A 143052-nucleotide genomic window follows, 5' to 3' on the forward strand; every position below is an offset into this window, starting at 1 on the left:
AACAGCAATTTCCCCCACACAGCCAACGCTCGTTTTAATCCCACAGAGGGAACCGACCCAGCCGGGTCCCGGCAGCCGGATCCCCCCACGACGGAGCCGGAGGGAGAAGGGGGGCGGGAGAAATGGAACAATTCACCCCCCGGGGAACAGAGCTCTTGGCTCACATGCCCACGGGGCCATTCGGGCCGTTTGGAGGGGAACAGTCCCTGCAGGCAGAACTGATGGGTTCAGGTCTTCTACACAAAGGATGGTGGATTGATCCATGGGAACCTACAGCCACCGGTCTGTGGGAAGGTAGGGTGGTGGACAGATGGGAGCGTGTCTGATGAGGGATAGAAAGATGGACTAAGACCTTGTCTACATGAAAACTGGACCCAAAATGATTAATCCAGTGTGGTTCCCAGCCCCCGCTGGTGATCTCAGAGCAAGTCTGAGCTCTTGGAATTCGCGCCCCCTGGTTTGATACAATTCGGTTTGTCAGACAAGCTCCCCTTTAGCTCTATAGGGCTGGTTCTATTCCCGCAGGGGGAACTGACCCGACTCAGCCAGGAACGGCGCCGGCTCCGACCCACTCAGGCAGCGCGAGTCCAGGTACCGGGGCTCAAGGCAGGAAATCACCATCAGCCCCCCCAGAAACAGGTTTGTGCTGCCCAAGGAGCCACCGCTGTGGGAAACCACGAAGGGCTGGCTGGGTGGGACGGGGCAGATCCCCATAGCAAATGTCCCATCTGGGCTGAGACCCCCCTGGACTAATTTCGTATGCTTTGGGGGGAGGGTTCACTGGACAGCTGCCAGATCGGCTTGGTGGGAGCAGGGCCTGGAAGAGCTTCCCCTCAATGCACAGTCCCACCCCGGTGCTGTGCTGCCCCCTGGCACCAAAAAGCCACCCAGGTGGGGCACAGCTCAATGTGTATCCCCCTGGGAAAACAGGGCTGAAGAGCCGGGGATCATGCTGCCATGTATCCGGTTTGTCTCTCCGCAACTGCAGACAGGCTGGGGGAACGGCTCAGAAGCAGGGCTCTGCCTTTGCAGTTCAGACTTGAACCTGCCAATTCAGAGTGACACCTTGTTGACTCTGGAACCTAACAGTGGCTGTTGCGATGACAGCACTGTTACATCTACCACTGCTGATTGCTTCAGAGCAGTGTGGTTCTCCCAATGATCTCAAAGCACAAGGGTGTTTGCATTTTGGTGATTAGACAGTTGGCAACCATATCTGGGGGCAGCTGGGGCCATCAGTGGTCACAGGGGGTACCCTGGAGCTCCCTGCGAAGCAGCCAGGGGCAGCCAGTATGGGGGACAGGATACCAGGTTAGATGGGCCCATTGGCCAGAGCTGGTATCGCCAAGCCTGGCTAGTGCCATGGTACTGGGGATGGGTGGGGGAGGAAGGCTGGAAATGTCAAACAGACAGAGGCTGGAGGAGCCTGGGACCGATCAGCCTGGATCAGAGCCAGCGTCTACCTTGAGCAGTCTCCAGTCACTGTGGATGGATGGATATAGAGGGGTGTCTGTGTGGAGGGTGTGGGTGTGGAGGGTGTAGATGGACACAGGCAAGAGTGGCAGAAGCAGCCTAAAAGTGTAGAAGGGGCACAAGTACCCGAACCGTGGCCCCACCCACCAGAGTCGAACTGCCCCTGAAGCCCCGCCCATGTGCCGCCCCTTTCCGTAAGATCCTGCCCCAACATCACCTCTTCCCCAACGACCCCTTTCTGTGCCACCTCTTCCCACCAAGACCCTGCCCCCCACTCACTCCTCTCTGCCCCCTCCCACCCATCCTTACCACTGGTAAAAGATGGGAGCACCATGGCCCCCCGTTCCAGTGCCCCAGGAGAGAGGGGTGTGGGTGCCGATAGATTAGATTAGATAGACGGGGAGGATGGACATATAGGGCTGTGGTGGTTTTCTTTTGTGGGGGGCAGAAAGGGGGTGGGGGCCCCTGTTCATCCGACTGGATGGTGACTCCCGACCCCACCCCCTTGAGCAGCTGCTGACACCCCCCTCCCCTTTTGTCACCCCAGATTACACCTGGGACAACATTGTCCGTCTGGCCCTGGGCGCCGGGATCCTGCTGGCCCTGGCGTTGATCTTGGCCGAGGCTGCCCATGGATGGAGGCGGGGCAGACGCTAGGTGAGGTGACCCCCCCCACATGATTTCCCCCACTCCAGCCTGATTGCCCCAGCGTGGGGGAAGGGCAGCGGGGTCACTGTCACCCAGAGAGACATGACACCGCATCATCAAGACGGAGCCAGAAGGACCAGTGCAGCCGAACCCATCTGAGCCGGCCCTGCTGAGCGGCCCTCAGGGCGTCCAGATGGGCCCGGATCAGCGTGGGGCTGGGGGAGGGGCTGCACTAGGGCCTCCGTCTGGGGGTGGCAGAAATGGCTAACAGCAGCGGGATGGGGAGCCCACGCCACAGGGCACCCTAGGGGAGAGCTCCAGGCCCTACAAGGCGGCTGGGGCCGTCAGGACACAGGACGCTCTAGGGGCCATGGCTTGTGGACAGCACCCACTGTGCCCAGGGCCTCCAGGACACACTCCGACACAGCCACACTGGTGAAGATGTGGGATCGTCCCGCCAGCCTGAGCCGCCCGGGGGTCGTTCGCACGGTTGTGGCTGTGGAGCATGCGAAGCGGCCTGGCTGTGAGCTCACATGTAAAACCCACAGGCAAGTTCCCCAGCTGTGCCAAGGCCCCGGGGAACCAGGGGAAATTGGGGACGACGCTGAACATTGTAACCCAGGCGAGAGAACTAGCCACAGATGCTGGGTTGGTCTGACCCGAAAAGCCCCCTGGCTACAGCCCCACAATTGTCAACATCGTACTAGGGGAAAGAAGAAGCTGGAACCAGGAGTCAATAGCCCCACATTGGCGGGAGGGACTTAGGGCCTATTTGGGGGGCAAAATAATGAGGGGGCAGGACTAGGCTCCCCACTTTCCCCCTCGATGGATTCATTAAAAAGTGACGTTGGTAAAAACCCGATGATGGGCCCAACTCTCTCTCTCCTCCCCCGTCCCACCTTGCAGCCCGGCTCAGCTTCTCTCATCTTCATCTTCCCCCAGCTCATCCCTGGACCCCCCAGCGCTGCAGCCCGTCTCGACTTGTCTAAAGGACTTTCTCCCGGAGAGGCCGGAGCCGGCCGGCCTGGCTCTTGTTTAAGGACTTTTGTTTTCCCCTCTGCGAGCTGGAAGTCATCCCATTGCCGTGACCTGCAGCCCCCAGCCCGCACATGGGGACAGCTGATTAGCAGCGCCCCGAAGGCCCTGGAGATCCTGTTGCCTTCCCTGGTTGTGCTGTTTTCCTCCCCGCTGTGTCTTTCCTCCTCTCCTAGCTCACTCTCCTGGCTTTCCATCAGGTGCTGCAGTCGGGTGTATGGCACCAATCCCACCTGCCCTGCCTAAGGAGAACGGACCCAATGCGGGGCTGGTCCTGCCCGGATTGTCACCATCCAGGGTCTGAGCAGCAGGGGTCAGGGTTGCCTTGTAGCCAACACACCCACTTGTCACTAACCCACATCCAGCACCCAACACCATCCCCAGAAGCCATATTTCACCCCCGTTTCCATCCTGTCTCTCGCCCACTGCCTGTCTCTCCGTTTGCTAATGTAAGGGGACTGTTGGCCCCTCACTGACGCTTAGTGGGTTTTTAGGCCCTCTCGCAGTACTAAAGAAAGGTACTGTGCTAAGATTTCCCTAGCGCTTCAACCAAAACACAGTGGTTTAGGTCAAATATAAAACAGATTTGTTAACTCCAGAAGGAGAGATTTTAAGTGGCTATAAGGAGCAGGCGCAGAGATGTTACTTAAGAAATAAAGATATATTCACAGTCTAAGTTCTACAAATGAAACAGAATTCAAATCAGGCAGCGTCTCCCCCTGGCAGATGGTACAAGCCGGTTACAGATCCTCAGTACACAGACTGGACTCCATTCCAGCCTGGGGCCACCCTTCCCCAGTTCCAACTCTTTGTCCTCCAGATGTTCCTCCAGGTGGGAGGAAGAGAAGCCAAGGAATGATGTCACTTCCCCTCTTTAATATTTTCTGCCAGCTTGCTGGAAAGATCTTTGCTGTGCCCCGGGGATCAGGCAGTCCCCATGGGTCAAGCAATCTCCATTGGACACAGTCGCTGGGATAGTGGATTCTTTCCTCGATGGGTGTGGATGAGCCCTTGACACTGGCTGGCTGGTCCTCTGTTGCAGTTGAAAGGTTGGCTGTGGGCGTCTCCCAGTCTCACAACGCATTTCAGTAGCACACCCAGCAATGCTTCATAACTTCCCATACCAGGGTAGCACAAACAATCCAACAAGATATTCATCTTTAACAGATCAAGACTTTTAAAATGATGCCTCACAAGGCAGACCTTGTACCCAACCTGTCATAACTCCAGCCTATTGGTGAATACGGGGGCTCCAGGGTGCTATCTTGAGGTACAGATTGTCACCCTGTGGTATCAACGCAGCACGTCCAGGGCCTGGGCAGGAGGCCTGGCTGGTGTGAGGAACAGACTGTGAACTTCCATTCCCATGCAGAGGCGGCTATTTGTGGTGTCCCCGTGCCCGCAGGGCAGGGTAACTAGTTTCCTTTCCCTTCCCCCTTTTTACTTATTTTTTATTAGTTGCTCTGTAATACATTGTAGGTGTTCTTAACTCTATGTAATGATCAGTGGGTCAGGGAAGTGACCTACCTTAAGTGACCACGACAAGACTGGGGGTCGAACCATCATACCCAGACTCACGCTATACAGGGCGTAGCAATTTACTCTACAAGTCCCCTGCTTTTCCATATCTGTCCTGCAAGAGCCTGATGCTCCACTCAGCTTACACCTGTGAAAATCAGGGTGATAAACATAGCACAGTCAGAGATTGGTTTCAGCCCGGAAACATGACACTTTTAGGTCATTTTCAACATTCTTTGGGGGTTTTTTAGCATTAATTATTATAACTCTGGATATTCTTGTTCTCCCTATGGCAGGGTTGCCAACTTCCATATTCTACCACAAGTCTCATGCTCATGGGCATATTTCTTAAAGCCCCACCTTCTGGAGTCCTGTGAAAATGTGAGGTTTTATTTACAGTAAAGTTGTAGTCATCATAGTTGCAGAGAACAGCTTAGCGATGTGATGGAGTGTGAACCTAAAGGCTCAGAAATCAGGAGGCAAATTAAGAGAACCCCAAATTTAATCATGATTTTAAGTCACTCTCATGATTTTTTTTTTTAATGTTTGAAGTTGGCAACAGAGATTCAACTTCCAGGCCCTCTTTGCTTCTTGCTAAGTTCTAGCTCTCAGCACCAGCCGGTGGCAATGAGTTGTCCACAGGCTCACTATATAACACCATTCAAGCCACTGGTGTAAGTAAGAGGAATGTCTCTGCATCCGCAGTAGTAGATGAGTGGGTTGACCCTGGGGCAGGCAAATTCAGACTGGAAATAAGGCATAAATTTGTAACCATGAGAGAAATTAGCCATTGGAACAAGAGTCATGGTGAATTCTCCATCTGTGACCATTTTTAAATCAAGATTGGATGTTGTCCTAACAGATCTGCTCTAGGAATTATTTTGGGGACATTTTCTGGCCTGTGCTACACAGGACCTCAGACTAAATCATAATGGTCCCGTCTGGCCTCGAAATCTATGAATCTTATTTCCTTAGACTTCCCATCTGTGTGTTGTCCTATACTTAGATTGTCGGCTCTTTGGGATAGGGACTGGCTATTCTATATATTGGCACGTTTAGAGTAGGTTTCTTGCAATCGTAACAGGAACTCTAGTTCCTACCATCTTATTAATTATTGTTACCCTTTCCTGGCCTGAGCAGGTAGCTGACATTTGGAGCCTTGTCCCCTTTCGAAGGAGATATTGATGACATGGGGAGAGCTGGCACGGGAATTGTTTTCTCAGTCCCGCAACATTTTCCAAGATTTTGAAAAATTTCCCACACTGCATCAGGACGAAACTGAGAGCTCCCATGCTGTTCACAGAAAAATAATAGAGTGGCACCCCCTCCAGAATGGCCAACAGCCCTGTGGCCAAGGCACTTGGCTGGCACTTGGGTTCGAATCCCACCTCTTACCCTAGGCAGACCAGTGGGGAGGATGCTCAGCTGAAACTTGAGAGACCCAGGTTCAAGTCCGTCCTCGGCTTGGTTTGAATCAATCTCTCCCCCCACACCGTGCCAGTTGGGTGCCTTAGCCAGGTGACTCATTCTCGGTGTCTCTTGTTGGAGCTGTCCCACCCAGTGTAAACACTTCACATTGTCCTTGGGCCAGAGAGAAGAAGGTTCCCAGCCTGGGGGTCAGGGCACTCGCCTCGGAGGTGGGAAACCTGGCTTCATGTTCTTGCTGGGCCCAGTTTGGAGCAGGAAGTGGTGTCTCCCACTTCCTAGGTGAAGGCCTTTGCCACAGCACCACTGGATACCTCGGGGTGGCATAGGGCCTATTTGGTTCCCTCACTGTGGGTGGATGAGGGGGTGTTGGCAGGGGGGCAATATGGAGAGACATAGGGGCTGGGGGACTCAGATGCCACAGCCATGAATGGATGGGGGAGGATTAGGCCTCCATAATCTGAAGTCCTCTAGCCTGAGCGACAGATGCACTGCGGCTGCACCCCGTTTTGCCAACCCAAATTGTTCAAATGTGAATCAGTCCTCAAAAACCAAGAGATTGGCTTCAAAATCATGAGATTTCTTGCCTGTACTTTTTTTCTTTTTTCTGCTGGTTTCTGAGCTTTTAGGGTCTCACTCTGGCTGCATTTTGAAGCTTTTCTCTGGAACCACAAGAGCGAGGAACTTACTTTCTATGTCAACGGGGGGGCTGAGATTCTAGGGTAATCCGATGACTCCAGGCACTGGGGCTTTGAGACAAACCAGCTCACGATAAAATCAGCAGAGTTGGCATCACTGATTATGGCGAGAGCTTAGATGCTCCATCCAAGATTCAGGGTCCATATTTCTGGGCCTGGTACAGACACTTAGGGTGTGTCAACATGGCATCCTAAACCTGGCTCCGTGGGACCCAGGCATGAGGTCTCAGTAGTTCCAAGTCTGCGCTTGAGCGTTCACACTGCATTGTAAACATGGGATGACAATTGCTAAGATCTGGGTCTCACAGCCGTGTTAATGTGACCGTACTGAGCTACAGAGATCTTCTGACTCGGGTCTGTGGCTAAAGCTGCGTCCACACTGCAAAATGACAGGGCTTGGACCCAAGCCACAACGGGACCCAGGCTCTGATCTGTCCTGTTAGCAGAGTCCTAGGCCCCAGGTCCTGGCTCTGCGCCACTTGGGGAGGTGATGTTATTGTGTTGACGTAACAGGATGCTTGCAGTTGTGGGAGACACCACTAGACACACCACTAGGTTGGTGCAAGCTGCCTTGTGTTGACCCAATCACGTAGCCTCGCCCAGGCCTCAGTGTGCCGTGTAGACACACCGATAGTACACATGTCCCTTCACAATCACTGAATACACCCAAAAGCACCTGACCTCCCAACCCTGCTTCCTTTCCATGAAAACCCAAGGAAAGTTTGTTTGCTTGTGTAATAATTTGCATTCTAGGTATGTTGAGGGGCATATGGGGACCTGAGGTAAAGAAGCATTTGGGAATGTATCTATCTAAGGTTTTGTACCAAGTTCAGAGACAAAGCAATTGGCCAAGAAGATGGCATTCAAGGCCTTGTCTACACACAAAGCGGGACGGCTTTCACTGTCCCAGTGTACTCAGTGCAGTGCCGGGCCCCCATGTGGATTTCTGAGGCTATGTCTACACTACAGCCGCTGCACTGGCTCTGCAGCTGGGCCACTGTAGTCCCATAGTGCAGGGTTTTCCCCTCAAATGTCGTGAATCAGGGGCACCGGTGCAGGGGGGGCCAGAGGGGCCCTCCCATTTTTTACTGGTCATAAGGACAAGCAAGGGGAGGGGAGGGGGCGGAGAGGAACGAGGGGGGTCGGGGTTTGGGGGAGAAGAGGCAGTGCTGGAGCAGGTCCTCAGGGGAACGTCTAGGTTGAGGTAACTAGAGTGCTCAGGGAACAACTCTTCACGGCCCTGAGTGGCGTAGGTAGGTCAGTCTAATGTTCAGATATAGACCAGGCCTTAGTTCTATTGCTAAAAAGGGACTTCACAGCAGGGTAGCTATTCTTGTATGGGAAGGGAAATAAATTATACCAGGAGAAGGCACCTTTATACTGGTTCTAACTGTGTCCACTCTAGCTGTTGCACTGGTTTGAAAAGCACACCCCTAACCAAGAGGTTTCTACCAGCACCAAATCCATGTGTAGACCAGGCCTGACTTGGCAACAGCTCGGCTGCTGGTGTGCTGAGCCCACTGGCTATCAAATTGACCAGCGGTCCATCCGCCGTGAATATCACTCTGTAGTCATCACATCCGCAACTTGGAGAGAGTTTCAGAAGCAATCCCGTCTGGTCATAATCATTGCCGAAGGAGAGCTGCCGTGTGAGCGTGTGTCTCTGGAGGGGGCCAAGTTTGCATCCCCCGATGCAACTTTTAATGGTTCAGCTAAATCGCACTGGGCATCATTAAAAGAGCACATTGCCCTGTGCATTGCAGTGTGCAGAGATCTTACTCGGGGCATTGTGTCTGATCGCTACAGCAACGAGGGATCACGCAACTTCTAAACGGACCTTTAATGAAACCCTTGGGGATGCGCCAACTTTCTCAACGTTTCTCTAAGTGGCAGTCATTTTAATTGGCGTAGAGCAGAGAGAGACGGTGCCACATTCATTTCCAATCTATCAGCCCTTCATGCAAATAGCAACTTCAGTGCCATAGGCAGAAGCCGAATTTTTCCCATACATTTGGGCCATTAAATGATAGGTTTAGAGACAGATATTAGTGGTGATAGTTATGGTCATTGAGGCTACAAAATATAAGAAACACACAAGCCAGAATCTCCTTGGAATTTCTTACAGAGGATGTTTGGTTATTCACTTCTTTTGCCATTTTGGGGCAAATCCCCCACTGGTATAAATTGTCTATAAACACCCCGGCTGCAGGGTATGAGCTGACCTCTAACTAATTGGGGCTCGGAAGAAATTTTCCATAGCAGCAGGTTCCACTATAGAATCACAGAATTATAGCAATATAGGACTGGAAGGGACCTCAATTGTCCATCTAGTCCAGCCCCCTGCACTGAGGCAGGACTAAGTATTAGCTAGACCATCCCTGACAGGAGTTTGTCCAACCTGTTCTTAAAAATCTCCAATGATGGAGATTCCACAACTTCCCTAGTCACTTTATTCCAGTGCCTAACCATCCTGACAGGAAGTTTTTCCTAATGACCAATCTAAACCGCCCTTGCTGCTATTTAAGCCCATTGCTTCTTGTCCTGTCCTCATTGGATAAGGAGAACAATTTATCACCCTCCTCGTCATTACAACCTTTCATAGAACCATAGAACCATAGAGTTAGAAGAGGCTACAGGGGTCATCTAGTGTAACCCCTTTTATGTACCTGTAGACTGTTATCTTGTCCTCCCTCAGCCTTCTCTTCTCCAGCCTAATCTTGTTCAATCTTTCCTTATAGGTCATCTTTTCTAGACCTTGAATCATTTTTGTTGTTCTTTCTCTGGACTTTCTCCAACTTCTCCGCATCTTTCCCAATGGGTGGCACCCAGAACTGGACACAATACCCCAGCTGAGGCCTTAACAGTGCTGACGAAATGAAGCAGTTTGCAGATGAAATGAAAATTAGAGAACAGTAAGTAATGAAGAGGACAGGTCACTGAATACCCCAATCCAGGTCCCATTTTTGCAAAATGCTGTTTCTGATGTACTAGTGGAAACTAATTCTGTCTCTTTAAGACAGGATGGGAATCCTACTAAAGAATTGAGTGTCAGTGAAAATGCTAATGACCTACCTGAGAAAGGGGAGCAGGAAGCAATTCCCCAGGCAGGTAAGATACAGCAAGCAGCTAAAGAAGGACTGTTGAAAGATCACAACCCCGGCACGGGTGGGGGGATGCATTTTTTTGCATGAGCATAACCCTGGAGATCACATGCAGCTCCACAGAGGGCCAGCCAACATGCAAGGTCCCCTCCCACGCTTACCTCACCCCCAAGGACAGAATCAAACTGAAAACCCTAACTGAAGGGGTCACTGAGAAAAATACTGAAGGAAAAGAAAAACCAGTAACTGAACACGTCAAGGTCCAGGGAGGAGTTGAAAGGTACAATGACTATTAAACAAATGAGACTGTCTGAACAGAAGGCATGGTCTGATAAAGACACTTGGAAACACCTCCCTATCGTAGATTCGCTGTCAGTGCTAAGTCTCATAATTCAGAGTTTGTTGCTCATAAACCTTATGACAAAGAATTTGGTTCTGATGGTAAATCCTATGAAAAGGTGTAACATGCATGATTTTTGTAAAAAGCTTTTAAATATGCTAGGGGTAGTATCAAGGAAGCCCTATAAAGATACTGCTTCTTAGCTAATACCTATAAGCAGGCTTAGAGCTTGGCACAGCAGAGAAACCATAGCAAACCTAGTCTGCTGTGTGGAAGGAGAAACTGAGGCACACCACCTCATGGCATTGGCGGCTAAATGCCAAGACACCTACACTCTGAAATATATTGATATCTGCATTATGTTAACAATGCTACACAAAAGAATGTTTTCTGGCAACCTGGAAAAAGAAACACAGAATTTTGCAAGAAGACACCCAGAACTCAGATGACACTAAGCTGGGGGGAGAGGTATATACGCTGGAGGGTAAGGATAGGGTCCAGAATGACCTAGACAGATTGGAGGATTTGGCCAAAAGAAATCTGATGAGGTTCAACAAGGACAAGTGAAGAGTCCTGCACTTAGGATGGAAAAATCCCAGGCACTGCTACAGGCTGGGGAGCGACTGGCTAAGCGGCAGTTCTGCAGAAAAGGACCTGGGGATTAGAGTGGACAAGAAGCTGGACATGAGTCAACAGTGTGCCATCGTTGCCAAGAAGGCTACAGCATATTGGGCTGCATTAGTAGGAGCATTGCCAGCAGATCGAGAGAATTGATTATTCCCCTCTATTCAGCTTTGGTGAGGCCACATCTGGAATTTTATGTCCAGTTTTGGGCCCCCCACTACAGAAAGTATGTGGACAAATTAGATAAACTCCAGTGGAGGGCAATGAAAATGATTAGGGGTCTGGGGCACATGACTTCTGAGGAGAGGCTGTGGGAACTGGGCTTATTTAGTCTGCAGCAGAGAAGAGTGAGGGGGGATTTGATAGCCTTCAACTACCTGTAGGAGTTTTCCAAAGAGGATGGAGCTAGGCTGTTCTCAGAGGTGGTAGGTGACAGAACAAGATCTCAAGTTGCACTGGGGGAGGTCTAGGTTGGATATTAGTATTGATTGACCACAGGATGACTATGAGCCGCCAATGTGATTTGGCAGTGAAAAAGGCTAATGCGGTCTTGAGATGCATCAGGCGAGGTATTTCCAGTAGAGATAAGAAGGTGTTAGTACCGTTGTTCAAGGCACTGGTGAGACCTCATCTGGAATATTGTGTGCAATTCTGGTCTCCCATGTTTAAGAAGGATGAATTCAAACTGGAACAGGTACAGAGAAGAGCTACTAGGATGATCCAAGTGTAACCCTTCTGCCCGTCAGAGTTGGCAGCATCAAGGGCCGGGTTCAATATCTAGGGGATCCATTCCAATAACACAATGCAAACCGGCTCGAGCCCCCACCCAGTGACCTGGGACAAATATATACCACCCCCGCTGGGCGCCTCCAAGAGGCAATACTTCCCCTCTCGCAAGCACATAGTCTGAGTGTAGCAAAAGCCTTTTAATAACAGAGAGAAACAATGTGGCATTATGTTTGGGAAACACCACCAACAGGATTCATAACAAAACCCATGAGCAAAAACCCACCCCAAGCAAATTGGGGCATGCCCTTTTCCCTTTGGTTCTTGAGTCCAGCAACCCCAAATCACTCAAAGTCCCAAAAGTCCAATGCCCCAAAAGTCTCTGTCCCTGGTCAGGGCCGCCCCAGAGTTCGAAAGTTTATCTGCGGAGCTTTACCTCCCAACCTGGGTGGAAATGGGACGGGGGTAAGAGGCACCTTACATGATCTGAAGCTGACCGCCCCACGAACTCCTTCGCTCGGCTGCGCTCTGCTCCGCCAGCCGCCCCACAAACTCCTTCGCTCGGCTGCGCTCCGCTCCGCCAGCCGCCCCACGAACTCCTTCGCTCAGCTCCACAAGCAGCTCCTGCCATCCACAAACTGCTCCACCAGCCGGCCCACCAACTGCTCCACAATATATCTTCCGGCTCCCCCACTACTTAACACAACACTCAGTGATTTCAGCTCTTAGGTGAATTCAGCTTGTAGTAGGGGAGCCCCAGTGTTGGTGCACTGTCAGCCCAAAATGAGCTCAGCAGCCTATAACTAGACTTTTAATGAAATCAAAATTAGCTCTGATATTCCACAGTGGAGAGAGGAGGAAGTGCAATTAGCATATAAGGCCCTCACCAAGGGGGCCCATGCCACCAAGTATTAGTACTTGTCCCCAACCTCTCTCCATTCACACAGTTTTGGAACCCATGACCCTTGCCTAGCGAGTGCTACTTAGTTGATGGTGAATCCCTCCATCATAACAAAAGGCCACGTACAGTTCCAAGCACAGTTCCCATAATCAGGGTAATAACAATTTATTCTTCCTGCCCCAATAACAGAGACACTGGGGATCCCACAGCAGCCAAAGTGACCATTTGGGCAGCTATGGTCTCATTCTAGGCGGGGTGGGTGTGCCTATGCAAATGAGATCAGCCCCTGAAGTTCTTTTCCACAACTTGCCACACCTCACCACCAGATGTCAGGGTGGAGCTCATCCTGACACTGCTTACACAAGGAACGGAAAACCTGTCTTATGAAAGGAGTCTCAAAGAGCTTGGCTTGTTTAGCCTAACCAAAAGAAGGCTGAGGGGAGATATGATTGCTTTCTATAAATATATCAGAGGGATAAATACCAAGGAGGGAGAGGAATTATTTAAACTCAGTACCAATGTGGACACAAGAACAAATGGATATAAACTGGCCATCAAGAATATTTGACTTGAAATTAGACAAAGGTTTCTAACCATCAGAGGAGTGAAGTTCTGGAACAGCCTTCCAAGGGGAGCAGTGGGGGCAAAAGACCTATCTGGCTTCAAGACTAAGCTTGATAAGTTTATGGAAGAGATGGTATGATGGGATAGCCTAATTTTGGCAATTAATTGAACTTTGACTATTAGCAGTAAATATGCCCAATGGCCTGTGATGTGGTGTTAGATGGGGTGGGATCTGAGTTACTACAGAGAATTCTTTCCTGGGTGCCTGGCTGGTGAGTCTTGCCCACATGCTCAGGGTTTAGCTGATCACCTTATTTGGGGTCAGGAAGGAATTTTCCTCCAGGGCAGATTGGAAGAGGCCCTGGGGGTTTTTCGCCTTCCTCTGCAGCATGGGGCACGGGTCACTTGCTGGAGGATTCTCTCCACCTTGAAGTCTTTAAACAATGATTTGAGGACTTCAATAGCTCAGACATAGGTTAGAGGCTTATTGTGTGTGTGTTTGAGAGAGTGAGAGAGACTCTGTGTGTGTGTGTGTGTGTGTGTGTGTGTGTGCATATGTGTGAGAGAGAGAGAGACAGAGGCAGTGTGTGAGAGACACAAAGACAGGGTGTTTGTGTGCTGGCAACTGGGGAACTGCATGAGAGACCATGAGCTGTCTCTAAGCACAGTGGCACTTGCCAGTCTGAAGGCTCCTTCAGACCACAGCAGCTGCCAGCAGCTCCATCTAACTCCAGAGCCCTGTCCCCACCCCCACCCCCCCGGCTCTGCGGACATGGCGGGAGGGAGGCGAGGGGCACCCTGATATCAGTGTCCCCTCCCCCCCCCCGCACAGGAGCAAGAGAGTCCCGGGAGCAGCTGGCCAGGGGCTCCAAGGCAGAGGGCAAGAACAGCAGGGCGAGGGGCACCGCAACACGAATTGCCGGATGTGCACGGCTCTGCTCATCGAGTGCACGGGACTTGATTGACTTTTGTGCGGCCGTGCAGGCGTGCAGCTTAGAGGGAACACGGATTATAACTCTCTGAAAATGAATAATTAAAACATCCATTTTAGCACAAACAGAGGCTGAGAGGAGTTGATGCAACGCTGACCTTGATTTGTTTGTAGAAATCATCAGATATCTTTAGGACAACATCCTCCCACTCTTTGAACAAAGGTTAGACACGACGAAGCAGAGGCAGAGCGGTGCCGGGATGGAGCGTTCCACCCAGCAGAGACAGGCGCTGCAATTCTGTGACATCTTTTGTGCAAGTGATTTAGAATTTAGGGATGAGGAAGATCATAATTAGCTCCAAGGCTACAGCCACTAACTCTGCCTTTTGGAGGAAAAAATACATCCTGTGAATCTGGGAGCCAGCCCCCTGTAGATGGGATTAAGGCTAGAAAAAAGAGGATAATCTGGGAGTAAATAGGAGCAAATGCATAGAAAACCCCAGGAGTCTGTGATCAAATAATGGGGGAAAGTGAAGACATCCCTAGTCCTGCTTTAAATTGGGCTGCTGCACCAGTGTCCCAAAGCAGCCGTAATTAACTAGCCAGTTAAACGGGGTGCACAGCTGTTCGTCACCACAGAATGGTGCAAAGCAACCAAACGGTACTGGTGAATCTGGCCCATGGCACTGCAGAAAAACATGGCATGATGGTGGCTTTTCCCTAGTTTAGGGAGGTGTTTTATGGGAGCCCTTTACATTGTTGAGCTGTGTTTGGGCTCTTTTAAGAAGCTAGTTTCTTTGTACCTTGCTTGTGAAAAGAAACCCACTACCTTAGGCCAGCTCCTCTCAAGTGTGCAACCCCATTAAACCCAATGGGTTTGTACAAGAGGCACCAAGGGCTGGTCTACACTGGGAATTTACATTGGCATAGCTGTGCCTCTCAAAATCCACGCCCCCTGGGAGACGTGGCTAGACTGACCTAACCACCCTCTGTGTAGTCAGCGCTACGTCAGTGGGAGAATTCTTCCGTCAACCTCGCTACCGCCTCCTGGGGAGGTGCCTTATCTACTATGCCAATGGCAGCACCCCTCCTGTCAGCAAGGTAGAGTCTACTTCAGCCCTGCAGCTGCACTGTTTCAAAATGTAGACCTGCCCTACAGATGTGAATTAGAAGTGGATTAGCTAAACTGCATTAAAGCCCTGTGTGGACACTCTCAGCCCTGGTCTACACTAGGACTTTAGGTCGAATTTAGCAGCGTTAAATCGATTTAAACCTGCACCCGTCCACACGATGAAGCCCTTTATTTCGACTTAAAGGGCTCTTAAAATCGATTTCCTTACTCCACCCCTGACAAGTGGATTAGCGCTTAAATCGACATTGCTGGCTCGAATTTGGGGTACTGTGGACACAATTCGATGGTATTGGCCTCCGGGAGCTATCCCAGAGTGCTCCATTATGACCGCTCTGGACAGCACTCTCAACTCAGATGCACTGGCCAGGTAGACAGGAAAAGAACCGCGAACTTTTGAATCTCATTTCCTGTTTGGCCAGCGTGGCAAGCTGCAGGTGACCATGCAGAGCTCATCAGCACAGGTGACCATGATGGAGTCCCAGAATCGCAAAAGAGCTCCAGCATGGACCGAACGGGAGGTACGGGATCTGATCGCTGTTTGGGGAGAGGAATCCGTGCTATCAGAACTCCGTTCCAGTTTTCGAAATGCCAAAACCTTTGTCAAAATCTCCCAGGGCATGAAGGACAGAGGCCATAACAGGGACCCGAAGCAGTGCCGCATGAAACTGAAGGAGCTGAGGCAAGCCTACCAGAAAACCAGAGAGGCGAACAGCCGCTCTGGGTGAGAGCCCCAAACATGCCGCTTCTATGATGAGCTGCATGCCATTTTAGGGGGTTCAGCCACCACTACCCCAGCCGTGTTGTTTGACTCCTTCAATGGAGATGGAGGCAATACGGAAGTAGGTTTTGGGGACGAAGAAGATGATGATGAGGAGGAGGTTGTAGATAGCTCACAGCAAGCAAGCGGAGAAATCGGTTTTCCCGACAGCCAGGAACTGTTTCTCACCCTAGACCTGGAGCCAGCACCCCCTGAACCCACCCAAGGCTGCCTCCTGGACCCAGCAGGCGGAGAAGGGACCTCTGGTGAGTGTACCTTTTAAAATGCTATACATGGTTTAAAAGCAAGCATGTGAAAGGATTACTTTGCCCTGGCATTTGCGGTTCTCCTAGATGTAGTCCTAAAGCCTTTGCAAAAGGTTTCTGGGGAGGGCAGCCTTATTTCATCCTTCATGGTAGGACACTTTACCACTCCAGGCCAGTAACACGTACTCGGGAATCACTGTAGAACAAAGCATTGCAGTGTATGTTTGCTGGCATTCAACCAAAATCCGTTCTTTATCTCTCTGTGTTATCCTCAGGAGAGTGAGATATAATTCATGATCACCTGGTTGAAATAGAGTGCTTTTCTTCAGGGGACACTCAGAGGAGCCCATTCCTGCTGGGCTGTTTGCCTGTGGCTAAACAGAAATGTTCCCCGCTGTTAGCCACAGGGAGGGGAGAAGGTTGAGGGGGTAGTCACGCGGTGGGAGGAGGCAAAATGCGACCTTGTAACGAAAGCACATGTGCTATGTATGTAATGTTAACAGCAAGGTTTACCCTGAAAGAGTGTAGCGACTGTTTTATAAAATGTGTCTTTTTAAATACCGCTGTCCCTTTTTTTTTCTCCACCAGCTGCATGTGTTTCAATGATCACAGGATCTTCTCCTTCCCAGAGGCTAGTGAAGCTTAGAAAGAAAAAAAAACGCACTCGCGATGAAATGTTCTCCGAGCTCATGCTGTCCTCCCACACTGACAGAGCACAGATGAATGCGTGGAGGCAAATAATGTCAGAGTGCAGGAAAGCACAAAATGACCGGGAGGAGAGGTGGAGGGCTGAAGAGAGTAAGTGGCGGGCTGAAGAGAGTAAGTGGCGGGCTGAAGACAGGGCTGAAGCTCAAATGTGGCGGCAGCATGATGAGAGGAGGCAGGATTCAATGCTGAGGCTGCTGCAGGACCAAACCAGTATGCTCCAGTGTATGGTTGAGCTGCAGCAAAGGCAGCTGGAGCACAGACTGCCACTGCTGCCCCTCTGTAACCAACCGCCCTCCTCCCCAATTTCCATAGTCTCCACACCCAGACGCCCAAGAACGCGGTGGGGGGCCTCCGGCCAACCAGCCACTCCACCACAGAGGATTGCCCAAAAAAAAGAAGGCTGTCATTCAATAAATTTTAAAGTTGTAAACTTTTAAAGTGCTGTGCTTAAAGTGCTGTGTGGCATTTTCCTTCCCTCCTCCACCACCCCTCCTGGGGTACCTTGGTAGTCATCTCCCTGTTTGTGTGATGAATGAATAACGAATGCATGACTGTGAAGCAGCAATGACTTTATTGCCTCTGCAAGCAATGATTAAAGGGAGGAGGGGAGGGTGATTAGCTTACAGGGAAGTAGAGTGAACCAAGGGGCGGGGGGTTTCATCAAGGAGAAACAAACAGAACTTTCACACCGTAGCCTGGCCAGTCATGAAACTGGTTTTCAAAGCTTCTCTGATGCGTACCGCGCCCTCCTGTGCTCTTCTAACCGCCCTGGTGTCTGGCTGCGCGTAACCAGCAGCTAGGCGATTTGCCTCAACCTCCCACCCCACCATAAACGTCTCCCCCTTACTCTCACAGACATTGTGGAGCACACAGCAAGCAGTAATAACAGTGGGAATATTGGTTTCGCTGAGGTCTAAGCGAGTCAGTAAACTGCACCAGCGCGCCTTTAAACGTCCAAATGCACATTCTACCACCATTCTGCACTTGCTCAGCCTGTAGTTGAACAGCTCCTGACTACTGTCCAGGCTGCCTGTGTACGGCTTCATGAGCCATGGCATTAAGGGGTAGGCTGGGTCCCCAAGGATACATATAGGCATTTCAACATCCCCAACAGTTATTTTCTGGTCTGGGAATAAAGTCCCTTCCTGCAGCTTTTGAAACAGACCAGAGTTCCTGAAGATGCGAGCATCATGCACCTTTCCCGGCCATCCCACGTTGATGTTGGTGAAACGTCCCTTGTGATCCACCAGAGCTTGCAGCACTATCGAAAAGTACCCCTTGCGGTTTACGTACTCGGCGGCTTGGTGCTCCGGTGCCAAGATAGGGATATGGGTTCCGTCTATAGCCCCACCACAGTTAGGGAATCCCATTGCAGCAAAGCCATCCACTATGACCTGCACATTTCCCAGGGTCACTACCCTTGATATCAGCAGATCTTTGATTGCGTGGGCTACTTGCATCACAGCAGCCCCCACAGTAGATTTGCCCACTCCAAATTGATTCCCAACTGACCGGTAGCTGTCTGGTGTTGCAAGCTTCCACAGGGCTATCGCCACTCGCTTCTCAACTGTGATGGCTGCTCTCATCTTGGTATTCATGCGCTTCAGGGCAGGGGAAAGCAAGTCACAAAGTTCCATGAAAGTGCCCCTACGCATGCGAAAGTTTCGCAGCCACTGGGAATCGTCCCAGACCTGCAACACTATGCGGTCCCACCAGTCTGTGCTTGTTTCCCGAGCCCAGAATCGGCGTTCCACAGCATGAACCTGCCCCATTAGCACCATGATGCATGCATTGGCAGGGCCCATGCTTTCAGAGAAATCTGTGTCCATGTCCTGATCACTCATGGGACCGCGCTGACGTCGCCTCCTCGCCCGGTATCGCGTTGCCATGTTCTGGTGCTGCATATACTGCTAGATAATGCGTGTGGTGGTTAATGTGCTCCTAATTGCCAAAGTGAGCTGAGCGGCCTCCATGCTTGCCTTGGTATGGCGTCCGCACAGAAAAAAGGCGCGGAACGATTGTCTGCCGTTGCTCTGACGGAGGGAGGGGCGACTGACGACACGGCTTACAGGGTTGGCTTCAGGGAGCTAAAATCAACAAAGGGTGTGCCTGTACATCAAGGAGTATTTCAGGCAGGACTGCACGGAGGGTTCCAATAAGAAATGGTGCACCTAAGTTATCGTTGTTATTGGAACAAGGAGGTTAGCCTGGCCTCTGATTGATACATGGCTAGATTTACCTCGCTGCACCTTCTCTGTGAGTGACTGCAGTGTGATCTAGACAGGGGAGGAGGCAAATGAGTACAAAACAAATCTGGTCTATTTCTTGTTCTGACCCACTCCATCTATCTTTTACATCTTTGGCTGGCAGCAGACGGTGCAGAAGGACTGCATGCCATCCACATCTCATGTCTGCTCGGCAGAAGATGGTACAGTACGATTGCTAGCCATCTTCATCTCTTGCCTGCCTGGCATAAGATGGTACAATACGACTGCTAGCAATCCTCATCTCTTGCCTGCCTGGCAGAAGATGGTACAGTACGACTGCTAGCAGTCCGTATCGCCTGCCCGCTCACCATAAGACGGTTCAATAGGACTGACTGCAGGACTAAAGAGAATGACCTGCTCAAGTCACTCCAAATTTAGTCCCTGCGCCCATGTCTGCCCAGGCGCTCCCAGCCGACGTGGCCAGGAGCACCTCGGACACGACGAGGACGACTACCAATCGTATTGCACCGTCTGCTGCCAGAAGGCAATGGGTTGCTGCGACTGTGCAGCAAAGCCGTACCGCGTCTGCCAGCACCCAGGAGACATAGGGTGACGGTTACCTGAGCTGGCTCCATGCTTGCCGTGGTATGGCGTCTGCACAGGTAACTCAGGAAAAAAGGCGCAAAATGATTGTCTGCCTTTGCTTTCACGGAGGGAGGGAGGGAACGGGGGCCTGACGACACGTACCCAGAACCACCCGCGACAATGTTTTAGCCCCATCAGAGTGCTCCATTGTGACTGCTCCGGACAGCACTCTCAGATGCCCGATTGTTTGCCATTGCTCTGACGCTGGGAGGGGCGCTTACAGGGTTGGCTTCAGGGAGCTAAAATCAACAAAGGGGGTGGCTTTACATCAAGGAGTATTTCAGGCAGGACTTCACGGAGGGTTCCAATAAGAAATGGTGCACCTAAGTTATTGTCCTTATTGGAACAAGAAGGTTAGCCTGGCCTCTGATTGATACATGGCTAGATTTACCTCGCTGCACCTTCTCTGTAAGTGACTGCAGTGTGATCTAGAAGAATGAGTCCCCTAGACAGGGGAGGGGGGGAAGCAAATGAGTACAAAACAAATCTGGTCTATTTCTTGTTTTGATCCACTCCATCTATCTTTTACATCTTTGGCTGGCAGCAGACGGTGCAGAAGGACTGCATGCCATCCACATCTCATGGCTGCTCGGCAGAAGATGGTACAGTATGACTGCTAGCAGTCCATATCGCCTGCCCGCTCACCATAAGACGGTTCAATAGGACTGACTGCAGGACTAAAGAGAATGACCTGCTCAAGTCACTCCAAATTTAGTCCCTGTGCCCATGTCTGCCCAGGCGCTCCTGATTGACCTCACAGAGGCGACCAGGAGCACCTCGGACATGACGATGACGGCTACCAGTCGTACTGTACCATCTGCTGCCACAAGGCAAGGGGTTGCTGCTACTGTGTAGCAATGCCGTACCGCGTCTGCCAGCACCCAGGAGACATAGGGTGACGGTTACCTGAGCAGGCTCCATGCTTGCCGTGGTATGGCGTCTGCACAGGTAACTCAGGAAAAAAGGCGCGAAATGATTGTCTGCCCTTGCTTTCACGGAGGGAGGGAGGGAACGGGGGCCTGACGATATGTACCCAGAACCACCCGCGACAATGTTTTAGCCCCATCAGGCATTGGGATCTCAACCCAGAATTCCAATGGGCAGCGGAGACTGCGGGAACTGTGGGATAGCTACCCACAGTGCAACGCTCCGGAAGTCGACGCTTGCCTTGGTACTGTGGAAGCGCTCCGCCGAGTTAATGCACTTAATACACTTAGAGCATTTTCTGTGGGGACACACACAGTCGAATATATAAAACCGATTTCTAAAAAACCGACTTCTATAAATTCGACCTAATTTCGTAGTGTAGACATACCCTCATTAAGGGCTTGGCTACACTGGAAACTTTAAAGCGCTCCCACGGGAACGCTCCCGCGTCAGTGTGGTCACGTGTGCTCCTGGTAATCCGCCTCCACAAGGGGATTAGCTCCAAGTGCTGGGAGTGCGGATCCCAGCGCTCGGAGTCTGTCTACACTAGCGCTTTAAAGCGCTCAGACTTGCTGCGCTCAGGGGGGTGATTTTTCACCCCCCTGAGCCAGCAAGTTAAAGCGCTATAAAATGTAAGTGTAGCCAAGCCCTAAGGGTAGGTCTACATTTAAAACACTGACAGGTGGTAGCTATGTCAGCGGGAGAAGCTCTCCGATTGACATAGCACTGTCTACAAAGGGTTGTTAAGGTCATTATAACTACATGGCTCCAGGGTATGGAATTTTCACACCCATGCAACATAGTTAGACAGACATAGGTCTGTTGTGTAGACCAGACCTCAGAATTAAATCAGTTTAGCTTAACTCACTTTGAGTGAATTCCCAGAAGACTTCTATCTTGGTGGATTTCAGAGTAACAGCCGTGTTAGTCTGTATTCGCAAAAAGAAAAGGAGTACTTGTGGCACCTTAGAGACTAACCAATTTATTTGAGCATGAGCTTTCGTGAGCTACAGCTCACTTCATTGTATGCATACCGTGGAAACTGCAGCAGACTTTATATACACACAGAGAATATGAAACAATACCTCCTCCCACCCCACTGTCCTGCTGGTAATAGCTTATCTAAAGTGATCATCAGGTTGGGCCATTTCCAGCACAAATCCAGGTTTTCTCACCCTCCACCCCCCCACACAAATTCACTCTCCTGCTGGTGATAGCCCATCCAAAGTGACAACTCTTTACACAATGTGCATGATAATCAAGTTGGGCCATTTCCTGCACAAATCCAGGTTCTCTCACCCCCTCACCCCCCTCCCAAAAACCACACACACAAACTCACTCTCCTGCTGGTAATAGCTCATCCAAACTATCTTGGTGGGAAGTGTCAGGAAGATTGGATAACTTTATGGGGGAGGTGGGTGTGTAAAATTGTGTCTATAGTGGAAATCTATCTTCAGTCTAAATTTTGTTCCAGGCACTGCAACTTCATAATACAGCATAATACCATCCCCAAATATGGTTATTAGTTAGATATCCATGTTATCTATCTTTTATTATAGAGGAAAATGCTGAAATTAGCAATGAGATTTGTCATAAATATAAAGGGAAGGGTAAACCCCTTTAAAATCCCCCCTGGCCGGAGGAAAAAATCCTCTCACCTGTAAAGGGTTAAGAAGCTAAAGGTAACCTCGCTGGCACCTGACCAAAATGACCAATGAGGAGACAAGATACTTTCAAAAGCTGGGAGGAGGGAGTAAAACAAAGGGTCTGTGTCTGTCTGGGTGATGCTTTTGCCGGGGACAGAACAGGAATGGAGTCTTAGAACTTATTAAGTAACCTAGCTAGATATGCGTTAGATTCTGATTTCTTTAAATGGCTCAGAAATTAAGTTGTGCTGAATAGAATATAGATTCCTGTCTGTGTGTCTTTTTTGTAACTTAAGGTTTTGCCTAGAGGGATTCTCTATGTTTTGAATCTAATTACCCTGTAAGGTATCTACCATCCTGATTTTACAGAGATGACTCTTTTTTACTTCTATTAAAAGTCTTCTTGTAAGGAAACTGAATGCTTTTTCATTGTTCTAAGATCCAAGGGTTTGGGTCTGTGGTCACCTATGCAAATTGGTGAGGATTTTTACCAAACCTTCCCCAGGAAGTGGGGTGCAAGGGTTGGGAGGATTTTGGGGGGAAAGACTTGTCCAAACTACGTTTTCTCAGGAAACCAGATAAAGTTTGGTGGTGGCAGTGGAAGTCCAAGGGCAGAGGGTAAAAAATAGTTTGTACCTTGCGGAAGTTTTAACCTAAGATTCTTGTTACTTTGCCTCTGAGGTGAAGCTGCCAATAAGGAAAGTGTTAGAGAGGATGGATAGTCTATGATTTTAATGGGCTAGTCAAATATTCTATTGGACAAAAGCCACAAGCAAAAAACCAGTAGGAAATGAAAACATTTTATTGCAAAACATGTAATGAAGACAGCATGGCAATGTACATTTAAAAAAAAAACAGATTTTTTTACATCAAAATACATTCATGAAAACCTTGATTTCAGTTACATCAGTATAAAATCAGCATCAGTGTCATGTTATATTTATTCCTCATTAATTGAACAAATTCTCATTGTTGATTTTTTGTCTGAATTTTTAAAAAATGGATAAACCTCTCCTGAGAATGAACAATCATTAAATGTGAACAACACAGACATGTCAGTTACATTGAAAAAAGTCACCTGCCTGTCTTGGTAACTAAGGGAAACTCCAATTTTCTTCGGCTTTTTCTGCACCATGACCCGGGTCCATGGGTCTGTTTTTGCCCAATAATCTCTCCCACTCAGACCCAGAGCCCAGAATCCCTCTTTAGGAGACAGGGAAAGTTTTCCTTTTCTCTGTATTGATGTTTTGGCCACCCCCAGGTCCCAGTCAGTGCTGCTCACAACCTCCACCTCCCAGTAGTGCTTTCCAGCGAAGAATCCTTCACAGCCCAACACACAGATGGTCGAATCGAACCTCTCTGGGTTTGGTGGAACTTGCTGAGGTTGGGCTTCATGTGTAAAACTCTTCTTGTCCTCAGAAATTGAAAGGTTGGGGTGGGCCGTGACTCCGTGCAAAGTGATGTCATCTACAGGAACATAAGAACATAAAAACATAAGAACGGCCGTACTGGGTCAGACCAAAGGTCCACCCAGCCCAGTATCCTGTCTACCGACAGTGGACAATGCCTGGTGCCCCAGAGGGAGTGAACCTCACAGGTAATGATCAAGTGATCTCTCTCCTGCCATCCATCTCCACCCTCTGACAACAGAGGCGAGGGACACCATTCCTTACCCATCCTGGCTAGTAGCCATTAATGGACTTAACCTCCATGAATTTACTGAGTTCTCTTTTAAACTCTGTTATAGTCCTAGCCTTCACAACCTCCTCAGGCAAGGAGTTCCACAGGTTGACTGAGCGCTGTGTGAAGAAGAACTTCCTTTTATTTATTTTAAACCAGCTGCTTATTAATTTCATTTGGTAGCCCCTACTTCTTATATTATGAGAACAAGTAAATAACTTTTCCTTATTCACTTTCTCCCCATTCCCGCCACCACATCATCTGTGCCTTCACTGTGGCCGAAATCCCAAAGTTCCTCCTTAGGCACTTTTGAAAACCCCGCTTCAAGTAAACACTGAGGCCCAGCTCCTCAAAGCTATTTAGGTGCCTAACTCCCATTGGGATTATTACCTTGGAGGAGCTGGGCTGAAATGACTTGGGAGCACAGGTCTGTCAGAGGGTAGCTGGCCCTCTGAAGGGGTCAGGGGCCCAGCCTTCCCCTGACAGGCTCCGCAAGGGGGCATAAGGAAGCTCAAGTTCACCTGGGAGTAGTTACTTCACTGAGTAACTGGGGGAAGGGAATTAGGCGGGGAAGCACTGGGTATTGATAAAAGGTTAAGGGCCCTAGTGAGAGGGAGGAGCTCCTGGGGAGAAAGGCAGCAGCCAGAGAGGCAGAGGGATTGCAGAGAGAGGATCCCTCCAGCACACTGGGGAGAAGCTGCTTGAGAAGCCAACATGCCAAAGAGAGAGAAGCAGAGCAAGAGGTTGGGGAAGCCTCCAGAGCAGGAGAGGTAGGAGGCGGCTCAGGGAGCCACAAGCAACAGAGAAGGACTCATTCTGGCTGTTCCAAAGAAGGACCCTGAGATGGAACCCAGTGGAGTGGATGGGCCCAGGTTCCCCTACCTACTCCGGCCAAGGAATTTGGAGAAGAAGGCTCCAAAACATGGAGATCTAGGGCTCTCTACCCCACTAGAGTCAAGGAACTTCCAATTCCCCATGATCCTGAAGGGGACTAAGACTATTAAGGACCCAGTGAAAGGGCTAGACAATGAACTTGACAAATACAGAATTGAGGATGGAGGCATAAGGAGGATGGAGTCAGGTGGTGTATCTCTCCATCCTGCCACAGTGGGTTGCTAACAGATATAGGCCCCATTTACAAGGCCCCATTGAGTTGCAATGAGATTTGTGCGCTGAAACCACTTAGATGTTTTTGAATATCACACCATCAGTCTTCACTCAAGGAAATCTCTCATTGGGGGCTGATTCTGAACTGACTGTTGTAATTCAGGACTAACTCCATGCAAGTCAATGGAGTTACAATGGTGTGAAATGGATGTAAATAAAGTCAGAATCAGGCCTTGAAATTAGTTTAGGAGCTGGGAAGGGCCTTAGGAGCCGAGTCTCTGATAAGAACAGGTTGTGTTTCTAGTTTGATTATAGTATAAAACCTGCTGATTTCTTTAATAATGGGATAGATTCTAATGTATTCAGGTTCTCACGTTGCATCTATCACCATAGTATTAGCACCTCTATCCATGTGCTGTGTGTTCTGTTACCTGAATTGTTCCGAGCCCTTCTCCATTCTGAAACGAAAGTAAGAAAACAACAGACATTGGATTAAGAGAGGCATTGACTGCGGATTTCCTCCCTCCAGCAGCAAGGAAGTTCCAGACTTGCTGGAGGGCAAGTGAGGATGCCAGACGCATTAGGGGGTGCTTCCTTTTGCAGGAGTTAATATAGACAAAAATGGCACTTGAATAGTCATTCTCTCTCTCTCTCTCTCTCTCTCTCGGTCACACACATGTGGGCTGTTCTGAGCTAAGATTAGAAACCAGGGCAGGAGTCCTGCTCTGTCTAAGATCTGCTCCGTCTGTCTTGAACCTCCAGTCAATGTGTCACCTCCCCATGTTACCTGCTCTCATTGGCTTTGATCTAACTCCCTCTTACACATTCCCCTCTCACTCGAACAAAAACTGAATGTTCCCATTAACAATGTTTTCAACCACCAGAGGCTGTATTCACAGCAACCCAGTCCCTATTAGGCAGGACATAGGACAATTCCCTCCAATGTGTGTCTACATTGCAGCTGGGAGGTGTAATACCTAGCGTGGGTAGACATATATATGCCAGTTCTGTTTGAGCTAGTGCACTAAAAATAGCAGAGTGACCACGCTGGCTCGGGTTAGCCACATGAGTCCAATCTGTGTCTGAGCCCTGGGTACACACCCCAGCTGCTGTGCAGACATACTTTAAATCAGTGAAACTTCAGCTATGGCTACTGATGTGTTTTGGACCCCATGGCTGTCAAGAAGACAGTGGGTCTGTCCCACCCCTCAGGCTGAGACAGACAGCACAGAGCAGGCCACATCTCCCATGCTGCCTGGTACGTGTGAGCAGTGTGGGGAGCTGCAATGTGTCTGCCTGGAGCTGCTGTGTTCCCTTATATGGATGGGGAAGAAAATGGACTGTCAGGATCCCCTTCTCCATCAGAAGCAGCCAGGGAGATGGAAGAGAGACAGGAGAAATTGCACCTCTCCAAATATCCAAGCAATGGGAGTGGGGACACCAGCAAGGGTGTACCTAGGTCTTCACTCACCTAATTCTTTCTTCATTTCACCTGAAAAAAAACATATTACAGCCTTTTATACTCTTGTTCAGTGTTTTCCTTGGTACCACACGTCAAAGATTACCCAGTAAATGAATTAAATTGTTCTCTCTGTTGGCGAAGGAGAAAAGGTGCATTTTCAATCCGCACCCATACCCAGCCCAATCCCCGGCTCACTCTTTCGCTACATGAAATTCCACAGTTCTGCAGAAGGAGCTTTGAATACCAAGAAAAGGGGCAACAGAAGAGCAGAGTGTGTTGAACCCTCCTTCCTCATGGGGGGAGAGGTCATGACCCCTTCCCCCCCCCTTGACTATCTACCAATGTGATATATGCCATCATGTACCCGCAATGCCTCTCTGCCATGTACATTGGTCAGACTGGACAGTCTCTACGTAAAAGAATAAATGGACACAAATCAGACGTCAAGAATCGTAACGTTCAAAAACTAGTTGGAGAACACTTCAATCTCTCTGGTCACTCGATTACAGACCTAAAAGTGGCAATTTTTCAACAAAAAAACTTCAAAAACAGACTCCAAGGAGAGACCGCTGAATTGGAATTAATTTGCAAACTGGATACAATTAACTTAGGCTTGAATAGAGACTGGGAGTGGATGGGTCATTACACAAAGTAAAACTATTTCCCCATGTTTATTCCCCCCACCCACCCCACACTGTTCCTCAGACGGTCATGTCAACTGCTGGAAATGGCCCACCTTGATTATCACTGCAAAAGGTTCCCCCCGCACCCCCGCCCCACTCGCCTGCTGGTAATAGCTCACCTTAAGTGATCACTCTCGTTACAGTGTGTATGGTAACACCCATTGTTTCATGTTTTCTATGTATATATATATGTATGTTCTATGTATATAAATCTATGTATGTTCTCTATGTGTATATATATATCCCCCACTGTATTTTCCACTGAATGTATCCGATGAAGTGAGCTGTAGCTCATGAAAGCTTATGCTCAGATAAATTGGTTAGTCTCTAAGGTGCCACAAGTACTCCTTTTCTTTTTACGGACACAGACTAACATGGCTGCTACTCTGAAACCTATTTTAATGCAAAGTCCTTTCAGTGTGTACATGGCCTTTCACGCCGTGTCTGCAAGAGTGTTATGGTTTTTGGAGAATACAAACCAGGAGTGCGTGAGTCTCTGTAAATTTCAACAAAGTCAGAGCAGTACTGCTCAGAACCAGAACATGCTCATGTATGTTATTGACAAAATTAGCCAAGTAATCTGCTCTATCAAAAACGGCAAAGTGGGGTGAGGTCTAAAAAATCAATAATTTTTCTTTTCATTTTAGAAGACTCCTACACAGCAGTAGAGCAAACGGAAGAAAAAGGACACAGACTTACTTATTCTCTTTTCCAAGTCTCCTAAAAAAGAAAAAATATGTTTAAAGATAACAATAGCAGCCTTTGTAATAAGAAAGCCAAGAACAAAGGTAACACATGTTATCTCATCTTTTATTCATTCTGGTGCTCTTCTCTTAGAATCATAGAATCATAGAATATAAGGGTTGGAAGGGACCCCAGAAGGTCATCTAGTCCAACCCCCTGCTCGAAGCAGGACCAATTCCCAGTTAAATCATCCCAGCCAGGGCTTTGTCAAGCCTGACCTTAAAAACCTCTAAGGAAGGAGATTCTACCACCTCCCTAGGTAACGCATTCCAGTGTTTCACCACCCTCTTAGTGAAAAAGTTTTTCCTAATATCCAATCTAAACCTCCCCCACTGCAGCTTGAGACCATTACTCCTCGTTCTGTCATCTGATACCATTGAGAACAGTCTAGAGCCATCCTCTTTGGAACCCCCTTTCAGGTAGTTGAAAGCAGCTATCAAATCCCCCCTCATTCTTCTCTTCTGCAGGCTAAACAATCCCAGCTCCCTCAGCCTCTCCTCATAACTCATGTGTTCCAGACCCCTAATCATTTTTGTTGCCCTTCGCTGGACTCTCTCCAATTTATCCACATCCTTCTTGAAGTGTGGGGCCCAAAACTGGACACAGTACTCCAGATGAGGCCTCACTAATGTCGAATAGAGGGGAACGATCACGTCCCTCGATCTGCTCGCTATGCCCCTACTTATACATCCCAAAATGCCATTGGCCTTCTTGGCAACAAGGGCACACTGCTGACTCATATCCAGCTTCTCGTCCACTGTCACCCCTAGGTCCTTTTCCGCAGAACTGCTGCCTAGCCATTCGGTCCCTAGTCTGTAGCTGTGCATTGGGTTCTTCCGTCCTAAGTGCAGGACCCTGCACTTATCCTTATTGAACCTCATCAGATTTCTTTTGGCCCAATCCTCCAATTTGTCTAGGTCCTTCTGTATCCTATCCCTCCCCTCCAGCGTATCTACCACTCCTCCCAGTTTAGTATCATCCGCAAATTTGCTGAGAGTGCAATCCACACCATCCTCCAGATCATTTATGAAGATATTGAACAAAACCGGCCCCAGGACCGACCCTTGGGGCACTCCACTTGATACCGGCTGCCAACTAGACATGGAGCCATTGATCACTACCCGTTGAGCCCGACAATCTAGCCAGCTTTCTACCCACCTTGTAGTGCATTCATCCAGCCCATACTTCCTTAACTTGCTGACAAGAATACTGTGGGAGACCGTGTCAAAAGCTTTGCTAAAGTCAAGAAACAATACATCCACTGCTTTCCCTTCATCCACAGAACCAGTAATCTCATCATAGAAGGCAATTAGATTAGTCAGGCATGACCTTCCCTTGGTGAATCCATGCTGGCTGTTCCTGATCACTTTCCTCTCATGCAAGTGCTTCAGGATTGATTCTTTGAGGACCTGCTCCATGATTTTTCCAGGGACTGAAGTGAGGCTGACTGGCCTGTAGTTCCCAGGATCCTCCTTCTTCCCTTTTTTAAAGATTGGCACTACATTAGCCTTTTTCCAGTCATCCGGGACTTCCCCGGTTCGCCACGAGTTTTCAAAGATAATGGCCAATGGCTCTGCAATCACAGCCGCCAGTTCCTTCAGCACTCTCGGATGCAACTCGTCCGGCCCCATGGACTTGTGCACGTCCAGCTTTTCTAAATAGTCCCTAACCACCTCTATCTCCACAGAGGGCTGGCCATCTCTTCCCCATTTTGTGATGCCCAGCGTAGCAGTCTGGGAGCTGACCTTGTTAGTGAAAACAGAGGCAAAAAAAGCATTGAGTACATTAGCTTTTTCCACATCCTCTGTCACTAGTTTGCCTCCCTCATTCAGTAAGGGGCCCACACATTCCTTGGCTTTCTTCTTGTTGCCAACATACCTGAAGAAACCCTTCTTGTTACTCTTGACATCTCTGGCTAGCTGCAGCTCCAGGTGCGATTTGGCCCTCCTGATAACATTCCTACATGCCCGAGCAATATTTTTATACTCTTCCCTGGTCACATGTCCAACCTTCCACTTCTTGTAAGCTTCTTTTTTATGTTTAAGATCCGCTAAGATTTCACCATTAAGCCAAGCTGGTCGCCTGCCATATTTACTATTCTTTCGACTCATCGGGATGGTTTGTCCCTGTAACCTCAACAGGGATTCCTTGAAATACAGCCAGTTCTCCTGGACTCCTTTCCCCTTCAAGTTAGTCCCCCAGGGGATCCTGGCCATCCGTTCCCTGAGGGAGTCGAAGTCTGCTTTCCTGAAGTCCAGGGTCCGTATCGTGCTGCTTACCTTTCTTCCCTGTGTCAGGATCCTGAACTCAACCAACTCATGGTCACTGCCTCCCAGATTCCCATCCACTTTTGCTTCCCCCACTAATTCTACCCGGTTTGTGAACAGCAGGTCAAGAAAAGCGCCCCCCCTAGTTGGCTCCTCTAGCACTTGCGCCAGGAAATTGTCCCCTACGCTTTCCAAAAACTTCCTGGATTGTCTATGCACCGCTGTATTGCTCTCCCAGCAGATATCAGGAAAATTAAAGATATCAGGAAAATTAACCCTCTCCAGTTTGAGAACTTCTTTCTTCAGTGGGGGACACCAGAATTGCAAAAACTATTCCAGCAACAGAGCCAAATACAGAGCTAATATTATCTCTATAGTCCTCATTAAGATCACCATCGTGGTCTCTGGCCTGGGGCCCAGTGAACACTTTCCTACTGAAGGGCTTCTATGAGCTCCAGTGAAAGGGTACTTCCTCTTCCACCGCAGCGATTCCTGCCCGCCACTGATCACCTCTTCTGCAGAGGACAGGAGGTGCTGGGGGGGAGGACTGGGGGAAGGAAGAGGCGGAACGAAGATCTGCCACTCTTGGAAGAGGGGTTGCAATAGGGCAGGGAGAAGAGGAGTGGGAGAGGGAAGAGGGTATAGTAGGGGAGGGGCAAGGGACAGAGAGGTGGTCACACACCATCAAGGAAATCAAAACGTTGGCACCTCTGCCTACACTGCCCCCACGTGACTGGGTGACTGAACTGATCCTTAACAACGTCTCCTTCATTCTGAAGTGAAAAATTAGAATGTTCCTCACGATGACACATAGCTGCACACTGTCCCAATGCCAAGGAGCCTATGCAGTGTAGCCTGGGGAACTGGGCCGACCCATGCTTCCTAATCCACCTTGTGGGGGTCTCACTAACCCTACATAGGTACACCAGACCAGTGAAGCTAAATGGGGTAGAGACCACAGCACTGGTTGATTCGGGGAGTGCTATCACGCTTGTCTCGGGGAAGCTCGTGAAGTGTAATCAGCTGCTGTGGGCTAAGCGTATGAGGATAACATGCGTCCATGGGACAGTTGGTTATTACCCCACCCTCCCAGTAAAAATTGAGATTCAGGGGAACACTACTGAGGTAGCAGCAGGTGTAGTCCATAAACTCTCATACCCGGTGCTCATAGAGAGGGACTTCCCAGGGTTTGGAGACTTACTCCCATTAGAGGAATTGGAGAAAGGGGGAAGCCCTGAAAGTAGTGAGGCATCCACAGTAGACTGTCAACCTCCAACCTTCTCTGAAATATCCCCAGATTTCTTCTCCACTCCCAGACAGCATAGAAAGACGAAACGGGAAAGAAGGGCAGCTAAGGCCTTGGGAACCCGAATACTGGCCCAAAGCCAGAGGGTTGCTCTTGGAGTTAGGCGGACCCGAGCAGTTGAAAAGGATGCCACCCAGAAGGGAGAAGCACCCAAGTCTGACCCACACCCTAACGCCTCTGAACCTGCAGAGGCAACAGAGACTGGCCCCCTACATCTCAGGCAGATTAGCCTCGGGAGAGGAAATTTTGGACAGGACCAGGCTGAAGACCCAAGGTACGACAACATCAGGAAGGAGGTGACCGAAATAGATGGGGTCCCCGTGGAAGGGAAAACCCAGGGACCAGGACCCTACTTCATAATGAAGAAGAATCTCTTATACCGGGTTGCACCAGTACAGGGGCAGAAGGTACAGCAGATTCTAGTTCCTCAAAAACACCAGAATGCCGTATTAAGTCTGGCCCATAGTCATCTTTTGGGGGGGCATTTAGGGGTAGAGAAGACCCTGGCACGGATCCTGCGACGATTCTTCTGGCCCCAAGTACATGAAGAAGTGCGGAGGTACTGTGCGTCCTGCCCGGAGTGTCAGCTGCACAGTCCCCCTCCCCACTTGAGGGCACCTTTGGTACCCCTTCCCATCATAGAGGTCCCCTTCGTGCAAATAGCCATGCATCTAGTGAGACCCCTGGACAAGGCAGCCCAGGCCACCAATATATACTTGTCATTTTGGATTATGCTACTCGCTACCCAGAAGCCGTACCCCTGGGGAACACGGCCTCTAAAACGATAGCTAAAGAGTTGGTGGGGATCTTTGCCTGAGTGGGGCTACCAAAGGAGATATTAACAGACCAAGGTACCCCATTTAGGTCAAAGCTAATGAAGGACCTCTGTACGCTACTCCATATACATACCCTGAGAACTTCAGCCTATCATCCGCAGACCCATGGGCAGGTAGAAAGGGTTAACCGAACCCTCAAAGCAATGATAAGGTAAGTCGGGATGGGAAGGATTGGGACTCCCTACTACCCTACCTTATGTTTGCAATCCGGGAGGTACCTCAGGCCTCAACTGGGTGGAGTGTCCGCATGGCTTCAGCTACTACAAGGTCAAGCACAGTACGAGCAACTCGGTCCTGCCACACTCCCCATCCAGAGCTTTTCCATTCAGTGCATATGTTCAGCTCCTGTAGTGTGTGGATGTTTTTTCTCACATGCCCGACTGCCCTTGAACCACGACCCCTCTCACTTTCTTTGCAAGGTGCTGCTGAGGTCTCAGCTTGATGACATACCACAATTCCAGAATAATCTACACAGACCCTCCACTTCCCTGATGCACAGGGCATGCAACGATAGCATCTCTTCTGCAGTTGAAATTTTTGGAACCAATACAGGCACATGAAGTTTGGTCAGTGGACTGTAAGTATTGAGTAAAGTAGGCAAACTCACCCATTTGCTCCTGGAGTTCCTCTGCAAAAGAAAAATGGGGAGAAGAAGAAAACAGTTCAGGGTTTGTCCATTGACTTATGAATTGAAGAGGGTGAATGAGATCCTTTCTTTGTTGATTAACATGAATATTGGCCATTAATAGTGAGCAAGCTCTTCAATCTGTAGGCTAGTCCCATTCCTATCCCGCTACGTAGTAGATAGAGAAGATGATATTCTTGCTTTGATCAATTGAAGAAAAAACTTCATGGCGACAACTAATTAGCAAAAGGTGTATATGACACACTATGCTCCTCTGCTAATATGGGTTCTGCTATGAAAGGAGCAGTTACATCATGAGCTGATTCCATTTGCTGTTTCAGTGCAGAGTCCTTTCAACGTGTAAATTGCCTTTCTTACTCTGTCTCAGCAAGAGTGTTATGGTTCTTGGAGAATACAAACAAGTAGTGGGTGGGTCTATTTCAATTTCAGCAATGTATGAGCAGCACTGCTCAGAACAAGCCAGTGCTCATATATGTTATTGACAAAATTAGCCTAGTAATCTGCTCTATCAAAAACAGGAAAGTGGGCTGAGGTCTAAAAAATCAATGATTTTTCTTTTCATTCCACAAGACTCCTACACAGCAGTAGAGCACACGGAAGAAACAGGTCACAGACTTACTTTTTCTCTTTTCCAAGTCTCCTAAAGAAGAAAAAATATATTTAAAGATAACAATAGCAGCCTTTGCAATAATAAAGCCAAGAACAATGGTAACACATGTTATCTCATCTTTTATTCATTCTGGTGGTCTTCTCTTAACCCTCTCCAGTTTGAGAACGTCTTTCTTCAGTTGGGGACTCCAGAACTGCAAAAACTATTCCAGCAACAGAGCCAAATACAGAGCTAATATTATCTCTATAGTCCTCGTTAAGATCACCATCGTGGTCTCTGGCCTAGGGCCCAGTGAACACTTTCCTACTGAAGGGCTTCTATGAGCTCCAGTGAAAGGGTACTTCCTCTTCCACTGCAGCGATTCCTGCCCGCCACTAATCACCTCTTCTGCAGAGGACAGGAGGTGCTGGGGGGGAGGACTGGGGGAAGGAAGAGGCGGAACGAAGATGTGCCACTCTTGGAAGAGGGGTTGCAATAGGGCAGGGAGAAGAGGAGTGGGAGAGGGAAGAGATGGGGTAGGGGTGGGGCCTTGAGGGAAGGGGTATAGTAAGGGAGGGGCAAGGGACACAGAGGTGGTCACGCACCATCGAGGAAATCAAAACGTTGGCACCTGTGCCTACACTGCCCCCACATGACTGGGTGACTGAATCGAACCTTAACAACATCTCCTTCATTTTGAAGTGAAAAATCAGAACAGTCCATTTTAATATGGAGGAAATAGAAACTTTTGACTCTACGGAGATGCTTTTGCTTCTTTCTTGTTCTTTTCTTCATCCAATAAGTTTTTTTCCGCCTGAAATAGGCACATTCCCATGGAAAGTTTCTGCCAACACCTTGCTCTCATCGTGAATACACCGGACCAGAAGACAGGATATCTAGGGTCTATTTCCTGTTCTAGCAAACATCCCTGTGTGACTATCAGCACTTCCTTTCCAGGGGGATTGTCAACGAGCCGACACTGGGGGCTCTGCACAGGTTGTGGGTTCCCAGTTTGGGGGAAGCTCTTCGGGGAAGACAATTCTCCCTCCATCCCTGATGTACAAGCTGGAGTGTCCGCATGACCTCAGCTACTACAAGGTCAGGCACAGCACTAGCAACTCGGTCCTGCCACACTCCCCATCCAGAGCTTTTGCATTCAATGGATATGTTCAGTTCCTGTAGCATGTGGATGTTTTTTCTCACATGCCTGACTTCCCTTGAACCCCGACCCCCTCTGACTTTCTTTGCAAAGTGCTGGGGAGGTCTCAGGTCGATGACATACCACGATTCCAGAATAATCTACACAGACCCTCCACTTCCCAGATCCATGGGGCATGCAATGAGAGCATCCCTTCTGCAGTTGAAATTGTTGGAACCAATACAGGGCACACGAAGTTTGGACAGTGGACTGTAAGTATTGAGTAAAGTAGGCAAACTCACCCATTTGCTTCTGGAGTTCCTCTGCAAAAAAAAATGGGGAGAAGAAGAAAACAGTTCAGGGTTTGTCCATTGACTAATGAATTGAAGAGGGTGAATGAGATCCTTTGTTTGTTGATTAGAATGAATATTGGCCATGAATAGTCAGCTAGCTACTCAATCCATAGGCTAGCCGCATTCCTATCCCACTACTTTTGTGGGTTGGATAGCTCAGTAGTTTGCGCATTGGCCTGCTAAACCCAGGGTTGTGAGTTCAATCCTTGAGGGGGCCATCTTGGGCAAAAATTGGAGATTGGTCCTGCTTTGAGAAGGGGGTTGGACTAGATGACCTCCTGAGGTCCCTTCCAACCCTGAGATTCTACGTAGTATATAAAGAAGATTATATTCTTGATTTGATCAATTTAAGAAAAAACTTCATGGCCACAGCTAATTCGCAAAAGGTGAATCTGACACATTATGCTCCTCTGCTAATATGGGTTCTGCTATGAAAGGAGCAGTAACACCATTTACATTATGAGCTGATTCCATTTGCTGTTTCAGTGCAGAGTTCTTTCAATGTGTAAATTGCCTTTTGTACTTTGTCTCAGCAAGAGTGTTATGGTTCTTGGAGAATACAAACAAGTAGTGGGGGAGTCTATTTAAATTTCAGCAATGTATAAGAAGCACTGCTCAGAACCAGCAAGTGTTCATATATGTTATTGTCAAAATTAGTCAAGTAATCTGCTCTATCAAAAACAGGAAAGTGGGGTGAGGTCTAAAAAAATCAATGATTTTTCTTTTTATTCTAGAAGACTCCTACACAGCAGTAGAACACACTGAAGAACAGTTCATAGAATCATAGAATCATAGAATATCAGGGTTGGAAGGGACCCCTGAAGGTCATCTAGTCCAACCCCCTGCTCAAAGCAGGACCAATTCCCAGTTAAATCATCCCAGCCAGGGCTTTGTCAAGCCTGACCTTAAAAACCTCTAAGGAAGGAGATTCTACCACCTCCCTAGGTAACGCATTCCAGTGTTTCACCACCCTCTTAGTGAAAAAGTTTTTCCTAATATCCAATCTAAACCTCCCCCACTGCAACTTGAGACCATTACTCCTCGTTCTGTCATCTGCTACCATTGAGAACAGTCTAGAGCCATCCATCCTCTTTGGAACCCCCTTTCAGGTAGTTGAAAGCAGCTATCAAATCCCCCCTCATTCTTCTCTTCTGCAGACTAAACAATCCCAGCTCCCTCAGCCTCTAAGTCATAAGTCATGTGTTCTAGACCCCTAATCATTTTTGTTGCCCTTCGCTGGACTCTCTCCAATTTATCCACAGGATAAATTCAGGAAGGACAGGCAGGGCAGAAAAGGTGGGGGAGTAGCACTGTATGTAAGGGAGCAGTATGACTGCTCAGAGCTCCGGTACAAAACTGTAGAAAAACCTGAGTGTCTCTGGATTAAGTTTAGAAGTGTGTGCAACAAGAGTGATGTAGTGGTGGGAGTCTGCTATAGACCACCGGACCAGGGGGATGAGGTAGATGAGGCTTTCTTCCGGCAGCTCACGGAAGCTACTAGATCGCATGCCCTGATTCTCATGGGTGACTTTAATTTTCCTGATATCTGCTGGGAGAGCAATACAGCAGTGCATAGACAATCCAGGAAGTTTTTGGAAAGCGTAGGGGACAATTTCCTGGCGCAAGTGCTAGAGGAGCCAACTGGGGGGGCGCTTTTCTTGACCTGCTGCTCACAAACCGGGTAGAATTAGTGGGGGAAGCAAAAGTGGATGGGAATCTGGGAGGCAGTGACCATGAGTTGGTTGAGTTCAGGATCCTGACGCAGGGAAGAAAGGTAAGCAGCAGGATACAGACCCTGGACTTCAGGAAAGCAGACTTCGACTCCCTCAGGGAACGGATGGCCAGGATCCCCTGGGGGACTAACATGAAGGGGAAAGGAGTCCAGGAGAGCTGGCTGTATTTCAAGGAATCCCTGTTGAGGTTACAGGGACAAACCATCCCGATGAGTCGAAAGAATAGTAAATATGGCAGGCGACCAGCTTGGCTTAATGGTGAAATCCTAGCGGATCTTAAACATAAAAAAGAAGCTTACAAGAAGTGGAAGGTTGGACATATGACCAGGGAAGAGTATAAAAATATTGCTCGGGCATGTAGGAATGATATCAGGAGGGCCAAATCGCACCTGGAGCTGCAGCTAGCAAGAGATGTCAAGAGTAACAAGAAGGGTTTCTTCAGGTATGTTGGCAACAAGAAGAAAGCCAAGGAAAGTGTGGGCCCCTTACTGAATGAGGGAGGCAAACTAGTGACAGAGGATGTGGAAAAAGCTAATGTACTCAATGCTTTTTTTGCCTCTGTCTTCACTAACAAGGTCAGCTCCCAGACTGCTGCGCTGGGCATCACAAAATGGGGAAGAGATGGCCAGCCCTCTGTGGAGATAGAGGTGGTTAGGGACTATTTAGAAAAGCTGGACGTGCACAAGTCCATGGGGCCGGACGAGTTGCATCCGAGAGTGCTGAAGGAATTGGCGGCTGTGATTGCAGAGCCATTGGCCATTATCTTTGAAAACTCGTGGCGAACCGGGGAAGTCCCGGATGACTGGAAAAAGGCTAATGTAGTGCCAATCTTTAAAAAAGGGAAGAAGGAGGATCCTGGGAACTACAGGCCAGTCAGCCTCACCTCAGTCCCTGGAAAAATCATGGAGCAGGTCCTCAAAGAATCAATCCTGAAGCACTTGCATGAGAGGAAAGTGATCAGGAACAGCCAGCATGGATTCACCAAGGGAAGGTCATGCCTGACTAATCTAATTGCCTTCTATGATGAGATTACTGGTTCTGTGGATGAAGGGAAAGCAGTGGATGTATTGTTTCTTGACTTTAGCAAAGCTTTTGACACGGTCTCCCACAGTATTCTTGTCAGCAAGTTAAGGAAGTATGGGCTGGATGAATGCACTATAAGGTGGGTAGAAAGCTGGCTAGATTGTCGGGCTCAACGGGTAGTGATCAATGGCTCCATGTCTAGTTGGCAGCCGGTGTCAAGTGGAGTGCCCCAGGGGTCGGTCCTGGGGCCAGTTTTGTTCAATATCTTCATAAATGATCTGGAGGATGGTGTAGATTGCACTCTCAGCAAATTTGCGGATGATACTAAACTGGGAGGAGTGGTAGATACACTGGAGGGCAGGGATAGGATACAGAAGGACCTAGACAAATTGGAGGATTGGGCCAAGAGAAATCTGATGAGGATCAATAAGGATAAGTGCAGGGTCCTGCACTTAGGACGGAAGAATCCAATGCACCGCTACAGACTAGGGGCCGAATGGCTAGGCAGCAGTTCTGCGGAAAAGGACCTAGGGGTGACAGTGGACGAGAAGCTGGATATGAGTCAGCAGTGTGCCCTTGTTGCCAAGAAGGCCAATGGCATTTTGGGATGTATAAGTAGGGGCATAGCGAGCAGATCGAGGGACGTGATCGTTCCCCTCTATTCGACATTGGTGAGGCCTCATCTGGAGTACTGTGTCCAGTTTTGGGCCCCACACTACAAGAAGGATGTGGATAAATTGGAGAGAGTCCAGCGAAGGGCAACAAAAATGGTTAGGGGTCTAGAACACATGACTTATGAGGAGAGGAAAAAATATATTTAAAGATAACAATAGTAATAATAACGCCAAGAACAAACGTAACTACAATCTTGATTTGAAAAATTTCCAGAGATGGAGGATCCACCGCAACCCCTCATAAATTATTAGAACACCTAATCACCCTCACTCTTAAAAATTTAAGCCTTATTTCTAGTGTGACTTTCCTAATTTCAATTTCCAGCCATTGGATTTTGCTAGACCATTCTCTGCTAGACTAAAGAATCATAGAATCATAGAATATCAGGGTTGGAAGGGACCTCAGGAGGTCATCTAGTCCAACCCCCTGCTCAAAGCAGGACCGATCCCCGACTAAATCATCCCAGCCAGGGCTTTGTCAAGCCTGACCTTAAAAACTTCTAGGGAAGGAGATTCCACCACCTCCCTAGGCTGAGAACAGTCCTCTTTGGAACCTCCTTTCAGGTACTTGAAAGCAGCTATCAAATCCCCCCTCATTCTTCTCTTCTGACGACTAGACATCCCCAGTTCCCTCAGCCTCTCCTCATAAGTCATGCGTTCCAGTCCCCTAATCATTTTTGTTGCCCTCCGCCCATTATCACACATTTGTTCTCTATCTAAATACATATAGAGTGTAATCAAGTCACCTCTTCTCTGTCGTCAGCTAAATAGGTTGAGCTCTTTGAGTCTATCACTATAACACATGTTATCTAAACCTTTAATCATTCTGGTGCTCTTCTCTGAACCCTCTACAGTCTGACAACTTCTTTCTTCTGTTGGGGCCACCAGAACTGCAAACAGTATTCCAACAACAGAGCCAAATACAGAGTTAATATAACCCTAATTAAAATCATCCCCATGTCCTCTGCTTTGGGGCTGAGTGAACACTGTCCTACTGAAGGGCATGCGTAAGCTCCAGTGAACAGGGTAGTTTTTCTGAGACAGAATTTGCACTCACCAGCAGGCCCCACCAATCAGCTCCACCCCTCTAACCCAGCACCTCCCGCCCGACACTGATTAGCTGTTCTGCAGAAGGCAGGAGGCACTGTGGGGGAGGAGTGAGGGAAAGAAGAGGCAGAATGAGGGTGGGGCGCTCTTAGGAGCGGGGTGTAATGGGGCAGGAAGAGTCAGAGTGGGAATGGAAAGATGTTGGGCAGCAGTGGGGCCAAGGCGGAAGGGGTATATTAGGGGCAATTTGTTGCCAAATGATGTTGTGAAGGTCAAAAATATAATGGGGTTCCAAAAAAAAAGAATAAGATAAGCTCATTGAGAATAGCTCCTTCAGTGGTTATTAACCAAGATGCTCACGGATGCAAGCCAGTGCTCTGGGTGTCCCTAAGCTTCTGACTATCATAAGCTGGGACTGGATTTCAGGGAATGGATCATTAGATAAATTGCGGTTCTGTTCATTCCCTCTGATGCATCAGGCACTGGCCACTGTCAGAAGACAGGATACTGGGCTGGATGGATTATTGGTCTGACACAGTATGGCTGTTCTTATGTTGCTTCCCTAGAGGCTTTGTTCCCTGTCCCCAGTTAAGTTCCCTGTGTTATACTGTTATTTTTGAGTGTGGCCTTTCATTTGTTGGGACTTGTATTAGTGTATTATGTGCTGGGTTATATTTCTTGTAAATAGATAAGTAGCATTAGTCATTTTCCCAAGAGACTTAATTATAGAATATTAGGGTTGGAAGGGACCTCAGGAGGTCATCTAATCCAACAACCCCCTGCTCAAAGCAGGACCAATCCCCAATTTTTGGCCCAGATCCCTAAATGGCCCCTTCAAGGATTGAACTCACAACGCTGGGTTTAGCAGGCCAATGCTCAAACCACTGAGCTATCCCAGACAGCACCCTGGTGTCCGAAGCACAGACAGGAATCACCTTGGGTAGAGGTACCAGGCGCTGAAATAAAGAACCCAGGAACCAATGCATGCGAGGAGGGAAGACAAGCCACTCCAATTAGCAAGCAGCAGGGAGGAGGCTTAAGCCAAACAGGGGGTCGGGGGGAAGGAGACTACATGAAATACAATGTTGGCATTTCCCTCAGAGAGCTGTCTCTTCAGCAGGGAGGGCTGAAGGAGTCTCTGACTCCTGTGTGCCACAACAAAATTGCCAGGGAGCCAGGGACTGCAGGGGATGAGGAATTCCCCTGGTGCCAGTGACAGACAGATTTGATTCTGAACCCAGGCTGCAATCATGCAGAGGTACCCCTCCCTTTTAAGGGACCTGGGAGCCCGAGAAAAATGAAGAAACTCCCATTATTCATACTTTTATCAAAAATGGAAGAAAAGTTTTTGTTTAAACTTTCCAGAAGAAAAACAAAATCATTGCATTTGAGGAAAGGCAGTGACTGAGCCCTTGCAACTCCAGCTGTGGGCCCTACATTATGAGGAACTGATAATAGTAGTTTTATAATGGAAAGTCCATATCCTCTTTCTCTAGAAAGGTGGCTGCCATATGAGCTGTGATGTACAATAGGTTTCTGATGAGTGAATGACTGTACGCACTAGAAATAGATGGAAACACACTCCTCTTACCTAACCTAGCACTCAGTGTTCATAGCACTGAAAGAAAGGCAGGCAGAAGGTCAAGATAGTCTAAAGCCCAATCTAATTCCCACAGAAATCAATGGAAGCAATCACACCCTTTATCCAGTTAACTGCTGTTGGAGAAGCAAAAGACATTTAAAACTTCATACTCCCCTACAGTGGCTCTTGGCACATGAAATAACCAACCATATTTTCATGTGTTCTCTATCTTTGTGACTGGGTGAAATGTGCCCCTTGCTGATGGATTAACAGGTATATAGTAAATCTTACGTTCTTCAGAATGCTCTTCTTTCTTTCCTTGAGAAGGAGAAGCAAACAATCTCAAAGAAACTCGACTTTAAGGAGGTTTTTGATATGTAAAGAAGATGTAAAAGAATACACTTGTCTACCTTACAGCAAGATCTCTCTTGAGGGCTCCCAGATGAACCATGTTCAACCACACTTGTTGAACTTGTGAGAGCGGCAGATGAGGGTCCTCGCAGCTGTCAAAAGACCAAGTAGCTGCCTCTGAAGCAGACAAGAAGGCCTCAGATCTCACTCTTTCCAGAGCAATTCTAGCTTTCCCAGCCACACCACAGAGAAAGAAGAGACGAGGAGAAAAAATGTGCAAAAAATATTTTTGCAAAAAAGAAAGTTAGATTAGGTAGGTAGCTTATGTCGATAGCTCTGTGTGTTACTGCCTGCTTCTGTGAGGTACTGAGCATCCTCAGTTCATATTTGGCCAAATCCAGAAATCTTATTCAGGGGTAACTCAGGTAAAATTCTCAAAAGCATAGATAGTTGTCGGAAAACATCCGATCAATGTGCATCAGCAGTCAAAAACGTGAACAGAATGTTAGGAACCATTAGGAAAGAGATCTATAATAAGACAGAAACTAACATAATGCCACTATATAAATCCATAGTATGCCCACACCTTGAATACTGTGCGCGATTCTGGACACCCCATCTAAAAAAATGTATGTTAGAGTTGGGAAAAGTACAGAGAAGGGCAACAAAAATGATTAAGGGTATGGAACAGCTCCCATATGAGAAGAGATTTAAAAGACTAGGACTTTTCAGCTTGGAAAAGAGATGAAAAAGGGGGAATATGACAGAGATCTATGAAATCATGAATGCTGTGGAGGAAGAGAAAAGGGAAATATTATTTACCCATTTGCATAACACAAGAACTAGGGGTTACTTGATTAAATTAATAGCTTTAAAACAAACAAACGAACAAAAGGAAGTACTTTTCACACAACACACCGTCAACCCAGGGAACTCATTGCTAGGGGATATTAAAATTCGCTAATTGTATTTTAAACATCTTGAACATCATAAATTAGCCACCTTCAGTGAGGTTCATGTGGACAAATATTTAGATCCAGTACTTTTGCTATCAGTAAAAGTGACCATCATTGGGTTCTCTCTGCTGCTGTCAGTCAGCTTCTCCATGGTTTCTTTCAAGCAAAACTAACCTCATTCACGTGCAATATGACCGTTTTTTCTTTCATTCCAAGGCCAAAATGGACCTTTGTAATCACCTAGTCTGATCACCCCTAGAACACAGGCCAGAGAACTGCCCCAAAATAATTCCTAGAGCAGAGGTTCTTTTTGAAAAAATCATCCAATCTTGATTTAGAAATTGCCAGGTTTGGCGACACCACCACAACCCTTGGTAAATTGTTCCAACGGTTAATCACCATCACTATTAAAAATTTACACCTTATGCAAATTAAACAAAAGAAAATTAAGTTCACTTACTGTTCCATTTTCCAAGGAAAAGGATGATGATCCCAGCAATAGACAGCAATAAACAGATTAAGACACCTACGGAAAGATAGAACATGTTACTATCACCATCATGTAGCCTCAGGTTTCAAAGTAACAGCCGTGTTATTCTGTATTCGCAAAAAGAAAAGGAGTACTTGTGGCACCTTAGAGACTAAGTCTCTGTGTATATAATGTCTTCTGCAGTTTCCACAGTATGCATCCGATGAAGTGAGCTGTAGCTCACGAAAGCTTATGCTCAAATAAATGGGTTAGTCTCTAAGGTGCCACAAGTACTCCTTTTCATGGGGCCTCAGACATGGGAGGTATTTCTAAGCCCTGGTCTACACTAGGACTTTAGGTCGAATTTAGCAGCGTTAAATCGATGTAAACCTGCACCGGTCCACCCAATGAAGCCCTTTATTTCGACTTAAAGGGCTCTTAAAATCGATTTCCTTACTCCACCCCTGACAAGTGGATTAGCGCTTAAATCGACGTTGCCGGCTCGAATTTGGGGTACTGTGGACACAATTCGATGGTATTGGCCTCCGGGAGCTATCCCAGAGTGCTCCATTATGACCGCTCTGGACAGCACTCTCAACTCAGATGCACTGGCCAGGTAGACAGGAAAAGAACCGCGAACTTTTGAATCTCATTTCCTGTTTGGCCAGTGTGGCAAGCTGCAGGTGACCATGCAGAGCTCATCAGCACAGGTGACCATGATGGAGTCCCAGAATCGCAAAAGAGCTCCAGCATGGACCGAACGGGAGGTACGGGATCTGATCGCTGTTTGGGGAGAGGAATCCGTGCTATCAGAACTCCGTTCCAGTTTTCGAAATGCCAAAACCTTTGTCAAAATCTCCCAGGGCATGAAGGACAGAGGCCATAACAGGGACCCGAAGCAGTGCCGCATGAAACTGAAGGAGCTGAGGCAAGCCTATCAGAAAACCAGAGAGGCGAACAGCCGCTCTGGGTCAGAGCCCCAAACATGCCGCTTCTATGATGAGCTGCATGCCATTTTAGGGGGTTCAGCCACCACTACCCCAGCCGTGTTGTTTGACTCCTTCAATGGAGATGGAGGCAATACGGAAGCAGGTTTTGGGGACGAAGAAGATGATGAGGAGGAGGAGGTTGTAGATAGCTCACAGCAAGCAAGCGCGAAATGATTGTCTGCCCTTGCTTTCACGGAGGGAGGGAGGGAACGGGGGCCTGACGATACGTACCCAGAACCACCCGCGACAATGTTTTAGCCCCATCAGAGTGCTCCATTGTGACTGCTCTGGACAGCACTCTCAGATGCCCGATTGTTTGCCGTTGCTCTGACGCCGGGAGGGGCGACTGAGGACACGGCTTACAGGGTTGGCTTCAGGGAGCTAAAATCAACAAAGGGGGTGGCTTTACATCAAGGAGTATTTCAGGCAGGACTTCATGGAGGGTTCCAATAAGAAATGGTGCACCTAAGTTATCGTTCTTATTGGAACAAGAAGGTTAGCCTGGCCTCTGATTGATACATGGCTAGATTTACCTCGCTGCACCTTCTCTGTGAGTGACTGCAGTGTGACCTAGAAGAATGAGTCCCCTAGACAGGGGAGGGGGGGAAGCAAATGAGTACAAAACAAATCTGGTCTATTTCTTGTTTTGATCCACTCCGTCTATCTTTTACATCTTTGGCTGGCAGCAGACGGTGCAGAAGGACTGCATGCCATCCACATCTCATGGCTGCTCGGCAGAAGATGGTACAGTACGACTACTAGCAGTCCGTATCGCCTGCCCGCTCACCATAAGACGGTTCAATAGGACTGACTGCAGGACTAAAGAGAATGACCTGGTCAAGTCACTCCAAATTTAGTCCCTGCGCCCATGTCTGCCTAGGCGCTCCCAGCCGACGTGGCCAGGAGCACCTCGGACATGACGATGACGGCTACCAGTCGTACTGTACCGTCTGCTACCACAAGGCAAGGGGTTGCTGCTACTGTGTAGCAATGCCGTACCGCGTCTGCCAGCACCCAGGAGACATAGGGTGACGGTTACCTGAGCGGGCTCCATGCTTGCCGTGGTATGGCGTCTGCACAGGTAACTCAGGAAAAAAGGCGCGAAACGATTGTCTGCCCTTGCTTTCACGGAGGGAGGGAGGGAACGGGGGCCTGATGATATGTACCCAGGACCACCCGCGACAATGTTTTAGCCCCATCAGGCATTGGGATCTCAACCCAGAATTCCAATGGGCAGCGGAGACTGCGGGAACTGTGGGATAGCTACCCACAGTGCAACGCTCCAGAAGTCGACTCTAGCCTCGGTACTGTGGAAGCGCTCCGCCGAGTTAATGCACTTAATGCACTTAGAGCATTTTCTGTGGGGACACACACACAACTATATAAAAACGATTTCTAAAAACCAACTTCTATAAATTTGACCTAATTTCATAGTGTAGACATACCCTAAGTGTTACAGTTTTGGACCTAAACAATGATGGACTTTTGATGGGGTATGAACAATGATGGGGTATGAACAGATGTCCCTGCCAGGAGGTGTGGACTCTGCCTAAGGGTCCCCAGTCTGGTTTTACCTGTTCCTCCCCACTATTCAAAGACAGAGCAAAATCAGCTCCATTAAGAGTCTTTTGTTATTTTAAGCGCTCAACCCAGCCTGCTAAGAGCTGAAAGTCACTAAGAGCTGACAATCACTAAGAGTTGGGTGGACTCTGAAGAGACTGACCTGCAGAGGTCACAGCAGAGAGGCAGGTGGCAGAAGGTGACCGGCAAGTGGAACAAGTGGGGGAGGAATAGAGGCTGGTAGGGCAGCCAGCAGGGGAGAAACAGCGGCTGGCAGGGAAGGCAGTAGGGAGGAATAGCGACTGGTGGGGCAGCCAGGCAGAGCATGTGCTCAGATGGCGGAGCAAGCAAGGTGCCTTCTTCCCTGGATGGGAGGTGAACTCACAGAGATGCACCTCTGAACCCTGGGTCCTCACCAAGGGCAATCACTGTGAGTGGGGTGGGGTGTGGTGAAGGAGCAGAGAGTGGCACAGAAAAGGAAGTTTTGGTTGTAGAACTCAAGAGCAGGAGGCAGATGACTCTGCCCCACGCACTCTGGGGTGGGTGTCCCGCTCACAGCTTTATCCTTATCAATTCTGCTTCTGGCCTTTTCATAGAATATCAGGGTTGGAAGGGACCTCAGAAGGTCATCTAGTCCAACCCCCTGCTCAAAAGCAGGACGCATCCCCAATTAAATCATCCCAGCCAGGGCTTTGTCAAGCCTGACCTTAAAAACTTCTAAGGAAGGAGATTCCACCACCTCCCTAGGCAACGCATTCCAGTGTTTCACCACCCTCCTAGTGAAAAAGTTTTTCCTAATATCCAACCTAAACCTCCCCCACTGCAACTTGAGACCATTACTCCTTGTCCTGTCCTCTTCCACCACTGAGAATAGTCTAGAACCATCCTCTCTGGAACCATCTCTAAGGTAGTTGAAAGCAGCTATCAAATCCCCCCTCAGTCTTCTCTTCCACAGACTAAACAATCCCAGTTCCCTCAGCCTCTCCTCATAAGTCATGTGTTCCAGACCCCTAATCATTTTTGTTGCCCTTCGCTGGACTCTCTCCAATTTATCCACATCCTTCTTGTAGTGTGGGGCCCAAAACTGGACACAGTACTCCAGATGAGGCCTCACCAATGTCGAATAGAGGGGAACGATCACGTCCCTCGATCTGCTCGCTATGCCCCTACTTATACATCCCAAAATGCCATTGGCCTTCTTGGCAACAAGGGCACACTGCTGACTCATATCCAGCTTCTCGTCCACTGTCACCCCTAGGTCCTTTTCCGCAGAACTGCTGCCTAGCCATTCGGTCCCTAGTCTGTAGCCGTGCATTGGGTTCTTCCGTCCTAAGTGCAGGACCCTGCACTTATCCTTATTGAACCTCATCAGATTTCTTTTGGCCCAATCCTCCAATTTGTCTAGGTCCCTCTGTATCCTATCCCTGCCCTCCAGCGTATCTACCACTCCTCCCAGTTTAGTATCATCCGCAAATTTGCTGAGAGTGCAATCCACACCATCCTCCAGATCATTTATGAAGATATTGAACAAAACTGGCCCCAGGACCGACCCCTGGGGCACTCCACTTGACACCGACTGCCAACTAGACATGGAGCCATTGATCACTATCGTTGAGCCCGACAATCTAGCCAGCTTTCTACCCACCTTATGGTGCATTCATCCAGCCCATACTTCTTTAACTTGCTGACAAGAATACTGTGGGAGACCGTGTCAAAAGCTTTGCTAAAGTCAAGATACAATACATCCACTGCTTTCCCTTCAACCACAGAACCAGTAATCTCATCATAGAAGGCGATTAGATTAGTGAGGCATGACCTTCCCTTGGTGAATCCATGCTGACTGTTCCTGATCACTTTTCCCCAATTAATGTTGGGTGAGTTTCCCCCTTTCATTAAAAGTTTCTTTCCTATACTCAGACTCTGTGCTTGCGAATGGGGAAGTATTGCCTCTCAGAGACACCTCGTGCTGCCATTTTCCCAGGTTACTGGGTGGAGGCTGAAGCCAGTTTTGTGTTGTATTGTTGAAAAGGAAACCCTAGCTATTGAACCCAGCCCTGGCGGCTGCCAGCTCCACCTGGCAGAAGGGTTACAATACAATAAATTTTAGCCATGTTGGTGATCTCCTCTTCCTGCTGAAAGAAAAGGAGTACTTGTGGCACCTTAGAGACTAACAAATTTATTTGAGCATAAGCTTTCGTGAGCTACAGCTCACTTCATCGGATGCATTCAGTGCAAAATACAGTGGGGAGATTTATATACATAGAGAACGTGAAACAATGGGTGTTACCATACACACTTGTAATGAGAGTGATCACTTAAGGTGAGCTATTACTAGCAGGAGAGCGGGGGTGGGGGGGAAAACCTTTTGTAGTGATAATCAAGGTGGGCCATTTCCAGCAGTTGACTAGAACGTCTGAGGAACAGTGGAGGGTGAGGGGGGGAATAAACATGGGGAAACAGTTTTACCTTGTAATGACCCATCCACTCCCAGTCTTTATTCAAGCCTAAGTTAATTGTATCCGTTTGCAAATTAATTCCAATTCAGCAGTCTCTCGCTGGAGTCTGTTTTTGAACTTTTTTTGTTGAAGAATTGCCAATTTTAGGTCTGTAATCGAGTGACCAAGGAGATTGAAGTGTTCTCGGAGTGGTTTTTGAATGTTATAATTCTTGACACCTGATTTGTGTCCATTTATTCTTTTACGTAGAGACTGTCCAGTTTGACCAATGTACATGGCAGAGCGGCATTGCTGACACATGGTGGCATATATCACATTGGTAGATGTGCAGGTGAATGAGCCTCTGATAGTGTGGCTGATGTGATTAGGCCCTATGATGGTGTCCTCTGAATAGATATGTGGACACAGTTGGCAACGGGCTTTGTTGCAAGGATAGGTTCCTGGGTTAGTGCTTCTGTTGTGTGGTGTGTGGTTCCTGGTGAGTATTTGCTTCAGGTTGGGGGGCTGTCTGTAGGCAAGGACTGGGCTGTCTCCCAAGATCTGTGAGAGTGATGGATCATCCTTCAGGGTAGGTTGTAGATCCTTGATAATGCATTGGAGAGGTTTTAGTTGGGGGCTGAAGGTGATGGCTAGTGGCGTTCTGTTATTTTCTTTGTTGAGCCTGTCCTGTAGTAGGTGACTTCTGGGTACTCTTCTGGCTCTGTCAATCTGTTTCTTCACTTCAGCAGGTGGGTATTGTAGTTGTAAGAATGCTTGATAGAGATCTTGTAGGTGTTTGTCTCTGTCTGAGGGGTTGGAGCATATGCGGTTGTATCGTAGAGCTTGGCTGTAGACAATGGATCGTGTGGTATGGTCTGGATGAAAGCTGGAGGCATGTAGGTAGGAATAGCAGTCAGTAGGTTTCCGGTATAGGGTGGTGTTTATGTGACTATCACTTATTAGCACCATAGTGTCCAGGAAGCGGATCTCTTGTGTGGACTGGTCCAGGCTGAGGTTGATGGTGGGATGGAAATTGTTGAAATCATGGTGGAATTCCTCAAGAGCTTCTTTTCCGTGGGTCCAGATGATGAAGATGTCATCAATGTAGCGCAAGTAGAGTAGGGGCATTAGGGGACGAGAGCTGAGGAAGCGTTGTTCTAAGTCAGCCATAAAAATGTTGGCATACTGTGGGGCCATGCGGGTTCCCATAGCAGTGCTGCTGATCTGAAGGTATACATTGTCCCCAAATGTAAAATAGTTATGGGTGAGGACAAAGTCACAAAGTTCAGCCCCAAGGTTTGCCGTGACATTATCAGGGATACTGTTCCTGATGGCCTGTAGTCCATCTTTGTGTGGAACGTTGGTGTAGAGGGCTTCTACATCGATAGTGGCCAGGATGGTGTTTTCAGGAAGATCACCGATGGATTGTAGTTTCCTCAGGAAGTCAATGGTGTCTCAAAGGTAGCTGGGAGTGCTGGTAGCGTAGGGCCTGAGGAGGGAGTCTACATAGCCAGACAATCCTGCTGTCAGGGTGCCAATGCCTGAGATGATGGGGCATCCAGGATTTCCAGGTTTATGGATCTTGGGTAGCAGATAGAATATCCCAGGTCAGGGTTCCAGGGGTGTGTCTGTGCGGATTTGTTCTTGTGCTTTTTCAGGGAGTTTCTTGAGCAAATGGTGTAGTTTCTTTTGGTAACCCTCAGTGGAATCAGAGGGTAATGGCTTGTAGAAAGTGGTGTTGGAGAGCTGCCTAGCAGCCTTTTGTTCATATTCCGACCTATTCATGATGACGACAGCACCTCCTTTGTCAACCTTTTTGATTATGATGTTAGAGTTGTTTCTGAGGCTGTGGATGGCATTGTGTTCTGCACGGCTGAGGTTATGGGGCAAGTGATGCTGCTTTTCCACAATTTCAGCCAATGCACGCCGGTGGAAGCACTCTATGTAGAAGTCTAGTCTGTTGTTTCAACCTTCAGGAGGAGTGTCTCTTACATGCTCCAGTGAGCCTCAGTCAAACAAAACCCCTCCACACTAAGTTTTTCTCCCCCACAAAAGAGGAGGTTTCAGCTGATTATCGTGCTGTCACCCTTCACCCAGATGTCACAAAGCCCTTTATCTGGTCCTGGGATCTATACGACTGCAAATGCTGGAGGGACTGGTGTGGGGGAAGTGGGGATAATGCACATTGCTCTCCTTCTTACCCCCTCTGATTGCACACACAGGACAATACCACACATCTTTAACCTTTCACAGGTAACTACCTCCCACTACAGAATGAAAGTTTCAGTCATTATCCCTGAACATTTGTTTCATTTTCAGAAAACTTAGAGAAGAAAATAGGTAAGTCTGTGTCTAATTTCTCTTAGATATAGTCTGGTCAATATATACAAATCCTGTAGAGTGGAAAGTGGAAGAATTTATTTTTAAATTCTCTGCTCTCTCCTGCCTTTCATGATCCCTTTTTCCTGGCTTCACAAGAGCATCTCTGAATATTTGCTAGATCTGAGGAGATTTGCTTTTCTATTCTGGTATTTTCAAATGAACATCCCCAGTGCTGTTCAGTGTCCTCTAGAAATGTAACTCTCCAGAAAACAAATATTGTATGAAAGAAAATGTACGTATGAAAAGGACTGCACATGGAAACAGGAAACGGAACATGATTCATTACAGAAATAACATCATGACACTTTTAATAGCTGATGCCCATATTAGGAGACTTGGGTTGTGTCCTATTGAGCTTTTTGCTATTTAGCAGGGGGACTCTGAAGGTTCTTGCCAAAATCGTTCAAAAAGGTTGGGCTCTAATCTCTCTTTTAATCGTCTATATGGGGTGGGTGGGCATGTGACTAGCCTCATGGACCGAATCGCTGGCGAAGGCTCTTTGCTGAAAAGTTTTCATTCAAGACATGGCACCTATTTCCACTATCGAACATTTCTGCGTGATAGGCCCAGACCTGTACTGGGGAAGGGGAGTGAGTTGCAGAACCACACTGCCTAGGGGAGACCTCCAGTGGGGATTGTGATTTAAGGGGTGAACAGTTCCTCCTTGAGATCCCAGGCATGGAGAGGGACAAAGCACTCCTAGAACCCAGCTGCCAGAGACGAGGGAGGCCAGGAGACTGCTCTGGAAAAGAGCGTCCTTGTATACAAAGCCCAAGACTCATGAGCATGAGGTCTCATTTCCCATCAATCTTGGGCTCTGTGGCTGCTTTACTCCCTGCTTTGTGAGGTGAGAACTCTCCGGATACCAAGGAAACATCCCTGGGAGAGGCCATGGAGCTCCCAGCAGAGGTTTCCCATAAGAGGGGATGCTCTGGCCCTTCAGTAGAAATTATTCTCCTTGGCAGAAAGAAGGTATTTATCCTACAGTTGTTATAGAAATTTGTGTCGTGAAAGCTACAGTTCACTCTGTGCGACTGGCTCTCAGTCAAAGCAACTCCACCTTTGCCTTCCTGCCATTGTTTTGCAAAGGCAGACACTTCTCAATGTGTCATCCCTTTTGTCTTTGTTTTCGCTTCAAATTAGGTTAACAAACACATCTTTTCTCTGAGAAGTCCTCTTCTGAAACCCTCACCCCGACCAAGCAGAGACACAACTTGCCAGTGAAAAATGTCTAAACTGTCTCGAGTCCCAAAGGCAAATATGTACCTTCCTCCCCCTTGCTGCAAAAGCGCAAAGGTCCTGATCCCCCACTCGGTTGAAGGGACCCTGCCAATCACACGTCCCTCACTGGCGAAATGCCAAGCCCTTCCCCCTTCAAACTGCAGCCATCTGAGAAAATTTACCTTTGTCCTCCCTCGGTTGATTTGGAAAAAAAAAACCACAAACACTTTTCATTATATTCATGGTATGATCTGATCAGGACCCTAATCCTGCTCCTTCTCATGTAAATCTTCTCATTGATTTCACTGGGAGAAGAACTGGGCCCTTGATTACATAATTATAATTCTCTGGCAAGAGCACAACCTGATACACCCTCAAATGTGTGATCGTAAAGTTCACATTTTCCCCTTGGTTTTGTCCTATGAAACAGGTACAAGGGTTTGTACATGTGATTCTGTAGCAGAAGAGAGAGGCCTCAAGGAAGACAGAGGGAACCTCTCCCACATACATGTGACAGTGATACAAAATCAGTGCAGGCCTAGGGCCAGATCCAAATTCACTGAAGTCAATGGGAGACTTTCCATTCACTTCAGTGGATTCTGAATCAGTCACTTAACACTAGATTCACAGAAGAATGTAGCCATCTCAGTGCCTCTTTAGGTGCCTAAGTCCAGCATTGAAGCATCACTGACATTCTCAAACCCAAATCTCAACTACCAACTAATCCTGTAAGTGACTGAAGTCCCCATGGTTTCACTTTTGGTCTGTTTGAGCTTGGAGCTGGGAGAGGAGCACCACAGCCTGAAGAGTCTGTATTCAGTTCCCACTCCCCACCCAAATCGGGACTTTGAACTATTGTGGGGTTTAGTGTGTGACTGGGGAGTGTCAGCCCTGCAGAGACCAGCAATCAAGGGGAAGAAAACCAACATGGGGCTGCTACCTAGAGCCAGCTGGGACCTCCCCAAGACTCCAGACCGGGGAGCCAGGAGAGGACCTAAAAGGTGTAGTGTAGAAAGATTAGCTGGGGCTTGTCTCTCTCCGTGGCGGTGGGGAACCACACCACCTCACTAAACACAGCAAGAGGTCTTGTGGGGAATTAGTTTGGCCGCGGGAGTCTTCCTTGGCGGCCCTTGTGAGAGTAGAAATAAACACAGTGAGCCAGGCCTGAGGTCAGGGCGGGGCAAGGGTGAGTCAGGCGCTCAGGCCCCAGGCAGGGCCTGAGCAACAACAGTATATAAGCAGCAGACCCAAGCCCTAGGTTCCAAAGGGCCGGGGAGAGGGGGAGGTTGGCACCCACGAGTTTGGGTGGCAGGGGGGACGCAGGCCCTCCCACTCACTGCGTCCCAGCCTGGGGCCTTAGCAGCGGCAGAAGACCCGCTGCTGCAACAGTGAGGATCCTGGATGCAACACACTGACATGGGTTCTGGCCGTGCTGCAGCCAGACTAGGGTCGGCTGCCCCCAGGCTACTTCCAGATTCCCCTCTGGCGGTACCTGGGTCGGGGTGGTGTCCTCACGGGGGCAGCTGGCGCAGAGCAGACTCCGGGGCAACACCTGACCCAATGGGGGGCGGGCTCAGAGCTCCCTGGCTCTGCCCACTCTGGTGTTCGGAGGGACTCATCTCTCTCTGGGGCAGCAGGGAACCACCCCGCCTCACTACACACACCACCCCTCAAGTCTGGCTCCCGCTTTTCGGGGCCAGACTCTTCCATCCCTCCTAGGCGGGACAGGAAGTCGGCATTCACATGGTCTTTGCCGGCCCTATGCCGGATGGTGAAAGCATAGGGCTGTAAGGCCAGGTACCAGCGCAGTAGTCTAGTGTTGTTGTTTTTCATTCAGGAGTGGGGCATAGTCTGTGAGTAGTGTAAATGGGCCCCCGAGGAGGTAGTACTGCAGGGCGTCCCAGGCCCATTTCACCGCGAGTGCTTCTTTCTCTATTACCGCGTAGTTCTTCTCCCGGGGGAGTAATTTCTGGCTAAGATATAAGACCTGGTGGTCTTCTCCGTCGATTTCTTGGGACAGGACGGTCCCGAGCCCCACCTCCGAAGTGCCCGTGTGGAGGATAAAGTCACGGTTGAAGTCAGGGTTATATAGGACTGGCTCCCGGCAGAAGTACTCCTTGAGTGTCCGGAAGGCGTCTTCTCATTCTTGGGTCCACAGCAACCGCCGGGGGCTGTCTTTCGTCAAAAGTCCCAACAAGGGGGCTACGATGGAAGCAAACTGGGGGATGAATCATCGATAGTAGCCAGCAAGCCCCAAGAATTGTCGCACTTGGCGTTTCGTGGTGGGTGGCGGGCAGGCTTCCAGTGCTTGAACCTTCCCCGTGAGGGGTTTCACTCATCCTCCACCTATGGTGTATCCAAGGTATGTTGCCTCTTGCCATCCAATGTGACACTTTTTTGGATTGGCTGTTAGTCCCGCCTTTTGCAGGGACCTCAGGACTGCAGCTGTGTGTTCCAGGTGGTCCACCCACTGGCAGCTGTAGACCACGATGTCATCCGAATACACCACTGCATAGTCTTGATGGGGCCATAAAAGGCACTCCATTAGTTGTTGGATCGTCACCGGGGCCCCATGGAGGCCGAAGGGCATCCAGGTAAATTGGTAAAGTCCCGTTGGGGTGGCGAATGCCATTTTCTCCTTAGAGATGGGGTCAAGCAGGATCTGCCAGTACACCTTACTGAGGTCGAGGGTGGTGATGAAACGGGCCTCCCCTAGGCGGTCAAGCAGTTCATACACATGGGGCATAGGATATGCATCGAACCTTGAGATGGCATTGATCCGCTGGAAGTCTATACAGAAGCACCATGTGCCATCAGGCTTGGGCACCAAGACCACTGAACTGCACCACTCACTCTGCGACAGCTCGATGACTCCTAGGGCTAGCATGGCCTGTACTTCTTCCTCGACCTCCTGCCACATTCGGTGCAGCAGGGGCCTGGTCGTCTCCCAGATTACCTTCCCCGGCTCGGTCTGGATGGCATGATGGACCAAGGTCATGTAACCAGGTAGGACTGTAAAGGTTCTCCTGAAAACCTGCAGGAGACATTGGGCCTGCTTACACTGCTCCTCTGTGAGCATGTCGCTGAGCTGGGGGCCTGCAGGGTCCTCTGTCAGGGGCGCGCGGGGACCCAACTCTGGTTCTGGCGGGTAAGGGTTAATTAATAGGCCCTCCCGCTTCCGCCATGGTTTCAATATATTCACGTGATACCACTGGGTCTTCTTGCACCGGTCAGGCTTCATAGGTGATGGGCCCAACCTTCTGGGCCACCTCATAGGGTCCCTGCCAACAGGCCAGCAGCTTCAACTTGCTTGACGGTAAGAGGAGCAGGACCCATTCACCTGGCTCAAAGGCACGGACCCGCGTTTCCTGGTTATAGGTTTGTGCCTGGGCTTCCTGCGCGACTTTTAAGTTTTCGTATGCTAGGGCTCCAGCCTGAGCGAGGTGCTGCTGGAGCTGGAGAACATACTTCAGGAAGCCCTGGTTTGGAGATGGCGACTGCTCCCATGTCTCCAGCATTAAGTTTAACAGGCCCTGCGGGCAGCGGCCATATAGTAGCTCAAACGGGGAGAACTTTGTCGATGACTGCAATACCTCGCAGATGGCCAGCACTAGAGGTGAGAGTTGCTCGTCCCACCGGCATAGCTACTCTGGGGGGAACTTGCACAACATCTCCTTCAGAGTCCGACTGAACCGTTCCACCCCTCTGTCAGTCTGTGGGTGGTAGAAGGAGGTGTGTAACTGTTTGACTCTCAGGAGCTCGCATATCTGCTGCAACAGCCGGGAGGTGAAGTTGGTGCCCTGGTCCATTAGGATTTCCGGGGCAGGCCCACTCGAGCGAAGATCTTCACTAGTTCACAGGCGATGGTTCGGGCGGTGGTGCTCCGCAATGGCATGGCCTCGGGAAAACAGGTGGCATAATCCACGATGACCAACTCATACTGGAATCCTGCGGCACTTCTCGGGAGCGGGCCCACCAGTTCCATGGCCATCCGCTCAAATGGTATCTCCACTATGGGCATGGGAACCAAAGGGGCCTTGGGCACCCGTGGGGAGCCACTAACTGTTACTCCGGGCAGGAGCTACAATAGTTCCTCACCTCCTGGTGAACACCGGGCTAGAAGAACCATGTCAAAATCTGGGCGAGGGTCTTTTCATGGCCCAAGTACCCAGCAGCAGGGATGTCATGTGCGAGCTTCATTACGGCTCGTTGGTGGCACAGAGGCACCAGCAGCTGCGTCTGTGGTTCTTCCATGTGTGGATCTCGTTCCACCCGATAAAGACTCCAATTGTTCCCCAGGACACTCGGTACGGGGGCATGGATCCTTGTTGAGGTGGGAGTTTGGGGCATCTGACCCAAAGCCCCGAGCGAGCCTCTTGTCCGCAGGGGAGACTCTGCACTTTGCTCTGAACTCCCCTTTCTTTTCGGAGTTAGGGCACGCTGGCCCGGGGGGGGGTAGGCTCTGGTAGCTGGCCCCACCGGCGCTTCAGCGGCGAGGAAGTCTTCCATCAGTGCGATGGTGGTGGCTAGCGTCGCTGGCTGATGGCGAAGCACCCAGGCACTTCCTTGCGCTGGGAGGATGTGTACGAACTGTTCTAAAATAACTTGTTCCATGACCTCATCAGCAGTCCTCCTCTCCGGCTGTAACCACCGCTTGCACTCGGGGCGGCAGGCTTGTCTAATTTTTGGTGGTGCTCAGAACAGGTCCAAGTCCCGCTCCCCCCCCCTCCCCCCGCACACACACACACACCTGCCTAGTAAGCCAATACACAGTAACTCCTCATTTAGAGGTAACCTTGTTTTGTTGTTACGTTGCTGATCAAGTAGAGCAGTGGCTCTAGAACTTTTTTTTCCGCGGACAACTTGACAATTTCTGAGGGTCTTGGCGCTCCACTTCGTGATCTTTCCAAACGTTGTTTGGACCGTTAGCTGACTATTGTAAAGTGCTTTGGATAAAAGCACTGCTTAAAAAAAAACCCCTAAATAATAATAAACTTTTTTTGTTCTACACATAAAAGCACATAACTCATATTTTAATATCAATAGTCTTAACCTTTCTAATGCGATGAATGTGCCCTCTCTCCCCCACGGCAGCAGCCCCCAAGCTGGGGCTGGGAAGAAGGGGGGGGTCTCTCCCTCTCTCCCTGACAGCAGGAGACCCTGCGCTCTGGCTGGAAAGGAGGGGGGGTCTCTCCCTCTGGCTGGTCTCTCCCTCTCTCCCCCACGGCAGCAGCCCCCAAGCTGGGGCTGGGAAGAAGGGGGGGGTCTCTCCCTCTCTCCCTGACCGCAGGAGACCCTGCACGCTGGAAAGGAGGGGGGGTCTCTCCCTCTGGCTGGTCTCTCCCTCTCTCCCCCACGGCAGCAGCCCCCAAGCTGGGGCTGGGAAGGAGGGGGGGGGTCTCTCCCTCTCTCCCCTGCCTCAGCAGCCCCCAAGCTGGGACTAGAAAGAAGAGGGGGGTCTCTCCCTCTCTCCCCCACTGCAGCAGCCCCTGAACTCTGGCTGGAAAGGAGGGGGGGTCTCTCCCCTGCCACAGCAGCCACAGAGCTGAAGCTGGGAAGGACGGGGGTCTCTCCCCAGCAGCCAGAGCCCTGGAGCCTCTTTCTCTGGCAGCCGTAGCCCTGCATGTCCCAAATTCCCCCCATCCCCTCTTCTCACCCCACTGCCCCCTCCCACCTACCCCTTATTCCCCCCAAGGCCACCACCTCCCCTTACACGAGCATCGTCTCCAGGGTCCAGGCACCTAATTAGAGGAGCCACGCCTGTGCAGCTCCACTAATTAGGTGGGTAGCCCTTCATTCTCTCGTGTGCAGCCGCCCAGAAGTTCACCTTAGAGGGAACTATCTGCAGACCACCTGAATGGAGCTCACAGACCACTGGTGGTCCACAGACCAGAGTTTTTGTGGCACCTTAGAGACTAACCAATTTATTTGAGCATGAGCTTTCATGAGCTACAGCTCACTTCATCGGATGCATACTGTGGAAACTGCAGCAGACTTTATATACACACAGAGAATATGAAACAATACCTCCTCCCACCCCACTGTCTTGCTGGTAATAGCTTATCTAAAGTGATCATCAAGTTGGGCCATTTCCAGCACAAATCCAGGTTTTCTCACCCTCCGCCCCCCCACACACAAACTCACTCTCCTGCTGGTAATAGCCCATCCAAAGTGACCACTCTCTTTAAAATGTGTATGATAATCAAGGTGGGCCATTTTCAGCACAAATCCAGGTTCTCATCCCCCCCACCCCCCTCCAAAAACCACACACACAAACTCACTCTCCTGCTGGTAATAGCTTATCCAAAGTGACCACTCTCCCTACAATGTGCATGATAATCAAGGTGGGCCATTTCCAGCACAAATACAGGTTTTCTCACCCCCCCCACCCCCATACACACACAAACTCACTCTCCTGCTGGTAATAGCTCATCCAAAGTGACCACTCTCCCTACAATGTGCATGATAATCAAGGTGGGCCATTTCCAGCACAAATCCAGGTTTTCTCACCACCCCCCACACACACAAACTCACTCTCCTGCTGGCAATAGCTCATCCAAACTGACCACTCTCCTTACAATGTGCATGATAATCAAGGTGGGCCATTTCCAGCATAAATCCAAGTTTAACCAGAACGTCGGGGGGCAGGGGGGTAGAAAAAAACAAGGGGAAATAGGCTACCTTGCATAATGACTTAGCCACTCCCAGTCTCTATTTAAGCCTAAATTAATAGTATCCAATTTGCAAATGAATTCCAATTCAGCAGTTTCTCGCTGGAGTCTGGATCTGAAGTTTTTTTGTTGTAAGATAGCGACCTTCATGTCTGTGATTGCGTGACCAGAGGGATTGAAGTGTTCTCCAACTGGTTTATGAATGTTATAATTCTTGACATCTGATTTGTGTCCAATCTCTACGTAAAAGAATAAATGGACACAAATCAGATGTCAAGAATTATAACATTCATAAGCCAGTCGGAGAACACTTCAATACATCTAAAGAATACATCTAAATTCTTAGAGTATAGGCCTTTACAGACAGACCTGAATATCTATATCCTAACACCCTGCAACCAGTGTCACCCTTTCAAAAGTTACTAAAAAGGCCTCGGGGCCATCATCAGGTCCCATCTTGGTTAGCCGCAGCGGCACAGTGGTGCGGGGTGACCCGGCTGCATCTCCTGGCTGGGGCTCCGCGGGGCAAGGCAGTGCCATCGCGAGCTGCTGTATGCGATATCGTTGGTGTTCCTGGTGCTGAACCCACAGGTCCCAAATCAGCTGCTGCTGCTGCTGCTGGGCGGCCTGTTGCCGCTCCTGGCTCTCTGTCAGGAGCTTGATAAGTTTGTCCACATCCATGGCTCTTTCTGGGGTGCGTGCCCCCCCCGACCCCTTCTCACAGGGGTCGAGGGATTGTGCCCACATTCTCCACCACATGTAGAGAGGTGAGCCGGGGCTTGTCTCTCTCCGGGGCAGCGGGGAACCACACCACCTCAATAAACACAGCAAGAGGTCTTGTGGGGAATTAGTTCTGCGGCGGGGGTCTTCCTCAGGGGCCCTTGTGACAGCATAAACAAACACAGTGAGCCCAGGCCCGAGGTCAGGGCGGGGCAAGGGTGAGTCAGGCTCTCAGGCCCTCAGGCAGGGGCTGAGCAACAACAGTACATAAGCAGCAAGCGAGGCCCTTGGTTACAAAGGCCCGGGGAGAGGGGGAGGCTGCCACCCACGAGTTTGGGTGGCAGGGGAGACCCAGGCCCTCCCACTCCACTGCGTCCCAGCCCGGGGCCCTAGCAGCGGCAGACGACCCGCTGCTGCATCGGGGAATCCCAGCCGCTACACACTGACATGGGTTCTGGCCATGCTGCAGCCAGACTAGGGTCAGCTGCCCCCGGGCTACTGCCAGACTCCCCCTCTGGAGGTACCTGGGTCGGGGTGGTGTCCTCACGGGGGTCCAGCACCATGGGTTCCTCGGGACAGCTGGCGAGGGGTAGACTCGGTAACTCCTCCTGGTAGCTGGCGTGGGGCAGGTCGGGCCAGTCCTCAGGTTTACCACGGGCCACTGGGGTTTCCCAGTCGCAAGCTAGGCTGGAGGCATCTGGCCTCCCCGGCAGCTGCTCTCTCAGTGAGCTCTGAGGTCGAGCTTTTATACTTCCAGGGCAACGCCTGACCCAATGAGGGATGGGCTCAGAGCTCCCTGCCTCTGCCCACTCTGGTGTCCGGAGGTACTCGTCTCTCTCAGGAGTGGCGGGGAACCACACCACCTCACTACAGTGAGAAATGTCCCTGAAGAGGGACGGGTGGCGGGATAGGCAGGAGGGATAGATATGGAATCGGGTTTCCGTTGCTGATGAATTCCAACGCCCACTTGTCTGAGGTGACATTCCGCCATGTTGGGTAGAATGGGGTCAGATGGTCAGCAAATTGATGAAGAGTTTCTGAGGGTGGCAGCACATGGTCTAGGTGGAAGTGTCTCGGGGACTCAACCAAGTTCTCAAAACTGCAGTTTTGAGGTAGGTCATGAGATGTAGATGATTGTGATGGGGCCTGTCTACGTTTAGAAGGAGGTCTCTGTTATCTCCACTGCAGGTCAGAGTGTCATTGAGTTAGGACAGCCAGAGGACAAGATCTTGGGGCAGGGTGATATCTACCTGGTCTTTTCTTCTGTGCTGTGTATAAATGCTGAGTGATCTCAATGTTGCTTTTGAATCTTTTAGGGAATAGAGGGATTCATCAATCCAGTTGGCAAATGGTTTGGAGCTTTTGAATGGCACATCCTCTACTGCGGCCTGCACTTCCTTCAGGAATCCCAACAGGTGTGGCCATGAACTCCATCTCATAACCACTGATGTTGCTATTGACAAAGCCTCATAATGGGAAATTCTGAATTTTAGAATTGCCATTGAGACATCTATCCTCTTCCACTCTTCAACACTGGGAGTCATTTTGGAGTGATGTTGTCTCCCCATTTCATTCACCGCATTGACCACCAGAGAGTTTGGTGTGGGATATGAAAATAAGAAGCCCATGTCCATTAAATTAGCAGATGCTGGGGGGTTGGGGTTGGCATCACTGCGTCGTCTAATGAAGATGATGAGAAATTGGGGACACCAGAAATGGACACAGTATTCCAGTGGCAGAGCCAAAGACAGAACTAATATAACCTTCAGAGTCCTATTTAAGATCATCCCCATGCCCTCTGGCCCTCTGCCTACCCAACCCATTCCTACTGAAGGGGTTTTGTGAGGTTCAAGGAAAAGGGTACAGCCATGCTGAGAAAGAAATTGCACCTGTTCAGATCACAGACAATCTGTGTCTGACTGGCCCAGTCATGGGACAGGAATGGTGAGTGGGTTCTTGAATGATATCACCCTGGGGAACAGTAGGTGGGATTGTATATAAAGGGGTTAACAGCTCTTACTGGAGAGCTCAGGCATGCACGGGGACAGCACCCTCAGCACACTGCTGCCAGGGACAGGGGCATCCAGGAAACTCTTCTGGCAGAAAGTCACAAGACCTCTGAGCATGAGAGCTGGTATCTGTCAGACTCCTGGACTTTGTGGCTATTCCAGCATGTGCTGAATTCTGCTGTGTGAGGGGAGAACCCCCCTCACTGATGCGGGATGCAATTAAAGACCCCTGAAGTTCCCAGAAGAACTTTCCCATCCAAGGGGATACTCTGTCTTTCAATATCAAGAGTTCCCCCTCGGGGCACTGTATGAAACCCCACAGAGATGTTTAAGACTTACCGTGATTTCCTGGGTGCAGTGTAGAACAAGCTGCTAAATATTTCCCTGATCAAATCCCACTCTGTATGATCATCTCAGAAATCAAAGCAAACTCATTCTTGCCATCATGCCATTGTTTGTGAAATGAGATACAGGCTCACATATGTCCTATTTGTCTTTTTTTCTGAAAACTGGGTTAATGAACATTTCTTTCCTCTCAACAGCCTCCATGGTGACAACTTCATCAGTGCTCCAGGACTGGAGCACCCATGGAATAAAAGCATGGGTGCTCAGCACTCACCGGCTGGCCCGGCCAATCAGCTCCTTCCCCTCCACCGCAGCACCTCCTGCCCACACTGATCAGCTGTTCTGCAGAGGGCAGGAGGTGCTCAGGGGGGAGGAGCATGGACAGGAAGAGGCGGAACAAGCGCAGGGCGCTCTTGGGAGAGGCGGTGGAACGGGGCAGAAAGAGGCGGAGTGGGAGCGGGAAGAGGCAGGGAAGGAGTGGGGCCTGGAGGGAAGGGGTATAGTAGGGGCAGGGCCTGGGCAGACAGGTGGTCAAGCACCATCAAGGAAATCAAAACGTTGGCACCTCTGCCTACACTGCCCCCACAGAACTGGGTGACTGAATCAAACCTTAACAATGTCTCCTTCATTTCGAAGTGAAAATTCAGAACAGTCCATTTTAATATGGAGGAAATAGAAACTTTTGACTCTACGGAGATGCTTTTGTGTCTCTTTTTTTCATCCAAAAAGCCTTTTTCTCCCTGAAATAGACACATTCCCATGGAAAGTTTCTGCCATCACCTTGCTCTCATCGTGAATACACTGGACCGGAAGACAGAATATCTAGGGTCTATTTCCTGCTCAAACATCCCTGTGTGACTATCAGCACTTCCTTTGCAGGGGGAATGTCAAAGATCCAACACTGGGGGCTCTGCACAGGATGTGGGTTCCGAGTTTGGGGGAAGCTCTTTCGGGCAGACAATTCTCCCTCCATCCCTGACGCACAGGGTGGAGTGTCCGCATGGCTTCAGCTACTACAAGGTCAGGCACAGCACGAGCAACTCGGTCCTGCCACACTCCCCATCCAGAGCTTTTCCATTCAGTGCATAAGTTCAGTTCCTGTAGCATGTAGATGTTTTTTCTCTCCTGCCCGACTGCCCTTGAACCCCGACCCCCTCTGACTTTCTTTGCAAAGTGCTGATGAGGTCTCAGCTCGCTGACATACCAGGATTCCAGAGTAATCTGCACAGACCCTCCACTGCCCAGATGCACGGGGCATGCAATGAGAGCATCCCTTCTGCAGCTGAAATTGTTGGAACCAATACAGGGCACACGAAGTTTAGTCAGTGGACTGTAAGTATTAAGTAAAGTAGGCAAACTCACCCATTTGCTCCTGGAGTTCCGCTGCAAAAGAAAAATGGGGAGAAGAAGAAAACAGTTCAGTGAATGTCCATTGACTTATGGATTGAAGAGGGTGAATGAGATCCTTTCTTTGTTGATTAGCATAAATATTGGCCATGGTAGTGACCTACCTCTTCAATCCATGGGCGAGCCCCATACCTATTCCGCTATGGAGTAGATAGAGAAGATGATATTCTTGCTTTGATCAATTGAAGAAAAAACTTCATGGTGACAACTAATCAGCAAAAGGTGAATATGACACACTACGCTCCTCTGCCAGTATGGGTTCTGCTATGAAAGGAGCAGTAACACCATTTACATCATGAGCTGCCTTCCATTTGCTGATTCAATGCAGCGTCCTTTCAGTGTGTACGTGGCCTTTCCTACCGTGTCTCTGCAAGAGTGTTATAGTTCTTGGAGAATACAAACAACTAGTGGGTGAGTCTATTTCAATTTCAGCAATGTATGAGCAGCACTGCTGAGAACCAGCAAGTGCTCATATATGTTATTGACAAAATTAGCCTCGTAATCTACTCTATCAAAAACAGGAAAGTGGGTAAGGTCTAATAAATCAATGATTTTTCTTTTCATTCTAGAAGACTCCTACACAACAGTAGAGCACATGGAAGAAACAGGTCACAGACTTACTTTTTCTCTTTTCCAAGTCTCCTAAAAAAGAAAAAAATATATTTAAAGATAACAATAGCAGCCTTTGTAATAATAAGGCCAAGAACAAACGCAGCTACAATCTTGATTTGAAAAATTTCCAGTGATGGAGCATCCACCGCAACCCCTTGTAAATTATTCCAACGCCTAATCACCCTCACTCTTAAAAATTTACCCTTATTTCCAGTCTGACTTTCCTAATTTCAATTTCCAGCCATTGCATTTTGCTCGACCATTCTCTGCTAGACTAAAGAGCGCATTATCACATATTTGTTCTCTATCTACTGTGACAGGGTCGGGCCAGATGGCTACAGGAGAATAACAGAAGGCAGATATAATAGCCCAAGGTTAAGTAGGTCCCTTTTCCCTGGCTCAGGGAACAGGGAAGTTTCCAGAACCATCAGGAACTTTCTGGAGACAATTAAGACAGACAGGCTGATTAGAACACCTGCAGCCAATCAAGAAGCTGCTAGAATCAATTAAGGCAGGCTAATCAGGGCACCTGGGTTTAAAAAGGAGCTCACTTCAGTCTGTGGTGCATGCAAGGAGCTGGGAGCGAGAGGCGCTAGAAGCTGAGAGTGAGAACACATACTGTTGGAGGACTGAGGAGTAAAGCATTATCAGACACCAGGAGGAAGGTCCTGTGGTGAGGATAAAGAAGGTGCTGGGAGGAGGCCATGGGGAAGTAGCCCAGGGAGTTGTAGCTGTCGCATAGCTGTTCCAGGAGGCTCTCTAGACAGCTGCATTCCACAGGGCCCTGGGCTGGAACCCGGAGTAGAGGGTGGGCCCGGGTTCCCCCCAAACCTCCCAACTCCTGGTCAGACACAGGAGGAGTTGACCTGGACTGTGGGTTCACAAAAACGGCCAAACTGAGGACTGCCGTGAAGCTCCAAGGTGAACAAATCTGCCAATAAGTGCAAGACCCACCGAGGTAGAGGAGGAACTTTGTCACAACTGGTGTCAGAAGTAGGATCTGGTGTGCACAGCACAGCAGAAGGAGGGTGTTTGGGGAAAAAAAAAGGGAGAGGGTTTTTTTTTCCCTCACCACAATGGAGGACGTAGTGCGGGCACTGATACAAGCCACAACTGCCCAGCATGAAGCTCCCAGTGTCCAGGCAGCCGCCCAACAGGAGGCAGTGAGGCTGCAGCAAGAGACTAATCGCCTGTTGATGGACCAGGCTGCTCAAGACCGGGCTATGTTTCAGGAACTGGTAAACCAGGTAAAAGCACTTACAGAGCTGAACTGCAGCCATGATGGGACGCAGATCATGCGGGCCAGCAATTGGCTGCAGAAAATGACGCGGGAGGATGATGTAGAGGCATACCTCCTGGCCTTTGAGAGGAATGCCCTGCGGGAGGTTTGGCCCCGAGAACAGTGGTCTGGCATCCTCGCGCCGTTCCTGTGTGGGGAGGCCCAGAAGGCCTCCTATGATTTGCCTGAAGAGGCTGCGGCAGACTACCCCCCAGCTGAAAGCAGAGATCCTGGCGGATCTGGGGTAACGACCGCAGTGCAGGCCCAGCGATATCATGAGTGGAGGTACCAGGAAAACAAAACCCCATGGTCCCAATTATATGACCGCATCCATCTTGCACAAAAGGGGTTATGAACTGAGTCCCGGAGTCCGGAGGAGATACTAGAGGTTCTGCTCATCGACCGGTACATGAGAGGACTACCACCACACCTTCGCGCCTGGGAAAGCCAGAACGAACCCTCCACCTACGACGAGGTTGTCGTGCTGGTAGAAAGGCGAAGGACGGCAAGGGAGCTGACCCGACCAGTTAAGGAAAAAGCACCCTGGGTTAAACTAGCAGCACCAAGCCCTAGAGCTCGGGTGACTGGGCCACCAGGAGAGCCCAGGGGGTAAAAGAGAGGGGCTGAAGGCCCACCAGAAGCCACAGAGAGTTGGAGCACTGAGGGGAAAGAGGATCGTGATGTTAAACTGCCCAAACCAAGAGACCGGGGAAAACCTAGGGCTCCATACAGACGTTATGCCTGCGGGGAGTGGGGACACATGGCTGCACAGTGTCCCAATGCCGAGGAGCCTATGCAGTGTAACCTGGGGAACTGGGCAGACACATGCTCCCTAATCCACCTTGTGGGGGTCTCACTAACCCCACATAGGTACACCAGACCAGTGAAGCTAAATGGGGTAGAGACCACAGCACTGGTTGATTCGGGGAGTGCTATCACGCATGTCTCGGGGAAGCTCGTGAAGCGTAGTCAGCTACTGTGGGCTAAGCATACGGGGATAACATGTGTCCATGGGACAGTTGGTTATTACCCCACCATCCCAGTAAAAATTGAGATTCAGGGGAACACTACTGAGGTAGCAGCAGGTGTAGTCCCTAAACTCCCATACCCGGTGCTCATAGGGAGGGACTTCCCAGGGTTTGAAGACTTACTCCCGGCAGGGGAATTGGAGAAAGGGGGAAGCCCTGAAAGTAGTGAGGCATCCACAGTAGACTGTCAACCTCCAACCTTCTCTGAAATATCCCCAGATTTCTTCTCCGCTCCCAGACAGCGTAGAAAGACGAAACGGGAAAGAAGGGCAGCTAAGGCCTTGGGAACCCGAATACTGGCCCAAAGCCAGAGGGTTGCTCTCGGAGGTAGGCAGATCCGAGCAGCTGAAAAGGATGCCACCCAGGAAGGAGAAGTACCCGAGTCTGACCCACACCCTAACGCCTCTGAACCAATAGAAGCAACAGAGACTGGCCCCCTACATCTCAGGCAGATTAGCCCTGGGAGAGGAAATTTTGGAAAGGACCAGCCTGAAGACCCAAGGTATGACAACATCAGGAAGGAGGTGACCGAAATAGATGGGGTCCCCGTGGAAGGGAAAACCCAGGGACCAGGACCCTACTTCATAATGAAGAAGAATCTCTTATACCAGGTTACACCAGTAAAGGGGTAGAAGGTACAGCAGATCCTAGTACCTCAAAAATACCAGAATGCTGTATTAAGTCTGGTCCATAGTCATCTTTGTGGGGGGCATTTCAGGGTAGAGAAGACCCTGGCACGAGTCCTGCGATGATTCTTCTGGCCCGGAGTACATGAAGAAGTGCGGAGGTACTGTGCGTCCTGCCCGGAGTGTCAGCTGCACAGTCCCCCTCCCCACTTGAGGGCACCTTTGGTACCCCTTCCCATCATAGAGGTCCCCTTCGTGCAAATAGCCATGGACCTAGTGGGACCCCTGGAGAAGACAGCCCGGGGCCACCAATATATACTTGGATTATGCTACTCGCTACCCAGAAGCCGTACCCCTGCGGAACACGGCCTTTAAAACGATAGCTAAAGAGTTGGTGGGGATCTTTGCCCGAGTGGGGTTACCAAAGGAGATATTAACAGACCAAGGTACCCCATTTAGGTCAAAGCTAATGAAGGACCTCTGTACGCTACTCCATATACATACCCTGAGAACTTCAGTCTATCATCCACAGACCCATGGGCTGGTAGAAAGGGTTAACCGAACCCTCAAAGCAATGATAAGGTAGCTCGGGACGGGAAGGATTGGGACTCCCTACTACCCTACCTTATGTTTGCAATCCGGGAGGTACCTCAGGCCTCAACTGGGTGGAGTGTCCACATGGCTTCAGCTACTACAAGGTCAGGCACAGCACGAGCAACTCGGTCCTGCCACACTCCCCATCCAGAGCTTTTCCATTCAGTGCATAAGTTCAGTTCCTGTAGCGCGTGGATGTTTTTTCTCACATGCGCAACTGCCCTTGAACCCCGACCCCTCTCACTTTCTTTGCAAAGTGCTGATGAGGTCTCAGCTCACTGACATACCAGGATTCCAGAGTAATCTGCACAGACCCTCCACTTCCCTGATGCAAGGGGCATGCAATGAGAGCATCCCTTCTGCAGTTGAAATTTTTGGAACCCATGCAGGGCACACAAAGTTTGGTCAGTGGACTGTAAGTATTGAGTAAAGTAGGCAAACTCACCCATTTGCTCCTGGAGTTCCTCTGCAAAAGAAAAATGGGGAGAAGAAGAAAACAGTTCAGTAAATGTCCATTGACTTATGAATTGAAGAGGGTGAGTGAGATCCTTTCTTTGTCGATTAGCATGAATATTGGCCATGGGTAGTGAGCTAGCTCTTCAATCCGTGGGCTAGCCCCATTCCTATCCTGCTACGTAGTAGATAGAGAAGATGATATTCTTGCTTTGATCAATTGAAGAAAAAACTTCATGGCGACAACTAATTAGAAAAGGTGAATATGACACACTATGCTCTTCTGCCAGTATGGGTTCTGCTGTGAAAGGAGCAGTAACACCATTTACATCATGAACTGCCTTCCATTTGCTGATTCAATGCAGAGTCCTTTCCGTGTGTACGTGGCCTTTCCTACCGTGTCTCTGCAAGAGTGTTATGGTTCTTGGAGAATACAAACAACTAGCGGGTGAGTCTATTTCAATTTTGGCAATGTATGAGCAGCACTGCTCAGAACCAGCAAGTGCTCAAATATGTTATTGACAAAATTAGCCTAGTAATCTACTCTATCAAAAACAGGAAAGTGGGGTGAGGCCTAATAACTCAATGAATTTTCTTTTCATTCCACAAGATTCCTACAGAGCAGTAGAATACACAAAAGAAAAAGACAAAGACTTACTTCTTCTCTTTTCCAAGTCTCCTAAACAAGAAAAAAAATCTTTAAAGATAACAATATCACCTTTTATAATAATATGGCGAAGAACAAAGGTAACTAATAGTGCACAGAAGCATAGAATCATAGAAGATTAGGGTTCAAAGAGACTTCAGGAGGTCATCTAGCCCAAACCCTTGCTCAAAACAGGACTAGCACCAGTTAAATTATCACAGCCAGGGCTTTCTCAAGCTGGGCCTTATATACCTCCAAGGATGCAGATTCCACCACCTCCCTAGGTAACCCATTTCAGTGCTTCACCACCCTCCAAGTAAAAAATATCAAAAGCTGTGTTTATCAGCGAATAGCTCTGAGTGACCAAGTAACTACACAATGAACATCATACTGTCTAAGGCCTCTACAACATGGGCCAGAGAACTTTCCCCAAACAATTCATGTTTGCATTAGAGCACATCCTTTACAAAGAACATACAACCTTGATTTCAAAAATGTCCAGTGATGGAGGATCCACCACTACCCATGTTACATTTTTACAATGTTTAATCATCCTCATGCTTAAAAATGTATGCCTTATTTCTAGTCTTACTTTCCTAATTTCAATTTCCAGCCATTGGATTTTCCTAGACCATTCTCTGCTAGACTAAAGAGCCCATTATCACATATTTGTCCTCTATGTACATACATATAGAGTGCAATCAAGTCACCCCTTCTCTTTGTTAAACTAAATAGATTGAGCTCTTTGAATCTATCACTATAACATGTTATCTAATCCTTTAATCATTCTGGTGCTGTTCTCTGAACCGTCTCCAGTTTGACAACTTCTTTCTGCAGTGGGGGACACCAGAACTGCACATACTATTCCAGCAACACAGCGAAATACAGAGCTAATATAACCTCTATCGTCCTAACTAATATCATCCCCATGCCCTTTGGCCTGGGGCCTAGCGAACACTTTCCTACTGAAGGGCTTGTGTGAGGTCCAAGCAAAGGGATACAGCTTTGCTGAGACAGAAATTGTACCTATTCCCATCACAGACGATGTGTGTGGGATCGGCCTATGTGTGTGTCAGGAAAGGTGAGTGGATTGCTAAACTGCACCGCCCTGCGGAGCTCTGGGTGGGATTATGCCTCAAGAGATTAACAGCTCCTCCTGGAGATTCCAGGCATGTAGGGGGACAGCACCCTCAGCACCCTAGTGCCAAGGGCAGGGAAGGCCAGGACCCTCATCTTCTATTATTCCAAAAGGACATACACCTCCACTTGTCACATATTTGTCTTCAGAATATAAGAACGGCCAGACTGGGTCACACAAAAGGCCCATCTAGCCCAGTATCCTGTTGTCCGACAGTGGCCAATTCCAGGTGCCACAGAGGGAATGAACAGAACAGGTAATCATCATCAAGTGATCCATCCTCTGTCACCCATTCCCAGTTTCTGGCAAACAGGCTAGGGACACCATTCCTGTCCATCCTGGCTAACAGCCATTGATGGAGCTATCCTCCATTAATTTATCCAGTTGTTTTTTGAACCCTCTTATAGTCTTGGCTTTCACAACGTCCTCTGGCAAGGAGTTCCACAGGTTGACTGTGCGTTGTATGAAGAAATACTTCCTATTGTTTGTTTTAAACCTGCTGCCTATTAATTTCATTTCCTAGCTCTTGTGTTATGAGAAGGAGTAAATAACACTTCCTTATCTACTTTCTCCACACCATTCATGATTTTTTAGACCTCAATCATATCCCCCCTTAGTTGTCTCTTTCCAAGCTGAAAAGTCCCAGTCTTATTAATCTCTTCTCATATGGAAGCTGTTCTGTACCCTAATAATTTTTGTTGCCCTTTTCTGAAACTTTTCCAGTTCCAATATATCTTTTTTGAGATGGGGCGACCATATGCATGCAGTATTCAATAGATAGGCGTACCATGGATTTGTATAGAGGCAATATGATATTTTCTGTCTTATTATCTATCCCTTTCTTAATGATTCCCAACATTCTGTTCGCATTTTTGACCGTCACTGCACATTGAGTGGATGTTTTCAGAGAACTATCCACAATGACTCCAAGATCTCGTTCTTGAGTGGTAACAGCTAATTTAGACCCCATTGTTGTATATGTATAGTTGGGATTATGTTTTCCAATGTGCATTACTTTGCATTTATCAACACTGAATTTCATCTGCCATGTTGTTGCCCAGTCACCCAGTTCTGAGAGATCCTTTTGTAGCTCTTTGCAGTCTGCCTGGGACTTAATGATCTTGAGTAGTTTGGTATCATCTGCAAATTTTGCTACCTCACCATTTACCCCTTTTTCCAGATCATTTATGAATATGCTGAATAGGACTGGTCCTAGTACAAACCCCTGGGGGATAACACTATTTACCTCTCTCCATTCTGAAAACTGACCATTTATTCCTACCCTTTGTTTCCTATCTTTTAACCAGTTACCAATCCATGAGAGCACCTTCCCTCTTATCCCATGACCGCTCACTTTGCTTAAAAGTCTTTGGTGAGGGACCTTACCAAAGGCTTTCTGAAAATCTAAATATACTATATCCACTGGATCGCCCTTGTCCACATGCTTGTTGACCCCCTCAAAAAATTCTAGTAGATTGGTGAGGTATGATTTCCCTTTACAAAAAACATGTTGACTATTCCCCAACAAATTATGCTCATCTAAGTGTCTGACAACTCTGTTCTTTATTATAGTTTCAACCAGTTTGCCCGGTACTGAAGTCAGGCCTGTAATTGCCAGGGTCACCTCTGGAGACCTTTTTAAAAATTGGCATCACATTAGCTATCCTCCAGTCATTTGGTACAGAAGCTGATTTAAATAATAGGTTACAAACTACAGTAAGTAGTTCTGCAATTTCACATCTGAGTTCCTTCAGAACTCTTGGGTGAATACCATCTTGTCCTGGTGACTTATTACTGTTTAGTTTATCAATTTGTTCCAAAACCTCCTCTAATGACACCTCAATCTGGGACAGTTCCTCAGATTTGTCACCTAAAAAGAACGGCTCGGGTTTGGGAATCTCCCTCCCATCCTCAGCCGTGAAAACCGATGCAAACAATTCATTTAGTTCCTCTGCACTGGCCTTATCGTCTTTGAGTGCTCCTTTAGCATCTTGATCATCCATTGGCCCCACTGGTTTTTTAGCAGGCTTCCTGTTTCTGATGTACTAAAAAAAATTTGCTATTACTTTTTGAGTCTTTGACTAGCTGTTCTTCAGATTCTTTTTTGGCCTTCCTAATTGTATTTTTACACTTCATTTGCCAGCGTTTATGCTCCTTTCTATTTTCCTCACTAGGATTTAATTTCCACTTTTTAAAGGATGCCTTTTTGCCTCTCACTGCTTCTTTTACTTTGTTGTTTAGCCACGGTGGCTCTTTTTTGGTTCTCTGGCTATGTTTTTTAATTTGAGGTGTACATTTAATTTAAGCCTCTATTACGGTGTCTTTAAAAAGTTTCCACACAGCTTGCAGGGATTTCACTTTTGGCACGGTACCCTTTAATTTCTGTTTAACTAACCTCCTCATTTCTGTGTAGTTCCCCTTTCTGAAATTAAATGCTACAGTGTTGGGCTCCTGTGGTGTTTTCCCTGCCACAGGGATGTTAAATTTAATCATATTATGGTCACTATCACCAATCGGTCCAGCTATATTCACCTCTTGGACCTGATCCTGTGTTCCACTTTGGACTAAATCAAGAATTGCCTCCCCTCTGGTGGGTTCCAGGACTAGCTGCTCCAAGAAGCAGCCATTTAAGGTGTCAAGAAACTTTATCTCTGCATCCTGTCCTGAGGTGATCTGTATCCAGTCAATATGGGGATAGTTGAAATCCCCCATTATTATTGAGTTTTTTATTTTAATAGTCATTCTAATCTCTCTGGGCATTTCACAGTCACTATCATCATAGAATCATAGAATCTCAAGATTGGAAAGGACCTCAGGAGGTCATCTAGTCCAACCCCCTGCTCAAAGCAGGACCAATCCCAATTTTTGCCCCAAATCCCTAAATGGCCCCCTCAAGGACTGAACTCACAACCCTGGGTTTAGCAGGGCAATGCTCAAACCATGAGCTATTTCCCCCCCGGTCAGGTGGTCAGTAATATATCCCTACTGCTATATTCTTATTATTAAAGCATGGAATTATTATCCATAGAGATTCTATGGTACAGTTTGGGTCATTTAAGATTTTTACTTCATTTCATTCTACACTTTCATTCACATATAGTGCCACTCCCCCACCAGCATGACCTGTTCTGTCCTTCCGATATATTTTGTACCCTGGTATTACTGTGTCCCATTGATTATCCTCATTCCACCAAGTTTCTATGATGCCTATTATATCAATATCCTCATTTAATACCAGGCACTCATCTTTGTTATTGCTTAACACTGGGTGAATGAACATTTCTTTTCTCTGATCAGCCCCAGTCTGACACCCCAGCCCTGACCAACCAGATGTACAACCTGACAGTAAAAAATATCCAGATTCTCCTCACTCACAATTGCAAAACTCACTCAACTCCCACTCACGGCAAAAGGAGAAAGGTCCTGACCTCCCTTCTCTGAATGGGAAAATCACTGACCTTTCCCCTTCCAAACTGCAGAAGCCAACTTACCCTTTTCCTCCTTGAGTTGGGCTGCAAAAGAAAAACAAAAGGAACACTTTTCAATATATTTACTTCATTGCTTTCAAATTAGGGGCCCAGTACTGTTCCCAGTGTAGCCAATGGAAGATGACACTGAATTCAGTGAAGGAAGTCTCGTGTCTTGGAATAAGTGGTGCTCAATTTTTCTGACACCCCCACTCTGCCCCTATGTGATTCTGTACTTAAATGGAACCTTAATTTCTTCATGAATTTGTTCTGTGAAAGAGGCACAGGGTCAGCACATGTTACGTGAAGGGGTACATTTTTCTCATGTATCTGAATGTAAAGGACATAAAGCCGGTGCAGACTTACTCATTTGCTTCTGAACATGAACTGTTACAATGACCTCAAAATGCTTATTTTTCAAACCAAGAAAAAATTGTACTTTATTTTTTCTGCTAAAACTTTCATGACATTATCAGGTACGTGACACTAAATATGCAGGGGTTGGGAGCAACTGGGAAAAGTAGAATCAAAGAGGTGGGTTTTGAATGTAGCTGGGAAACCTGAGAAGTTTGGACCATTCTGGTTTTGTGCAGGATTGAGTTCTGTAGTCTGAATCCAGCTTCCATGCAGTTTAATGTTCTGTCTCACAAGCCTCCCCCTATTGGCTCACATTGCTCAGGGGTGTGGATTTTTCATACCCCTGTGTGACATAGGTATACTGACATAGATCTGTAGTGTAGACCTAACCTAAGTTTCCTGGAAAGTTAACTGGACTTTCTCCAAAGTATCTAAGGACTTGTCTGCATGGGGAAACTCAAGAAAGTTAATCTGAATCAACTATTCAAATTTATTAGTTAAACCACAATAAACACATGTTTTTCAGAAATTATTCAGAATTAAAGTGGCCTTAATTTGATTTAGCTTAGTTCACAGATTGAATTCAGGCAATTTAAAATCTGAATAAGGATGTCCACACAGGGGCTTAATGAAATTTAACTAATCCACTTTACATTCAAACTTCAGTTAAGTCGAATTCATTTTCCAGAATGCTTCTGTATAGACAACAACTCAGTAACTTTTGAAAATGGGACTCAAGATCCTAAATCATTTTACCTCATGAAATAAAATGTATTTTTTTCAACCTCAGCGTGGAAAGAAAAAACATCTTTTCTCTGTTGTTAACAAATTATTATTATTGTAATAATAAACTCTCACAAAGTTCTTGAGGTCCCTTCCAGCCCTACATTTCTTTTATTCTATGTTGTTATGGCTGAAGGTTCTCCTGTTCTTAGGATACTAACAAACTCTGTTGTAAAATTAACAGTGCTTCAGAAAGGCGTATTAAAAAGTAGTTTAAATTACACTCTAACATCACTTTAATTTTTAGAAGATAGATTTAACAATACAGCTCCAAGAACTGGCATTTTAAAGGCAAATAAAGGGGAGAGTGATTATTATTGGTATGTCTGCTAACAACAGACAATTTGAAATCAGGAAACTGATCTCACAGTGACATGCATTAGACCATCTAATTTAGGCGTGGGCAAACTTTTTGGCCTGAGGGCCACATTGGGGTTGCAAAATTGTATGGAGGGTAGGGTACGGAAGGCTGTGCCTCCCCAAACAGCTGGCCCTGCCCCCTATCTGACCCCCACCCACTTCCTGCCCCCCTCAGAAACCCCAACCCATCCAACCCCCCCCCACTCCTTGTCCCCACCCATCCCTAACCATCCCCCCTACTCCTTGTCCCCATGACAGCCCCCTCCTGAGACCCCCCACCCTAACTGCCCCCCCAGACTCCTCCCCTTACCCCCTGACCCCTATCGTTGCACACACCCACTCCCTGACAGACCCCCGGGTCTCCCTGCCCCTTATCATAGAATCATAGAATATCAGGGTGGGAAGGGACCTCAGGAGGTCATCTAGTCCAACCCCCTGCTCAAAGCAGGACCAACCCCAACTCCCTAGATCCCTAAATGGCCCCCTCAGGGATTGAACTCACAACCCTGGGTTTAGGGGGCCAATGCTCAGACCACTGAGCTATCCCTCCCCCTGCAATAGATAACCCCCACCCCGCTCCCCAACCCCTTACAGGGCCACTCAGAGCAGCGTGTCTGGCGGCCGTGTGGCCCACCAGAGCCAGACGTGCTGCCCGCTGGAGCTCGCAGCCCCATCCCCTTACCAGGCCACTCAGAACAGCAGGAACTCAGGCCCCCTGGAGCCTGCCAGGCAGGAGCAGCGGGCCAGAGTGCTGACCGCGCGGCAGCGTGGCTCCAGGGGAGGGGGGACAGCCGGGGAGGGGCCGGGTGGAGCCTCCCCGGCCGGGAGCTCAGGGGCCCAACAGGAAGGGCCCCCGGGCAGAGTGTGGCCCGCGGGCCATAGTTTGCCCATCCCTGATCTAATAGCTACCCAATGGAAGAAGTGGAAATGCCACCATTTAGGAGTTTTAAAACAATAAAATAATAATAAAATAAAATGTGCCGTGGAGAAGGGACAAGCCTGCACTGGCTCCTGGGGAGACAGAATAATAGAGTTTTGTTAAATCTGCTTTCTCCAATTCTAGGCTTTTCTTACCTATAACCAAGACGTCAATGATGATATCTCTGTGAAATGAGTTGGCTGTGGCAGAACATACGTATTTCCCTTTGTCTTCCACCTGAATATTGTTCAGTTTCAGAGAAATATTTCCTTTCCCAAACTCCTTTCCTTTAAAAACTTCTGCCTTTTTTCCATATTCTTTCCTGTGCCATTCTCTGCTGTTGACTCCATTTGGAGACAAATAACCCATTGCGCATTTGTCATCATGTGGATAAGAATTAACCAGGGGGCTGCTTTCATCATAGAGGTAGAAATAGATTGTCTTATCCTTTCCAGGTCCAACTTTCCTCCATTGCAGCTCCATGCTAGGGGGCAGATGTTTCGTAATCAGCCGGCAGGGAAGAATGGCGTTTTCTCCAATTCCAGCGGTAACGACGTCATGTTCTGCCTCCACATCAAAGAAACCTGAAAAATGTTCAGGGGGTTATATTTGCATCAGCAGCACATAATGCCTCATATTAATGTGCAAGAGAGAGCGTGAAAAAGAGGCAGCCCTAATTCTCCTCTTATTTATGCTGTTTTTACAATAGTGTAAATTCATTATCTTCAGGGGGTCACTCCTAATATACACACAGATAAGTGAAAAGAGAATCGGAGCTCTACTGTCTTTTACATCTGTGGTGAACTCAAGAATAGTATTTAAAAAGAAATGCTGAGTAGTACAGATCTTCACGATGCTGCACCAAAGGCTTGTCTACACAGTGGGGTAATGGGCACGACAGAAGTGTGATGAATAAAGTGCACCGATATGTTGTGCATTAATTGGTCTGTGTAGACCTTGATGATGCACACTAAAAGTTCCCTAGTGTGATTTACCATATTACTGTTTCAAACAATAATACGGTAAAGCACACCAGGGAAACTTTAGTCAGCACCAGCTGAGGTGTCTACATGGATGAATTAACGTGCAACCCATTAATGCACTTTAGAAATCGCACCCCAATAATGCGTGTTGGTGCTCCATGTAGGCAAGCTTTGAATGACATGGTTGGCCACAAGGCAGATGCGTTTTGCCCGATTTCGTAAGAGCAGGAATATTTGCTTTGACAGTACTGCATCTCTTACCTGAAATTGCAATAACTTTTTTGCGGTGCCTCTTCAGCAAGGGGTTTCTTATAGTGCATGAGATAGTGTCAGAAGCAGTATCTGCGACCCTGAGCGTACTGTGGATTTGATACAGATCTGTCCCATCTTTTTGGATTCTTGTTTCAGCCATAGCAGTTATGTTTTGTCCTGTGCTGTCAGTCCAGCATACTTCAGGTTGTGGGTACCACCCTTGGGACATACACCTCAGAGTGACTGAATTATTCTGCTGATGGTCTATAGTTAGGCGAGGTGCAGAGCCAAAACCTACAGTGAAAACCAATTTCAGAAAATGTTAAACAGGCAAAGAGTGTTAATGATGAATGATCACCACTATCATTACAGCCGCCATGTCCTATTGAATCTACACTGAACTATAATTTTGCATTTCCAGGTATCTTAAATTCATACAGAGAGATTTCCACCTCAAGAGATCACCAAACACTTCACAAGCTGATCCCAAACTGTATGTAGACATGACGACATTGTATGTATGCGACAGCTTCACTTTTGGGATGGTAGCAGATCAGTAAGGAAACAATGTTTTCAGAAAAGGGGAGAGCTATCTTTGTGCTCCCCATATTTTGGGTCATTCAGGGACCTCGCTCGGGCCCATTGTAAGTCAGAGCAGCCTTAGGGCTATTCTAACTTACACTTTGCTTCCCATGGTCCCCTATGAGCCCTGGGAAGCAGAGCATAGCCAAAGCACAGTGAACTCCAGCCATACCCCTACGAGCCCTTAGCCTGCTCCCTCTCTCCCACAACCCTGACATGCCTCTTACACCACGTCCGGAAGCAAGGCCACCACAGAGCCCTTACATCAGCGCTACACTGGCCAAGGAGAACCTTCTCTGTACAAGGGGTAATGGCAGTGGTTCATTTCCACGTAAAAGGGCCTTCGGGTAACTGAGAATCAGGGGCAGTGTGTACAAACCACAGGTGGACAGTGACCTCACCGCTCTGCAGGACTCTGTAATGTACTGCCTGGGTGCATATGCGTGTGATGGGAGCTAATTGCCCAGCTTTGCCCCTGCGCTTTATTCATTTTATTGCTGTTGTACAACAGCAGCACACACAAGGCAGGTGGATGAGAATTGCACATGCCACTAGCAAAAAGCCAGAGAAAAATGTACATGAGGTATCCATGTTGTGTGCATACACTGGGTATAATTTGAATACACTGTGCGAGATGGACTCCAAAATGTTGAATCTTCTCTGACTCCCAGTCCATCACTTCCCCTGCCCACTTCCCATAACGTGGCAAACAAGTGGGTGTTTCTCCTTCCCCTGCCAGTTGATGAACCCTCCCTGTTGGGAGGAAAGGATTAAATGGAAATGCAGCTGCTACACACAGTGCAAGGCAATGGAGAATCAGCACCACTGTGATCAGTGCGACATTGTTCCCTGCCAGCAACACTTTTCTATCAACATCTCCATGCTTACCTGCAACAGTCACCTGGGTGATAGCTTCTTGATAGACACCATTGTTTGTCACCGCACACACGTGCTGACCACTATCTTCTACTTGCCCTGGAAAGAGCTTCATGCTAACCACTCCATTCTCATATCGTCCTTTGATCCTGTGCCGGTCCCCAGCCCGGCCCAGCTCAGTCCCTTTTTCTGTGCTATTGTAAAAATATAATGTTGTATTTTTGCTCCTTTCCCATTTATACCAATGCACTTGAACGTTAGCAGGGTTGTGGCCTATGAGATTGCAGGACAACATCACAGCTTGTCCAACCAAGGCAATTGGAGGATCAACATGCACAGTGACAGTAAAATCACCTGCAAGAAAGGAAATAAATCATGATCACTGATTTTCTTCAAAAGCTTGACATTGGTGTAGAGAGAACAAAATAAAAACTAGATGCAATTTCTGAGACACAACAGCAGTGCTATGTTTCCTGGGAGAAACTCACCCCATCTAACCTAATTACCCCCCTTCAGAATGGAGGGCGTGTTTAACGTCCTCACTGGTAGCTCAGCTATACACATATTTGAGCACGAGGTGGTACAGACTGAACTTCTCTTGGGTAGGTGCAGGATGCATAGTCCCTCCTGAAACTCCAGTCAGAGCAGAGGCCAGTGGAGGGGCACACAATGGGGGTGGGTCAGACAATTAAAGTTTATAAGCATTAAAACACAAACTGTCAACCGCATATATAAAAATTTTAGGGTTAAGTCAAACTAATTTCTTACTTTGCATCTCTGAATATTTTAATTAGCAGCAATGGAAATATTTTTTCATCCGTTTGTGTGCGTACCATGAAATTGACATTTTATCGACATTTACTGATAAAAATCTAAGCCTATTTATGCTCCTGCTTTCTGCCCAACCCCTTTGGGTGGTTTATGCCTCTATAAGAAGTAGGAGGGAGAAGTCCCTGAGCATAGGAAAAGCAACTGTAGTCTTCAAAGTGACGCCCAGTCTGTAGAGTTTTGTTGGGAAAAGAGAAGGTTACTCACCTTGTGCAGTAACTGAGGTTCTTCGAGATGTGTGTCCCTGTGGGTGCTCCACTTTAGTTGACTTCAGAGCAGTGCCCTCCGATGGTAGGAGAGGCTTCGGAGTTGAAGTCGTGACCTCCGATACTACAGAGCATCCAAAGGAGGTATCAGATGTTGTCTGTTGCTCTAAGCCATAGTGCTGTCTAAAGGTATGTTCTGAGGCCCAGATAGCAACTCTACAAATGTCCTTGATAGGTACATTGTGCAGGGAAGCCATGGAGGCTGATAAGGCTCGAGTGGGATGTGAGCAAATCCCCATGAGGGATTGGCAGTCACACTGATGATAGCTGAGTTTTGTGCGATTATGGATCTACGTGAAAAGTCTTTGTTTAGAGATGGTGCTCCTTTTGGAGCATTCAGCGATAGATAGAAACAGTCTGGGGGATTTATGGGATGCTTTAGTCCTGTCTATGTAAAAAGCCAATGCCCTCTGAACATCAAGATTATGAAGTGTGTAATGTGTTCTATCTGTGTGGGTTTACGGGTGTGGTCTGAGGGAGGCTTTATCCTCAAAGAAGAGCAGGTATGGGGGTTCCACCATGAAAGCCCACAGTGCTCCCACACGTCTGACAGATGTCATTGCCACAAGAAATGCTACTTTCATAGAATGGTGTAGCAGTGATTATGTTGTCACGGGTTCAAACGGGGAAGAGGTGATGATCCAAAGGACCAGGCTCAGGTCCCATGGTGTAGTAGGCTTACTTAGTTCAGGGTAGGCATTATTGAGTCCTCTGAGGAAACATTGGGTCAGTAGATGGGTAAAGACGAGATGGCAATCCACTTTGTGATGGAATGTTCTGATGGTAGGTAGATGGACTTTTATTGAGCTCATGGATAGGTCTGACCCTTTGAGTTCTAATAGGTAATGCAGTATAGAGGGTAATATCCCTGGGATGGAAGTCATCCATTTTAGTTGGCACCAGGCCTTAACTCATCTCCCCTTCAGGGTGTATGGGTGATAGTTCATTTCTGTTCAACTGTGTAACAGTATATTTTGTATCTCCTCTGAACAGGTCAGCTCAGGGTTTGTGAGCCATGGAGGAGCCATGCTCTGAGATGGAGTTTCTGCAGATGCAGGACACTGCCTGAGTCCTGGGACAGTGGGTGAGAAAGAACTGGGAGTGCAATTCATGGATGCACGGTCATGCTGAGGGGGTAAGGATACCATGGTTTGGTGAGACCATGCTAGTAGAATTACTGTGGCCCATACCGCCCATCCAGCCTGATCTTGTGGATCACTTGGTTCAAGAGAGGAATAGGAGTGATCTTGTGGATCACTCGGTTCAAGAGAGGAATAGGAGGGAAGGCATAGAGAAGGGGACCATTCCACTTGAGGAGAAATGCATCGCCTAATGACTGCACACTGAGACCTGCACTGGAACAAAAACAAGGGTGTTTGGTATTTTGTCCAGTTGTAAAAAGGTCTACTGTGGGGAACCCCCAGTGTTGAAACACATGCAGGAGTACTGTGTTGTCGAGCTCCCTTCGCGGTCCTGAGAAATTTGTCTGCTGAGGGTATCTGCTGTGGTAGTGTGGATATTGTGTCTGATGCACCATCGTCAGGGTTTTATGACTTGCACACAGAGGTACTGTGAGTGTGCTCTCCCTTGTCCATATATATAATACATACAAGCTAAGGCTTCAAATAGCCTTGTCCTTGATGAGTGGCAGGAATTGGGAGCAAGCCTTGCGGACAGCTCTAAGTTCCAATAGGTTTCTATGTTGAAGGGATTCCTCAGGGGACCAGCAGCCCTATATGGAATGTGGGTGCAGGTGTGCTCCACATCCCAGGAGTGAGGCATTTTGTGGTCTGCATGAAGGGTGCCCCTGTGCATACGTTGGTCGGCTTTGCCCACCAGAGGAGGGGGTCCTTTATTTTGCCCGATATCGTGAGGTGCTTGTTTATACTGTGCCTGTGTGGAACAAAGCCGATACGTAGCCTTCCTTGTAGGCAACGGATGTTCAATCTGGTGTGTCTGACAGCAAATGTTGTGACTTCCATGTGGTCAAGGAGTTGGGGGCAAGTCCTGGCAGATACTTGTGGGCTATTTCATGCAGTGGGTATGAGGCTGGTGAGAGTGAGAGAACATTGTCTCGGTAGTGAGGCTATAGCCTCGATAGAGTTGAGGTGGGCCCCAATGAAGTCCAGCTCTTGCACTGTTGTTAGAGTGGGCTTGTCATTATTTATTAGGAAGCCCAGATTCATGAAGAGGGTTACCACCTGTTCGGTGGCTTGCAATGCTCTCTGCTGGGTTGACGCTTTTAGCAGGCAGTCACTTATAGTGTATAGTGTGACCATCTTGAATCGTTGTGTTTCTGACAAACTTGTTGAATTATCGGAGGTCGAGTATTGGTGTCCATCCACTGGAGTTCTTGTTCAGGGAGGTTGATGGTTGGAATGCAGCGACTTGAGAAGTAGATTGTTGTCCCCTCAGGGCCTGTGTCTGCGACCCTGTGAGTCAAATCACCACTGTTGTTGTGAATACATTGGCCAGTGGTATCATTGGGATGTAAAGTAATTCCTCTGTTTCCTCTTGGGTTTAGGGTTATAGGTTCGCAATCATCAGAGAGTTGCTTGTGAGTCCGTGAGTAAGAGGAGTGAGTCATCTATCTTTTTGGCGAATAATTTGGGCTGGCATGTCTTCCACTGTGGATTGCACCTCTTCAGGAAAGTCAGAAAGATAGAGCCAAGAGGCCCTTCTCATTACAACTACCGTCGACACAGAAGTTGCAGCCCTGTCCTCAGAATCAAGTGCTGCAAATTGTTCTCCCTTGTCCTTGGCAATAAAATTAATCAATTCTGAGATTTTTGTGTAGTTTGTATAGTTGTATTTCGTTAGTAATGTCCCATAGTTGAGTATGCGGAAGTGAGGTGTAGCCAAGGAGTAAGCCTTATTGCCAAAACTGATCAAGTCTTTTCCAGTCCTTATCATGAGTTGTGTTTCTGGGCTGTTGTCGCATGCCACGTCGCTGGACTGCGTCTATCACTAAGAAATTAGATGTTGGATGCAAAGTCCGCGACCTTTCTTGGTACACACCTCCTGCCGGACCTCCCACTGGAGGGGCAGCCACAGGGGTCTACAGAATGACCCTTACAGGGTCCATTAGTGTCTCATTCATGTGAAGGGCAATTTTTTTTTAAACAAAGCAGATGTATACAAAAAGCCCACTAGCCCATGCTGTATCATGGGGACCTCCTCAAGGGAAATGTGCAGAGAGGGCCACCCTCTCAAATAAGCCATGAAACAGTTGAAATCATCCCCTATATTAGGGGGAGGAGGCATAATAAAGGTGTCCGCTGTGGACGATGATGGCCAGGTGATGTCCCCTGCAGGGGTGGGGGTTATTCCTCCTCTTCCCCTGGTATTGCTGAGGGTACTGGTACAGAAGCTGTGGGGAATTACTGTGTGCTGGGTCTGACCGTGGCAGGGGGTCCCCCCTTGTGTGGGGCATATGACCCATTGATTCCAGTATGCCCATTGGGATGGGAGTGGCACAGGGGTCCCCATACCACTGTAAGGAGAGACTCCTGGGCTGACTGGCTCCTGATGGATAGGAGCCTGTGGGGAAATAGCTCCCTTTCTTCCTCATCTTCCTCCTTCAAATAAGGAGTGAGATATCGAGTGGTGCTGGGGACGCAGGGAGACTTGGTGCCCAGGGTATCATTCTCGTATCCGTACTGCGGATAGGGGGATCGGGGCAGAGCCGAAGACCAGAGCCCTCTATCTGAGGAACTGCTGCTGTGCTGGTTTGACCGGCCCCTGGGGCTGCCTCCTGGTCCGTGCCAGGGCTGCAGAGGGGAAGGCGGGGCTGCTGGCTGCGCCTCTGTGCGTGTTGGGTGCGCCCTTGCAGAAGCCGCCTTTTGTAGCGGCACCGCCCCGCCGTTTGCAGCTTGCGGTGTGGAGGCAGAGGGGTTTGGTTTCCCCTTAGTGCCTGTGCCGGAGCCGACTCTTGTAGTCTCTGGCTTTCGCGGTGGGTGCCAGGGCTTTCCACCACCTCGGCTCCGGCGCTGACCAGGTGGTGCAGGCCCTGGATGCCTGCCCACGGAGCGGCTGTAGATTGGGGTGTGTTGGCACAGGGCTCCGACCTCCCCTCCGCCGGCGCCGTCCCCTGCAGTCTCCGTCTGCAGGGGTGCCGGAGCTCTCAGCCACCCCAGACGGTACTATTATTGTCTGCTGGACGACTGTGTTTTATGTTGTTTTGTAATTCCTGTGGCAGGGACCCAGGTGCTTCCTCAAGTGACGCCCGGCGGGGCACTCCAACGTGGGGTTGGAGAAAGGACCCCTGTCCGAAGCCACGGTTGGCGAAGTGCAGGGGGGTCCCAAGCCTCATGCCCCAACACAGGTCCGAGAGACCTCTCCACTTTGTGCCGTTCTGGCCGTGAGCCTGAAGCAATGCAACGCTTTGTGGCATGCCTGCTTCGCCCAGGCAGCAAACACACTGATCGTGGCTGTCAGGGACAGGCACTGCGAGCCTGGAGGCAAGGCGCTGAAAGCCCAGGAAACCGGGCATTCCCGCTGGGGGAGGGACGCTTCCGCCCTCAAAACGGCTGTTTTTCTGAAGTTCCTGGCCGGGAGCTTTTTTGGTTTTTTTTTTAAACCAAGGAGAAAAGAAAAGGGAAACAAGCTAAGTAGCTGCTAACAAGGAAACTAATCTAGTGTAGACACGATAAATCGATCCCCAAGTGCTCTCCCCGTCGACTCCGGAACTCCACCTCCGCGAGAGGCGGAAGCGGAGTCGATGGGGGAGCAGCAGCGGTCGACTCGCCGCCGTGAGGACGGCCAGGTAAGTCGACCTAAGATACGTCGACTTCAGCGACGCTATTCACGTAGCTGAAGTTGCGTAGCTTAGGTGGACCCCCCCACCCAGCGTAGACCAGACCTAAGTAACTTACTGTAGCTAATTAACTACAAAGTAGCGAGGCGCTGCTGATTGCTCCGACTCCTAGCCAAGGGCGGTGGAGAAGGAACGGAGTGGGGGTTGGTCGCACAGCGTCGGTTAACGGCCTGCAGCAGCGCGAGGCAGGGACCACGCATGTGCGACCCCAGCAGGCACGGCTACCAAAAGTCTCCAACTACGAGTGCAAGGGAAAATGAACACCTAAAGTGGAGCACCCACAGGGACAGCCCTCGAGGAAGAACTCCCCCCCCCCAGCCAGGCTGAGTTAGTCTTTCAGCTCCCTAGGGAAACTCAGCCCTTTTCTAATGCTCTGAGTCAACCTAAGTTACGCTAGTTACCTTACAAAGTTTATGTAATTTATGTAACTTACATCCACGTAACTTACATTGACCTAACATGGTGCTCTCCCATTGATATAGTTTCTGCCTCTCATTCAGATGGATTAATTAAGTCTACCGGAGAGCGCTCGCCTAACGACTTATGACGTCTTCGCCAGACCCATTAAATCAACGCCACTGCATAGATCGCAGGGGTGCCGATTCAGCCCCTAATGTAGACAAGGCCTCAGTCACCACATGGCACCGCTACTCTGGGTGCTGGTTCAGGGCTGCCTCCTGCTGTCAGTGTGTCTGAGCCCTAGGGTGGGTCCCCTCTACTGGTACCATCTGCAAAAACTCTCTGGAACTCGTACATGAGAAACACACCTAATGTAATGGGCAACGGCAATTACTCAAAGCGGAACAAAGATGCCTTATCACAATGCAATGGAATCAATGGAATCAAGTCTGACAGTCCAAAGAGAAAGAGTAAGCAAAAATGCCTCCTTTTTCAGCTGACGTTTTTTGTTTATTTCTGTTTCAGCCACAAAATGTTGGTATTTAAACTTACAACAAAAATTGAAATTTTCTGTGGAAACAATTGACTCCATTAATGAATGAGTTATTCTAACCAGAATCATAGAATCATAGAATATCAGGGTTGGAAGGGACCTCAGGAGGTCATCTAGTCCAACCCCCTGCTCAAAGCAGGACCAATCCCCAATTAAATCATCCCCGCCAGGGCTTTGTCAAGCCTGACCTTAAAAACTTCTAAGGAAGGAGATTCTACCACCTCCCTAGGTAACGCATTCCAGTGTTTCACCACCCTCTTAGTGAAAAAGTTTTTCCTAATATCCAATCTAAACCTCCCCCACTGCAACTTGAGACCATTACTCCTCGTTCTGTCATCTGCTACCATTGAGAACAGTCTAGAGCCATCCTCTTTGGAACCCCCTTTCAGGTAGTTGAAAGCAGTTATCAAATCCCCCCTCATTCTTGTCTTCTGCAGGCTAAACAATCCCAGCTCCCTCAGCCTCTCCTCATAAGTCATGTGTTCCAGACCCCTAATCATTTTTGTTGCCCTTCGCTGGACTCTCTCCAATTTATCCACATCCTTCTTGAAGTGTGGGGCCCAAAACTGGACACAGTACTCCAGATGAGGCCTCACCAATGTCGAATAGAGGGGAATGATCACGTCCCTCAATCTGCTCGCTATGCCCCAACTTATACATCCCAAAATGCCATTGGCCTTCTTGGCAACAAGGGCAGACTGCTGACTCATATCCAGCTTCTCATCCACTGTCACCCCTAGGTCCTTTTCCGCAGAACTGCTGCCTAGCCATTCGGTCCCTAGTCTGTAGCTGTGCACTGGGTTCTTCCGTCCTAAGTGCAGGACCCTGCACTTATCCTTATTGAACCTCATCAGATTTCTTTTGGCCCAATCCTCCAATTTGTCTAGGTCCCTCTGTATCCTATCCCTACTCTCCAGCGTATCTACCTCTCCTCCCAGTTTAGTGTCATCTGCAAACTTGCTGAGGGTGCAATCCACACCATCCTCCAGATCATTTATGAAGATATTGAACAAAACTGGCCCCAGGACTGACCCTTGGAGCACTCCACTTGATACCCGCTGCCGACTAGACATGGAGCCATTGATCACTACCCGTTGAGCCCGACAATCTAGTCAACTTTCTACCCACCTTATAGTCCATTCATCGAACCCATACTTCTTTAACTTGCTGGCAAGAATACTGTGGCAGACCGTGTCAAAAGCTTTGCTAAAGTCAAGGAACAACACGTCCACTGCTTTCCCTTCATCCACAGAACCAGTTATCTCGTCATAGAAGGCAATTAGATTAGTCAGGCATGACTTGCCCTTGGTGAATCCATGCTGACTGTTCCTGATCACTTTCCTCTCCTCTAAGTGCTTCAGAATTGATTCCTTGAGGACCTGCTCCATGACTTTTCCAGGGACTGAGGTGAGGCTGACTGACCTGTAGTTCCCAGCATCCTCCTTCTTCCCTTTTTTAAAGATGGGCACTACATTAGCCTTTTTCTAGTCGTCCGGGACTTCCCCCGATCGCCATGAGTTTTCAAAGATAATGGCCAATGGCTCTGAATCACATCTGCCAACTCCTTTAGCACTCTCGGATGCAACACATCCAGCCCCATGGACTTGTGCACGTCCAGCTTTTCTAAATAGTCCCGAACCACTTCTTTCTCCACAAAGGGCTGGTCACCTCCTCCCGATGCTGTGCTGCCCAGTGCAGTAGTCTGGGAGCTGACCAGGTTTAACTCTGTTTAGCTTAGGAGCTCTGAAAGTTCACTGTTCACGGCACTGTGGAGTGGGTCTCTGCCAACAATTAAAACTACCCTCTAGACTGTGATGTGGGAAAGCACAGGTGCCTAACCTTCAGATTGTTATGCCCTGAACAACTGAAACTCCTCTGTGCCATATTCCCTGTTTATAGCAAAATTGCCCTTCTGCTTTTGCCCTGACACGTGGGCTGCTCCAAGCCAGAGCAGAAAAGTCTCCCCATGGAAGGCAGCCCCAGAACATTTCATGGTGACAACTGAAACCTCAGCAGGTAAGGAGCAAACAGTTCTCACTAGAAAATGATCGTGCATGGTGGGATGGACAGCAGAGCTAGGGTTACACACACACATATAATCAATATTTATTTTTAAGCATTTTTTCTATGTTTATCTATTGAAATTTTCAGAGTTTTGCAGAATTATGGGGTTTGGACCTTTTAAAAAAAATTGTCAACTTAAAATTTCAGAGTCTCAGGAAATTTGAGGGGACACACACAGAGACGATTATTTAATGACTGTAGATTCTGGGATTCAAAGAGTGAAAGCATATAACCATTAAAACAGAAACTGTCCACAGCATATGTCGAAATGTTAGCCTTAAATCAAACTCACAGATTCTCAAGCCCCATTTTTGTTGCTTTACCTCTCTGAGTATTTTGATTAGCAGCACTAATATAAATAAATACTTTCTCCTCAGTTTGTGTGCATACAGTGAAATTGACATTTATCAACATTTACTGATACCAATAAAATTCTAATCCTTCCAAGCTTAGTTATGGTCCTGCTTTCTGCCTAACCCTTTTGGGTGGCTTGTGCATCTGGAAGAAGCAGGAGAGAGTAGTCCCTGAATGCAGAAAAAGCAATTGTACCTGGCCATTGCCAATCTTTCTGTTACTTTGGAATAGTAACAATCATTCTGTTATTTTAGGCTTCTCCTAACAATATCCACTGGTAGGGTAAATGTCTCATCTAAGTAGCAGTGTCACTGTGCTTTCATCCTGAAATACGTCTCTCTGTACTTTTCAGCAGCTTGAGGAGGGTAACTAATGACTTGTGTTCAGACAAGGAGCTTGTATGCTCACTCCCCACCCCCCCTGGTTAATGAAGCAGGGTCACTGAGATTTTACACACATCTGAGATCATGTAAAAACAGCTGAAGAGATAGACAGGCTCCAGAACACAGTGATGTTATTCCCACCACAATGCCATTAGATCTCCCAAATTTTGTTTGGAATTCCCTCTTTATATTAAGAAAAGGAGTACTTGTGGCACCTTAGAGACTAACAAATTTATTGGAGCATAAGCATGCATCATGGTTTCCTTACATAGTATTTAGATAGGCAGCAATGGATATGTATATATTTATTATCTAATTAGTAGTTAATAAAAAATGGTGTTCTTACCCCAAAGCCATTTCATGACGAAAATAAATGAAGTGCTGGAGAAAACGGTGGAGAATACTTTGATTCCTATGTGCATTGTGAAGTGATCGCAATATAATTCATCTAATGCTCTGCCAATGGAAATTGAAATCATCACAATCTGTAGCATGAGGTGTACACACAACTAGAGCTGGTCAGGAATTCTTCTACAATGTGACTGCATCCGAAAATGCTTATTCATCAAAACCAAACAGCACACCTGGCCAGGGGAGTCTGGACTTCTGTATCAGAGGACTCCCCAAACTTTGGGGGACTCCCCATACAGCCAAGGGAGTCTCTAGGACTTGGAGCAGCCAGCTGCTCTATTTCATTTTGGGAAAAGTGAATCGAAATCATTTGATTTAAAAAAAAAAAATTCAGAATTTCCTTTATGTGAGAAATTTCAAACTTTCCAGTTTTTGTTCCGAATCAAAATTAAAACTTTCAAAATTTCCATTCTGTTGTAAATTCTGAAATTTTGAATTTTGACCAGCTCTATACAAAACTGCATTCATTTTACAAGGCAACTTCTACTTTCCTGAAAAACAAAACACTAAGAAAAAATTATCCTTTGTGGAAGTAGACTGAGGGAAGACGAGGTAATTCCTGTGATATTTAGTTAACCCTAGACACTTTCACCTGTCAGTGGCTGCATGGATAAAATGCAGACCAAGCAGTGGGTGGCGTAAACTCAGCACATTCAGTGATTCTATTCTGGGCTATGTGAAATGTGCTGATTTTTCCAGCCAATTTTCTAATAGCAAAATGTTCTCACTAAAAAGTGAAACAAAACACACACAGAACAAACAAATTAGTACTAATCTCCTCCTTTGCTGGATGGGGCTTGTGTAGAGTAGACATGACATGGCATTCGCCATTGTGGTCTGTAGAACAAGACTGGGGAATTTTTTATTATTATTATTATTTCTGCGGCAGATGTCATGAAGGAATCTATTCTCCGCTGACCCCAAATGAGAACTTCTCACTAACACAAAAATTATTTAAAAGAAAAAATTCAAATTCAAACTCACGATACATTGTCTTGTAAATTCACTGTATTTCTTTTTCCAGCAACGCTGATTCAACTGCTACTCAGATGACAGTAACACACCTTGTAAAGGAGAGACCAGCATAGCAGAAGTAAGGACTGAACGTCTCCATGAGCGAGCCTGGAAGAATCAGGCCATGTAGTAACAATTTATGTACAGCTACTGCAGTATTTTTCTTCCCAAAGGGCTTTACAAACATAACAAACTCAAATATCAATTGCTTCCTTGTACAAAGGACAAAGTACAACGCTGTTAGAACAGGAATTGAACACTTCATTCACCTGAGACTGCAAGGAGAATTTATGTAGACAAGCCCTGGTTAACAAAATTGTAAGTTATCCAAGACACCAGGGTTAATTCAGTGACCATCACAAGAACATACCACAACATATATCATGTCATGTCCAGAGCCTCAAGCACCAACCCCCATTATTGGAGTAGCCTGAACTGGCCTGAGCCTCATGCCTACCCGAGTCACCCAGGCCCAACCTTAGCTGTCCTGGACCGCTGGCCAGCCCGAGTACTGGCCCAAGCCACCTCTGGCTCCCCTAGCCCCTGGCCCGAGCCCTGAGCTCCAGGCCACTGGCTGGAGCTGAGTCCCCACCGACTTCAGGAGAGAGGGGAAGCAAGGGCAGGGTAGCAGGGCAGAGTGTGGGTGGGGTCATAGCCTGGGTTAGGGGAGGTTTAGGCTCCTCTGGCCTTCAATACCTACCACCCATGCTTCCTGGAGATCCAAATCCAGTAACCTTGAGTAGCTGGTGGATCTGGTTATGGCTGCTTGCTACCTTTAAACTCTGCCACTGTGTAATTGCTGATAGTGAAGCTGGAGCAGTCATTTCCCAAAGTTATTTGTTAAGTGAGGAGTGAAAAACAAAAGCAGTTTTTTCAGTGAGGGGATGGGTGGGAAGGGAGTAGGTAGGGCTGTGGATTTATTGCTCTGCAAAACTCAAGTAAACAGCCCTGAGGTTCCTTATAAATACCAGCCCAAATCCCATGCACTGCTTTAAAGACGTCTCTGAACGGGATTAGCAGAGCTAGGTGAAAATGTTCAAACATTTTTTCAATGGAAAACAAGGACAAGTTTGCCATAAGGAAGCATGGGGCGTGGATCACTTGCTAGGGCACCTGGGTGGATGTCACCTAATCCATTCCCTCCCACTGCAGGGACAGCAGGTGTGGAGATGTGTTTGTGCAAGATTATTATTTAGAGAGGCTCCCTCATAAAGGATTATAGGAATTCTGAGCTGGGCCCTGAAAACAGAGGGTGAGAACACAATATAGCTGTCTACAGCAGATACTCACTGTTTTGTTGTTTAATGAACTCCAAGATCATTCCACGGTGTCAGAAGTGCTGAATGAGAGACTGCAGTCATTTTGAGGTTAACTCCTGTGTTTGAAACTGAAAGCAGAGTCGCCAGGACCAGATGGTCTTCACCCAAGAGTAATGCACCTTGGAAAACATAATCCCAACTAAGGTCAGGCTTGACAAAGCCCTGGCTGGGATGATTTAATTGGGGATTGGTCCTGCTTTGAGCAGGGGGTTGGACTAGATGACCTTCTGAGGTCCCTTCCAACTCTAATATTCTATGATTCTATGATTCAAGAAGAAAAATTCACAAGCACCATTTTATTCCTTTCTCTTCTTTTCACCAACTGCCTGCCCATCCCATGCACATGCAGTAGCCTAGTATATTTTACACCAAGATATACTTTCCAATGTGATAATCTATTGTTAAGAATGAAAGTCCTTTTGTATTTGAGAGCTCTAAAGACATGTCTAGTTCTGCCATCCCCACAGATCCCTCAGAGCAGATTCCTGCCTTAAAGGTCCAATAGCAAAAGGAGAGTGGTTTTGGTTACAACTTTCCTCTTTTGAAAAAAATAAAATGAAATAGTGAAGTGCCTACCTCTCCTTAGCATTACAACTCTAAATCAAACATTATGTGACAAGGAGATTAGCATCTATTACTCTCATCTACGCACTCAGCATGATCCAATTAATACAGATAAATGTTAGTCCAAACTCTGTATTTGCACAAAACTTCTTCTGATTATATGCCACTGTTTTCTGAATGAATTGCAATTTTTTTCATCGCTTCAGTTATGAAAACATCCCTGCAGTGCATCTAAACTTTAATTTCAGTCATTCCAATTGTTCCAGAAACAAGAAGTAACTTTTATAAATCCCAAATCTAGAGTAAATATAAAATACATATTTTAAAGATGACTTATCTGGATTATAAATTACATTCGCACACAGCAGATTTGTGTACTCACCTCAGAACTCTCTCAGCAGACACAAAAAAGCCCGCCAAAATCCGTTGGACTATAAAAAGCAGGTGTGGGCAAAGGGCAAATGTCTGAACAAGCACTCAGGAAATGTGTGAAGGAGGGGACTGAAGGTGAATGAAAGAAAATGCCATCAGTGTGTGTGAGTGTGTGTGTGTGTGTGTAGATTGCACCCTACCCCATCCTGGTTCCCAGAATCCACAGATCCCCAGGATTTGTACACAGGTGTACATGACTACCCAATGTGCAGGGCAATGATGAATTGTCTTAATGCACAATCTCCCCCATAAGGATAAGGATGAGTGAGCCCTCAGAAGTGGTTAAGCCTTGGCTCTGCAACCATGGAAATGTCCCAACATCTAGGGGGTCCTCCCACAGATCTCAGGGCAGCTGTTGGAGTGGCAGTAGTCCCTCACACTCTTGCCTCAGGGCTTCCAGTGTCCTTATTCCCCTTATCTCAGGGGGTAGCCAGAGTTATGCCTCTCTTCCAGCTGCCTGGTATGATAGCCTGGGCCCTCCCGCCCCAGCAGGCTCCAACCCAGGGCTCTAGGAGTGGAAATGACATCAAGGAGTGCCCTGAGGCTGCTTCCCTGAACCACTTCCCACCTCTTTCTTTCCAAGTCCAGGGTGCAGTCAAAGTGTCACTAACTATCGAGCAAAAGATGGAGCGAAGAGTTCCCTAATCCTTAAAGACAAACTAGTCCCTCAGCAGGGACTCCCGCTATACCCTTACTCAGGTAAGGGTACATGCACATCTGCAAATTCCTACATTTCAAGGCCAGAAGGGACTACTGAGGTCATCTACTCTGATCTGCATGAAAGCCCAAACGATCTCTCGCAGCAATTTTTGCATCAAGCTGATAAGTTCTGGTTGAGCTGTAGCATCTCTTGAGAAAGACGTCCAGGCTCATTTTAGTGATGGAAAATTCAACACATTCCTCGGTAATTTGTTCCAAGTGTTAACTACCCTCACTGTTAAAAACATGCACCTGATTTCTATTCCAGTGGTTCCCAACTGTGGTCCACCGCTTGTTCAGGGAAAGCCCCTGGCGGGCCGGGCCGGTTTGTTTACCTGTCGCGTCCGCAGGTTCGGCTGATCGCGGCTCCCACTAGCCATGGTTCGCCGCTCCAGGCCAATGGGGGCTGCGGGAAGCGGCACGGGCCAAGGGATGTGCTGGCCACCCTTCCCACAGCCCCCATTGGCCTGGAGCAGCGAACTGTGGCCAGTGGGAGCCGCGATTGGCCGAACCTACAGACGTGGCAGGTAAACAAACCAGGCCGGCGTGCCAGGGGCTTCCCCTGAACAAGCAGTGGACCACAGTTGAGAACCACTGTTCTATTCTGAATTTTTCCATCTTCAGATTCCAGGCTATAGGTCTCATGATTTTTTAATCCTCTACTATCAGACATCTTTTTCTCGTGTATATACTTGAAGACAGTGACCAAGTCATATCTTCCCATCTATTGGCCTCTGTACCAGTTAGCAGGTGGGACACTAGGATGTAGAGAATGTTTTATAATAACAATTCTGTAAATACTGCAGCTAATATAGACACTGGTGTGCTGCCTAGTAAATAGGGTTTTATGCAAGAAGCACCCATGTTCTGTGACCTAACAGCTTGTCATTTGATTTCTAGGATAAATTTAACATGTACATTTTGAGTTGGATTTTTTTCTGGCTCATGCATCAGCAAGAGGATTATTACCTGAATTTTGAGTGAAAACATTTGTTGCCAAAGATTCATGAAACAGCAAGCGCCCAGCTTGACTTTCAGAGTTCATGCTGAGTTTGCAGAGCACCTGGTTACTTGTAGACAGAACACTTTTTCACCAGTCATTGAGAGATACTAAATATGGAGTCTGACCCTTTTTAAAGAGTCATTTGTCAGAGTTTGAACCTGTATTTCATTCAAGGGCTTTATAATAGGACTTGACAATGAATAAGGGTTGCAGAATCAGATAATATCTTGGCATTAAATTCTATTATGGGGAGGAAGGAGGCTGTATAGGTAAAGAAGGCTATGTATTGCTGGACATCATCTTTAGTTAGGTAGCAAGGTAGCCTGTTTCCTCTTGTTTTTTCCTACCCCCCCCCCCCCAGATGTTCTGGTTTAACTTGGATTTAAACTTGGAGAGTGGTCAGTTTAGATGAGCTATTACCAGCAGGAGAGTGAGTTTGTGTGTGTATGGGGGTGGGGGGGATGTGAGAAAACCTGGATTTATGCAGGAAATAGCCCGACTTGATTATGTAAAGAGTTGTCACTTTGGATGGGCTAGCACCAGCAGGAGAGTGAATTTGTGTGGGGGGGTGGAGGGTGAGAAAACCTGGATTTGTGCTGGAAATGGCCCACCTGATGATCACTTTAGATAAGCTATTACCAGCAGGACAGTGGGGTGGGAGGAGGTATTGTTTCATATTCTCTGTGTATATATAAAGTCTGCTGCAGTTTCCACGGTATGCATCTGATGAAGTGAGCTGTAGCTCACGAAAGCTCATGCTCAAATAAATTGGTTAGTCTCTAAGGTGCCACAAGTACTCCTTTTCTTTTTGCGAATACAGACTAACACGGCTGTTACTCTGAAACCATCTTTAGTTGACCACTTAATGGCCAATGCTGCAAGATACTGTGATTCTTGATTCTCATCAATTATACAGCAGAATCGGACTCCCAAAGAGGGCAAGTAGTCATAGAATCATCGAATATCAGGGTTGGAAGGGACCTCAGGAGGGCATCTAGTCCAACCCCCTGCTCAAAGCAGGACCAATCCCCAATTAAATCATCCCAGCCAGGGCTTTGTCAAGCCTGACCTTAAAAACCTCAAAGGAAGGAGATTCCACCACCTCCCTAGGTAACGCATTCCAGTGCGTCACCACCCTCCTGGTGAAAAAGTTTTTCCTAATATCCCACCTAAACCTCCCCCACCTGTAGTCACCTGTTGTTCAGATTTTGCTTATCTTTTATTGTTCAGAATGGTCAGCAACAGGGTTACATGACAGTTGGGAATATTTCAAGCAAGTATACTAAAGCCCTAGATTTATATAAAATCCCAGTATAAGTGAGACATCCTGGTGGACATTGCATTTATTCCCCTAAGTACCCAACTGTCCAGCATAACAATGGGCCATTTAGGAAAACAGCTGTCAGAAATAAGTTATTAAGAAATGAAACACTGATTCATTTTAAGGTTATTTTTTATTTTATCAGTTTGTTTCTTCAAGAGAAAAAATGTCAAATTTCACAACATGTAAAATAACTCATTTCTTCTCAGCAGTGGGTGAATGCATCCTCTTCATCAGAATTTTTGGTACTTGTGTCTCTATCAAGCAGAATTTATCCCTATATAACCCCTCCAGGATGCACATGCTCCCTGGTAGAGCTTCCAATACAGCAACCAACCTTGTTTAAAATCACTCCAATTAAATGGACTAAACTGTTTCAGCTATAGTTACATTTGGTTCTTTCTAGTATTTTCTTTTAACACACTTTGTTGGGAAAGGATTAGTATCAGATGGAAATCTTTATTTTAAGGCACAGAAAGGAAAGAGCAGTCATGATGTTGGATTGCACTTGGATTTATAATAAGAAGTAATGGTAGACCTTAGCTTGACATATGTTTTGGCCAAATCAGGCCATGATGATTCACTCTCTGTCCTTTCTTTCTTGCTCTCTCTCTCTGTACAAATTGCAAGGCCAAAGTGCTAATTATCACAGGCTGTTACTAGACAGAGTCTGTGCTAAGGAGTGATAAGAACTTTGATAAAACAATGCTGCTCTTCGAAGCAGCCCACTGATTCTCTCACCCGTTGCGTGTTTTATGATGTTTATTTAGATTTCTGTATAACAAGAGAGGGTGGGAGAATTGGATTGACTCTGTTACACCCTGAAAGTCATGAAATTGTTAAGTAAAAGAATAGGTATATAAATGAAATGTAAGAACGATGAGTGCATGTGAGTGAGTGTTTGAAATAGGTAATTAATTGGTTAGTCGATGGTGCCAGCCTAAGAATTACGACTCCAGTATCAATGGGCCGAAGAAAGTGCAGAGTGGAGATAACTGGACGACCCCCAGAGGGCAAACCAGAATCCACCCAATTGCATCAAACTTGGGAGGACAGAAGAACTGAAAAACAGCCGTCATGGATGTGCCATCTGCTGATTGAGCTGATTAATGGTCATACATCAGCATGATGAAGCAGCCTCCATAGACTTGTATTAGACCAAAGACCTATAAGAACAGAACCGAGGGACTGAGTTCTTCAAGTCTGGTTCTGCGACCACTCTCCAAGAGCATCAGATGCGCATCTGACAAAGACTCGGTTCCACCCTTGTGCCCAGGTCACCTGGCCAGTGACTTGTCACGAGCAACCTTTAGGCTGGTAACTATAACAACTTTGCAGAACTTGTTTGAATGTGTTTGTGTGAATGAATAGTGATAGCGATTGCATTCGCTGATTTTCTGTTGTATTTACAATAAACACGGCATTTTGCCTTATCCCTTGTATAAGATCCTATTGGTATTATTTTATTAGTGTAACAATGAAAGCTGAGCTTTTGATGGGGATCCTATGGAAATTTGGCACCCAATTCAATGTGATTTAGGTGCCTAAATCCCTTAAGTCCCTTTGGAAACCCCAGTCTAATGCATTCCTCCCCACATGCAAATACAGGTCTAGATGCTGAGCTCTATTTTGCTGCTAAGCAAGGCGGGGAGGTTAGGGTCTCTTCTTTCCCACCAAGTCTTGATTGTGCAATGAATGCAACACGTATAGACAGGGGAAATGCAGGGCTGCAAAATTCCAGAGGGAATGCTGGGAGAAGGGCTGACCAAAATTTGTCCATCAAAACTTTTTTTTATTAAAAATAAAGTTTTTGAAAAAACAAAACATTTCATGGAAAAGCTCTGCTTTCCTAGAAAATTTCTGATTTTTCACCAGAATGCTGAAAATATGAAAACTGAACATTTTCATCAAAATGCCAACGATTTCCCAGTTTGCAGCCAAAACTATTCAGCCAGCAGCAGCTTTTGGATGAAATATTCATTTTTCAGAATTTTGATATTTTGGTCAAAAAATCACCAGTTTTCTGCTAAAAAAATTACCAGAAATTATATGCGGTTTTTTCCATCTTCACAGTCATTTTCTGCTGAAGGGGGCAGATTGCCTCCTAGGACTCCCTGGTGCTCAGGGATCTAGCACTCCAAACTACACTCTTACAGGGGGTGCAGCCTATTCCCCTCTCAATGTCTGGCCCGCTGGGTTAAAAAGGGCCAGAACCATGGCAGGGGTAGAACCACCGCTGTGACAATAGTGCTCAGTTTTGAACGTCTGCAGTAGTGCTGAGCAAATTATGCACAGAAGGTAACATATTTGTATCTTTTTCTATTGGTGAATTATCTGAGAGCATTTCTCACTTTTCAGAAATGTACTCACTATTCAGAGTTATTTTCCAAATAATGGCAACAAAACAATTCTTGGCTGTGAGCTATTCAGTGTGAGTAACTGACATTTGATATTTGGGCTGCCCTGGTTAGAATTGTTTGGACGGATAAGCATTCTGTCTTGATGGGGTCCCGGGTTCAGCAAACCATCCCTATTCTACAAAGCACTAGGGTTCACTAAAGTCTAAGGAACTTAAGTATAGTCTTAAATTTTGCTGAAGAGGGATGGCCTTTGCTGCATTGTGTCCTAGATGATCATATCATTTGACATCAGGTTTCTGGTGTGAATATTTTCATTTACTCATTCAAAATTTGCTTTCCACCAATATTCTGTCATCTTTGCTTACACTTTATCATTTCCACTAACATTGCTGATAGTAAATTAGTTCACTGGATACCTAATGAAAGTGAACACAAAATGGACAAAAGCACAACCCTCCTTTATTCATTTTTTTATTCAAGTCAATATTTATTGAAAAATTATTGGTCCATGTGACCAGTTGTAGTTTCTACTCAGGTCATTTCACTGGCAATTTGCCTGGGTCAGGTGTTTTGAAGTATCTGTTTCAGCCTTTGGGCCATCTTCAAAAATGTCAAAATTGTACCATTCCCCCTTTCTCTCCCTCTCTTTCTCTCAGATTCTATATTAACTAATTAAACCCTTCCCTTTCTTCTATATTGGTTCAGGTTTCCTGGCTCCCCTTGTCTCCTCTCTCCTCAGAAGGAGTAAATTTAAAATTCCCATAACTATTAGATCCAGTGTTTGATCTCAGAGAGAGGTTAAGGGGCTCATATTATTGTTGACTCATATTTAGTTTGTGATCCGTTCTAACTCCCAGATCCCTTTCTCCAGTTCTCCTTCCTAGCCAGTCCTTTCCCATTTTGTGTGTGTGCAACTGATTGCTCCTTTGTAAGTGGAGTACTTTGCATTTGTGCTTCTTGAATTTCATCCTCGTTATTTCAGACCATTCCTCAAGTTTGTCCAGATCATTTTGAATTTGCATCCTATCCTCCAAAGCCCTTACAACCCCTCCCAGCTTGATATTGTCTGCAAAATGTATAATTTTACTCTCCATGCCGTTATCTAAATCACTGATGAAGATATTGAACAGAACCGGACCCAGAACTGATCCCTGTGGGACCCCACTCTTTATGCCCTTCCAGCAGGACTGTGAACCACTGATAACTACTCTCTGAGTAGGCTTTTCCAACCAGTTGTGAGTACACCTTATACTAGACTCATCTAGGCTGCTGTTTATGAAAAGGCCATGTGAGATGATATCAAAAGCCTTACTAAAGTTGAGATGTATTGAGATATAGCAAGTGTGATGGGGCAAGGCCAGATGGCTATAGAAAAGTAGTGGGAGATAGATATATTAGCTCCAGGCTAAACAAATCTCTGGTACCAGGATAAGTTAAATGGCAGCTGCTCCAGGTCAATTAAGACACCTGGGGCCAATTAAGAACTTTCCAGAAGGCAGGGAGAGTGCTAGGTTGATTGGGACACCTGAAGCCAATCAGGGGCTGGCTGAAACTAGTGAAAAGCCTCCCAGTCAGTCAGGTGGGTGTGCATGTCAGGAGCTGTGGCAGGAAGTTGTGTTGTTGGAGAGACTGAGCAGTACACACCATATCAGGCACAAGGAAGGGGGCCCTGAAGTAAGGGTGAAGTAGAGTTTGAGGAAGTGAGGGCTGCTGTGGGGGAAGTAGCCCAGGGAATTGTACATGTCATGTTTCTAAAAGGTCAGCCTCCATAGCTGATACTATTAGGGTCCCTGGACTGGAACCAGGAGTAGAGGGAGGGCCTGGGCTCCCACCCCTTTGCCCCCGATTAATCACTGAGACTGGGAGACAACAGAGACTGTGCAAGGGAGGACAGCTTCTCCTCACCTCATGATGAAAATGGCTCAGTAGACTGTGACCCTTGTCTCTAGAAAGAGAAGGGTTATGTGGAGGGTCACATCTAGCCTCTGAGGCTAGCGAAATCTGCCAGGAAACGCGGGACCCATGGAGGCAGGGACAGAGCTTTTTCACACAAGAGATAGTCAAGATAGCTGCTATGGCAGGGCGGCTTGTACAACCTGGGAAGCAACTGGTGCCTGCCACTGGACATGAGGTTCTGATCCTGTCTGGCAATCCCTCTGTCCTTTGGCAATCGTATCAAGTCCCTACTTGTGACCCACCTGGTCACTGTGCTGCCAACTAAGAAGAGTGAAGCAACTTGCAGCATTTCCCATTGCGTTGTTTATTGGCTGACTGAAGGGTTGACGAAGATAAAAGCATCCCAAGTCCTGGAATGTCTGCAGACAATGGATCTGTATGACCTGACGCTCCCCCGTGCCCTCGCCCCATCTCCCCTCTGCCATCCACTCCACTTCTGAGACACATCACCTGGATCAGCCCCCAGGTCCTCTCGCCTCGGGCACAGCCCAGCAGCAGTGGCTCCCGGGAGAGCTTGCAGTGAGCTGCTATGAACTCAACTACCCATAGTGGAAATTTCTTCCTGAGATTAAGATCATAGAGTCAGAGCGATGTAGGGCTGGATGGGCCCTCGAGAAGTCATCAAGTCCAGCCCCCGGTGCTGAGGCAGGACCAAGTCAACCTAGACCCATCCTGACAGGTGTTTGTCCAACCTGCTCTTCAGAAACACCAATGATGGGAACGCCACAAGCTCTCCTGGAAGCCTATTCCAGAGCTTAACTACCCCTATAGCTAGAAAGTTTTTCCTACTATCGAACCTAAATCTCCCTTGCCGCAGCTCATGTCCATTATTGCTTGTCCTACCTACAGTGGACATGGAGAACAACTGATCACAAGTCCTCTTGAAACAGCCCTTAATAGACTGTTTACGCCCTGAAGCATGGGAGTTTCTAGCTGCTTCCCAGAAGTTTGGGTATTATTCCACTTTACTATGGTCACCGGTTCTCATTATCCTGCTAAGATCTTAGCTCCTTGGTAATATCCAGTGGCAAGGAGTTCCACCAGCTAGGATCACCTGGGTATCAATTCCCTGCTGTTGCAGGAGCCTCAGGCGTTGGTGCATCTCAGACCCTCCTATTCTCTGCCTGTGGCACACAATAGTTTGCTCTCCGGAGGGCTGTAATACTTTGGTCTGTTCTGGTTGCTGAGGTGGTGCTTAGTGGCCTGTGAGATGCAGGAGGTCAGATTAGATGATCTTGGGGTCCCATCTGGCCTTAAATTCTATGGCCAGGTGTACACTGCAAAGTTTTGCCGGCATAGCAATCAGAGGTATGAAAAAAGAAAAACACTCCACAGCCGACATAGCTGAGCACCCCATGTAGACACAGCTATATTGAACACTGTCAGCTTAGCCAAGGTTGTTCAAGGATGTGGCATTCCTATACTGAAAGAAAAACCTCCTTCAGTTAGCATATGCTGCATCTACACTAGGGTACTCTGCTGATAACCCTAACCCTAGCCCTATACGGGGATAGCTGTATCTGCAGAGCCCACGTAGTGTAGACTAGCCCTATGACTCTACACTGCAAAGGAAATCTCCTGAAGCCGACTTTCAGAGCCCAGGTTAATTGACTAGGGCTCATGGGTCTCAGGCTGCAGGGCTAAAAATAGCAGCCTAGACGTCCCCGCTCAGGCTGGAGCCCGGCCTCTGAAACCCGGCAAAAGGGGAAGGACTCAAGTCTGGACTGCAGCCGGAATGGGAAAGTCTAGACTGCTGTTTTTAGCCCCACAGCCCGAGACCCAGAAGCCCAAGTCAATTGATCCACACTCTGAGACTCAGCACAGGTGTGTGTGAGGGGGGTGTCTTTGCAGTGTAGACGTATCCTGTGGCTTTAATTGTATCTTGCATTAAAAAAAATCAAAATGAAAAATTCTGTTTCTTCAGTTCAGAACAACTTTTCATCTCAAAATGTAGGTAATGCAGTATTATAGTAATTAGGGCTGTGAAGCGATTAAAAAAATTAATTGTGATTCATCACACAGTTAAACAATAATAGAATACCATTTATTTAAATATTTTCAGATGTTTTCTACATTTTCAAAATGTATTGAGTTCAATTACAACACAGAATACAAAGTGTACAGTGCTCGCTTTATATTTATTTTTATTGCAAGTATTTGCACTGTATAAAACAAAAGAAATAGTATTTTTCAATTCACCTAATACAAGTACTGTAGTGCAATCTCTTTATCATTAAAGTTGAACTTACAAATGTAGAATTATGTACCAAAAAAACATTCAAAAGTAAAACAATGTAAAATTTTAGAGCCTGCAAGTCCACCCAGTCCTACTTCTTGTTCAGCCAATTGCTCAGACAAACAAGTTTCTTTACATTTGCAGGAGATAATGCTGCCCGCTTCTGGTTTACAATGTCATCTGCAAGTGAGAACAGGTGTTCTCATGGCACTGTTGTAGCCGGCATCACAAGATATTTACATGGCAGATGTGCTAAATATTCATATGTCCCTTCATGCTTCAACCATGATTCCAGGGGACATGCGTCCATGCTGATGACGGGTTCTGCTCGATAACGATCCAAAGCAGAGCAGCCCAACGCATGTTCATTTTCATCTTCTGAGTCAGATGCCACCAGCAGAAGGTTGATTTTCATTTTTGGTGGTTCGGGTTCTGTAGTTTCCGCATCAGAGTGTTGCTCTTTTAAGATTTCTGAAAGCATGCTCCACAACCCATCCTGATCAGATTTTGGGAGGCACTTCAGCTTCTTAAACCTTGAGTTGAGTGCTGTAGCTACCTTTAGAAATCTCACATTGGTACCTTCTTTGCGTTTTGTCAAATCTGCAGTGAAAGTGTTCTTAAAACAAACAGCATGTGCTGAGTCTTCATCCAAGATTGCTATAACATGAAATGTATGGCAGAATGCGGGTAAAACGGAACAGGGGACATACAATTCTCCCCCAAGGAGTTCAGTCACAAATTTAATTAATGCATTGTTTTTTTAATGAGCATCATCAGCATGGAAGCATGTCCTCTGGAATGGTGGGCGAAGCATGAAGGGGCATACAAATTTTAGCATATCTGCCACGTAAATACCTTGAAATGCTGGCTACAAAAGTGCCATGCGAATGCCTGTTCTCACTTTTGGGTGACATTGTAAATAAGAAGCCGGCAGCATTATCTCCTGTAAACATAAACACACTTGTTTGTCTGAGCGATTGGCTGAACAAGAAGTAGGACTGAGTGGACTTGTAAGCTCTGAAGTTTTACATTGTTTTGTTTTCGAGTGCAGTTATGTCACAAAAAAAATCTGCATTTGTAAGTTGCACTTTCACAACAAAGAGATTGCATTATGGTACTCGTCTGAGGTGAATTGAAAAATACTATTTCTTTTATCATTTTTACAGTGCAAATATTTATAATCAAAATAATAGGCACTTTGATTTCAATTACAACATCGAATACAATATATATGAAAATGTAGAAAAATATCCAAAATATTTAATACATTTCAGTTGGTATTCAATTGTTTAACAGTGCAATTAAAACTGCGATTAATCGCGATTGATTTTTTTAATTGCGATTAACTTTTCTGAGTTAATCACGTGAGTTAACTGCGATTAAGCGACAGCCCTGATACATGCACCTCATGCGCGTGCGCACACACACACACGCACACACCCCCATATCCATACACATTCACACACAGAGCAGAGTGCACCCCTCCAGCAGGGGGCAGCAGGGACACGCACACACACACACACACACACACACAGAGCAGGGCCCAGCCCCTCCAGCAGGGGGCAGCAGGGACACACACACACACACACACACACACAGAGCAGGGCCCAGCCCCTCCAGCAGGGGGCAGCAGGGACACACACACACACACACACACAGAGCAGGGCCCAGCCCCTCCAGCAGGGGGCAGCAGGGACACACACACACACACACACACACACACAGAGCAGGGCCCAGCCCCTCCAGCAGGGGGCAGCAGGGACACGCGCACACACACAGAGCAGGGGGCAGCCCTTCCAGCAGGGGGCAGCAGGGACACACACACACACACACACACACACACACACATGCAGATCAGGGCCCAGTCCCTCCAGCAGGGGGCAGCAGGGACACACACACACGGCAGAGCGCAACCCCTCCACCAGGGGGTAGCAGGGACAGCGATTGAAGCCCCCTGGCCAGAGCTGCGGGAACACGCGGAGCCCAGTAAGGAGCCTGCGAGCCCCGCCAATCCCCCACCACCACAGCAGCAGCGGGGGTTGCCCCCCTCCCCAGCACCAGCAGGGGTCCCGGTCATGCGCCGTGACCCAGCCCCACTCCCCCCTCCGCCCCCACACCAGTGGGGGTCCTGGCCGCAAACCGTTGCTGCCCCCCCACCCCAGCACCAGTGGGGGTCCTGGGCCACCCCCACACACCACCGGCAGCACCCCCAGACCTCCGCCCCTCATTACCCCCATGCCGAAGTTTTAGTTAGGGATATAAAGTAAAATTCAAGGGCCGTGAATTTTTGTTTACTGCCGGTAACCTGTCCATGACTTTTACTAAAAATACCTGTGACTAAAACGTAGCCTTACTTATATGTCAAAATCAGGTCACCTCTCAAACTTCTCCAAGCAGACTGAGCTCTTTAAGTCTCCCCTGCTCAAATAGCAGAATGGGAGGCCCCAAAATTCATGAGATTGGCTTGAAAAAAAAAATCACAAGATTTGACAAATAATAAACCTTTGGGAGGGGGGGTTTGTTTGTTTGTTTTATACATTTGCCTTCTGGGGTTGGACCTTTCTAGGGTCAGGTTTCACAGGGTTTCTCCGCAACCCAAAGTGCTAGAAAACGAGTTACCTTTTTTTTTTTTAATGAAAGCGCAGATTCTTACCAAAAAACCATGGCTCCAAGAGCTGGAGACGTCAAGAAACAACACAAAATATCATCCGACAAAGTCACGCGAGACAGTCGAGGAGGGTTTGCACCCGATCCGGACAGGAAGTGAAAGTGAAAGTGGAAGTTCGGAGGCAGGTGGCAGTGGGTGATTCCCGTGGCTGGGATTTTGGCCTGCACGCCGGAGTGTAACATCCCTGCTCTTGCAAAGAGTGCGGTGGGGAGGCGCTCTCAGTCACATGGACAGAGCTGGAGGGGGACCTCCGTGTCCCAGGTCAAGAAGAAGGGGAACATCTTCTCGGAGAAGGGGTAGTTGAAGGTGAAGATGTGCTCCCCGGCGTCGTTGTTGTAGAAGGAGAGTTTTCCAAGGATGAAGTCTAGATGCACCTTGATCCTGCGCAGAGGCTCCCGTAGGAAAAGCGTCGTCTTAGGGGTGCTGAGCGCCTTGTACTTCCCATGGTTCAGCTCCAGCCCCCAGAACCCCTGCTCAGCCGTTATGTAGAGATACACGTTCCTCTTCACTGACTCCCGGACGGCGCCGACGATCCAGCCTTTCCCGGCACCCACCTCCACTGCCCAGTCCAGCCGCCCCCCAGAGATGCCCGGGGTGCCCAGCACACAGGGCTGAAAATAAAAACGCTCTGAGCTGCAGGGAAGGTTCTGAGCGCAGTCCCCGAGCCGCACACTTTTCTGGTCTTGGGAGATCAGCAGCGTGCGGAACGCCGTGTTGGGATCCAGCTTCACCTCCACTGGGGAGACAGAAGCAGAGAGTTAGGGTGAGATCTCGGCACGCAGCACCACGGCCGCTGCGAAATCTCAACGTGCCCTGGGCTGGTGGCATCGGACTGTCACTGACCTTTCTTCTTGCTTCCGAAAAATTGATCGTACAGCTCCGAGTTCTCCTGCTGGTCATTCTCGTCGTCCTCGCTAGCGCCAGCCGGCTCTGGCATCTGACAGAAAACTACGAGACACACGAGAGAAATAATTACCCATGGGCGAAACTGCCTCCGAAAGGGACAAACGGAGGCAGGCTGTCAGGAGGTCAGGCTACATACTCCTGGGGTCAGCCCCATTGTAGATACATCACTTCCCACTAGGGGGTGCTCTAATGAGGACAGGCAATCTCTACAGAGGGAGGAATCAAACCCTGAATGTTGTATTGTCTTCTCCCTCTCTCGTTTTATACGTGAACAGTGAACTACACCTACAGCTAGCATTGGCAGCATTCGATTTTTATGGGTTTATAATTTTGAGGGATAAATAGCGATGTTTATTTTGAAGCTTTTTTTTCTATTTTATCGACTGAAATATTCACAGGTGCTGGAAATTTCGGGTTTTAAGCATTTCATTCTATTTTGATCAACCGACATTTTCATAGTTCTGCCACATTACGGGTTTTAAGCCTCTCTTTTTTCTGTTTTTATGGATTTAAATTTTTCAGAGTTGCAGGAAATCCTTTTTGGGGGGGAAAAGGGGAGTCAGACAATACAGTAACTCCTCACTTAAAGTTGTCCCCGTTAATGTTGTTACGTTGCTGATCAATTAGAGACCAGGCTCGTTTAACGTTGCGCCATGCTCCCTTATAACATTGTTTGGCAGCCGCCTGCTTTGTCCACTGCTTGCAGGAAGAGCAGCCCGCGGCAGCGAGCTGGTGGGGGCTTGGAACCAGCATGGGCCGGCAGCCCCCCATCAGCTCCCCGCTCCCTAAGTTCCCTGTGCAGCAGCCGCCAGTTCTGGGCGCTAGCCACTAGGCCACCCTTGTTAGACGGGGGAAAACTGAGGCATGCCAGGGGATGACCCTCCCCCCCATTTACCAGAAAGCTCCAGCAAGAAATGAGTCAGACCACTGGAGGAAACGAGGCGGGATCTCTTCTATAAATTGCCGGCAGTTCAGCTGTCCCTCCCCCACTGCCATGTGCTGCTCCTGCCCTCCACCTTGGAGCTGCTCCCAGTAGTCTCCTGCTTGCTGTGCAGTGGGGGGAGGGTGGGAAGAGGGGTGCTGATGTCAGGGTATCCCCCTCCACCTGCTCCTGTACCCCATCTCCACAGAGCGGGAGGGACAGGACAGGGCTCAGGATGGAGGGAGCTTGCTGGCAGCAGCTGCTGTCTCAGCTTGCTGGTCTACTTACAAAGGCAGTGTATTTAGAGTGAGGTCAGTGTACTTAAAGGGGCAGCGTGTGTCTCTCTCTCACACACACACAGGGTGTGTTTCTGTCTCTCTCTGCCATGCTGTGTCTCCTCCCTCCATTCGTGCTGCCTTGTAGGGTGTGAGGCTACATTAACAACAGTGTGTTAATGCTTGAGGGCTCAGCCGAGTGCGAGTTCATCATTTAGCAGCAAGGCATTCCCTGGGAAATATCCCACCCTCTGACTTCACCACCTCAACCAAGCTTCACAATCATCATCGCTGTGCACAGTATTAAATTATTTGTTTAAAACTTATATGTGTGTGTGTGTGTGTGTGCGCGCGCGTGTCTTTTGTCTGGCAAAAAAAATTTCCCTGGAACCTAACCCTCCCTATTTACATTCATTCTTATGGGGAAATTGGATTCGCTTAACATCGTTTCGCTTAAAGTAGCATTTTTCAGGAACATAACTGCAATGTTAAGCGAGGCGTTACTGTAATTACCCAATGGCAGGAGATGCTGAGATTCCAAAAGTTAAAGTTTTATAGCCAAATTGTCCACATCCCACGTCAAAATGCACAAAGTAAATACCCTTAAATCAAACTCTAATAAGGTCTCAAGCCGCATTTTTCTTACTTTCTTTTTAAAATTCGATTAATGTCGATGGGAACATTTTTTCGTTGGTCCCTGTGTGCGCAGTGAAATCGACGTATTATCATCAGGGATATTTTTTCATCGGTCCCTGTGTGCACGGTGAAATCAACATTTACCGACATTTCGCAATAAAAATCTCACCCTTCCAAGCCAATCTCTAGACTGGGTCCCAGATGCCGATCCACATGCACAGCTTTAACTTAGGGTACGCCTTGAAACCAATGTGAATGGCAGAGAGGACATCCTGAGGCTGCGCCTACGCTAGAAAGGTGTCACGGGGTGACACTGGTCCTTTAAGACAGAGGAGGTCAGTGCACCTGTGACTGGTCAATTGGCCCCCAAATGGGCGTAAAACCGGTTACCTGGGCCCTAGAGGGAAGAGCCTGGATGGGAGCTGGAATTGTTGGTGAGAACGGACCAAAGCTGGCGAGCCCTTGAGGGTGGACTCTGGAGAGACGTGAGGTGCTGTGATTGACTCTCGAGTGGGTGACCTGGAGATGAAATCTCCAAAGAGAGCAAACACGGATCTGATGTTCACCATCGGCACCGGCGATTGATTTTGCTCCAAGGCTTTGGGGGAATTACTGCACCGGTGCCTGGCAATAAATGATGCCCAGAGGTGGGCTTTGTATCGGATGCTGTTCCTTTGTAAGGGTGGAAGAAAGGGGAAACTGAGGCAAGGCGCCTCGGCCGTGCCGTGGCCCAACGCAGGAGGGTGCCCCTGGCTGGGCTGCACTGCCACGGGCATTGGCATAGCAGCAAAGCACCTCTAGCCTGTAGATTCCAGGGCCTGAAGGAATCTTTGTGATCATCTAACCCAGTGGCTCTCAGCCATTCCAGACGACGGGACCCCTCTCAGGAGTCTGATTTGTCCGGCATGCCTCCAAGTTTCACCTGACTTAAAAAACAACTTGCTTACAAAAATCAGGCCTAAAAATACCAAAATGTCACAGCCACACTAGTCCTGACAAATTGCTGCCTTTCTCGTTTTTACCATATAATATAATATAAATGGATTGGAATAAACATATTGTACTTACATTTCAGTGTAGAGTCTATAGAAAAGTATAAACAAGTCATTGTCTGTATGAAATTTCGGTTTGTCCTGACTTCCCTAGTGCTTTTTGTGTAGCCTGTTGTAGAACTAGGCAAATATCTAGATGAGCTGATGTACCCCCTGGAAGACCTCTGCATACCCCCAGGGGTACATGTACCCCTGGTCAAGGACCACTGGTCTAGCCTGACCTCTGTATGACATGGGGCCAGAGAACCGCCCCGAAATAATCCCTAGAGCAGAGAAAAAACAGCCAATCTCGATATAAAAATGATCAGGGATGGAGAATCCACCATGAGCCATGCTGAATTGTCCCAGTGATTAATTACTCTCACCATTAAACATTTACACTTTCTTTACTGTCTGAATGTGTCTAGCTTCAACGCCCAGCCATTGGACGAGGTCGTTAGACCTTCCTCTGATAGACCGAAGAGCCCGTTATGAAATATTTGTCCCCCAGGTAGATACTTATAGACTGGGATCAAGCCCCCCCGAACCTTCTCTTGGTTAAACTAACTAGATCGAGTTCCTGGAGTTTGTCACTGTAAGGCAGGTTTTCTAATCCTTTAATCTTCTCTGACCCCTCTGCAATGTACCCACATTCTTCCTGCGAGAAAGGGGCAGGTGCTTAGGCATTTGGCCTGGCATTTGGAAACTCTGGGTTTGATCTGCTGCTTCGCCACAGATGCCCCAGGCGACCTGGGACAAGCCGCTTGCACCTGGCCTACCCGTCAAACGCATCCTGGCGTAGCTGCCGGGGGAAAACAACTGCTGCCGTGATCAACAGAGCCAGGCCAGCAAAGCCCCCAGTGCTTACAGCCAAAAGCATCTGGCCTAGCTGCAAAATGAGATCAACCCCGCCGCGTTTTTTGAACGGTGAAAATGTCACGCCCTGAGAGCCAGAGATGGGTCGACCTCATCCCCCGCGTCACTGCAGCTGGGTCGACAGATTCCTCCATCACCCTTGCTATTGCCTCTCAGAGAGAGGACTGGAAAACCCCTTCCACCGATGTAGGAGGTATTTATACCCCAGCCCTAGCAGTGAGAAAAATCGGCCGCGGCATCTACATGAGGCTCAGTAGCAGAGATGTAGCTGCAGCCTCTCCGTGCCTTAGTGCTTTCCATCCACAGAGACAAAGCACTTTAGAGGGAATGCCAGCATCTCTACCAGCCATTTTTCAGATGGGGAAACTGAGGCACAGAGAGGGGGCCGGGCTGTGATTTGTCTGGGATCACCCAGCAGCAGAGCTGGGAATGGAACCCTGGTCTGCTGAGTGCCAGATCTGGGCGCTAGCCTCTGGGCCACCCTTGTTGGACTGGGGGAAACTGAGGCACGACAGGGGGATCAAAAAGTTCCAGCAAGGAATGAGTCAGACCATAGGGGAAAATGAGGGGGGATCTCCTCCACCTACTCACTCTTCGGCATGTCCTTTTGGATCCTTAGCGACAGATCCTTCCGGTTAATACCATCCAATATCTTCACTGCCATTTGCAGAGCCTTGGACTCCTGGTAAACCTGGACCATGGCCCAAGCTATGTCCATGGCTTCAGCCACCTCCGTCTTGGAGCGGGGGATTCGCTTGTAGCCGTCTTCCAGGGGATAGTTCTCCAGGTGAAACTTGAACATCTGGAACTCTCTTGATTCTAGATCGTTCAAATACTTGACGAGCTTGCAGGACGCGCACTGTGCCATGTCTACCCTGGGCCGGCGTCCCAGATCCCGGCAGGAAAGCAGTCCTGTGTAGAGGTTAATACAAATAACTACTGCTGTCCATCTGCCTGTCTCAAAGCCCTTTACGAAGGAGGGCAGTATTAATAGTGCCATTTTATCGATTGGGAAACTGAGGCACATAAAGGGGGAAGTGACTTGCACAAGCTCAGGATAGAACTCAGGCGTCCAGACTCCTAGCCCAATCTAGCCACTAGCCCCCACTCCCCTCCCAGAACCAGGGATAGAACCCAGGAGTCCTGATGGCCCTTAGACACGGCCTAGCTCCACCCACGGCCTAGCTCCACCCACTGCAGCCTGGGGGTCAGTTACCAAGTGGCTGCTGGTTGTACACCAAGCTAGGGCTGGCTGGAAATTTGGCTGGGAAATGCTGATTTTGTCACCATCAAAATATTTTGAACAACGGGTTGTGTTTTGGCCAAACGGCCCGCGGTGCCTAACCCCCCTGGAAACCAATGGGAGTTGGGCATCCCAGCGTCTACAGCCAACCCACTAAATTTTAGGCACCTCCATCCCTTTACAAATCAGTCCCTTGGCGGTAATAAAACCCCCGCAGCTGAGCTGTGCCAGTGGCCTCAGGCTCACGAGGCTCGGGCTGCTGGGCGAGAACATGGCCGCGTAGCCATTCCAGCTCGGGAGGGAGCCAGGGCTCTGGGACCGTCCCACCTTCACAGGTGTTGCGAGGATCAATAAATCCCCAGTGTGACGAAGTGGGACTGTTCTTAATGTTTCCTCTGAATAGTGTGGGGGTGCCTCAGTTTCCCCTAGGCAGGTCTTAAGTATCTAGGGGGGTGGGGTAAGGGTGTATGATCATTGCAGAGCCCTAGAGGGCATGTGTGTGCAGGAGTCTGGACACGGAGAATGGCCAACACCCTGTTTCCTGGCAACTGATGGCCTGGGCCCTTCCCCCCTGCAAGGCGAGAGCTGAAGGGTTGGAGAACAAAGGAATCAGGTGACCACCTGGCCCGGGAAAGGAACAAAGCCCAGACGAGGAGGGGCTGGAGGGGGTTTTCAGTTGGGGGCTGGCTGGGACATGGAGTGAAGGGCAGACGTGGTTGTCTGGCTCACTGCCCCCCAAAATGGACCCAGCTGAGGGGTCCCGTTCTCTGCACCTGCAAGCTCTGTTTTAGACCATGTTCCTGTCGTCTAATAAACCTTCTGTTTTACTGGCTGGCTGAGAGTCACGTCTGACTGCGAAGTTGGGGTGCAGGACCCTCTGGCTTCCCTAGGAGCCCCGCCTGAGCGGACTCGCTGTGGGGAAGCGCACGGAGGGGCAGAGGATGCTGAATGCTCCGAGGTCAGACCCAGGAAGGTGGAAGCTGTGTGAGCTGTGTGTCCTGAAGACAGGCTGCTCACAGAAAGGCGACTACCCCAGAGTCCTGACTGGCTTCATGGGGAGCAGTTCCAGAGCATCGCCCAGGGACTCCGTGACAACTGGTGGCAGCGGTGGGATGTACTGCACCCCGTGGATGGCGCTTCCTGCAGTAAGTGACTGGGGAGCAGTAACACGAAGGGGGATTGCTGAGGACCAGGCCTGCTGAAGGCTCAGAAAGGAGCGGTTTCGGGGGGCGGTTAACCCCTGGGAGTGTGTGACCAGCGAGAAGGACTGTGCAGTAATGGGGTCCCCCTGGGGATTGCAGTGAGCAGTCCAATCCAAGGGGCGGAGGAGCCTGCAGCTCGACCCTGGCAAAGAGGTGGTGACCTCGAGAAGGGCTGGCACACTAGGGGTTCTCCCTGGAAACCGTGGGGAGCTGAGAACACATGGGCCTGTGAGTCCACAACAACTTGGGAGGAGCAGAGTGATGGCCTGTCACCGTCTCCTTAAGAAGGACATTGTAACCCTGTGCAAAAAGAGAGGGTTGAGCGTTGGAAAGTTCACCAAAGCAGAGTTAACACCGTGCAGCTGGACGAGGATGACCGCTCTAAGGAACAGATTCCTGACCCCAACTGGGGCTATAGCAGGATCTGGGAGTAGCTGGAGCGGGAGCCAGGCATCGCCAAGACTCCTGTCCCCTACCAGACGGGGGTCTTCATGATCGGGTTCCCCATCGGGGGATCGAGACGGACGGGACTGGAGCTGAGTCTGAGAGAGCAAGAGGACCGTGGGAGACAGCGAGAGCCCGAGAAAGAGCTGCAGAAGCAGCAGCAGCATGAACTGGCGGTGGGGGAGCAGAGAGGCCTAGGGGACCTCCCCGGGGTGAGTGGGGATAGATCCCGGGGGGCCAGTTCCGCAGGGAACCTCGAGACTAAATTGCTGCCCCTGGTTAAGGAGGGGGGTGTGTGGATGCCCACCTCACTGCCTTTGAGCAGGCGGGAGATTTGAACCAGGGGGACCCTGCGGAAAAGCCCCGGTGTCTAGCTCCCTTGCTGGGTCCCAAGGCCATAGACTCCGTCAGTCAGATGGTTGGGGATGTGGACAGGCTCCCACTCCTGACCCCAACCTATATGTCTGTGTGGAGTTTTCTGGGGCCAGGCCCCTCGGACCTCCAGTGGGAGCAGAAGGTGATGGTCAATGGGGAGACATTCTTGGGGTGGCCAAAGGGCATGGGCTGCATAAACCTTCCCACATGCGGCCTGCGAGTGCTATCGACCACCCCTGACCTAAGGGAGGGCGTGAAACTGGAAGGGCCTGGTGTAACTCCTACCAAGGAATGGGAGAGATGCTGGGGCATCCATGGGAACGTTGGTGGCTTCGAACTTCCCCAGGTCACCGGCTAAAGTGACCCCGCTCAGTTCGATCTCGAAGGGGGGAGAGATGTGACGAAGTGGGACTGTTCTTAATGTTTCCTCTGAATAGTGTGGGGGTGCCTCAGTTTCCCCTAGGCAGGTCTTAAGTATCTAGGGGGGTGGGGTAAGGGTGTATGATCATTGCAGAGCCCTAGAGGGCATGTGTGTGCAGGAGTCTGGACACGGAGAATGGCCAACACCCTGTTTCCTGGCAACTGATGGCCTGGGCCCTTCCCCCCTGCAAGGTGAGAGCTGAAGGGTTGGAGAACAAAGGAATCAGGTGACCACCTGGCCCGGGAAAGGAACAAAGCCCAGACGAGGAGGGGCTGGAGGGGGTTTTCAGTTGGGGGCTGGCTGGGACATGGAGTGAAGGGCAGACGTGGTTGTCTGGCTCACTGCCCCCCAAAATGGACCCAGCTGAGGGGTCCCGTTCTCTGCACCTGCAAGCTCTGTTTTAGACCATGTTCCTGTCGTCTAATAAACCTTCTGTTTTACTGGCTGGCTGAGAGTCACGTCTGACTGCGAAGTTGGGGTGCAGGACCCTCTGGCTTCCCTAGGAGCCCCGCCTGAGCGGACTCGCTGTGGGGAAGCGCACAGAGGGGCAGAGGATGCTGAATGCTCCGAGGTCAGACCCAGGAAGGTGGAAGCTGTGTGAGCTGTGTGTCCTGAAGACAGGCTGCTCACAGAAAGGCGACTACCCCAGAGTCCTGACTGGCTTCATGGGGAGCAGTTCCAGAGCATCGCCCAGGGACTCCGTGACACCCAGAGGTGCTCAGACAGTGGCTACAGACCCGAACTGGGATGCAGGACACCTGGGTCCTCTGCCTGGCTCTGCTGATAGGGGACTTTGGACGAGTCACTTCCTCCCACCATGCCTCAGTTTCCCCATCTGTGTCATGGGGTTAACAATCCCGATTTCCTTTTCAGAGCACTTCAAGAGCTGCTAACAAGAAGACCCAGGGGCTATAGGGTGTTATTAAGCACCTGACACAGACACAATCCCACATCCCGCCCCCACCCCCACCCCCACCGTGCACCACACACACCCCCTGGCAGAACTGGGACTGGACCCCAAATCTGGGCTCCTCGTTGTGCGTCCCTGCAGCTGCCCCATGCCGGTCCTTTGCCTCCATTTCATCACCACCCCCTGCTTTGGGCACAGGGAGCTTGAACTGCTTGAACCTGGCTTGAACCGCCAGGTCCCCGATGCCCCCTTGGGTCAGCACCCGGGCTCCAGCCACTTGGCTGCTGAGAATTGGTGTCACCCCCATGGGGAAGTCAGAAGGTAGCTGAGAGCTCCCAGGCCCAGCTGCTGCGGCTCTCTGTCCCCTGCCTGCCTGCTCCCCCGAAGAGCCCAGGGGTGGCTGTGGGGGGGGGCAGCAGTAGAGGGAGGGATGGGGGAGCAGGAGTCAGAGAAGATGGGGGGTTATCAGGAGGGGAGGGGTGGAGAGGAAGAAGGTCTCGGGGGAAGGGAGGAAGAGGGGAGTCAGATAGGGATCAGGAGGGGAGGGCTGGAGAGGAAGAGGGTCTGGGGGAAGGGACGGAAGAGGGGGAAGGGAACAGGAGAAGAAGAGGAGGTGGGGGAGGAAGAGATGGCAGGAGAGGAAGAGGGAGGTGGGGGGAGGTCAGAGGGGGAAGCAGATGGGAGAGGACCAGGAGGGCAGATGAGAAGAGAAGGGGCTCAGGGGAGAGGAGGGGAGGGGACGGGGGCAGCACTTCATTCATGGTGAAGAGCTGCCGCAATATTTTTACTTTCATAACTGACGGGCCAAGCCCAGAGGGGCCGGGGCTAGGAAGTGACAAGCCCAGAAGGGCCGGGGCTCAACCCTGGCCCAAATTAAGCCCTGGAGGGGGGACAGGAGAGAGTGGGGGGGCAGGAGGGAGGAGAAGGCGCCTGAGCATGCAGGTTGAGGGGAGCCACCCCCGATCCCGGAGCATTGCCCCGGCCCCACTCACCGGCTGGCAGTAAAAGCGAAAGTGCTTGCAGGGGAGGGAGGAGGGACAAAGGCCACCCCAGCCCCCACCCTCCGCACGAGTCCAGCCCTCCTTTAGCCCAGGGCTGCTGTGCGGAGCATCCACACAGCAGGCAGGGGTAGGCCAGAGCCAGCCCGTCTGCGTGTGGAGGCTCATGGGGGAGCTGGGCAGGGAGGGGGAGCTGGGCAGAGGGTGGCACAGGGAACATGGAGGGAAAGGGGGGATACAGGGCAATAGCAATCTGGCTTTTCCCTGTGGATCAGGCCTCTGCTTTGATTCTGTCGCCTGGGAGGGGTCCCAGCCCCCCCAGCCCAGCCCTCTTCCTCCACCCCCCATTTCCCCATTGCCCGCCATGTCCCCCATTCCCCTGGAATCCCTGCTGCCCCCACATGCCCCCACCTCATCCCCCAGCCCCCATCTCCTCCTGACCCCAGCCCTTGCCATACTGACCCCTGTCCTTCCCCCATTCCCCCTGGCATGCCGATCCAAGGCAGTAGGGGAGCAGACAGGGCCTGTCCTCATCTGACACCCCCAGTGAGCAGGGCCTTCCCCAGCTCCTGCTCAACCCCCCATACCCTGAACCAGCCCCACTATGGGGGCTGGAACAGCACCCTCCCCCCCAGGCTCTCCCCATCTGTAATGACCGCAGAGCAGTGGGAACTCAGGGCCATTCACCCCATAGTGCAAAGAGGGACACTGAGGCAGAGATAGCAGAAGGGCCTGGCACAGCAGCGAATAGAACCCAGGAGTCCTGAGCACCAGACTTTAGCCGCTAGGCCATGCTGCCCCCTGGATGGCAGCTAAAAATGGCTCAAAGATGAGAAGCCCCAGTGCCCGCCAGAGCGCTCGGTCCCTCTCCGTGTCTCAGCCAGTGAGGGGCCCATTGTCCGCCCTCCGTGCGGCTCAAGGAGATGCCAGAGCCACCTCAACACCCACCCTAGCTCCAGCTCTGCTGGATGCCCAGAGGGTGCCCTGAGGCATAATCCCACTCCCTGCCTCAGTTTCCCCATCTGTCAAAAGGGCAACACCAGCCCACCTCCTTTGCAAAGCACTCGGGGAATCTCAGGACAAACAGGGCAGCACCATGGGAGCACCCACTAGAGGGACAGAACCCAGGAGTCCTGGGCTGGGCTTTAGCTGCTGGGGGACACCACCCTGTGTCTTGGGGTGGGGTCGGGAGGAAAAGAAATTGGATGTTCAAGGGCTAAGGTTTGGTTCTCCCCAGAGCCTGGAGTGGGCTGGTGACATCACAGTCCCAGGCAGGGGATTGACGGGGGGACCAGACTGATTGATTGATTGATTGGCAGCTCACCCAGAACTCCGAGATTTCAGGCCCGAGATGGGGTGGATGGATGGATGGACGGGCAGACAGATGGACGGGTGGATGGATTCACTGCTCACATCTGGAGAACAGCAGCTCTCCAACACTAGCTCTTGAAATCAAATTGAGGAAGACCTTTCCTTGGGCAAAACCCTGACAGGCGCCTGGTGTGGGGGGCCAGTGGATTTGTGACCCCCCCCCCCGGCTATGAGCGGTCCCGGGTTCACAATGGCGCCAGTGCCCTGGAGCCAGGCCCAGGCTCAGAAGGGGCCCCGGCCTGCTCCGCTTGCTCTGCGCCCCGAGACCCCGCCAGCCCCCTGGCCCCAGGCACCAGATCCCCTCTGCCCCCCGGCTGGACCCCAGTGCACCCCCGGCTCCGGGCAGTCTCTGTTTCCCACCACCTGGGGGGTCCCCCTGTCCCCCCGACACTGAGCCACCCGGGACTGGGGCAGGAGCCCCGCCAGTCTCAGCCAGTTGATGGGGGCGCAGTGTGGGGGCCTTGGCTGGACCCCTCCAGGCAAGTGGGTCCTGAGGGAGCCTGGCCGGAGCAGGCCCTGGCCTGGCTGATCGCGCCACTCCCAAGGGGCCGGAGCGATTCCTGGCCCCGGGACCAGCCCTGGCTGCGCTGCCGGCTCAGCCCAGCAGACAGTCGCCTCCCAGCAGGGCCGGTGACTGCGGCCGGGAGCCAGGGCGTGGGGGAAGGGGTCTGGGGGTTGCTGGGCTGTGAGGGGGCGGGGTAGATGGTGTGTTGGGGCACATGGGAGTGGGGGTTCTGTGGGGGGTGCTGGGCAGTTGTAGTGGGACGGTGGGCAGGGGCGATGTTGTGCAGGGTGCTGTGCATTTGTGGCAGGGTCTGGTGGGGGGCGCTGGGCGTAGCGGGTCCAGGGGCCTCTGGCCATAGGAAGTCGAGGGTGGGGGTTGTGTTGGGTGGGGGGGCTGTGTGGCAGGGCATGGGCCTGCCCCCGAGGGGAAGCACAGGGGATTGATTGAGTGTGCATCTGGCAACTGCCGGTTTGTAAATAGTGCCGTCACACTGGGCTGGGCGGAGCGGGGCCGCCCCTGCCATGCCGTTCCCCATTGCCCCTGGCTGGCCCCTCACTCTGGGGACCGTCCCTCCCCCATACCATGCTCCATTGCCTCCATGGGGGCCCACAAATATGTTTGGAACCGGGCCCACAAAAGGTTAATCCGGCCGTGGATATGAGCAAATAACCCCGCGGAGAAGGAGACGCGGTTGAAGCAAACCCAACAAGGCCCTTTGCAGGGTAAGAGAGGGCGTTTTGGCAGTGAGATTTGGCCACCCGCGGTGGGAAAGTTCCTGCACGTTAACGCCAAAAAAAAACCTACCAGGAAAAGGGCAAAACGCCCTGGCTCGAATGCCAACAGTCCCAGGTCATGGAGCCACAGATCCAGAGCTCAGGGAGGCCCCTTGCTGACTGCATCCCTAGGGGAAGCCATGTGGCTTCTCCGCCTCCTTGGACTGAACTTTGGAGCCACCAGCCTCCCTGCTTCACCCGCTGAGTCCCGTCAGCGGGTCCCCCTGAGATGGGCACCGGAGGGACAGGTGTACCCCCACAGGGAGCCGTGTGCACCCCCAAATCCAGCCGCTGCAGTGACCCTCCGCCAGAAGGGCAAAGACAGTCGGGTTTCTCAGCTGGCTGGAGCACAGCGTAGAACGTCCTTGGTTAACGCAGAGGCCAGAAAGTTACAGCCCGGTCCGTCTTCACTCCCTTTTGTCCCAGTTCATCTTCCAGCCACCCCACATGCAACAGCCCCCACCTGGCCCCTCCTCAGTCCTTTGGTCTTCCTGGGCAAACCCGGCCAGCTTCCTGCACCGGGATGGGCCAGCCTTGGTCCTTAGTTGCTAGGTTCCAAATGTCCGGGCAGTCGGCCTGACCTTTGTCTTCACGGACCCTCCATGGCAATGGGTCCCAGGCCCCAGCCGTCCAGGAGTCCAGCACACCTGGGTCTCAGGGTCTCGGCAGAGAGTAACCAACCTTTTCCCACCACCTAGTTAATGCCGCATACAGGGGAAACTGAGGCAGACAGGCTATTCATACAAAATATTACAGGAAGTCCCCACTTCATCACCTCCCTTCCCTCCTGCATGGATCCAGCTGGATTCTCTGTCAGGTTCTTCAGGTGCGGGCGGGGGGGGGGGGGTGTACATATATCCCATCAGTCCCGGCAGTGCTCCCCCTATGTGGGTGGGTTTTAAGAGAGTTGATTCGACTCTTTTAGCAAGTCTTTGTGTGACCATGAGCAACTTACCTGGCTGCAGATCCCCAAAGGGAATTAGGCACCTGGATTGCATGGAAACCAATGTGATTTAGATACCTAAGTGCCTTTGAGGATTGAGGCGGCAGTGTGCCTCAGTTTCCCCCACAGGAACAATTGGCTCCTTGGTTTGTGATGTAGAAGATCAGGGCACAGCTCCCAGGACCACCAGACCTGGACAAGTTCCTCCACGTCCCCATAGCCCCTGTTCTTCAACTGTAGCAGTGGGAGGAGAGTTTTCCTTTCACCCTAGGTGCTGCCCATTAAAACTGTGAACTTTGGGGAGCAGGGACTGTCTCTCATTCTGTGTCTGGGCAGTGCTCGGCCCAACGGGGCCCCGATCTCGGTGACTCTGTGTCTGGCCTGCTGCTGCCTCAGTGACTCTGTGTCTGGGCAGCACCTGGCACGACAGGGCCCCGATCTCGGTGACTCTGTGTCTGAGCAGCGAACTGTGGTGAGTTCATTGTCACGGACACTTTCCTCCTAAGCACCAGCTGCCGGAACCTGTTTGCTTGGTGAAAAGTAAATATACTCAGGAGTTAGCCGGTCACAGTCACCTGGGCATGTGAACTTTCTGAGGCAGTGCTCATGTTCCTCAGAAACGCCCTGTTTGCCGTGGAATGGTGCCACCCACACCAGGGACCCGAATTCTGGCTGGGATCCTGTGAAAGGGACCTGATCCAGGAAGGTGTGACTCCTGGGGATAAACTGACTGCCAGAGACGCTGAGAGCAGTATGGGTTAATTTTGAGGAGCTGCCCCTTTCATGCAGGGGCATGGACAGCAGGTGGCATTTCCCCCTCTAGGGCTGGAGAGAGGATAACAACCTACTACAGCTGAAAGCTAACCATGCTTGCTTCTATAGTTCATTGGGGAGGGGGGCATGGCTCAATATTAAACTGTTGAGGACCAGGGCAGGGGGGAATCCATGGTTGTTATATACCCGCAGTGCAGGAGTAGTGGTGGGAAGGCAGTGGATTTCCTGTGCTGGGAAAATTGTCAATATTTTGACAAAATTTCCCATCCTGAAAAGTTGAAATCCCCAAAATACTCCATCCTGCAAAGTCGCCATGTCAAAAACATTTCCATCCTGAAAAACTGAAATCTTGAAAAGTTTCCAGTCCCAAAAAGTCAAAATCTCAAAAATGTTCTCACCTTGAAAGGTGAAAGCTCAAACATTTTCTGTCACAAAAAGTCAATATCTCGAAGATTTTCCCGGCCCAACAAGTCAATTTCTCGATTTTCCCATCACAAAAAGTCATTTTTCTTACACGGAAAGGCGAAATCTCAATTATTTCCCAACATGGCCCAACACTGTTGCATTTAATTTCAGAAAGGGGAACTACAAAATGAGGAGGTTAGTTAAACAGAAATTAAAGGGTGCAGCGCCAAAAGTGAAATCCCTGCAAGCTGCATGGAAACTTTTTAAAGACACCATAATCGAGGCTCAATTTAAATGTACACCCCAAATTAAAAAACATAGTACGAGAACCAAAAAAGAGCCACTGTGGCTAACCAACAAAGTAAAAGAAGCAGTGAGAGGCAAAAAGACATCCTTTAAAAAGTGGAAGTTAAATTCCTCGTGAGGAGAATAGAAAGGAGCATAAACTCTGGCAAATTAAGTATAAAAATACAATTAGGAAGGCCAAAAAAGAATTTGAGGAACAGTTAGCCAAAGACTCATAAAGTAATAGCAAAATTTTTTAAAAGTACATCAGAAGCAGGAAGCCTGCTAAACAACCAGTGGGGCCACTGGACAATTAAGGTGCTAAAGGAGCACTCAAGGACGATAAAGCCATTGCGGAGAAACTAAATGAATTCTTTGCATCGGTCTTAATGGCTGAGGATGTGAGGGAGATTCCCAAACCTGAGCTGTTCTTTTTAGGTGACAGATCTGAGGAACTGTCCCAGATTGAGGTGTCATTAGAGGAGGTTTTGGAACAAATTGATAAATTAAACAGCAATAAGTCACCAGGACCAGATGGGATTCACCCAAGAGTTCTGAAGGAACTCAAATGTGAAACTGCAGAACTACTAACTGTAGTCTGTAACCTGTCATTTAAATCAGCTTCTGTACCAGATGACTGGAGGATAGCTAATGTAACGCCAATTTTTAAGAAGGGCTCCAGAGGTGATTCCGGCAATTACAGGCCGGTAAGCCTGACTTCAGTACCGGGCAAACTGCTTGAAACTATAATAAAGAGCAATATTGTCAGATATATAGATGAACATAATTTGTTGAGGAAGAGTCAACATGGTTTTAGCAAAGGGAAATCATGCCTCACCAATCTACTAGAATTATTTGAGGGGGTCAACAAGCACGTGGACCAAGTGGATCCAGTGGATATAGTGTACTTAGATTTTCAGAAAGCCTTTGACAAGGTCCCTCACCAAAAGCTCTTATGCAAAGTAAGCTGCCACAGGGTAAGAGGGAAGGTGCTCTCATGTACTGGTAACAGGTTAAAAGATAGGAAACAAAGGGTAGGTATAAACGGTCAGTTTTCAGAATGGAGAGAGTTAAACAGTGGGGTCCCCCAGAGGTCTGTTCTGGGACCAGTCCTAGTCAACATATTCATAGATGATCTGGAAAAAGGAGTAAACAGTGAGGTGGCAAAATTTGAAGATAATACAAAACTACTCAAGATAGTTAAGTCCCAGGCAGAGTGTGAAGAGCTACAAAAGGATCTCTCAAAACTGGGTGACTGGGCAACAAAATGGCAGATGAAGTTTAATGTTGATAAACGCAAAGTAATGCACATTGGAAAGCATAATCCCAACTATACATTTAAAATGATGGGGTCTAAATTAGCTGTTACCATTTAAGAGAGATCTTGGAGTCATTGTGGAGAGTTCTCCGAAAACATCCACTCAGTGTGCAGCAGCAGTCAAAAAAGCAAACAGAACGCTGCGTTAGCTCAGTGGTTTGAGCATTTGCCTGCTAAACCCAGGGTTGTGAGTTCAATCCTTGAGGGGGCCATTTGGGATCTGGGGCAAAAATTGGGGATTGGTCCTGCTTTGAGCAGGGGGTGGGACTAGATGACCTCCCTGAGGTCCCTTCCATCCCTGATATTCTATGATTCTGTGTTGCCTCTATATAAATCCATGGTACGCCCACATCTTGAATACTGCATGCAGATGTGGTTGCCCCATCTCTCAAAAAAGATACATTGGAATTGGAAAAGGTTCAGAATAGGGCAACAAAAAGGATTAGGGGTATGGAATGGCTTCTGTATGAGGAGAGATTAATAACACTGGGACTTTTCAGCTTGGAAAAGAGACGGTAAAGGGGAGATATGATTGAGATCTATAAAGTCATGACTGGTGTAGAGAAAGTAGATAAGGAAGTATTGTTTACTGCTTCTCATAACACAAGAACTAGGGGTCACCAAATGAAATTAATAGGCAGCAGGTTTAAAACAAATAAAAGGAAGTATTTCTTCACAAAACACACAGTCAACCTGTGGAACTCCTTGCCAGAGGATGTTATTAAGGCCAAGACTATAACAGGGTTCAAAGAAGAACTAGATAAATTCATGGAGGATAGGTCCATCAATGGCTATTAGCCAGGATGGGCAGGGATGGTGTCCCTAGCCTCTGGTTGTCAGAAGCTGGGAATGAGAGACAGGGAATGGATCACTTGATGATTCCCTGTTCTGTTCATTCCCTCTGGAGCACCTGGCATTGGCCACTGTTGGAGGACAGGATACTGGGCTAGATGGACCTTTGGTCTGACCCAGAAGGGACATTCTTATGTTCTTATCACGAAAAGTGAAAATCTCAAAAATATTCCTGTCCTGAAATACTGAAATCTTAAATTTGCTCATCACAAGAAGGGGAAATCTTGGCATTTTTCTGACACGGAAAAGTGAAGTCTCAAAAATTTGCCATCACGAAAAGTCAAAACCTCAAAAATTTTCATACACCAAAAATAAAAAAACAAACTCCATATGAATCAATCCTGGCAGTAAGTTTGAATTGTTTTGTTTCAGTTTTGACCTATTTTTTTATTTTCTACTTTTTTCTCCCCTTACCAATTAACTGAAATTTCTAGACAAAAATCCATTCCAAACCAGAACTTTTCTGTTTCCAAAATCTCCAAACCGGCACAGTTGGGGCTACCCATAAATTACAGAATGCACGAGGGGGCTCGGTGGACCTTTAATTTTGCGTGATTGTTTCCATATTACAAAGGTGGGCGGGTCTTGAAAATGCCCCAAAACTGTCCTGGAATTTCTGAACAGCTCCTTTCAGCAATTTCAAATATTCCTTTTTCAAGACAAGCAATGTGTCAAAAGCCACTTTTTCCCATGGGCCATGTCACTTGCACCAGAGCTGCATTTCCAGCTGGAAATTCGTGGCAAAAATTCCCGGCCCGCCATATTCAGGAGGGATTGAATCTCCCATTTCTCCAAAGCCATGCGGGTATTTAAGGACCTAATTTCCACTGATTTTGAATCGGTTTGTCAGGATCTGGGCCCCTGGGCTTTGGGGGTAGCTTTGTGGGGGACAATGAGAAGGTCATGGGCAAGGAGTGAGGTGTGGGCAGGGGGGCTCAGGTTTCAGGAAGCAGAGGGCTGATGATTTGCCATGGGCGTGGCAGAGTGGTGAGATGGCAAACCATCTGGTAATCCCCTGGGGGTGGCCAAGCGGAGGAGCCCCCAAGGGAGGCTGTATATATGGGGCTGGGGCTCCGGGGCCGGGACAGTGGGGACAGGACAATGGCTTCACCCGCAGCCACGTGCGTCCTGGCCTGGGCCCTGGCACTGCTCTGCTAGGGGACCCAGAGTAAGGGAGGCAGGGATTGTCTCGGGTCGGTGTGTGTTGTTGTGTAGTGTGGTAGAGTGTGCGGCTGTGCAGCAGGCTGATGGTGTGTAGTAGAGTGCATGTTGTGGAGCAGTGTGCAGTTGTGTTGTGGAGCAGTGTGTTGTGTTGTGTAGTAAAGTATGTGTTGTGGAGCAGTGTGTTGTAGTGCAGCGGAGTGCATGTTGGGTAGTGGTGTGTAGTGTTGTGAAGCAGGCGTGTTGTGTAGTAGAACGCATGTTGTGGAGCAGTGTGTTGTGTATTCAAGCATATGTTGTGGAGCAGTGTGTTGTAGTGGAGTGTATGTTGGGGAGTGGTGTGTTGTGTAGTGGAGTGTGGGATGTTGTGGAGAAACCTGTTGTGTTGTGTAGAAGAATGCTTGTTGTGTAGCAGTGTGTTGTGTTGTGGAGCAGGCTCTTGTGTTGTGTAGAAGAATGCTTGTGTAGTAGTGTGTTGTGTTGTGGAGCGGGCTGTTGTGTTGTGTATTAGAATGCATGTTGTGTAGCAGTGTGTTGTGTTGTGTAGTAGTAGAATGCATGTTGTGGAGCAGGCTGTTGTGTTGTGGAGCGCATGTTGTGTTGTGTAGTAGAGTGCGTGTTGTGGAACAGTGTGTTGTTGTGTAGTAGTTGAGTGCATGTTGTGTAGCAGTGTGTTGAGTTGTGGAGCGCATGTTGTGTTGTGTAGTAGACTGCGTGTTGTGGAACAGTGTGCTGTTGTGTTGTGGAGCAGTGTAGGAGAATGTGTGCCAAGGAGCAGTCTGTCGTTGTGTAGCTGTGTGGTGTAACAGATTGTGCTGTGGAGCAGCGTGTTGTGCGATGGAGTCTTATGGTGCTGTTCAGGGGACTGTTTTGTTGTGTTGAGGAGTGTAATACACTGTGTATTGTGGAGCAGCGTGTTGTTGATTAGTGTCGTGGTGTGGGAACTGTGGTGTGGTGTGCGTGTGTAGTGCAGTGGGTCATGCTGTAGTTGTGTAGAGTAGCACACTGTGTTTTGTGAAGCGGTGTGTGACATACCAGCCTGGCAGGGGGTCAGAGATGGACAGAAGGAGTTTCTCAGTCTGCTCTGCTCTGACCACTAGACCCCCCGCCCCTCTCCTCCCCCAGGTAGGGAGAGAACCCAGGAGTCCTGGCTCCCAGGCCCTCCCCCTGACCACTAGACACCCCGCCCTTCCCCTCCCAGAGCCAGGGAGAGAACCCAGGAGTCCTGGCTCTCAGCCCCTCCCCCAGACCATGAGACACTCCTCCCTTCCTCTCCCAGAGCCAGGGAGAGAACCCAGGAATCCTGGCTCCCAGCCGCCCCCCCCCCCCCCCCCCCGCCAACCATTAGACACCCCTCCCTTCATCTCCCAGAGCCAGGGAGAGAACCCAGAAGTCCTGGCTCCCAGCCCCCCTGCTCAAACCGCAACACCCCCTTTCCTCCCTGAGCCATGGCTAGAACCCAGGCATCCTGACCCCCGGCCCAGGGCTCTCCCTGCTAGGCTTGGAGGGGCCCCCTGGTGGCCATCGCCCCCTTTTCTGATCTCTGCCCCTTGTTCATGGCCAGGCACGGACCCTGCCCCCTGCATCTTCCCCTTCACCTACAATGGCAAGGTCTACACAGACTGCACGACCGTGGGCAGCAGCTGGCCCTGGTGCGACCACCACGGCCAGCTACGACCGGGACAAGGCCTACAGGTTCTGCTCTGAGGAGGGTGAGTGCCCAGGGGTGGGACACGGAATGGGGGCAGCCAGGGGGCGGAACATGGGGGAAACCGGGGGATGGGGCAGGGGCAGTCAGGGGATGGGATGAGCATGGGGGGCAGCTGGGGGACAGGATGGGGTCAGGATGGGGATGGGGAAGAAGCCAGGGGACGGGATGGGGACAGGGGGCAGCGCCGGGCAGCACAGACGACCGTCGTGTTCCCCACTTGTGAACCCTCACGCCTGGAGCTGGCAGGTCTGGCCACGGCCAGGCGTTTGACCACCATCTTCCTGGCACCCGCCCCAGCGACACCTCCAGGGCAGAGCCACCCCGTCCATCTGTCTGTCTAACCCATGCACCCTGTCTGTCTGTCTAGCCCCATATACCCACCTCTGTCTGTCTGTCTAACCCCATGCACTCCCCATCCGTCTGTTTAGCCCCATATACCCCTCTCTGTCTGTCTAGCCCCATACACCCCCCTTTGTCTCTCTCTCTAACCCCATATACTCCTTCTTTGTCTGTCTAGCCCAGTACACCCCTGCCATCTGTCTGTCTCTGGGTCAAACCCTTTGTCATGGACTCACAGGTCATGCCCACTCTTGGCCCCCTGTGGTCCATGGGGGGAACCCCCTTCAGTGCGACAGCCCTTCTCGGGGGTCCACTGTATCTCGGGGGTTAAGCCCCTCCACCTCCTGGAGCCGCACCTCTCCAAGCCTTAGCATGCCTGTCTCTCACCGTGCTCCCCTGCAGGACCCCGGGGGCCTCCACTCCCAGAGGGAATAATGCCCCCCTGATCCCTAGACCAAAGCAATCTGATGAGGTTCAATAAGGATATGTGCAGGGTCCTGCACTTAGGACGGAAGAATCCAATGCACCGCTACAGACTAGGGACCGAATGGCTAGGCAGCAGTTCTGCGGAAAAGGACCTAGGGGTGACAGTGGACGAGAAGCTGGATATGAGTCAGCAGGTTGCCCTTGTTGCCAAGAAGGCCAATGGCATTTTGGGATGTATAAGTAGGGGCATAGCGAGCAGATCAAGGGACGTGATCGTCCCCCTCTATTCGACATTGGTGAGGCCTCATCTGGAGTACTGTGTCCAGTTTTGGGCCCCACACTACAAGAAGGATGTGGATAAATTGGAGAGAGTCCAGCGAAGGGCAACAAAAATGATTAGGGGTCTGGAACACATGACTTATGAGGAGAGGCTGAGGGAACTGGGGATGTTTAGTCTGCAGAAGAGAAGAATGAAGGGAGATTTGATAGCTGCTTTCAACTACCTGAGAGGTGATTCCAGAGAGGATGGTTCTAGACTGTTCTCAATGGTAGAAGAGGACAAGACAAGGAGTAATGGTCTCAAGTTGCAGTGGGGGAGGTTTAGGTTGGATATTAGGAAAAACTTTCACTAGGAGGGTGGTGAAACACTGGAATGCGTTACCTAGGGAGGTGGTAGAATCTCCTTCCTTAGAAGTTTTTAAGGTCAGGCTTGACAAAGCCCTGGCTGGGATGATTTAATTGGGGATCGGTCCTGCTTTGAGCAGGGGGTTGGACTAGATGACCTCCTGAGGTCCCTTCCAACCCTGATATTCTATGATTCTATGAACACTCAGACAGCATAAAACAGGAGGGTTTATTAAGCATCTGAACCTAGCACAGCGTGGGGTGAGGGGTCCGCACCCATCTGCGCTGCCCCCAGGGCGTCCCACCCCCTGACAATCCCTGTATGTGTCTCCCCCAGTCTACGGCGGAAATGCAGGTGGCCAGCCCTGCTTCTTCCCCTTTGTGTACCAGGGTCGCACCTTCCACACGTGCATCACGGAGTGGAGCCACAGGGCCAAGCCGTGGTGCACCGCCACAGCAAACTACGACATGGACACGGACGGCCTAGAAGCCAGAGGGACATGTCACTGCTTCCCAGGACCTGCCTGAAGTCAGCGTTGCTCAGAGCCCACATCCCCAAACCCCTCACTCCAGCCACACCCCAGAGCCCGCACCCCAAACCCCTCATCTCCAGCCCCATCCCAGAGCTCGCACCCCTCCCACACCCCTCCCTTCTGCCCCACCCCAGAGCCCCCTCCCACACCCCAAACCCCTCATCCCCGGACCCACCCCAGAGCCCGCACCCCAACCTTCTGCCCCAGCCTGAGTCCCCTCCCACACCCCAAACCCCTCTTCCCCGGCCCCACCCCAGAGCCTGCATCCCCAGCCCCACCCCAGAGCCTGCACCCCCTCCCATACCCCAACCCCCTGCCCCCGCCCAGTGAAAATGAGAGAGTGAGTGAAAGATGGGGAGAGCGAGCGACAGAGGGAAGGGGATGGAGTGAGCAGGGGTGAGGCCCCAGAGAAGTGGCGGGGCAAGGGTATTTGGTTTTCTGCAATTAGAAAGTTGGCAACCCTAGCTCCCCCCACAACTCTGCCAGTGCCCCATAACCCTGACCCCCATTCCCTGCACTACTCCGGGGTGGTTGGAGGGCAGTCGCCCGGCTGCTGGGGGGCTCAGGGTTTTTATTTAACTGGACACAGGCTCAACTTGGGGTGATTCTGGTTTGAGTGTGAGCCACATTACCCAGCATGCTCTCTGTTTCCCGTGTCTCCCACATCCCATCTCCCTCCCCTGCCTCATCTCTCCCAGTGCTTGGTGAGAACTCAGAGGAGCCTTGTACGTTCCCGTTCAGGTACAAAGGCAGGAAGTATACGGCTTGTACCATGGATGACAGGAAGCGGCCCTGGTGTGCCACCATGAGCAACTACGAAGCGGACCATAAATGGAGGTACTGCAGCATGGCAGGTATGTGGGGCCAGGAGAGACACAAAGAGTGGGTGCAGTTTGCAGCTGGTATGGGCAGCACCCAGTGCAACAGGGCCCCAATCTCAGTGGCTGTCTGGGCAATGCCCAACCTGACGGGGCCCTGATCTCAGTGACTCTGTGTCTAGGCAGCGCCCGGCGTGACGGGCCCCAATCTCAGAGTCTCTGTATCTGGGCAGCGCCCAGCCCGATGGGGCCCCGATCTCAGTGAGTGTGTGTCTGGGTAGCACCTGGCCTGAGAGGGCCTTGATCTCAGTGATTCTGTGACTGGGCAGCAACTAGTGTGACGGGGCCCAAATCTCAGCGACTGTCTGGGCAACAGATTGAGACATTGGATCTGGGAAGGAGTCTTTTTCCTACCCTAGAAATATTTTGGGAGTTCAACATTTTTCCCATCTTTGATAGGAGGGGCAAAAATGAAACCTCGAAAATATTCATGAACCGAAAACCCAAACTCTCTTTCAATTCGGCTCAGTTGAAACGTTTCATTTCGATCATTTTGAAACTTTGTTTCCATTTCCACCTTTTTTCCTGTTTCTTAACTTTTTTTTCACTCTAATGAGCTTAAATTTCAAAACAAAAAGGTGCTCACAACAAGGAACCCAGGGTTTTGTTTTTTCATTTCAAACATGTCTAAACATTTCCACATTTTTTTCTCTCGACATCTTTTCAAGTCAGGAAATGCATCAAAACTGGCAAAATGCATCAAAATGTTGAAACACTTTCGGTTCCCGTGAATTGGCAGTTTTTCCACTTAAAAATATTGTTTTGTTGGGAAAATTTGCCCCCCATTTCCCCAGCAATCGGCCGCCCTGCATCCTCCCTTCTGCCCTGTTTTAACCCTTTTCTCCCTTGCCTCTTTCTCCATCCGCGGTGTGGGGGAGTTCGGAGAGCTCCCCTGGTGTCTTCCCTTTCATCTATAAGGGCAAGACCTACCACAGCTGTATGGCCGTCGATGACCAGATGGGAAGGCCCTGGTGTGCTACCACTCCCAACTACGACAAAGACCATTACTGGCGCTTCTGCTTGAGCGAGGGTGAGTCCCGGCCATGACCAGAGCGCTCCATGTCGGCACAGGGAGTGCTGTCGCCCGGTCTTGCGGACCAAATGAGGTCGCTGGAGGGGCTGTGTGCTACAAATGGCTTCCCCTGTGCAACCAAATTCCCTGGCATCTCCTGGTGATGCAGCCATCAGAGGGGCCTCCAGGATGATCCCATGCTCCTAGACACAACGCCATTCACCCACTGTTAAAAATGATCTTTGGCTTTCGCCGCAGCAGTGAGACGAGACACCCCCACCCCAGCTTTTCTTTTTTGCTAAGAAAACTCTTTGGCTTTCATAGAATCATAGAACTGGAAGGGACCTCGAGAGGTCATCTAGCCCAGTCCCCTGCACTCATGGCAGGACCAAGTATTATCTAGACCATCCCTGACAGGTGTTTGTCCAACCTGCTCTTAAAAATCCCCAGTGATGGAGATTCCACAACCTCCCTGGGCAATTTATTCTAGAGCTTAACCACTCTGACGGTTAGGAAGTTTTTCCTAATGTCCAACCTAAATCTCCCTTGATTCAATTTAAGCCCATTGCGTCTTGTCCTATCCTCAGAGGTTAACGAGAACAATTTTCTCCCTCCTTCTCTCAGTCTTCTCTTCTCCAGACTAAACAAACCCAATGTTTTTCAATCTTCCCTCATAGGTCATGCTTTCTAGACCTTTAATCATTTTTGTTGCTCTACACTGGACTTTCTCCAATCTTTCCTGAAATGTGGCGCCCAGAACTGGACACAATACTGCAGTTGAGGCTTAATCAGTGTGGAGTAGAGCGGAAGAATTACTTCTCGTGTCTTGCTTACAACACTCCTGCTAATACATACCTGAATGATGTTTGCTTTTTTTGCAACAGCGTTACACTATTGATTCATATTTAGTTTGTGATCCATTCTAACCCCCAGATCCCTTTCTGCAGTACTCCTTCAAAGGCAGTCCTTTCCCATTTTGTATGCGTGCATCTGATTGTTCCTTCCTAAGTGGAGTACTTTGCATTTGTCCTTATTGAATTTCATCCTATTTACTTCAGACCATTTCTCCAGTTTGTCCAGATCATTTTCAATGTTAATCCTATCCTCCAAAGCACTTGCAACCCCTCCCCGCTTGGTATTGTCCGCAAACTTTATAAGTGTACTCTCTATGCTATTATGCAAAGTATCAGAGGGGTAGCCGTGTTAGTCTCGTTGTTTTTGTGGGTACAGGAGTCCGGTGGCATCTTAAAGACTAAAAAATTTACTTCAGAAGTGGGTTTTTTACCCACGAAAGCTTATGCCCAAATAAATGTGTTAGTCTTTAACGTGCCACAGGACTCCTAATTGTTTCTATGCCGTTATCTAAATCATGGAACATTAAATCATTAATAATTAATCATTAAACATTTCCTGCTGTTCACTTGGCTTTGCTCATTGCCTTTGCAGCCTACGGGGGGAACTCCAATGGCCAGGGCTTCACGTTTCCTTTTGTCTATAAAACCCAGCTATTTTCCAGCTGCACCAACGCTGGAGACAAGATAGGACATTTCTGGTGCGCCACAACTCACAACTGAGACCGGAATAAGCTGTGGAGCTACTGCCCCGATACCAGCCCCTGATACCAGTATCCAGTCCGCTTCGTATGTTCTCTCTGGGGCAGATCTGACTCGGGTTTTACTTATACAGCTGGGCAAATAACTAGTTTTTGGTTTGCTGATGATTCTGAAAAATCAGAGGGGAAACTTGTCATGGGTTGCCGTGAAAATGAATTTTTTTGAAATTGTCAGTGAATCAAAAACCAGGGGTGGGGGAATCATTTCAGGTGGATCGTGAAAGTTCATTTTTTTTTAAATTGTCATTGCATTGCAAAGTCAGGAAAATAGTTTTGAGTGGATTCCTAAAATGAAATGTCTGAAATTTTCAGTGAGTCAAAAAATTACAAAAACTTTTGTCTCAGGTTATCCAGAAAATGAAATATTTCAGAGTTTTCAATTAATCAACAAAAAATGGGGAACAATGTGTTTTGGGAGGATCCCGGAAACAAACGTGTTGGAAATTTTCCGTGATTTGAAAGATCGGGGGGGAAAACCATTTTGGGTGGATCCTGGAATTGAAATTTTCTTTAAAACTTTTGATGTATTAAAAAATCAGGAAACAAAATTATTTTGAGTGGATCCCAAAAATGATATTTTTTTAATGTTCATTTAATTAAAAATTTAGGGGGGAAAATCCCTTTGGGTTGAACAGAACATTTCATTTCAATTTTGAACATTTTTTAAACTATCTAAACTTTGGTTTTAATAAAATAGAAGGAAATTTTGAAAGCAGAAGTTGTTCTGAATTGAAGAATTGACTTTTTCTGAAGATTTTGGTTGTTTTTTTGACATGAACAATCCAACATAACTGACACGCATTCACAATATACTTTGGTTTCACTGAATCTGTACTTTTCGCCAAAAACATTTCATCTGAAAAGTTTCATCCACCTCTATTTACCAAGTTGTCCAGGAGCCTCCGGATCTCCTGTGTGTTCACATCACCTCTCTGCTGTGCCCCTGAGCCAATGAGAAGTTGTGACACTTGGATGCCAATGGGAGTTGGGCAGTGGGTCTCTATCTGATTGGTGGGTGGAAACCTGGCTTTCAGCACACCCCTCCCAGCAGCTGAATGAGCCTCTAAGGATTCCTTCAGGAAAGGTTCAAGGCCAGGGTTTAGGAGCAGCCATAGAATCAGATCCAGAACCGAAGGAGGAACTGACCTCAGTGGGATTTGGGAAGCCAGGTTCCTGTTGGCCCTCCTAGAAGATGCTTTAGCCATGATAATGTCATAGAATCATAGAATCATAGAATATCAGGGTTGGAAGGGACCTCAGGAGGTCATCTAGTCCAACCCCCTGCTCAAAGCAGGACCAATCCCCAATTAAATCATCCCAGCCAGGGCTTTGTCAAGCCTGACCTTAAAAACTTCTAAGGAAGGAGATTCTACCACCTCCCTAGGTAACGCAAATCCAGATTAAACGGCGTTCTAGAAGATACTTTAGTGAAACCCAAGTTATTGGGTTCAATACAGAGAGAACTGGTGGACACTCACTGGCCTGTGTTCCACAGGAGTTCAGACTGTACGATCACAGTGGACACATCTGACCATGGGATCTATGAATCCATGAAAGCCTACCTGAGATTTCTTGGCTATTCGCAATAGGTGGCCAGGTCATAGTGGGATGCGGGAGCTGTTAGTCCGTGGGCAGGTGGGCGTGTTGGCGGAGTCTATAACCACCTCGCTTTGCCTCCCTAGTCCTGGGTGGGAACGCGGCAGGAAAGAGCTGTGCGTTCCCCTTCCTCTACAACAAACAAATGCACCACACCTGCACCAGCAACGGGGAGAGCTCGGGCCACCTGTGGTGCAGCACCACCAGGAATTACGAGGTGGACAAGAAGTGGACTTATTGCTCCACACCAGGTAAGGCAGGGGGAGGAGGAAGCTGAGCCTTGCGGTTAAGGTGTTCGGCTCACCGAGACCTGGTTCAATTCTGTCATAGACTCCTTGGGTGAGTCAGTTAGGAACTGGTTGGTTGGTTTTTTGGTCCCCATCCCCTGCCCCTTAGGAAATGCTGAGCAAGCTGAAGTTCATGGGGAGCAGTTCTTAAAACCATCCCCCAAATTGCCCTCGAGCAGAGGGGCTCCTTCTATTGGCTGTTTAGATTGGCAGCGCTTTGAGACAGGGACTCTCGGTCTCTGTCTGTCTGGATAGCGCCTGGCACAACCCCAATCTCAGTGATTCTGTGTCTGGGCAGCACCCGACGTGACAGGGCCCCGATCTTGGTGATTGTGTCTGGGTGGCATTCAGTGCCCTGATCTCAGCAAAAGGGACCCCAGCAAAAGGGATCCCAGATCTCACACTAGTATCTAGAGGCCTTGACTAATGCACGTAATAACCACCGAGGATGTACCCCCAAAACACATCTGGGGTGTGGTTGTGTCTAACCACTTGTGCGTGTATAAACTGGCTAAATGCACTTCCCCACAGACTCACAAACCACCTAACACATTTTGCATATGCAATCCCCAACACCACAGACATTTTTTGCCTGTCCCCTTGGCATCTTTGGCTCGTTAGCCCCATGTTGCAGAAGTGGGAAAACAGAGGCATGGAGCTGGGCTGTGCCTTGCGAAAGGTCACCCAGCAGAGCCAGGCATAGCACCCAAGTCTCTCGTTGCTCTGCCTGGCGCCCCTGTCTATGGGGCCGCACTCTCTCCCTGAGCCCTAAGCTGCACGGGGAACCACCTAACAAAATGTTTGCTCATGGTCTGATGCTGCCTGCATTTGCTATGCGTTGCCCATGATTCTGGCCAAGGTGTTCACCTGCTGTCAGTGTGTTTGGTCTGCAGACTATGACCGCCCCTTCCACGGAAAGCCCTGTGTCTTCCCCTTCATCGACAAGAAGTTTAAATTCCACACCTGCACCAACCTGGCGGAGGCCAGGGGGAAGTTCTGGTGTTCCAGCACAGACAACTATGACCGGGACCATCAGTGGAGCTACTGCCCTGCCTGAGACAGGTAGGACAGGGCGATGGGATGGCCTCTGTTTATAGGTTTCAAAGTAGCAGCCGTGTTAGTCTGTATTCACAAAAAGAAAAGGAGGACTTGTGGCACCTTAGAGACTAACAAATGTATCTGAGCATAAGCTTTCGTGAGCTACAGCTCACTTCATCGGATGCACATCAGTATAGCTTCCCCATCTGGACCAGGGGTGTGTGATCCTGCTTCTTTTGTCTGCTTACACTGGGACCTCTTCCAGGCAGCAACTGTCTGCAGCAGCCGGTGCAAGGGGATCCCGATCTCTGTGACTCTATGTCTGGGCGGCACCTGGCATAATGGGTCCTGATCTCAGCGACTCTGTGTCCATCCATACATCCCCATACACACCCATCCATACATTCCCATATGCATCCATCCACCCACTCATCCATCCCTATCCACAGTCACCCATCCAACCATCCCCATACACATCCACCAACCACCCAACTATAGAATTATATTGATATAGGGATGGAAGGGACCTCAAAACCCAGCCCCCTCCCCCCGACCCCATGCTGAGGCAGGACCAAATATTCCTAAACCATCCCTGACAGGTGTTTGTCCAACCTCCAATGATGGGGATGCCACAACCTTCCCTAGGTAACCTGCTCCAGAGCCGAACTATCTGTAGAGCTAGCAAGTTTTTCCTAGTATCTAACCTAAATCTCCCTAGCTGCAAACTCAGCCAGTTCCTCCTTGCTACCCCTCGGTGGCCGTGGAGAACAATTGTTCTCCATCCTCTTTCTAGCAACCTTTGGCATATTTGAAGACTGTTATCAGGTCCCCCCTCAGCCTTCTCTTCTCAAAACACAACCTGCCCAATTTTCTCAACCTCCCCTCCTAGGTCAGGTTTTCTAAATCTCTGAGCATTTTGGTTGCTCTTCTCTGGACTCTCTCCAATTTGCCCACATCTTTTTTCAAGTGCAGTACCCGAAACTGGGCACTGTCCTCCAGCTGAGACCTCACCAATGCCAACTACAGCAGGACAATGTCCTCCCATGTCTGACATACGATGCTCCCATTCGTACACCTCAAAATTATATTTGCCTTTTTCACAACCTCACCATGCGGTCAACTTATATTCAATTTGTGATACACCCAAACCCCTAGATCCTTTTCTTCCGTCCCGCTGCCTAGCCAGTGAAGTGGTGCTGAAGGTCTGTCCTTCTGTCCTTTTCAGGTGACAGCCCCAGAGCCAGGAGGAGACAGAATGATGACATTTGAAATTAAATGAAAGGAATGAGCCCCGCTCTGGACAAAGATCGCTTCTGATCAACAGATGCCAGGGGTATAATCACCCTTGAATCCAAATCCAAATGGGCTCATTTCTCTGGTTGATTTTAGTAAATTCAAATAAAGCATCTTTTGAAACACGGCATCTGCGACTTCGGTGTCCAGGCAGAAGGCAAATAAATGACCTGTCCATATCCCTGGGGTGAGGATGACAATGTGATGGCTTTTGCTTCTGATTGGGCATTTCCCAATGAACATGGCTTATTGGAAGGGTTATAAATCCTCATGCTTCAGGGTTGAAGATGATCGCTCTTAGTGGTCAGGAAGGGAACATCACGGGAGACAGATTACCCCACATTTCTCCAGTGCTTTCTCTGAAGCTTGTCATGCTTCCATTGCCAGAGATACTGAACTAGTCAGATCTTGGGTCTGGCCTGGCCTGACCAGTTTTATGTTCATGGTTGATGCGTTGGAGAGAAATTACCCAAAATGCCCAGTGGAAATGGCTCCGTGTTCTTCCTGAGGTTGGGTGAAGTCCTGGCTCCATTGACATCAATGGCAAAGCTCTGGTCAAGTTTTCACCTCTTATTTTGAAGGTGACAATAACACACTATCTGAGTTTTCAGCAGCGCTCAGGTCCTGCCATGAATCTTTAGGTGCCTTAACTGATCATTTCCGTGCTTGCAAATGGCAAGGGAGCCAGATCCCCAGCTGGCCTCAGTGGGTGTGGGTCAGTATTTAAATGATGGAGTGATGCCGACTTGATGGCAGTAATGGAACAGCACCCATTAACACCAGCCGGGGGCCTGCCCCATTGACTCCAATGGAGCGATGGCCGATTCATACCAGCTGGGGGCTCTCCCCATTGACTCTGATGGAGCTGTGGCCGATTGCCACCAGCCGGGGATCTGGCACTATTGACTCCAATGCAGCTGCAGCTGGTTTAAGTCCAAATGTTCATAGATCCCATAGATTCGAAGGCCAGAAGGGGCCATTGTGATCATGTGAGAACTGGAGGTCCTGGTGATGTCAAAGAACTATGACGTGATCGGAATAACAGAGACTTGGTGGGATAACTCACATGACTGGAGTACTGTCATGGATGGATATAAACTGTTCAGGAAGGACAGGCAGGGCAGAAAAGGTGGGGGAGTAGCACTGTATGTAAGGGAGCAGTATGATTGCTCAGAGCTCCGGTACGAAACTGCAGAAAAACCTGAGTGTCTCTGGATTAAGTTTAGAAGTGTGTGCAACAAGAGTGATGTAGTGGTGGGAGTCTGCTATAGACCACCGGACCAGGGGGATGAGGTAGATGAGGCTTTCTTCCGGCAGCTCACGGAAGCTACTGGATCGCATGCCCTGATTCTCATGGGTGACTTTAATTTTCCTGATATCTGCTGGGAGAGCAATACAGCGGTGCATAGACAATCCAGGAAGTTTTTGGAAAGCGTAGGGGACAATTTCCTGGCGCAAGTGCTAGAGGAGCCAACTAGGGGGGGCGCTTTTCTTGACCTGCTGCTCACAAACCGGGTAGAATTAGTGGGGGAAGCAAAAGTGGATGGGAATCTGGGAGGCAGTGACCATGAGTTGGTTGAGTTCAGGATCCTGACACAGGGAAGAAAGGTAAGCAGCACGATACGGACCCTGGACTTCAGGAAAGCAGACTTCGACTCCCTCAGGGAACGGATGGCCAGGATCCCCTGGGGGACTAACTTGAAGGGGAAAGGAGTCCAGGAGAGCTGGCTGTATTTCAAGGAATCCCTGTTGAGGTTACAGGGACAAACCATCCCGATGAGTCGAAAGAATAGTAAATATGGCAGGCGACCAGCTTGGCTTAATGGTGAAATCTTAGCGGATCTTAAACATAAAAAAGAAGCTTACAAGAAGTGGAAGGTTGGACATATGACCAGGGAAGAGTATAAAAATATTGCTCGGGCATGTAGGAATGTTATCAGGAGGGCCAAATCGCACCTGGAGCTGCAGCTAGCCAGAGATGTCAAGAGTAACAAGAAGGGTTTCTTCAGGTATGTTGGCAACAAGAAGAAAGCCAAGGAATGTGTGGGCCCCTTACTCAATGAGGGAGGCAAACTAGTGACAGAGGATGTGGAAAAAGCTAATGTACTCAATGCTTTTTTTGCCTCTGTTTTCACTAACAAGGTTAGCTCCCAGACTGCTACGCTGGGCATCACTAAATGGGGAAGAGATGGACAGCCCTCTGTGGAGATAGAGGTGGTTAGGGACTATTTAGAAAAGCTGGACGTGCACAAGTCCATGGGGCCGGACGAGTTGCATCCGAGAGTGCTGAAGGAACTGGCGGCTGTGATTGCAGAGCCATTGGCCATTATCTTTGAAAACTCGTGGCGAACCGGGGAAGTCCCGGATGACTGGAAAAAGGCTAATGTAGTGCCAATCTTTAAAAAAGGGAAGAAGGAGGATCCTGGGAACTACAGGCCAGTCAGCCTCACTTCAGTCCCTGGAAAAATCATGGAGCAGGTCCTCAAAGAATCAATCCTGAAGTACTTGTATGAGAGGAAAGTGATCAGGAACAGCCAGCATGGATTCACCAAGGGAAGGTCATGCCTGACTAATCTAATCGCCTTCTATGATGAGATTACTGGTTCTGTGGATGAAGGGAAAGCAGTGGATGTATTGTTTCTTGACTTTAGCAAAGCTTTTGACACAGTCTCCCACAGTATTCTTGTCAGCAAGTTAAGGAAGTATGGGCTGGATGAATGCACTACAAGGTGGGTAGAAAGCTGGCTAGATTGTCGGGCTCAACGGGTAGTTATCAATGGCTCCATGTCTAGTTGGCAGCCGGTATCAAGTGGAGTGCCCCAAGGGTCGGTCCTGGGGCCGGTTTTGTTCAATATCTTCATAAATGATCTGGAGGATGGTGTGGATTGCACTCTCAGCAAATTTGCGGATGATACTAAACTGGGAGGAGTGGTAGATACGCTGGAGGGGAGGGATAGGATACAGAAAGACCTAGACAAATTGGAGGATTGGGCCAAAAGAAATCTGATGAGGTTCAATAAGGATAAGTGCAGGGTCCTGCACTTAGGACGGAAGAATCCAATGCACAGCTACAGACTAGGGACCGAATGGCTAGGCAGCAGTTCTGCGGAAAAGGACCTAGGGGTGACAGTGGACGAGAAGCTGGATATGAGTCAGCAGTGTGCCCTTGTTGCCAAGAAGGCCAATGGCATTTTGGGATGTATAAGTAGGGGCATAGCGAGCAGATCGAGGGACGTGATCGTTCCCCTCTATTCGACATTGGTGAGGCCTCATCTGGAGTACTGTGTCCAGTTTTGGGCCCCACACTTCAAGAAGGATGTGGATAAATTGGAGAGAGTCCAGCGAAGGGCAACAAAAATGATTAGGGGTCTGGAACACATGACTTATGAGGAGAGGCTGAGGGAGCTGGGATTGTTTAGCCTGCAGAAGACAAGAATGAGGGGGGATTTGATAGCTGCTTTCAACTACCTGAAAGGGGGTTCCAAAGAGGATGGCTCTAGACTGTTCTCAATGGTATCAGATGACAGAACGAGGAGTAATGGTCTCAAGCTGCAGTGGGGGAGGTTTAGATTGGATATTAGGAAAAACTTTTTCACTAAGAGGGTGGTGAAACACTGGAATGCGTTACCTAGGGAGGTGGTAGAATCTCCTTCCTTAGAGGTTTTTAAGGTCAGGCTTGACAAAGCCCTGGCTGGGATGATTTAACTGGGAATTGGTCCTGCTCGAGCAGGGGGTTGGACTAGATGACCTTCTGGGGTCCCTTCCAACCCTTATATTCTATGATTCTATGATTCTATGATCTAGTCTGACCTCCTGTATAACACAGGCCAGAGAACTTCCCCGAAACAATTCCTGCCTGAGCTAGCGCAGATCTTTTAGAAAAACATTCAGGTTTGATATAAAAATCCCCAGTGATGGTGAACCCACCGTGACCCCTGGTAAATCATTCCAAGGGTTAATTACCCTCCCTGTGAAAAACGTGCACCTTATTTCCAGTCTGAATTCGTTTAATTCAACTTCTGGCCATTGGATCTTGTTAGAGCTTTGTCGGCTAGACTGGCAAGTCCATTATTTAATATTTGTTCCTTGTATAGGTCCTGATCCTCCCTGCTCCACCTCCTCTGTGTTAAAATAAACCAACTCAGCTCCTGGAGTCCACGTTTTCCCATCCTTTCATCATGCTTGCAGCTCTTCTCTGAACCCTTTCCAACTTCTCAGCATCCTTCTTTGAATGGTGGCCCCCAGGACTGGACACAGGATCCCAGCAGCGGTTGCCCCAGGGCCAAATGCAGAGGGCACGTAACAGCTCTGCTACTCCTTGAGATTCCTATGTTTACATCTCCCAGGATCACATTATGATCCCAGGATCACAGATAAAACTACACGGGATCGTTTCAGGGGACAAGACAAGATGTCACGTTTATTATAACACAATTTGATTTAAGACCAATAACTAATATCTAATACCTATGTATACACACACACACACCCCAAATGTTCTGCAGCTGCTAGATAGTTACCAGTCCTGAATGTAGCTTGAGTTCGTGGCTTGGGTTCCTAGCTTGTGGCGGCTAACTGGCCAGGAAAGCCGGGCACAAGGAAAACCTGGGTCTCTGTCGGGCATACACCGATACCCTTCCATGTTGGCAGCAGAATGTTATCTTCCAAAGTCTTCCATCTCACCCATCCTTTTTATAGGCTTTAGTTTGAATCCAGAGTCTTTAGGTCTTCCTGTGTCACGCTGCCTCTGGGTTCGGGGTGATTGATCACCCGTCAATTGTAGACGTGACTTTCAGCCTAGGACCTGGTTTTGATGTTTCTACAATTGTACTTTTGTTCTTTTCTTTCGAGGATGGACTCTTCTTGCTTTCTCAGGGCTGTTGTCTGCATCTTCACCCATTGGTGTTTACACTTTATTTCATCAGGACAGGCTGGGGCTGGAGGTTGATTCCATCATCCATACATACCTCATTCACACAGCTAAACTACACTAGTAAGATTACAGCAGGGTTTTGCAAAAATGAAGGTTGCAGCAAGCTTTTACAAAACGGGGTGAGCATTTTAAAATGGAGTTTGGGACAAGTTAAAATGGAGTTTGAGTTACAATATGGACAAGTGTAAGGAATGGCAAACAGGGAACAGAAATTCCAACGTAGACAAGTATAATAAATGACAAACAGTGAGCAGAAGTTACAATGTTGAACCAGTGCAAGTTTCAGCGATTTAAGCAGCAATTGGATTGAAAGTGAAACTCAATTAGCCAGTTATTGGGGTAACCGGTTTTATGAATGAATGTTGTTTCATTCATAAAACTTTGCTTATGAAGTTATATTAATAAAGTGAACAATTAAAAACAATTTCATTGATCAGTTCTACAATTAACCTGTTAGTTATTCTCAGTGGTCAGCGTGGTGGTCGTGGCCCGGGTGGGGCGGGGAATACACCAGGAAGGGCCTTTAAAGTGAAGACCACATAAGTCTGATGTGCTAGAGAAGGGGCAGCCAGAGGAGGGATCCAAAATTGAGGGAGAAGGGTGATCTCTTTGCTTGAATTCGCATCCTGGGTGCTGAAAACCAGGACTGAGATGTCTGGAGGTGGGCACCAAAACACCAGCCAAATCCAGAGGCCACATCTGGCTGCGCAGATGCCAGGCCCAATGTAGAGTCTAGAAGCAGCCCCACAACTCCCTCCCCATGGGGGAAGACGTGAGCCTCGGCTGCCTCATTAAAGGCAGGTAACCAAAGCGAATTCCACCAGGGCTTGTTAAAAAGGAAGCGCGAAGTGGCTCCGCTGAGCATCAGTAATGGTCGTGCCCAGGGGATTGCGAGGAGACGCAGGCAGCAGATAGACAACAACAAAATTAATTGGAAAAAAGTGGGGGGTGGCTGAGAGTGAGGCGAAGATGATTTGATTTGTTTTCCCGGTCAGTGTGGGAGTTGCGTGGCACTGTGTCACAGACGGGTCAGGGCTGGGGTGAGACCACGTTCCACCAGGGGGTTTTTTGCAGCAAAAATTTCCTTCGGTGCCTATGTTTCTGCCTCCGGGCCTGTGCTCTGTACCTCCCTGAGCCAGGATGCCTGTCTCCAAGAGCTATTCACAGCCTTGCAGGGCCAGATGCGGTGGGCATGTGCAAAGGCCGCTCACTGGCTCGGGAATCTCAGGTAAGTTCATGCAAGGAGGAGCTCCTGTAAAGCTCTCCCACAGTGCAACTAGCCGCAGGGCATTTTGGGAAGGGCTTGCAATGCCTCATGGGACCAAAACATTGCTTCATGGGGGGAATGGGAACATGGCTTCCAGGGGAGTTCTCCAACCTCTGGGCTCACAGTTATGAGAGGGCCGCTGCTCGCCGAAACACCAGAGGTACCGAGCTCCAGAGAAAGCTCCTGGTTGTGGATTCCAAGCAGAAAAGGGCACCTCCCTGCTCTCTGGCCTTAGGCCCCCCCTCTGAGAGAAGGGTGGGGGTTTAGCACACGCCCCCTCTGATCGGCAGCTCCCATCAGCTAGCTTAGGCAGCTCCCCGCCCAGTGTGCTGGCTCTGGCCGCTCTCATTCTCCGGCTCCTTTCTCCCTGCATTCATTGTGCAGCCACCTAGGCGCAGTGCTCGGGCTTTGTGAATCGCAGCACGTTCCTGTGATCTTCCGGGGCCCACTGCGTAGGTCCTGCAATGCTCAGCATTGCAACAGTTAAATCCCTCTGTGCATCCAGGCCCATAGTGCCTAGCCCTTAATCCAGCCCTTGGCGTGGGCCTCGAGTGCCTGCAGAATCGAAGACTATAAAATAAGAGGGGACCACTGTGATCATCTACTCTGACCTGCTGTGTGACATAAGCTTTAGCTCTTCCCTGAATTAATTCCCATTTGACTGAGAGCAAATCTTTTGGAAAAACGGTCTGTCAAGCTTTCCAAATGAGCGGTGATAGAGAATTCCCCTGCCCAGCACTTGGTAAATTGTTCTGATGGTTAATTATCGTCCTGTTAATAAATTACACCTTATTGCCAATCTGAATTTGTCTAGCTTCAACTTCCAGCCCCTGGATCATGTTAGACCAGAGGTGGGCAAACTACGGCCCGCAGGCCAGATCCTTGAGCTCCTGGCCGGGGAGGCTTGCCCCCGGCCCCTCCCCCGCTGTCCCCCCTCCCCCGCGGCCACGTCGCTGCACGGGCAGCGGCGCTGCAAGCTCCTGCCGCTCTGTGCGGCATGGTAAGGGGGCGGCAGACGCACGGACGTGCACGCACGCGGCAGTGGGAGGGTTGGATAGGGGGTCCCAGGGGGCAGTCAGGGGACAGGGAGCGGTTGGATGGGGCAGAGGTTCTGGGGCAGTCAGGGGTTGGGGAACGGGAGGTTGGATAGGGCGTGGGAGTCCTGAGGGGCTTGTCGGGGACGGGGGGGTGGATAGGGGGTGGAATCCCGGGGGGGCAGTTTGGGATGGGGGTCCTGGGAGGGGGTAGTCAGGGGACAAGAAGCAGGGGTGGTTGGATGGGTCAGGGGTTCTGAGGCGGGCAGTCAGGGGGCGGGAAGTGGGAGGGGGAGGATAGGGGGTGGGAGCCAGGCTGTTTGGGGAGGCACAGCCTTCCCTACCCGGCCCTCCATACAGTTTCGCACCCCAATGTGGCCCTCAGGCCAAAAAATTTGCCCACCCCTGTGTTAGACCTTTCTCTGCTGGAATGAAGAGCAAATTTCTGTTTCCCTGTAGGCTCCGAAAGCCTGGGATCAAGGCACCATTTAACCTTCTCCTTGTTAAACTAAATAGATTGAGTTCCTTGGTTACATCACTCTGAGGCAGATTTTAAAACCCTTCATTCATTCTCGTGGCTTTTCTCTGACCCCTCTCCAATGTATCAACATCCGTCTTCAATGTGGGCACCAGAACTGTACACAGGATCCCAGCAGCAATAGCCCCAGGGCCAAATGCAGAGGTAAAACAATCTCTCTGCTCCTACTCGAGAGTCCCGGATTTGCTCCTCCCAGGATCACATTAGCCCTTTTCGCCCACAGCGTCGCATTGGGATTATCCACCACGACCCCCAAATCTTTCTCAGAGTTGCTGCTTCCCAGGAGAGAGTCCCCCAGCCTGTCGGTACGGCCAACGTTCTTTGTTCCTAGATGGACGACTTTACATTTGGCCATATTAAAATGTGTATTGTTCACTTGCGCCCAGTTTGCCAACCGATCCAGGTTGCTCTGTATCAGTGACTTGCCCTCTTCATCATTTACCAGTCCCCCAATCACCGTGTCATCTGCAAACTTCATCAGTGATGATGATTTTATGTTTTCCCACAGCTCGCTGATAAAAATGTTAAGTAGCACAGGGCCAACAACTGATTCCTGGAAACAACCCTGCTTGAGAATGTTTCCCCATTTACAATCACATTTTGAGACCTGTCATTTAGCCAGTTTTTAACCCATGTCATGTGTGCATTCATGAAAACAAGGACCAATTGACTTGGGAACATCTCAAAGATGCAGATAAACTTGTAGGCAAGAAGTTACTAGTGTAACTCTTCTGCCCGTCAGAGTTGGCAGCAACAAGTGCCGGGTTCAGTATCTAGGGGTTCTGTTTCAATAACACAATGCAAACCCAGCTCGAGCCCCCACCCACTGACCTGGGACAATTACATACCACCCCCTTGGGCCCTCTAAGAGGCAATACTTCCCCTCTCACAAGCACGGAGTCTGAGTGTAGCAAAAGCCTTTTAATAAAGGAGGGAAACAATGCAGCATTATGTTGGGGAAACACCACAAACAGGATTCATAACACAAACCATGAGCAAATGACCCACCTCCAAGTAAGTTTAGCAGTGTCCTTTTCCCCCAGGGTCTTAAGTCCAGCAACCCAGCAGTCACCCCACCCACAGTTTCTGACCTTGGTCAGTGCAGACCCAGAGTCCAGAAGTTCATCTGCAGAGTTTACCTCCAAGCCTGGGTGGAGGTGGGTATGGGGGGACCATCTTACATGCTCTGCTGCTCAGGTTGATGGCTGAGTGCCACACCTCTCCATGGGGTTCTGCTGCAAACTTCACCGCCAGCTACACCTCTCCACCAGCCACCCTGCTAGCCACGCCACCTGCTGTCCACTCTGCTCCGCTCGCTCTCCTGCTGTCTGCGGCACACCGCTCTCCTCTTGGCTAGCCACTCACCAACTTGTCTTCAGGGCCCCCCTACTTAGCACAGTTCTCAGCTACATCAGCTCTCAGTGAGTTTACCTGGTAGTAGGGGAGCCTCAACACTTGTGCACCACTAGCCCAAAGTAGGTCCAATGCTTAGACCTAGGTATCAGTGATCTCAGCTCTGCAGCATGTAACAACACTTCTAATGGAGTCAAAATTAAGTCTGCTATTACACAGTAGAGAGAGAGGAGGGGCCAAAGTGGTGTTTAGGACCCTCAGAAGAGCCCCACACTACTAGGTACACATACCTGTCCCCAAACTCTCTCAATTCACTGGTTTTGGAACCCATGTGCCTTGCCTAGCAAGTGCTGCTCAGTTGAGAGTGAGTCCCTTCATCATAAAATGCCAAGTACAGTTCTACTGTCCTTGATTCAGATAACCAGGATAACAACCCTTTATTACTCCTGCCCCAATAACAAAGAGACTGGCAATCCCACAGCAGCCAAAGTGACCATTTGGGCAGGCAGTCCATCGTGTTAGGCAGGGTGGGTGTGCTCATGCAAACGAGATCAGTCTCTGAAGTCCTTTTCCACAGCTCACCACCAGATGTCAGGGTACAGCTCATTCTGACTCTGCTTACAGCAGCTACTAAAAACCCCTGGAAATAGACAAAATCATTGCGCTGCTAGATGAAAGACGGAAAGTAAAAGCA

At 49.0% G+C, this 143052-nt stretch overlaps 3 protein-coding genes and 2 long non-coding RNA genes across 5 annotated transcripts in view; 3 read left to right on the forward strand and 2 right to left on the reverse strand.

The window, feature by feature from the left end:
- LOC125628459 (platelet glycoprotein VI-like) overlaps positions 1 to 3807 on the forward strand; it is a 10143-nt gene extending 6336 nt beyond the window's left edge. Inside the window, exons 5-7 of the mRNA XM_075122311.1 lie at positions 526 to 639; positions 2021 to 2130; positions 3064 to 3807. Coding sequence (XP_074978412.1) covers positions 526 to 639; positions 2021 to 2130 — 224 coding nt within the window. The 3' untranslated portion in view covers positions 3064 to 3807. The remainder of the gene's footprint in view (positions 1 to 525; positions 640 to 2020; positions 2131 to 3063) is intronic.
- An 11286-nt stretch (positions 3808 to 15093) lies between these two features.
- On the forward strand, positions 15094 to 17285 carry LOC125627958 (uncharacterized). Its single transcript, XR_012665839.1, has 2 exons — positions 15094 to 16139; positions 16728 to 17285. It is a non-coding gene; the product is annotated as an uncharacterized LOC125627958 (long non-coding RNA).
- A 5830-nt stretch (positions 17286 to 23115) lies between these two features.
- On the reverse strand, positions 23116 to 77797 carry LOC125627986 (butyrophilin subfamily 3 member A1-like). Its single transcript, XM_048832657.2, has 13 exons — positions 77625 to 77797; positions 76164 to 76448; positions 75075 to 75503; positions 72492 to 72545; positions 67908 to 67928; positions 67242 to 67262; positions 63279 to 63299; positions 35033 to 35053; positions 33623 to 33643; positions 32965 to 32985; positions 26531 to 26551; positions 25491 to 25517; positions 23116 to 23739 (listed from the first exon to the last, which is right to left on the reverse strand). Exons 1-13 carry the CDS (start codon positions 77725 to 77727, stop codon positions 23213 to 23215), a joined length of 1572 nt encoding a protein of 523 aa, XP_048688614.2. The 5' UTR covers positions 77728 to 77797; the 3' UTR covers positions 23116 to 23212.
- A 25408-nt stretch (positions 77798 to 103205) lies between these two features.
- Positions 103206 to 113569, reverse strand: LOC125627971 (E3 ubiquitin-protein ligase TRIM7). Its single transcript, XM_048832632.2, has 4 exons — positions 113492 to 113569; positions 108496 to 108816; positions 104102 to 104206; positions 103206 to 103994 (listed from the first exon to the last, which is right to left on the reverse strand). Exons 2-4 carry the CDS (start codon positions 108770 to 108772, stop codon positions 103477 to 103479), a joined length of 900 nt encoding a protein of 299 aa, XP_048688589.2. The 5' UTR covers positions 108773 to 108816; positions 113492 to 113569; the 3' UTR covers positions 103206 to 103476.
- Positions 113570 to 131798: 18229 nt separating this feature from the next.
- LOC142069842 (uncharacterized) lies at positions 131799 to 133356 on the forward strand. Its single transcript, XR_012665809.1, has 2 exons — positions 131799 to 131964; positions 133166 to 133356. It is a non-coding gene; the product is annotated as an uncharacterized LOC142069842 (long non-coding RNA).
- The last annotated feature ends 9696 nt before the right edge of the window (positions 133357 to 143052 follow it).

This window comes from Caretta caretta, chromosome 23, assembly GCF_965140235.1.
Source record: "Caretta caretta isolate rCarCar2 chromosome 23, rCarCar1.hap1, whole genome shotgun sequence".
In the NCBI taxonomy this organism is placed as follows: domain Eukaryota; kingdom Metazoa; phylum Chordata; order Testudines; family Cheloniidae; genus Caretta; species Caretta caretta.

Excerpts from the sequence above, each read along its gene's own strand:
- LOC125627986 (XM_048832657.2), bottom strand. The coding sequence starts at position 77,727 with ATGAAGCTCTTTCCAGGGCAAGTAGAAGATAGTGGTCAGCACGTGTGT. Across the intron at positions 75,504-76,163 it reads AAAAGTTATTGCAATTTCAG|GTTTCTTTGATGTGGAGGCA; the intron begins GTAAGAGATGCA and ends AACATTTTTCAG. Across the intron at positions 23,740-25,490 it reads AAGGGCTCGGAACAATTCAG|ATGACATCACTTTGCACGGA; the intron begins GTAACAGAACAC and ends ATGTTCCTGTAG.
- LOC125627971 (XM_048832632.2), bottom strand. The coding sequence starts at position 108,772 with ATGGCACAGTGCGCGTCCTGCAAGCTCGTCAAGTATTTGAACGATCTA. Across the intron at positions 104,207-108,495 it reads CCAAAAGGACATGCCGAAGA|TTTTCTGTCAGATGCCAGAG; the intron begins GTGAGTAGGTGG and ends TGTGTCTCGTAG. Across the intron at positions 103,995-104,101 it reads TTTCGGAAGCAAGAAGAAAG|TGGAGGTGAAGCTGGATCCC; the intron begins GTCAGTGACAGT and ends CTGTCTCCCCAG.